The sequence below is a fragment of the Aulostomus chinensis genome, chromosome 5 (genome assembly GCF_037954235.1).
Source record: "Aulostomus chinensis isolate RoL2024-O1b breed Wild chromosome 5, RoL_Achi_v1.0, whole genome shotgun sequence".
NCBI lineage: Eukaryota > Metazoa > Chordata > Actinopteri > Syngnathiformes > Aulostomidae > Aulostomus > Aulostomus chinensis.
In genome coordinates, this window is record NC_141324.1 from 27,622,106 (window position 1) to 27,759,544 (window position 137,439).

The window sequence follows — 137,439 nt, forward strand, 5'->3', positions numbered from 1 at the left end:
ATGTACAAGTAGCAGGTGGAAGTACAAGTAAGAAGTAGCCAGAAAAAGAAATTAGCAATCAATCAAAATTAAAAATACCCCCCCCCACACACACACACACACATACACACGGTTTGTGATCACGTAACGCAGCTTTGCCATCAGAGTGGGCGTGGCTCCAGCAGCTTCCACAGCGCCCTTGAGCAGCTGACACTTTTAATATCCTTAATATCAAATCACAATGTTGCTGTAAAGCTTCCCGTGACATCACACGCTGGTGGCGTCTGTCAGTGAACAGCCGTGAACCCGACCACTAACCAGCTCCACAAACAGCTGGAGTTCATTACAGGTCTCACTTCTGACAGCAGAACCCACCACCAGTCCGCCAAGACGGCGCTGGACAAACAATCAAAGTGCGTTCACCTCTGCATTCGGAAGCCATCATGTTTGCTGTGGGGTTACTGGAGGGCAGACGGCGCCTAATCTGGACAAATACAGAGGAAAATTAGACACAAATCTAAGTGGATTTACTGATTTAACTGTGTTGATGAGAATATTTACACGTGTGACGAAGCAGCGAGCAGCTGGCTGAGCAGAAGAAAAGTGGCTCCATCGGGAAACACCAGGAGAACAACCAAGAGGGGGCCAGCCAATCACCGCTGATGACGCACGACTCTGTTCTCAGGTACCAAGAGAGAGCATGAGGGGGAGCGTACAGAGCCTGCTGCAGAGATGAGTCGAGCCAGGCCAGGCCCGGCCCGTCCGAGGTGGGCCGCACCGCAGCTAAACATCAGGAGCTGACATGATTGTCCATTTTGAGGAGTGAGAAAAGGAGGAAGACACATGAAAGATGGAGGAGGGTAGAACTGTCCCCCTCACAATGGTCCTTGAAGTTTGAAGTCATGCGTCTCTAGTCCACAAGCAGGAAAAAAATCTATGAAAATAAACAGAAATAATAAAGAAAACTGACATCATATAAAGACAGTGGTCAGCACCGTTGCCTCACAGTAAGAAGGTTCCGGGTTCGAGTCCCGGCTGGAGCACGGGATCTTTCTGTGTGGAGTCTGCTTGTTCTTCTGTTCCTGCTGGGTTCTCTCTGGTACTCCAGCTTCCTCCACAGTCCAAAGACATCAAGAGGGGACCAGGTTAATCCAGACTCTAAATTGACTGTAGGTGTGGCTGGGAGAGCCAATGGTTGTCTGTCTGCATGTGTTGGCCCTGCCATGGACTGGTGACCCGTCCAGGGTGAACCCCGCCTCTCGCCCGAAGGCTGCTGGTTTAGGCTCCACCCCCCATGACCCTTAACAGGATAAGAGGAAGAAAATGGATGGATAGACATTATATAAATTGATACTTCACTCCAAGTGTATGTCACATTCCAAGTTCTCATTAACAGGAGTCTTGAGCTCACAAAGATGTTTTCCCCTCCTGCATCACTTCTTAGGGACCCCAGAATGCAGGAAGAGCCAGCCACGTAAACTTAGCTTGAAGCTAATGGGGACCGACGGCTAACATCAGCTTAATTGTCCAGATATGTCTGTTTACAAACTCTACAAATTCCTTCATGTTTCATAAAATCATATCATTCTGTCACTCGGAGCTCAAACACTGACTTGTTGTCATTCATGGAACCCGAGTGTCTCTCCAGGAAGTAGGGCCAACTCCTGCAGGAGGGAGGGGCCAAGAGAGGAGGAGGAGCCAAGGTAGAGGGCGGGGCCAGAAGATGGGCTGGAGATGAAGATCCACACCCACGCACACAAGTTATGGCTTTCACATCTTTCCTTTTGTTGGTGGGTGTGTCATGGTGTTAACCAATCAGCTGCGACTTGTATACAAACCAGCCGACAACACGTAAATACTACAAGATCACATGACGAGCGTGCAGCACAACATACATGAAACACACCTAATACGAACTTCTACAGGAACGCGGCGCCTGAGTTCTCTTTTTTATTCTGGGTGGCAGCACCAGCAACATCAAGGCATTCAATACACCGCCGTTGCCATAGAGATCCGACGGCCTCACATCAGACCGGCTTTGACTCGTCTACGAGATCACGTGAGCGCATCGGAACAGTTTGGGTTATTTTTACAGGTGACGATGTGATGGAGGCTGTGCAGACGGACGGCGTGGTGGGAGGCGTCCAGAGGAACGTGATGTGATGTAGAACATCGTCATGTGAGTCAAAGTGAAGGGTGTATTTTTGCCGTGTGGGCGGACTGCAGGACACGTCAGTGTTGAGCTGAGGGAAGGCCTGATAACCTCAACACCACCTCCGCTACAAACTGCTACTCCATCAGTGAACACACTCACTGCTGCTATTCAAAGATTCACCCCCACAGCTTCACTCACACTCTGCTGGCACGCTGTCATGTGACACGCATCCAAAACTCCTCTAACGAGTCCCTCCATCAATCAGGGGACGTTCTGTCCCTGAATCAACTTGTTTCCTTGAACAAAGTCCCCACATTTGGAAATGAGTCGGCGTCCGTGAACATGTGACTCCAGTTCGTTCAAGTCCAACTTACATTAAAAAGCACCAAGTCACCCACAAAAGTTATCCGAGTAGAATGGGTCTAGAACCATAGCTCAGTTGACCAGGGGACCCAGCATCCCCCCCCCCCGGCAGGGCACCTGGGGGCGCAGGAGAATCTGGGTTTGAACGTAGCAAACCCCAGGCTGTGTGTGGGCGGCCATCTGCCTCAACCAGGTCACGTGACAGGAACATCAAGGAATAATGAACTGAACCCTCGGTGGACCTCCTCTAGAACCCCTGGTATTAAACAAAATGGAAGATACAGGCAATGAGGTGAGGCAAGGAAGTGAGGAGGTGAGGAGACCAGGAGGTGAGGAGGCTAGGAAGTGAAAAGGCTAGCAAGTGAGGAGGAGGGGAGACTAGGAAGTGAAAAGCTAGGGTTGAGGAGGTGAGGAGGCGAAGAGCTGAGGAGGTTAGGAAGTGAAAAGGCTAGGGATGAGGAGGTGAGGAGGCTAGGAGGCTTGGAGATGAGGAGGCTGGGAGGTGAGTAGGTGAGGAGGTGAGGAGACAAGGAAGTAAGAAGGCTAGGAGTGGAGGAAGCTAGGAAGTGAGGGGGCTAGGGTGAGGGAGTGAGGTGGTGAGGAGATGAGGAGGCTAGGAAGTGAAAAGGCTAGGGGTGAGGAGGCTAGGAGTTGAGGAAGTGAGGTGGTGAGAAGAAGAGGAGGTGAGGAGGCTAGGAAATGAAAGGTTAGGGGTGAGGAGGTCAGGAGGCTAGGATGTGAGGAGGTCAGGAGGCTAGGAGGTGAAGAGGATAGGAAATGAGGAGGCTAGAGGTGAGGGAGTGAGGTGGTGAGGAGATGAGGAGGGTAGGTGAGCAGGTGACTTTTTTTAAAAAACTTTCTTTCACATTCTTCAAAATACAAACAATGAAGGCACATTTTGTCAAATGAACTTAGGAGACGTTGAAGCAGCGTCAAGAAATAAAAGAACAAAAAACATAATAGGGTCTTCGCCAGAAGTACCTTCTGGCTCAGGCCCTAAAAATAACACGTAAAAAAGAGACCAGACAGAAAACCACACTGTGAGGGTCTCATTCTGGAAAAGTAAAAAGGTCCATTCAAGAAAACCGTCTCTGGGCACTCCTGTTAGTCATGTGACGCAAGGAGTGTTTGTACAGCGTGAGATCTTCCATCCGTTGATGTGGGGCTTGAGGTGTTTGCACCTGTCAATAAAATGATTTGCAAGGACAAATTAAATCATTCACCAGAGGAGTTCGACTTCTTCTCCTTTAACTAAACTCCCACTTTAATAGACGTCCAGTCCAAAGGGTGCAACATGATTTGTTTGGTTGATAACAGGACTCCGAAACTACGTCCCATCCAGACTGGAAACATTCAAAGCGCAATATCACAGCCAGTGACGTCACGGATAGGAGCCCGCCGTCGTTTCTTCTCTGATCACCTCCTGCTGGCGTGGTGGAGGAGCGCCGGCCCTGCAGCGCCCCCCTCAGGACGAACGCGCTCATCACGAGACAAAAACCTTGGTGTGTCCGTCACAGGACGGACAGGGGACTTACACGCGCGAGCGCGCGAACGCACACACACACACACACACACACACACACACACACATTAAATAAAACTCCGTTCATTAGAAACCACACGCACCAGGATTGATGCTGAAGTTTCAGCTGAAGCTCCAGACTATAACCCTTCACCCAGACTCAGTAGCTGAGCTGAGGTGTGTGCGTGTGCGTGTGTGTGTGTGTGTATGTGTGTGCGCGCGCGCGCGCGTGTCTCGGTTTCGACTGCAAGCTTGCTGTGCATGTCGAGGAGGAGTAAAGTGGATGTCACTGCTCAGGTGAGGTTCGTTCTGGTTCTGTCAACCTCCCGCTTTCATTTGGGAACTAAGTCTTAAACGTTTACTGACGTGGAATCTCACACAGATTGAAATTAAAAAAAACCAAACAGATAATGAATAAATAATAATGAATAAATAATAAGTCAGCGTCTATAGTCAGCTCAAGAAATACGCCATTTCCGCCACAGTCAAACGTGTGACCGCTGAGCGGCGCTGCAGCGGACCCGTCGGACAGGAAACTGAGTTTTGTGCTTCCGGTGTCGGGAGGTTCTGTTGGTGCTTTTCCAGCAGCGGGAGCGTCCGAGTCTTCTTGCTCTGTTTTGTTGCTCTTCGCACGCTCAGATGTACCGAACCCCGGTCAGACCGGAGCAGAGCCCCGTCGCTCCGCGGTTTTCTGGAAGGTTCCCGTCCCCGTCCTCTTGTTGGGCTTTCCCCGGGGCCCGGACCCCCTATGGGGGCTCAGGACACCGCGGAGGTTCACCCCGGGGCTATGCCGCTTACTCACCCGGTTCTCCGGTGTATTCCTCCGGTTTCAACCAAGGATACAGGGATGGTTCTCCAGCTGGCGGAGGCCGGAGTTTCGGTGAGTCTCCGGGTGGTTTCAGAGGCGGTGGCCGGGGCTACGGAGGACCGAGGCGCAGGGGTGATGGGTTCCGTCGGCCACGATCCTACAGTCCGACGTCCGCACACAACCTCCAGGTGAAAAGATCTATTTTGTTCTATTATGTTCTATTGTTTTCTAGTTTATACTCTCAACATGGCCGCCCGTCCCGCGAGTCCGTTGTTTTAAAAACAAATCTGAGGTCAGTGCGTGTCTCAAAGAGATTTGGATGCGAATTGAGTTTGGTTTTTTTTTTTTGTTTATTTTAACGGAAACAGCAAAATGCTTCAAAATTACCCGAAACTACTTGACATGGAAGTGTTTTTACCTGGCCTGAAGCGGGAAGAGAACTTTTGAGGTCATTCAGTTGTTGTGCAGAAGATCTTCAAAGTATTGGCAGTGGTGTTGGGTCGAGGCAGACGGCCGCTTTTATGTCACTGCTGATGTTCCTTCTTCTGAGGGAAGGAAGTGGCACGGTCAATACTAGCTGGTACCAGAACCACCACTGCAGCTGGCAGTACTTCCTGGTTTTCTTCTTCTACACTGCCTCTACCGTCATCTTCTGACGCATATTATGTCCAACGTAACATGGTTTATTTGCGTCAAACTATTTCCCCCAAAATGTTAATTTTCTCTTTTGACCTGGTCTCCAGGTCACAGACCTGAGATCAGGCGTGTGGCCCCCAGCAGCTGCAGATATTAGCAGGTTCAGTTCTAGCAGATCAGATCCGCCAGTGAACACCAGACTGGTGGACGTTGGCGTGGTGGAGAGTCTTAAAAACCTGGGTCGCTAACAAGAGTCTGAAGGAGCCTGCAGAGGTGGTGGAGGTCATCAAAGTTCCGTCTGTCCATTTCCGTCGTCGATGACGTGTTCCGTCATAGGCTAACTTTAGCTTAGCACTGCTAACCATTGCATTCAGGCTTCCAGCGTCATCAGAGGCGTTCATTAGTGAAGATGATCCTGATGAACATCAACTGTTGTTCACCACAGTGCTGATTAGATGAGAGGGATAAACATGGCCGACACGTCATCACCTGAAGCGGCGCCTCATTCGCCCTCACAGTCATACATCATTGGCCCACTCATGTGTTTCTCATCAAGTTATTTCTTTTAATTTTTTCAGCCTCAAACTTCAGAATCCGTAGAGAAATATTTCAGTCCCTCAATGGTGCAGGATCCCTGGGCGGGGCTCCAGCCACCCGCAGCCGCGCCACCGCCGGGGCGACAACAGTAAACAACAGCAGCCAGGCCGGCGGCGGGAAAGAGGAGGCGCCGGCGTTGCGTCTCCGCCCACCAGCAGCTCCTTCCTGTCGGCAGCTCACACAGACGCCAGAGATTTCAGGGATCGATCACTTTGATCAGACGCATTTGTATGTGATGAACTGATGACGCACGCATCGACGCGTCGTGTTTTTAACGTTTGTAGCTTTTAAACCACCTGATTCTTCATGTGTTTACAGATTATTTGATTTATTTCTAACAATTAAAAAAAGGAAACCCGAGAAAGGAGGGGAAAAAAAAAACTTTATTGATGGATTAGAAACTCTTGTCATTTTTTTGTAGGTTTTACCAATTTGGAGCAAATTTGTCTGGTTGGCAAAAAAAAAAAGGATATATAAAAAATGTCTCCACAAATGGAAGTCTGCTGGTGTAGTTTATTATCAGGTCATGTGATCGTCAGACTGGCGGCTGGGACGTTTTCGTCACAGTCTGCGCGGGGTTCCGAGAACGCATTCAATTTTTGTTTTTGGGTGTAACGGAAGGTCAAAGGTCGGCCTAGTCTTCACTTTACGTTCAAATATTTATTTAAAATAAAGGAAACGATAAAACTCCACAATGGAGGCGTGACTGATCGGGGTCACATGAGGCTGTTGGTTCAGCGATTATTTTATATTCAAACATTTATAACTCAAGAACAGCAGGACAAACTAGAGCCAAATGAAACCAGTTTATTGGTTTAATTGAAGCCATATTTTAAGCCATGGCGGGGTTTTTTTTTCTTAACATCGTCAGTGATTTCCTGATGGTGCCGAAGTGACCGGCGTTGATCGATCAGCTTTTCTTGTCTCTGAGACTCAATCAGTCTAATTGCAGTTTTACTCTCTACATGAATGCAGTTGTAGTACATCAGCAGCTTCACATCAAGTCAACAGTCAGCAATGAAATACTACAAACATCCACCGACACGGAACCTGAAGGAGCGTAAGAGTGGTTCAACGTTAGCAAGCAGGGGATGGAGGGAACCTGATGTAACTGCTTGAGACGGTGTGGTGTTCCAACGAAGGAACGCTGAAGAGCGACGGGATGTTTGTTTCCAAAATGATAGCTGGGGAGAATCGGGCTGGGAACCATCTGGCAGAACCGGAACCAGCGGTGCTGACAACTCTACCAACCACAAGAAGCCTTTTGCTTGCTTTCAGATCACGGTTCCGGGTCGGTTCTCAGCTCTCACCTACGCAGCTTGAGGGGCTACACAGCTTCAGGAGCTAACTTGCGGCTATCGGGTTGTGTTTCGATGTTTTAAGTTCTCAAAAATCGCCAGAGGAAACTTGGAAGCGACTCGATCTCCGGGTGCCTGCTGTCACAGGTACCTCGGTGGCTCTACTTCTCTTTGGGTGCCATGTCATCACCGCCCGACACGTTGCCTTCCTCGTCGTCATCATCGCCGATCATTCCCTTCAGGTAGGAGCGCTTGAACTCCTGGAACACCATCTCCTCCTCCATCTCACTGCGCGTGCGCACACACACACACACACACACACACACACACACACCTCTGCAACTGAGGATTTATCACTGCTACATATTAAGGACTAGAAAATGTATTTAACCAACAGAGTGAGGACATTTTTTTGGAAAGTGAGGACATTTTAGCCGGTCCTCACATCTTCAAAGGGCTGTTTGAAAGTCAAGACTTGGTTTTAGGTTCTGGTAGGGTCTAGGGTCAAGGTTAGGGTCAGGCAGTCAGTTGAGATGGTTAGGTTTAGGGTCAGGGGCTAAGGAATGCATTCCATCAATGACAGTCCTCACAAAGACGTAAGTACAAGGGTGTGTGTGTCTCCTGTCTGTCCTGTGAGGGACGTTAATGGACAGGGGAAACCTTCTTACCTCTCCTTCACTGCCAGCAGCAGGAGGACGAGAACAGAGGCGTGACAGGAAGGTTTGGATCGGTTAGTCTGAAAAGCACTCAGAATGTGAACAGACTACTTGTGGTGGAAGAGCAGGATGCGCCGGCTCACCTGCGTCGGGTTTGGGGTGCATCAGCTTGAAGGGAATTTCCACGCCAACCTCACTGCAACACAAACACAGCCAAACAACCCCCATTTGAGGTGAGTCTCCAGCGTGAAGGACGACCGACGGACATCAACACTTTCCTGATATTTTATAACCAGATCCTGCTGCCATTATGGACTCAGCTGCGTGTCATGTGACCAAAAGTGGGGTCAGATTAAGCTCCAGGATGTGAAAACTGCAATCATCTGATGGAGGTTTCGCAATGTCTCCATGGTGACGCCGGACTATAGGCTTTAGATTAGTGTGAGAAACAACACCGAAAACCTCAACGGCGGTTTCAGCAGCAGGCGGTTTATTTCACCTGAAATAACAAAAACACTCAATAAACTCACCTGGATCCCATCAGCCTGCCGGGAGACGGAGGACAGAAGGGGAGACGGACAGAGAAATTTAGATTCTCTTAAATTACAGCGACACAAGAGCAAACAACAGCATCCCCGAACAAAAACGGACATCATCAAAGTTCCAGATGGTAAAAAAAACAAACGATGAAATCTTTGGTCCGACAGCAAAATGTGGACCCCCAAATACAAGAAAGCTACAAAGAGCCGCAATGAAATAAAGATAATTGGCCCCCAAGTTCCAGCTACACTAAATACATTTTTTACCCCCCCACCCCCAAAAGGCCTCCAATCTAAATCGTTCCCGTGTCATGAGTTTTTGCTTCATAAAAACATGTTTGATCAACTCTTGTTACCACTGTTGATCATGAGGACCTGTAGATTATTGGTGCAGCTTACCAATTTTTCCAGCGGCCTCAAATGAGACAGAACTCAGGCGGCTTTGGTGTTCCAAGATGAAGAACACTTCCTGTTTTGACTGTAACCACTTCCTTTTTAAACCCCCCCCCCCCCCATAAAAATCTTATGAGAAAACTTTGTGTTCATGCAGATGGAACTTACAGCCTAAATGTTCTTTTTGCATTTATTAAAAAAAAAAAGTGTCACAAGTTGGCCTCTGAGTCTGATTAATCAATGGGAGTCTCTCAGTGTGCCGGGTGAACAAGCTTAGCAGCTAGCGGGTAGCTAACAGTCAGGTCAGTCCTATTTTTATAGTGCCATATCACCGCAAAAGTGTCTTTATGACGCTTTACAAGCACAGCAGGTCTAGAACCGCCTTTAAACTAAGTCTAAGCCGACCCAACATTCCCAGCTAGCAAACAAAGCTACCAGCTAGCTATCAGTGTTTTAGCTAAAAGCGCGTTGCTAACTGCTGCGCTTCTTCCCGCAATTTAAATCGTCCGAGAAGAAATTTAGTGCCTTGTGTTGAAAACCAAGAGGATGTCATCGTATATTATGTGGTATTCTGGAGAACTCTAGACTGCTGGAACCTTCACATTTTTGTGTCTTTAAAAAAATGAAGATCGTGACAAAAAAAAATGTTGGACTGGCAGGACGTGTGGACAGACGGAACTAACCAGGTCCGAGACCATTAGCAGCGCCTCACACAGACTCACGAGCAAACCTACAAGATAGCCTGGGTGCTAACAGCTAACATGCAGTGACCGACCCGCCGATGATGAGCTTGACCATGACCCTGTAGGACACCATGATGCCCAGAACCTCCTTCAGAACGCCCTCCTTGATTCTGAAAGCAAGAAGAGTTGGGCCTCGTTAGTGGACCCTCACGACGGTGCCGATCTCAAACGTCGGCCCCTGTTAGCTCACATGCTTGACGATGCCAAGTTGGTGTCTTCGTGCTTCAGTTTCCCGTCCAGGGCAATGCCCCGCCGCTCCCTGTTGTTGGCCAGCAGAGGCAGCAGAACGTAGTCTTTCTGCAGCGTCGCCCCGGGAGACACCGAATCCCTGAGACACCAAAGAAGAAGAAGCTGCACCTCAAACAGCATCGATAAACTCTGCCGACTCCCTGCAGGGAGAAAACTCTCCGTTTCACGGCTGGAATTTTTTTTTAAAAGAGAGGTTTAAAGATTTCGGGGAGTTAATCACGAGGTTAGAAATTGTAACCAAGTAACCAGGGGTCAGGTTTCTGATGTTTTAAGTGTTTTCTTTGTAGTTTTCTGAATGACTTCTACTGTTCTGAGGACAGTTTTTAACTGGGTAGGTTGTAGTACCCCGACTCCTCGATGGCCACACACTTGACGTAGCTGTCGTTGGAGTACAGGACCACGGTGGCCACTTGATCCACTGAGGGGAGACACAGAGAGACGTGTCAGTAACGTCGTGCTGCTCAAACCCGACAGGAAGTGATGGAAGCGGCGTTTACCGGAGACCACCACGTTCTTGATGTTCTTGCTGGAACTGTTGGTGATGTTGACGTGTACTTTGATGGACTCGCCGTGGTAGTAGATCTGGAAACACAAGAGAACCGGTCAACATTTCATCCCTTGGTTCTCAAGGCAGCTTTACTGATAAAACTGCTGTAAAACCGGGGAATAACTAAGTTTCCTTAAACTCGTAAAATATTTGGTTGCAGAACCGCCTCAGATGGGGGTCCAGAACGTGAAGGTCTAGACCTACTCAAGGGGATTGTTTGATTTTACATCTGAAACGCGCGATGAAGAGCTGAAGAAAATGACACAAGCGTGAATGAGTGAATGCAGGAATATATGAATAATCACATGAATAAATGAAAAAAAAACACATTTTGGTAACATTTTTACATCAGTTTGCTACTTATTTGTTTGTTTCATCATCATAATTTACTAATGCATTTATTCGTTTATGCTTATACTGAGAGAGGCCGTGCTCTGAGGGTTCTGGATGGAACCGTGCATCAGCTGACCTCTTTGTCCAGACTGGCCTTCACGTACAGCGGCTTGTCTGACATGACGAAGTCCCGCGTGGTCTCAATGGAGGGCGCCACTCCCAGGCTGTCTGGAGCGAACTGGACCTTCCTGAGCATCAGCTTCACTGAGCTCCTGACACACAAAGAAGAGTCACTTGTTCTGGAGAACTGGACCCGGACCCGCCGTAGACGACCCAGACCTCCAGGTCTAACTCACCGTTTGCGTACTTTGGCGTCCTGGCTCTCGGCACTGAACGCTTTGATTTCAAACTCCACGGCACATTGCTGCGACAAGAGAATTCTTTCATGAGGTCACATGATCGCTGGTGGTTAGTTGGATTCTTCAGGCGGCAACATTACCTTGCCAACATCGTGCGGCGCCGGCTGCAGCGCCACGGAGCACGGCAGGTTATCAGGAAACTGTGAAGCACAGAAGCAGACGTGGTGAAACTCACTCGAACGCCCGGATGGGCCAGAAACCTCCGCACCGGGCTGATCTGGTACCAGGTCACGCAGGAAATGAACCCGTTATTGTTGCGACACCGCTGTTCACGCACGTATGCACACACTCACACGTACACACGCCTACATGTGTATACATTTATTCTGGATCCGGACGTGTAAACATTGGGTACCGTTAGCGCAGACAGACTAACGGTCCTGTTGTTAGCCTGCTAGCTAAAGAGTTAGTGATGTCACAGTGAGCGAATGATCGGGTCAGCCGTTGTTCTCTCCTCTGGTTGACTTCATGGAACCGATTCGAGCGAATTCCTCACTCACAGTTGGGTATTTTCGCCTTGCCAGAACAAATTTCACATCTCGGACGCTGCCTTAGAAACCACTTGGAGTTGCAACAGAAGCGCAGTATTTGGGTGGAGTGAACTGATAAAACTACATGTGGGACTCTAACGGGAAGTAGTATTTGGGTGAACGCGGCCTTGTTTGCCGGCCTGGTAGAGCCTGAGTCTGCTCTGTCTGTCTCAGGTGTTCTGTCTCATGATGGATTGTGGGGCGTACATTGATAAGGAGAGGGAGGCTCTTGACCTGCTCTGCGTGTGCAGTGTCACGAGAGAACTTCTGTTTTGACTTGGCACAGTGCGAATAAAACAGACTTGACCTTGCACTTTCGCCGTCCTCCAGCTTGCTAGGTGGCGCTAATTGAAATGAGGTGCGGAGGCAACAGCCTCTGAAGACTGTGCTGATGTAGCTGCTATCAGGCCGCCTGCTGGTCTCTGATCAGCTGATTCTGCCGTCCACTCATGTCTCACCTCAAAGAAGAACGGGTAGGCGTTGTCTCCCAGCTTACGCAGCAGTTTAGCCTGAGTCCTGGTGTGGATTCCCTTCTCGCGGTCCTGTAGAGGTGGGTACACCTGCCGGGTGGACAGGTACAGCTCCCTTCGGAATGCGATGCCCATCACGTCCATGTCGTCTCTGCCGTATCGGAAGGTGCAGGACAGGGTGACGAACACTAGAGGGCAGAAGAAGGATGCGCTCATCTCTCAAGTCACTGGAGTAAAATCTTCTGCAGAGGACACAATGACCTTCCTAGTACTGACCCTTCCTCCCCTGCAGAGCCTCGGGATCGATGAGGAGGACGCCATCTAGTGGTAGAGAGCAACAGTTAATGATAGTGAGACATTTTTACACATTTTCCTCCATTTTAAAATGATCATAATGGAGTCCTGTTCTGACCCAGCAATGAAAAGAGGGGTGATGGAAGACGGGTGACTAACATTTGTCCTAAATTCCACAAACTCACCCACTGGATCCACCGCGTCAACGCGGTCGACAAAGTCTCGTTTCCCCATGTAGACGCCGACCTGAAGCAGCAGCAGAAGAAACGTTACGTCATTGATGTCTCTTTTGATTCGTGTGACCATTCACTTTCGGTTGAATGGCGCTCAAACGGCTTTATTCCCAGACAAAAAGTCCAGAACAAAGAGATGCTCAATGTGGAGTAAGATAGTGACAGTTAATAAGTTATTTCTGCTGAAGTGAAATGTTAGAAAGGGCTTGTTGGGGGTCAGTTTAAGAAGAAAGACTCGTACACAGAATCCTTCGGTGAACGAGACTCCTTCATTGGACCTTTAAGAGGAACACGGCAGACACCAGGGGGAGGAGTTACAGCAAACCAGCAGGCGCTGCCTCCTGCCTGTAAGACGAAATCGAGGGTTAAGTTTGAGGCCAGTCGACGTTCCACCTCTCCCCCATGACCAAATTGGAATGGTTAAATTGACTTGTGTCAGCTGTCAAAGACACCCGGACCCACGTTGTCATGACGACCTCCTGTAGGTCAGTCGGGCGAGCTGCTGAACGGCTTTACAGAATTAAAAGCAGCGAAGTGGAAAATTCCACTGCTGGAAGAACATGAAGCGATCAGCAGATGAACCTGAGCTCACAGCTGCATTAAAGCGCGAGAGACGTTTACATTGGACTCTCTGGCGCTGGACTCAAACCGTCCCCGAAGGCGTAGTAACAGACTTTTTTTATTTTTTGGGGGATCATTGCTGGGTGTCGCCTGAGAAGCTTCACTCACCGACTTGTCCTTGCAAATCTTCTTGAAAACAACATTTTTAGGGCTCATGTTGTCTCAGACGGACGGCAGCGTCTGCAAGACACAAGAGGACAAACCAATGTCTTCACCGATGTTAGAAACCACATTCAACCTGATTTTTTTGGACACGTTTCTCGTTCTTCCTTTGAAGTAATACTTCACCCCGTGAGTGTAGTTTGCCGTCTAAGTGGTCACTAACAGGAGTATTCAGCTCACTGAGGTGTTATTTCCCCTCCTTTATAACTTCTTGGTGACTCCAGAATGCAGGAAGAGACAGCCACCTATAGTTAGCTTGAAGCTAATGGAGACTGACGGCTAACAACAGCTTAACAGTCCAGAGGTGTCCGTTTACTGTGAACGAGTAGTTAGCAGCACAGTAATAGAAGTCAGTAGTTTAGTTTATCTCTGATAGAAGTGTTTGTGGATTACTGGTCCTCCGCCTGGATTAAGGAGGCCCGGATTATAGTGCACGATGACAACCAGAGCCAGAGCTCGTAAACAGACGTCTTCCTCGGTTGTGCCGTTCATCTTCAGTCCCCAGGAACGCATAAGTGGCTGGTGTTTCCTGGATCCAGCAGGGAGTGATGAAGTCCCTCGCGGTTCAGCTCAAGATCCGTTCAGTGCAACTCAGTTTCATGAAACTCAATAATCCTCCTTGAAATCCGTGAACCTTTCAAACGACGTAAACAAAACTACCCTGACTTCGTTCATGAGTCGGTGACCAGCTGTCGAGCGCCAAGGGGACAGGAAGTCATTCGTTCTCTCTGAGTCAATAACTCTCGGGTGATGTTACGGCGCGGGCCAGTCGCTCTCAGGCTGACGATCATCAGGTAGCTGTTACGCTGCTGAGCCACACCAAGGTCGCTGATCTGGACCAACGTCAGTTTTTATGGTGGCCTTGAAGTTCGCATCCCAACAGATACCTGGATAACGTGAGGTGTGCACCTGTAATCCTCCGTCCAATCAGCATCGAGGATCCATGACAGAAGAGCCTGGTACCTGTGACCTCCTTTGGTGTCTCTGGTGGGATTTGTTGTGCTGTGTGACCTGGGGTCCGTTTCAGGAAGTCTCTTGACTCAGAGTTCTTGGTTCTCGGTTTTTGGTTTCAAAAAGCCAGGTCCGCTTCGCTCTGAGTCAGTTACCATGGCAACGTGCTCCCCTGAACCTCAGCTGCTCTCTGGCAGGTTTTCTTCAACTTTTCTTTATTTATTTTTTTTAACACGTTCTCATATTCTGCATTCCTTAATATGTTAAACTCCACTGGGGATGAGTAGGTGGTTGCCATGGTGAATCATGTCATCTGCGCTCCATGGAGGAGGGCTTTCTTCATTCCCTCTTGGAGCTGATTGAACTAATTATCAGCTGTTCTGGACCTGAAAATCCAGTTTGACAGCTCAGAGTCAGTCAACCCAGAACCTGGACACTGAGGGTCTGTCCGTGGACCCAGCAGACCCCGGACCCCACAGTCCAACTCCAGCCTACCGCGTCTCACATGACAGCACATCAACCCTCAGCTCCAACGCCATCATCACATTTGCTGACACAGCAACAACAACAACAACGGCAGAAGAAGCTACAGGGATGAGGTCGAAATCCTGATTTTCCTTCAGGACTCATCAACATCCTGAACCTCAGCTAGCCGATGCTAACAGTTCCCACTCACTAGCAGTCATTGTGCTAAGCTAACGAGCCTGGCTCTCAGCTCCCTAGAGAACGGGAGTCTCTGTCTTCTTGTCTGAGGACAGAAAAACCAAAGAACTATCAACTCTGAAACAACAAAAAAAACACCCAAAATGTTTGGCTCTCTCCCTGCACCAAGGAAGCATAAAGACCCCCACACACACAGATAAACACACACACAAAACCCACCACCAAGTAACAATTCATCCATGTCATAATCACAGATTTACCTCAGCAGCGAGGACTACGAATCCTTCAGCCTTCTCTCTCGTTTTTCTGTGTGTGTCGATGAGATTAAACCACCGGATCGAAGCTGAAACCAGGCGGCTGGTTGGAGTCCGGCTCACCTGTCCCTGAACGTTGGTGGATCAGAGGAGGAGACGGGCGGCGCTCTATATTCCCTCCCCCTCCCCCTTCCTCAAACCGCAAGCAGACAGACTTCCTGTGAACGAGGCAACTGAGAGGATTGGAGCTGGTTCCTCCTCCGTCAGCAGAACCGGGTCAGATTAGAGATTCACACTAATGAAGACTGAGTCACAGAGAGAGGCGACCTGACACAGAAAGCAGTGGCATCACATTCAGTCAGTATTCATGTCATTATTTTGATGTCTAATGTCATATTACATGTCACCTATGTGTGTTTCCCTTACTTGCACACTGATTATACAATAATCAATCATAATCATGATAATGCTGAAAAAAGAGGCAGAGAGAAGGAAGAACCTGTTAAAACTGTAAATGAAAAGAAGGATAGAGGGAAAGGAGGGATAGAACAACACAAATAGTAATAAAGGATGTATTGATGAGGAAAAAGGAAAACTTTACTCTTCGGTATTCAAATCTAAAACTGGATTAAGACTTAAACGCACAAGTTAACAAAGAGATAAATGAAAACATGTATGTAAGGAGATGTTTCAGCGAGAAGTTCTCGGCCGTTCTCCTGTCAGTGGCACCTGGTGAGTGCAGGAACTGGGTCGGCGGCCATCTGCCTCGACCAGATGAGGGCGATCAAAGCACAGTGCGGGTATAGTGAAGTAATCCTTATCACTGCTCCGTGAATGACGGGCAAGCGTGGAGGTCAACTGAGCGTGCTCGGCACAGGCCAGCGGGACGTTATCAATGTATGTAAAGCAGCTACACTGACAACCGCTGCCGGTTTCACCCCTGGAATCTCCGTCCACCCGCTCTCGTGCTCATGTGACCTGGTTGGAGATCAGCTCCACCTGATTTGACACCTGTCAGCAATGAGACTTGGAGAAAATCCAACATGCACAGATCTTCGGTAACGGGAAATTGTCACGTGACCAACAACCAGGGTGAAAGTTCTGGAAAAGGTTGATGCATGTTTTTTTTATTAATTTTTTTTATTTTATAACGTAAATGTATTTGTGGACGTAAAATCTTCAGAGGATCAGCAGCCGTCAGGGGAGCGAGGTCAACAGGAGCGGGAGGAGAAAAAGAGAAGCCACCGCGGACTTTTGACATCCAGAGACGCTGCGGAGACGGCTGAAGGTTGAGAGCCGGTTTGATCCGGTTCACCTGTAATCCACCTGTTCTGCCTGTCAGCAGGAGACAGACAGGTGGATTACTGAGCTGCAGCAATCATCATTATTACACAGGAGATTACACACACACACACACACACACACACACACACACACACACACACACACGTTACATATCAAATTATGATGATGATATTTGATAAAAACTCTAATCGAATCTAAAACTCTAATCTAATCTAATTGTCATTGTTGGGCTGATTACTTTCTATATGTAATCCATTACAAATTACAAGTTGCTGTGGTTCACTCTGACCTGCGTGACCGTCTCCATAGCAACACCAGTTGGACTAAAAACTGAAAGCGGACTCGACGGCTGGAATCCTAAAAGTGTGGCGCGGAAAAAAGGGCAGCAGAATCAAAGCGGTTCTCACACCAACGTTTAATTACGGTTAATTTGTTATTGATTTGATTGAGGGGTCACGTGATCTGCGTTGGTAACGGCTGAGTTCAGCGGTGACGAATATCAGCAGAAACTTCATCCGTCACGTGACCAAAAACACACTTTAACACTCCAACGACTACATTCACACCGGCTCAATTCATGAAAAAAATAAAAACTATCAAAAACACTACAACGTGATACAGGAACAATAATTCACATGTCACTGACACCAGCATCCAGGACCACTCATTTTGCACTGTCCAGGTCAAAGGTCAGACAGAATACAAAACAGATCAGTTGTAAAGGAAAATCCATAAAAGTTTCATAAACAGTTTTCTTCGAACATGAAGCCTTGAATTAAGGCTATGATATCATAGCCAAGCAGATGTTACCAACAAGCTCTTCTTTTATTTTCTAAAAATAAGCAAACAAACACAAGTGTGTGAGGTGAATTAGTTGTGTAGCAACTGAAATCTTTCTTGAGTTAAAAAAAAAAACAACATGTTTTATATGAAGTAACTTTTATAAAATTACCGAGTGATCAAACAGAAAAGGTTTGCAGTCCTAAAAACTGATTTCAGAGAAAAAAAAGACTGAACAAGAAGGTTAGAGGGAAAAAGAAAGCACTGCTATCGGTTAATAACGGCAGGAGTTGTGCTGAGAGATTCAAATGCTTAGGTACTGACAACAAAACAACTTTTGGACTTCACCTTTTCTGTTTGACGCCCAATAAACACGAGAAAAATACGAAAGTGAGTAAGTAAGTGAGGGCAGTGGTTCGGAGGTAAAGTGGTTCCATGTCCAAGTGTCCTTGAGCAAGATACTGAGCCCCTATGGCTCCTGATGACCCTGTGATGGACTGCCGACCCGTCCAGGGTGAACCCTGCCTCTCGCCCAATGTCAGCTGGGATAGGCTCCACCCCCCCCCCCCCCCCACGACCCTTAATGGATAAGCAGCATAGAAAAGTGATGGGTAAGTGAGCGAGTGAACAAGTAAGCATCATCACCCTGCACCTCAGAAGAAACTTGTGTCTGTGCTGCTGGTTTGTTTTCTACCACAAGGGGGCAGTAGTGCTCGTCAACCTGGCTGAGTACTCATTCCTTCATGGGGCTGTTTGTGTGGCTGTGCTTGCTTCTAAACTCTTGTTTGTTCCACCTCACACACCTTTTTCATTCCTACACACCAGAATTTCCCGCAGGGCGCGACCACGGGCCCAAGCGCGTCTGGACACAGTCGATCAGAATATATCCTGACAGGGACACGGATGATGATGCGTATTCAGCATTTCTCTCTTTCTGTATGTTAATGTTTTTTTTTTTTTTCCCTTTTTCTTCCTTTTTCTAAATTTAGAGGTTCATTTTTGTTCTTTTGACTTAATAATTTGCTTTTTTCTTTGTAAGAGGGAAAGAAATTCCCACTTAAAACTTAATTCACAAAAACCTCTAATAAAGGTGTAGTTTTGCTCTTAAGAACTGTGTATGAAGGATCTGCTTGTTCTAATAGAACCTCAAACTTCTGGAGGTCAAACACACCCCACACCCCCACCATCTGCTGGGGACTTCCTTCTTCCACCGAGTGCAGGGACGTTCAGCAGGTTGATGGGTTTTTTTGTCCCAGCGGTTTCAGGTCGTGGTCTCGTCACTGACCACCACGCAGACCGGAGCACAGGCCTCTTCCTCCTGGACGCTCATCGGGCTCTGAATGTCCCAGTCAGTCTGCAGCAGGGACGAGATGAAACCCTTAGATCTGGTCGTCAACGTGCTGCCAACTTCACCCTTCAAACCCTATAGCCAACACAATGAATACCGACACGCCGTTCCACGCCGTCGGTCTACGGAACAAACAGTCTCGTTTACAGGATGATTCCACAGCAAGTCTGAGAAAAAGACTGTCGTGATCTGGTCCGACGCTCGCTCAGTAAACAAGCCATTTAAACACCGTTGGCTTGGTGTCTTCCTGTCAAGGTAACTTTGGAGTTCCGCATCATTTTGAGGAATTAATTGCCGTTAATCAAAGAGGGGATTTAATTTGGAAGCATCCAGACGCATGGGCCTACACTCCACTGATGACTCGCGTCTACCCACACGAGCCAACAGACACAAGCTGAACATTGGAGTTTCTTCTCAAGAGTCCATGCTTGGTTCGGTCACCGCAGCAACTTCGCATTTCCTTCCTTCTAAAAACCAGGCTGGAAAAATTACCTCGAAATTAACACCAGGTTTTACCGTCAGTCTGGTTTTGATTTGTGTGACACTGAAACATCTGATGGATGAGCTGTGGGACTGACCAGCCAGGGCGGCAGCGGCGCATTCTTGACATACATCTTGGAGGTGTTGGCACGGTAGTGAACGATGGCCCAAAACACAGCGAAGAAGAGAACCGCCATGATGACGACTGTGACCACCACCGGGATTGGCTTCTTCGTCGCATCATCTGGACCTGCAGGGAAACCACAAAGAAACAGTCTGAGTGACATCACATCCTCGGCTGACTCGTTTGACTAAACTCTCATTCAGAGAGTCTTGAAGAGACACGGGATTCATTCATGATAGCAGAAGGCTAACAGGAAGTAGCTCTGCTCATAGCGCATGCTCAGTATGCAGCGAAAGAATGTCGCTGCAGTCTCCGATTCCATCAAATGTGAATCAGGGCGTCGAGTTGGGCAGAGAGAGCTCATTTGGACCTTGTACTCTAGGGTACTCTAGGGTCCTGATGAGCAGCTGTGGCCTCCGTGTCCCAGCTCGGCCTCCTTGTTTCTCGGCTCCTGCCTGTTGAATTCTGACTCCCGCAGGTGTCCGTGCACATCCAGGTCCACCAGGAGATTTTCATAAATCCTATTTTTGTATAAAAGCTGGAAAATTGCCTCATTCCGTGGACGTAACTGGGTCCAATCCAATCCGGCAGACATTCCATTGTCATTCTTGGGGAGTGAGGTTGGATACATGGTTGGATTTCTAAGCTAAAGTTTTGAAACGTGTTTGACAAAGGAGGACAGTTTGGGAACATGGGACCTTGGTGCTGTGTGAACATGTTTGTATTTACCTGTAGTGGACACGCACTCAGTGCCAGTGCTGTTGCTGTGGAACTGAGCATCCAGGAACATCTGGGCCTGGATGCAGTACTCAACTGTCTCCTGCAGGGAGGCGACGTGCAGCTCGGTGTGCCCGGCTGGCAGAGTGTAGACCATCGGCTAGAGAGAGAGAGAGAGAGAGAGAGAGAGAGAGAGAGAGAGAGAGAGAGAGAATATCCAGCCTGATTTTCAAGAGGACAAAGAAGGAAAGTACTGACCTGCTGCTCATCGCCTCGCTTCCACAATGTCACCCTGATGGAGGCCGTGAGAGGAACCTTGTCAAATGTCACCACAAGGGCATCACCCACCACTGACACCATCATTGTGGGCACCATCAGAACCGCTGACGGACCAAGATCACACCAATCAAACCTCCTGCTTCTTTCATGATTGAAAACTTGAATCACACATGTCCTCCTGCGGAGACGAACCGCCGTATTTAACTTCTGGTACTGTCAGTGTTGTGGATCTTACTGTCTCTGCGGTTGAAAAGTTGATTAAGTTTGGTCCATGGCGACAGCTTCGACCCACACTGGGCTCGGACCTGGAGGTTGTAGTCCGAGTCAGAGCCCAGGTCTGGCGTCAGGTTGCAGCTAGGTTGGGTAATCTGCTGGCACTCAGTAGTGTTCAGCCACTGGTCTCCGCGGACTATCCGCTCGAAGTCCCTGAGGAGCATCAGAGACACAGATCATCAACCGTCAATGGAATCATTGGTCTTCAGTCAAGGGCCGCAGACCGAGACCGAGAGGGAGGTCTGAGAGAGTCCAAACCAGAACCTGACCTCCTCTTTAAAACCCTCCTCAAACATACTTTCTAAGATGATGTGTCACTTGTCGGGTTACATGAAGCAGCCTCAACGTGTGTCATCATGTCTCCATTTTATATTTTCACAAACCTTGGTGGGATTGTTTTTGTATATGCTTAACCAAAATAAAACTTTATTTATACTCATATTCATTCTTTATGGTTAGTATTGTTTATTACCTTTGTTTCATGAAGATTTTACTTTAAGTCCACAGACTTCTATTGTTTTGTATATCTCTCATATTTGAATGGTGCAGTATAAACATAGACTGATGATTCTTCCTATTTCAGTTTGGTGTTTACTATAAAAAAAAGCAGGAATGACAATAACACTACTTTGACCTTTGCTTCCTCCTCTCACGTTACCTTCCCGTCAGACGTCAGGCGTGTCGCTGACCTGGTTTTAATTCATCTGGCGCGGAGCCTTTTAAACCTCAACTCACGTTCTTGGAATGACATCAGAAGCCACGACAAGAGATACACCCGCTCTCCAAAAATGCCCCCGACAGGTGTGTCTCTTCTCGGTGCGATGAGATCAGCTGCTCGCCTCGTGCACGTCTCACATATTTCACCGGTGAACACGTGCAAACGTGACCAGAGACTCGATCAAGTGACTGCATCCAAATCAACCAGTCAGTCAGAGGAAAACCCAAAACCACGAGTTCAAAGTGCTGACAGATAAAACACTGCTGTATACACAAACACACACACACACACACACACACACACCCATATGTATATCCTGTATGTTGAAAGGCCTTCAACAGTCGTCATGTTTACGAAGAAGTTCAGGTACTTTTTACGGGAATTTAAGAAGTGTTGCCAAAGAGGAAATGAGAATTTCAGCCGCAAAAGTGACAAAACCAGGTTAGCAAGATGGCGTCAGAGGATGGCGGAGTAGGCAACTCTACGATGGCTGTGACAGGCGGCGTAGCAGAGGAAACACAGCAAAACGCAACAGGTTGCCTGATGTTTATAGATCTGGGGGAGTTTTGGGGAATTCTGCTGTTTCCATGAAAAAAAAGATGAATGCGCATCAAAATCCCTTCGTGGGAACGCGGCAAACCACCAGTTTCTTCCGTCTTTGTGTGTTGCTGCTTTAATTTATATAAAGAATCAGCCACTATATCAAAATCTAAACTGTTTTACTGGTCCTCCAGTTGGAATTTTTTTTTTTTTTTTTTTACTGTTGGTCAAACTCGATCTGCACGGAGACGTTCATGTTGCCACGCAGACTGATTTGAGCGGCGCACCTCAGTCATGCTAGCAGGGCACAGGGGATGGAGACGGTGTGACATGAGCATTTCATGCTCATCAAATGAAGCTCCTGGTCGCGTGAAACGCTCAGCTTCAGGCAGCAGGGGTGAAATGGACGAGTAAGAATGGCAGAAACTATCAGAAGCACCAGGAGGCGAGCTGCCCGACAGGTTCCTGTGGCTCAGCATGTGATTGAGTGTCAGCCAGAGGTGCTGACTGGGGCGCCGGAAGGCTTGTCAGGCACTGCTATCAACGCAGATGTTATGAGCACTGAGGGGCCTCGACCTGCTGCTGAGTGCCAGAAAAGGGACTCAGTAAGCAGCTGAGGCAGTTGTGACGGAGCTGCAGAGACACTCAACAACTCAGAAGATAAATGCCCCACATATATGACACCTGCTGACAGCGATGGGACTGAGGGTGGAGATGCCAGCACCCACAGCTGTTCAAGGTGAGCAGGGACCGGTAGGGCGGGTGAATGATTTCAGAGTTCACCTGTCAGAAGAGTGTGAGATCCTGAGCCGGCGCGTATGGGGAGAGTTTGAGAGATCCTGAGTGCAGGGGAAGATGTGGTTTTAACATCCCACGGTCCAGAGGAGGAGCTGCAGAGAGGAGCTCCAGCCAGAGAGAAAAAGAGTGTCTGGCACAAACATCATCAGCTCTCCTACGGCAGACTTGCTCGTGCATGAACAGACCACAAACCTCAAGAAAAACGTGGCGGAGGAAGCTGAACAAATGAACGCCTGATTTTTTTTCTCCCTCGAGGCTTCAGGAAACGTTCGACTCAACGTCCAATTGGACATCAGTGTGAAGAATCCTCAGATGTTCCTGGTTAGTCTGGCCATACGCGTGAAGACTAGACGTAGACAACAAAAACATCTTGTGGCCACAAGTTACATCAAGTTGTTCCCATGATTTAATGTGTAGCCACTAATTAATCGAGGAAGTTACAGCTTTTGAACCAAAAACCAATCAGACTGACAAGTTGTCTTGCCAGGAATGAACCGAAGTGGGACCAAGTTGCATCATGTCTCCAAAGGACTTTATAGTTTCTCTGCTATGCTGGGTTTGTTTGTTTTGTTTGTGTTCTCCAGATTCCTGTTCTTTATTGTGTTCTTGATTTTTGGATCCTTTATTTCATTTGTAAATTATTGTTATAATGTCATTAAAATATCAAATAATCAATCACATTAATTTAAAGGGCAATAAATCTTCAGGAGTGTGTGTGTGTGCGTGCGTGTGTGCGTGCCTGTGTGTGTGTGTGTGTGTGTGTGTGTGTGTGTGCGTGCCTGTGTGTGTGTGTGTGTGCGTGCGTGTGTGCGTGCCTGTGTGTGTGTGTGTGTGTGTGTGTGTGTGTGTGTGTGTGCGTGCATCTGGTTTTTACCCCTGATACTGGACGGAGTAGAGGAGCGTTGTGTTGCAGACAGCCTGCGGGGGCCGCCACCTCAGCACGTGTCTCATGTTGACAGAGTCCATGTCGACTCCTGTGGGGGCCAGCAGCATCGGGTCATCTGCGGACGCAGCAATGTGATGTTCACTCTCATCATTCTGGTGACCTTTAATGACCCTGGATGACCTTTTGGAAGGTCGTTCCGATGGTGATTTGGAAGAGTCCAGCTTTGCTGAAAATCTCACAATATGTAAAAGCTACAGGACCAAGACGTTTGCCACATGGCTGCTGACACAACGACGACATGAACATCTATGAGTTTGGGTTGAGGTAGAAAAACATCATTGTCGTCATGGATACCAAAGTGAGTCTTATTCACCCCAACAAACATGAGCCACCAGCAGGCGACGCTAGCGGCCGCCTGTGGACGCCCTCTTCTTCACGGGTCGCGTCGCGTCAGCTTGCGTTGTTATGTTGTTTCTCAGCTTTTGAAAGAAAAGTTGTTTTGTTCTTTTTTTCCCCCCGTAGAAAATAAAACAAACACCACTGGAAAGAAAAAAGGTTTGTGTGGAAGTAGAAGCTCTGTTCACAGCTGGAACGTTGGACAGTCTGGGAGCCGTGGGTTCTGAAGTCAGTCCCGGGCGCTGTCTGTACATGTAGAGGAGAAATCTGTCGGGTATCCCGGAGCGACAAGTTCCGCATGAGGGTTCGCAACATGACAACTTTTGAAATATTTCTAGAGTTAATGAGGATGATTCATGGGTGAGAAGAATGGCTGCGTGGCTTCATTCACGCTCTCACTGCTCAACAGGGAACAGGTTTTTGAACCGGTTCTCCGGAGCTATCAAAGGGAACCAGCCCAGGATGCAGCCGTCTATCTTCGACTGCACCACCGCAACACAATGAAATCCCTGAAGTCCATCTTTAGACCCTTTTTTCACCAAAGGAACTCTCACTTGGAACTGGGAACGCTTGTTTCCATCATGGGAACCAGAGTTCAAACCTCGTTGTTGCCTCGTTATTTTCGCCCCTACCTCGGGAGAAGGCACCTTCTTCGGCTGCAGGAGTCACGGCAGTGGGTCTTCCCTCTTACAGGTTCAATTCAACCGGCATATTTAAGACATTTGGCGAATGTAAACCGATGATAGACGTTGCCACGGATACATGGTGAGGAAAGCCATCGCCAATGGAGCGATGAGGAGGTCCAGAATTAGAACCAGTGATCCACAACCGCAACGTGTAGGGATTCCCAAGCATCAGCAGACAAATGGGACTAAACCTTGATGGAAGCTGAGAGATTGTTCTGAATGAACCTTCTAACGTACCGGAAAAATAGATCCTTTTGGTGGGAAAAAAATGGGGGGGGGTTGGGGGGTCTTATCTGACTCAAACTGGTTCCCACACCACAACAGAACCAGTTGGTGGGTGAGTTGATAGGAACTGTTGAGATAGGAATCTGTCACATCACCAGCGAACCGAGATGAAACCCACAGTTAATGATTGCAGCGTGAGCACAGGCTGATGACAGCGGGCGGTTCCTGCCAGAACCCTGCGAGAACCGATGGGATCCTGACACACTTTGTGTTTCCCCCTTCCTGTTGGGCTCTTATGGAGCTTGTAAACGACAAAACGGGTACAACCGTTGAACTGTCCTGGTTCTCTTACCATCAGAAGCAGATTCAACTCATCTGAGGGAACTCACCGTTTGCCGAGTTCAGCTGGACCAGAAACAGCAGCAGACTCCAGACTGGACTCATCACAGGCGCGTTCCTCTGCAAGACCGCGGAGCACCAAACCGGCTCATGTCAGGCCCAGCTTGTGTGGATCCCGTCGCTGAAATAAACCATAATAGTTACAGCTTGATGAATCAGTCGAGGGTTGCGTGGTGTCTCTCGTTTCAGTGTCTGCTGCATCTGAAAGCTGGTGTGTCTGGATGCTGAGGAGGGATTCTGGTCTGTGGAGCCGGTCGGACTTGTTGTTGTTCCCTGGAGGCATCGGCTGTCAGCTGTACTTTACCTCCTAAACTCCTGACACACTTACAGAAGCTCCGCAGCTGTCAGTTTGAACTGCTGGGGAGCCTGTTAGATTTCTGAGTCTTTGAGGTTTCATACCGACGTTGGGCAAGAATCCGGCACGACCAGTGAGGTTCCGCGGGACCAGCAGTGTTCCCAGTCCTGCTGCACACAGACGCTGGGCAATTGTGTCCCAGTTCCCAGGACAATGGCTCGTGTGTAAAATGAAACTCTTCAGTGAGACACGTCAGCAACACACATGTTGTCCCCTCACCCTCATTGTGTGCCCATGGCGGCAGAAATCTGCACCTGAAACACCCTGACGCAGCTTCTCTTTCTTGGCAACTTTAGTGCCGCTGCCCCGGCCCTGAAGTGACTAGTTCAGTCCCTCGGTTTGTCTCCTGGCAGATAAACTGGTTGCTGTTCTGTCCTTTACAGTAGTCCTGCTGTTGCTATGGTTACAACACCTTTGTGCCCCTACTTAGAATATTTGTGTCAGTGCGAGAACTACGGAGGAGTTGCTGTATCACTGGTCTGCCTCTGGAGCAGTAGGTGGCACTCACCAATTTTGTGTGTTGAGTGTTTTTATCATTATATACACACACACACACACACACACACACACATATATATATATATATATATATATATATATATATATATGTGTATATTCTTTGTAAAAAATTATGAGGCAGATTTTCACCAAACTTTTAAGCGAACGAAGGAAGCAGGATCCAAATGCCGGGAACAGAGGTGTTATGAGTGTTCATAACATAAACAGAACGGGGGGGGGGGGGGGTTCTGACAGTCAGACACACACATGGAAACACACACAACCAATCACACAACAACACTCAGGTGGAGAACAGGAGGGAGGAACAACAGAGCTGCGACTGACCAGACACTGGGAAAAGGTGGGAAAAAAAAGCACACAAAGCCACAGGAGGGCAGAGCTTTCAAAATAAAACAGGAAGTAACAAGAGGAACTTAAACACAAGGAGGAACACAAACTACAAACAGGGGAAAAGCCAGAAACACAAAACTAAAGTCTCCATGACACAAACTAGAGTCCAGGACTAAATCAGACAAGATCTACATGAGAGCGTGACACAAACTTGGTGGAGGGGCGGAGCCTGGGACATGAAGAACTCTTAAATGTTGGGGCAGATTAGACATAGCGCCACCTGTTGGTAATAAGAAATTACATGTTTGTTTTTTTCATATTTTGATGTCGTCATCGTAGGGGGTCGAGGAGGTTTTCTTGTGGGGATTTTGACACTTTGACACGGAACATTTAACAGTCAAAAACAGACGATTTTTCACTTTGGCTTTGGCTCCACGACGCCTGTCCGTGAGCAGGATCATCATCTCCCCGAGCGCCATGCGTTCACCGGGGGAGTTTACGTCGAAATGTCAACGCTTGATCCGTTACGAGTCAAGACAACTCTGAAACAGGATCAGCGACTAGATTCTCCGAGACGCTTCACTTGTAACATGCTGCAGAAAGTCTCCCCAAACAGAGCAGCAGGGGACCTCCAGCACGGAACCTGTGTCTGTGTGTGTGTGTGTGTGTGTGTGTGCGTGTCAGACTTTGGACTCTCATGATGCTCAAATATTTACTGTCGCTGACCATAAAACCATAAACCCAAACGAGCCACCTGGCTCCTGATCCTGGCCTCCTGGGTTCCGTCTCTCAGTCAACACGCTCGAGTTGCTTCTGCTGTGATATTAATTCAATAGATTCGAGCAGAAGACGGCGTGTTCTCTGAAGGTCACAACCACGCATTCATACCATCTGGTCTTGGCTACACTTGTGCGCGTCATTCAGTCAAAGGGCCTGTGAGGCATGGGCGGGGCCTGGACTTCCTTATTTGGATGAAAAGATGTTCTGCTGTAGAGAACATCCTACTGTGACTTTCCTTGTGCTCAGAGCTCAAGAACTTATCGCTATTCCCGGGTTTTACCTCCTGGAGCTGTCACAGTGACCTTTGACCTTTGACAGCCATCATCTTTTTTCGAGTTCCATGCTTGAGCCCCAGTCAGTGACTAGTTTGGACGTATTGTGTCAACGAGCATCCGGTCAAGAGGGAGGCATCAAATGTGAACAAAGAACGGTGAGACTACGAGACTCCCTGGAAGGATTGGAGTAGCACAGCATACGCACAAGCTTTGATTTCCCAGAATACTTCAGTGTCGGAGGTGAAATGTGCGAAGGGTCAGAAAGTGACTCCGCCTCCATACTCACACCTGCCTGTGCTCCGGTTGAGCCAACAGGTTTTCTGGTGGGGAAATGAGATTTGAAAAGCATTTATTTGAATTACGGATGACTAAAGGAGGAAATCTCTCCCAAGTGACATCACGGTCATGGGTGACACAGGTTGCTGGGCCGACGTCCCCGCTGACCTTTCACCTGATGACTCTTTGCTGCGGTGCCGTTGTAGTTCCATATATATTTACTTCCTGTGTGAATGTAGGTCTCCTGTTATGGATTGGCGGGTTATTTAAGGTGTGGCTGCGGACTCAGTCGCCACGGTGATGATCGATACTGAGAGGGGGGGCAGCTTCAGGGCGTGGCACCCAGGTGTTTATGGCCCCCATCAGGGTGTAAAGTCCTCCTGTTATAATCGCATCACCAGGTGTGAATGAAAGAGTGAGACCAAGCTGCTTTCGACTGTTGTGGAATCTTTGAGTGTTTTCCTCTGAAACGTTGCCACCATGTCGACGGCTGTGGAAGCGACCGGGTTCGTCATGTGCATCATCAGCTGGTTGGTCACCGGCGCGTCGCTGGCTAACGACTACTGGAAAATCTCCACGGTGTCCGGCAGCGTCATCATCTCCCTCAGAGAATTTGAGAACTTGTGGCACTCCTGCGTCGAGAACAGCGCCGGCCTCGCCGAGTGTCGGGACTTTGAGTCGCTGCTCTCTCTGCCTGGTGAGAGGTTTATGTTTGACGAATGGTTTGAGCTCAGCGGGGACAGAGTCAAGACATTTGACTCTCTTTGAAATACTGAAGGTTTTTACATGGAAAAATCCAGTTTCCGTGTTAAAAGTCAAACTCAAACCTCTTCGTGTGATTTCTTTGGGCTTGTTAAGTCTTCTTTGAAGCTGTGAAACTTTCATATTTGAACCACTGCAAAAAGAATAACAAAAAAATTGTGACTTTTAAAAAAAAATGTACTTAGCCATTTTGACCCAGGCTCCGCCCCTCGACCAAATTTGAGGAAAATCAACCTCATAGTTTTACGTCATTTTGGCGACGCTTACCTCAGTAATGAAGGCCGAAAAAGGACAGGAAAAGGTTACAAAGCTTTCGAACCAGAAGAAGCGGGCCGGTGCGTTCGCTGTCAGCAGGAACGTGAGATGAGAGGCATTTGTCAGTTTCCACGTTCTACAGCTGGAATGGAAACGACATTAATCGTTTCTTTTTACCCTGAACGATAAAAAAAAATCTGACACTGAGTCAAGCAGAGAAGTTCGAAAGAGGTCCAGTTCCAGACCAGAGCGAGGAAAAGTCCCCAATCAAATTGAAGACACTTCAACAACCAAATGGTTCAAACTGGAAGCGGACCGTGGGGTTTTTTTTTTTTTTTTTTTTGGATTGCATTTCATTAAAATCGTATCTGAACAGAAACTAGGCCAGTATAACGTAGGTCACAACTTCGGAGGGACTCGTCCAAAGGTTTCGCCCCTGAAGGCCGTTCGCCATCTGCGACCAACGTTGCAATCAGTGGTATTTGCGTTGCTGAGCTTTGTCAAGTCTGATCCACAGCGCTACCATGTTCTAAGGATTTTGCAGTTCTTCTTACGTGTGTGTATGTGTGTGTGTGTGGGTGTGTGTGTGTTTGTGTGTAAAAACTGCAGTTTTGTTGAAAAGTATTCAAAAAAAAATAAGATGACTTGAAGCCAGGAGACTTGGTACACGTTGCCGGGAAGTAGAAACGTGTTTGACTTATTTTACTTTTAACCTTCTGGACCTTCACTGGAGTCTCGGTTCCCTCGCCGCTTGAAGCCCTTTAAAGTCATTTCTGTTCGATTGGCTGTAACTGATACGTTCACTTCAGCTAAGTTGACTTTTTGAATTTGGATTCTGCCTGAAAACACGACATCCTCGAGAACCATGGAACCACTTCCTGTTGTTTTATCAGCTTACAGTCTGCTGAAACTCCCGGAGGCCCATAAAGAGGCACCGCGGGTTTTTATGGCGATGAGAGGTCACGATGAGTCAATCAGTAACTGCAGCACTGAGGCTGGATACTCGGACACGACTTCCACTTTCTTCTGCCTCTGTTGGTTTTAAAAGGGAACAAGTTCTCATCCCTCAAGACCAAATAACCACCAGACATGCTGTTCAGCAGGATTTCGCCAAAACTACCAAGGCCAATTCTCTCCAAGTTTGGTGGAGGGGTGGGGCCGAGGCCCAGGAGGAACCCATTCAATATCAGGGTGGACCAAAATGAGGCACTTTCTAAATTTGGGTTTGGGTTTGGGATTCAGTGTTCAGTGTGAAAACAAAGTTTCCTGCCCTGCAGGTCACGTCCAGGCGTGCCGCGCTCTCATGATCATCGCTCTGCTGCTTGGCCTGGCCTCCATGATCGTGTCTCTGCTCGGGCTCAAGTGCATCAAGATCGGCTCGGCCACCGACCAATCCAAGGCCAAGATCGCCGTCACCGGTGGAATCCTGAGCCTCCTTGCTGGTGAGTGGCTAACAAAAAACTATAACACATCTTTTCCCTTACAGAGGTACTTCACACAAAATGTGTATTCCGGCTTCCAAGTACTCACTAATAGGAGTCTTAAACTCAATAAGATGTTCTCCCTCCTACATGACTTCATAGTAACTCCTGGATGCAGAAAGAGCCAGCAACGTATATTTAGCTGGAAGCTAATGGAGGCCGACGGCTAAAACGTCTGCTCAAAAACTCTCCAGGTCGTGGTCTGGTATAGTCCACGTCTTCCTAATCCAGACGAATGATCAACAGTCCACAAACACTTGTAGTGGACGCTAAAACGAACTAGAACTCTTCTCGTTCTGCGCTTGTTCACAGTAGTACTGTGAAGTACTTCTGTAGTAGTATTGTGTAGTACTACTCTAGTAGTACTGTGTAATAAGTAAGTGGTCATAAAAAAAAAAACACCAAAAAATAAAAACCAACACTTCTTGAGTGAAGTATCAATTAATAATGAATGAGTCCAGATGCTGATTGTGGAATGTACCATCCATCCATCCATTTTCTACTGCTTATCCTGTTAAGGGTGGGGTGGGGGGGTGGAGCCTATCCCAGCAGCCTTCAGGTGAGAGGCGGGGTTCACCCTGGACAGGTCCCAACACATAGAGACAGACAACCACTGGCTCTCCCAGCCACGCCTACGGTCAATTTAGAGTCTGGATTAACCTGGTCCCCTCTTGATGTCTTTGGACTGTGGAGGAAGCTGGAGTACCATAGAGAACCCACGCAGGAACAGGGAGAACATGGAGGCTCACACAGGAAGACCCCGTGCTCCAGCCGGGGCTCGAACCTTGAACTTTCTTGCTGTGAGGCGACAGTGCTGACCACTGCACCACCGTGCCGCCCCCCCCCCCCCCACTTAGATACGTGCTAAATAAATAAATACAAACTTAAGGACTGTAATGAGACGGAATTCATAAATAAGGATATAAAACAATCAAACAGTCCATACTAGACTGCACAGGTGTAGCTGAGAAGGTTGCCCCCAGGTGTGTCTTTGGAACTGAACCATTACAACATGAGCTGTAGTAACACCCACATGGATGCAACTCACTGTGTCGGCAGGTCTGAGCTGCATGATCGCGGTTTCCTGGTATGCCTTCAGAGTCGTGGAGGACTTCAACAACCCATTCAACGGCGGCGTGAGGTCAGTCATTGGGGACGGATGTCCGCCAGCCCTGCAGCATATTGGTCACGTCCAGTGGCAGTGAATGTTACACAGACATTAAGACCTGTAGACCTTAAGGAGTAGATCAGCACGTCCAGTGTGTGGTGCTGCAGCTACTTCCAGCACCCACCAGGTGGAACTAGAGAACACGCACTCTCCGTACTGTACATCAGGCGAAGACAGCAGTGCAGTTTTGACGGCAGTCAGATGATGTTTGTTACATCTGACGTACTTCCTGTAACCACCAGGTGGTGCTATCGCTTAGGGCCCACACTGACTTGTAGGTATCCTCAGGCTGGAACGTTTATCAACCATGTGAGGTTTGAACCAAATCCAGCCATGAGTGTGTGTGTGTGTGTGTGTGTGTGTGTGTGTGTGTGTGTGTGTGTGTGTGTGTGTGTGTGTGTGTGTGAGTGTGCGTGTGGGGGGGTTGTAACGAATTAGGATGTCATTGGCGATCATCAAAACATCATCAAAACTCGCCATCAGGACACACCCGAAGAGTATCGTAGAGCAGAGTATATAAAAGTACACTATCTTAGAGTATCGTATACCATAACTGAGTATAGTGCAGTATAGTATAGTAGTTTTATGTAATATAGTATTTTATTGTATAGTATCATATAGAATAGTTTTGAGTAATATAGCATAAAGTTTCACATAGTAAAGTATAGTTTTATGTAGTATAGCATTATAGGGTATAATACTTTTCCGTTATATAGTATTAAGTGGAATAGAATAGTATAGAACAGATTTCTACATACATACTACAGAAGAGTAGTATGTGGTATAGTATAGTATGGTTTTCTGTAATATAGTATTATGCCGTATAGTAATTTTTTATTGTAGAATGTGTATGTAGTATGTGGTGTAAGAGTATGGTACATTTTTCTGAAGTGTAGTATCATGAGGTATCGCAGTTTGCTGTAGTAGTTTCCTGTAGTATAGTATTATACAGTGTAGTACTGTGTAGTAAAATGAAAAAGCTGATGTTGAGGGTTTAGAGGAAGCCGGTGAATTTCCTTGTTAGTTTTTGATGAACTCCTGCACCATGAGATGCTTCCACTTCCTCCGCGGCGCTGACGGCCATTGCGGCGAAGCCTGACTCTCCTCTTGGGTTTCAGGTTTGAGCTGGGCGTCGGCCTCTACCTGGGATGGGGCGGAGCCTGCCTGGCCATGCTAGGAGGAGGTCTGCTTTGCTCCGCCTGTAAGAGAGCGTCACCTGGTGGCAAAAAAGGGTAGGAACACCTCTTCAAGGTGATTTGGTGTCATAAAGAAATTTTTCTTTTCAACACTCACAGACTTCTTCTCTTGCTTTACAGTGGTTACTATGGAAACAACCCAACGAAGGTCTACACGGCAACAGCCAAGTCAGATCCAGATTCAGGCCGAGCTTATGTCTAAAATACACACACACACAGAGTCAAGTCGTTGCAGTTCATCACTGATTGTTGCTTTAATTGTTTTGTTTCTTTTCTGCTTGTTGAAAGTTTCTCGTGTTTGTTTTGAAGAGGTTCTCGTGTCACAACGTGCTACATAGCAGAGTTGCATTGTTTAAAAGCTTCAAAAACCCACTTGTCAAGATTTGTGAATTTAAAAAAAAAAGTCAAAACAACTAGATCCTGAGTGGAGTTATTCTTATTACTACTGCCTGAATGAAGTTTTACAAAACTTACGAGGTGTGGGATGGCGTCCCTGTTGAGCCCCACCTCTCGGAGGGCTATTGGGAGAGAGTCCAGCCCCCCAGCGACCCTCAACTGGTTGAATGATCGAACATGGATGAGAACTTATGAGGTGGTCGCCTTCAGAGCTTGAAATCTTAGGATGTGTATTTGTCTTTTGTATTATGGTTGTATGATGATACAATTTAGCTACTCTAAAATGAAAGAAGTGACGTCTTACTGTCAATGTTGCATCTCTCTGTCTGCTGGTTCCTGAGCAGGATATCTCCAAAACAACCACTTGATGAAATCTAGGGGAGGATGGAGGTATCCTGGTGGGCGGAGGATTCTGTCGTACGTCCGATTGTATGAGATTTTCCTCTGCGGTTACACATTTTCTGGTAAAGGCCTTGTTCCTGATGTCTAACGTGTGATACAAGAAATTAAACTACAATAAAATTGTGAAACCTTTTTGAGTCACTCTTCCATTTGCTGTCAATTCCACATTTTTAAGACCCAAGGTAATGCTCAGTTATTTTGTCCTTCGTTCATATTTTATTTATATATATATATAAATTAAAAAAAACATAGGTTTTTATTAGTGACCGGGAGTTTTTCTAATAGTTTGGCTGCATCAAAGCGGGATTTGCTTGTAAAGCAGAAAGTAGAACACTGAAAACAGAAACCAGGTACGGAACCATGATGACATCACACCACTTTGTCTACATTACTTTTTTTTTTTTTAAGTCAAATGAGGACGGTTCTTCTTCCCCCTGCAGCGCGTCGCCACTTAGACAGATGCCGGAGGGAGGAAACACGAGGCGCCAGCCGGAGTTTAGAAGGACTTTATTAGTGTTGAGGAATGTCAGCGAGCACAGTGAGTTGACAAGGAAGCTGCCTGAAGGACAAAAAAAAAAACCCAAAACAAAACAAAACACAAACACACTGTAAGTGTGTGTGTATACATAGAATTTTGACAAAGGTTAATGTGGTTAAGATGACAAATACTTCAAAAACTAATAAAAATAAAGATAAGGTGCCTTTTTGAGCTGCTTTCACATGTAACAGTTGAGTGAAATTAAAAGATCTGAGGAAAACATCCAACATGATTTTTCTGAAACAACAAAGCAAAAACAGTAGCAACATTTCTACTGAGGAAGTCACGTCCAATTACAAAGACGTCCATGTACTTTTGAGACGATGCTGAGTGAACAAACGTAATCTCAGAGTGAAGACGTGACAGGGCGTCGCGTCCTCCCTTTCCTTCAGAGAGAATTAATTATTTTTAATTTGAAGTAACACTGTTAAAAACATCCGATGTTGTTGGAACCTCTACGGTAACAAGTGAGACAAAGCTGAGATGGGGAGGGGGGGATGGGGGCGTCGGTGTTCCTTCAGGGTTTGTGGTGTCAGGTAATAAACTGTTTTGTTTTTTGGCTTCAATACACAACAAGAAACGAGGCTCAACTTGCGTCCCCAGCCGTGGCGTGCAGCTCCTCAGCTGCGGCGAGCCTCGGGTCAGGGGGTCTTCACGGGTTCTTTGCTTCAGGTGTGTTTCCTTTGTCTGAATTCACGTTTACTTCCAACACAACAACACACACTCGCACTCAAAAAACAAAACAAAAAACCACACATGGATGGAAGACGATGAGCACGCGACCTACACCGAAACAATCTTGATAGGACAGAAAAGAGCTCCCAATAAAAGACACAAACGTAAAACCCCTCAAGCTGACCGCCGCCCCCCCTCAGGACGAGCACCTACGTTTAACTAGAACACAACATGAGACGCAAACTCTGTTTGCTGACACGACCAGAGCGGCGCCAGCATGAGCTCATTCACTTCATCTGGACGGATTAACCACGCGCCATGTTTACCGTGGAGCAGGTTCCTGATGAACGCCACGCGGAGGTTTGTGTAGGCTGGCGTATGTCTGCCGCCCTCAGTGCTCTCCGTTTATCCACTGACTGACATGATTGTCAAATATGAACGACAACTTCCAGTTTTTTGGGGCTTTGAGTGATGAAGACGAGACAGAAAGATGGAACTCAGACAGGGCTTCGTTCCTCGGGGGGTGGAGTGGGGGGGGGGACGTCAGGCAGCCCATTGTGCTAACTTCCTGTTAGCATTCAGCAAACTTGAACAAGGATCACATGATTTAATCTCACGACTCTTCGACAATAAATATTTAAACGATTATCCAGGCTGAGTTGTTTCTCGAGGCCCGACACCAACAACAAGGATTTTACCATTTTCAAGTCATTCCACAGAAACACAAGCAGCCTCCATCCGTGAACGCCACCATAGCTGCATCTCTCACTATGTGATAACACTGACGGACGCCATACTGGAAACAACACGCTACGGTGACCAGCACCCACTGCTGCTCCTGGGGGCGTGGCTTAATATGTAACAGGAGGCGAGTCCCTGCAGGAAGAAGGCGGGGTTAACTTGAAGGAGACAGATCGATTCAAAGGATTTGTTTGAGGGCCATCTGTTTCCATGTCGCCATCGACTGGCTGATATTCAAAATATTAAACTGTTTGGAGTGAGAAAATGTGGGGGGGGCTGAAAAGTTTGGAACATCACATGTTATGTCACCTTCATCACATACCGTCATCACCGTCATAACTGTCTGTTTAAAGCCCTCCCCCTCAGCTGGACTAGTTCTTCAGTACCTGCCAGTATCGGACACGTTGCCAGGACGACGTCCAGGATCATCCGTAAAGATGATGGTGGCAGAAACAGCTGACCAGCCAGGTAAAGATTCTGAACTAGGGGAGGGATCGTTCCAAACATCATTGTTGTAATTAGTCTCTCCAAACACACGGGGGCACCGTTCAGGCTGGACAGGATGAACCTGCAGCCACTGAACCATCAATTTAGCTGTTACACCATTTTAAAGTGAAGCGTTAAGGTCAAGCTTTCTTGATTCTGTAAACAATGTGATCACTGGTCAGAGGTTGGAGGAGGAGCCGTTACGATGGCGTGCCACCGGGACGACACGGCAGCAGAAACACGCCACACGCGTGTAAAGAAAAATAATCAGCACAACTGTACCATGATCATGGGTTTAACGTAAATTTGAGCTCGTTGAAGGAGTGTCCTGCAGGAAGACAGGCTGAGGACACTGAGGCGTCACCATGGCAACTTCCGACTTAAACGATTTGAACTGGCACTTATTCCAACACAAAGTGAGAACTTAGTAACTAAATAACTAACTAACCTCCGGCGCCAGAAATAAAAAACAAACAAAAACAACTACACATCAGCTGTAGGAATGTGGGCGGAACCTCTCCTTCAGTATCCCAGGTCCAGCTGGATTTTGTGCTCGAAAATGGCGATCAGCAGCATGATGCAGAAGCCCAGCAGGATGCCGGCGTTCTGGAGCAGGAAGAAGCCCCAGTGGCTGAAGCCGTGGTCACCAGCGTCATTATGGAGCATCTCTGGCACCTGAAGAGGAGGAGCGTAGCCGAGTTGAGTGACAGTGACTTGCTAAAGTATTCATACCATTCATCTCGATGTTTTCCACGTTTTGTCACGTTACGACCACAAATATATTTTATTGGAATTTTATGTGAAACACCAACACATGAAGCACAATTTAAAAAAAAAAGAAAAGTATTTGTCCCCCCTGAGTCAATACTTCAAAGAACCGCCTTTTGCTGCAATTACAGCTGCAAGTCTTTGGGGTTTGTCTCTACCAGCTTTGCACATCTGGAGACTGAATTTTTTCCCCCCTGATCTTCTTTGTAAAAGAGCTCAAGTTCAGTCAGGTGAGGGGGAGAGCGTTTGTGAACGGCAGGTTTCAATTGTTGCCATGGATTCTCGATTTGTTTTTGACATGACGACTTCCTGTTGGACTACAAACACAAACACATTCTACCCCTGACATGACCACTTCCTGTTGGACTACAAACACACTCCACCCCTGACATGACCACTTCCTGTTGGACTACAAACACACCTCACGTCTGCAGCACTCTGTACCACATACAGGAAGTCTTGTCATACTTTTACCAAGGTACCAAACACAGCAGTTAAAGTAATGCTAACATGCTAACTGTATGAAGTACAGCAAAAGAACATTAATACTTCAATCACACTTCATACACAATTGATAAAATCTTTTGATTTGAACAAAAATGTATGGGCAGCAGCCGGTGGTGACAGTTGTGTATATGTGTGTGTAAACTCGTCTGGTACTGAAGAGCGCCGGCGGGAGCTAGAACAGATGCTGCTGACAGGTTCTGCGAGTCCCACAGCATCAGTGAGGAGTTAAAAAAAAACAACAAAAAAACAAACATGTTACAACTGTAGTGGCACTACTTAGTACCTGTGTTGATAAGTACCCTAAAGTAAGTACTTATATTTGGTCTTTGGCGTCGGTGCATCACCAAACAAAAGAAAGTGGCAAAGACGTGGGAGTCCACTAACTTAACCTTGACTCGGCTGCTCTCTCTACGGGGACAGTCATCCCAGTGGCGGTAGGCGGCGTGTTGCGGTGCAGACTCACCATATCCACCAGCGCCACGTACATGAAGAGACCCGCTGTGAGGGCGAAGATCCACATGGAGATATTCTCTGCGTAGTGTCCGATCAAGATGCCCGTCACCATCCCCAGGTACGCCATCATGGCCGACAGCGCGTTGTACAGAATGGCCTGGCGCACCGTCATCCCGGCCTTCAAAAGCACCGCAAAGTCACCTGGGAGGTGGAGTAATAGTTACCGACAGACTCGTCGTTACCAGCTGCTTCTTCCGCTGTTACTTCTAAAACATTCTACGCTAACTCCTCGTCCAGCGACGGCGCCAGTTTCCGGCTCTTACCCAACTCATGAGGAAGCTCATGACAGAAAACTGCCACAGACGTGCTGAGGCCGCTGGACAGACCCTCGGTGAACGCCGCCCCTGCATGACATCACACAAACATGAGTCACAAGTTCTTCCCCTCTAACTTTACTTTCATTCATATGACCAACCTACTCCATCAGCCATTCACGACCAGAAGAAAGAGGAGAGAAGGCGGGTTTACCTCCAGGGCGCCATTTTCTTTCCACTGATACTTGGCATCATCTGTGATGACTAAATAACTACATTTCCATCTGGTCGATGACATCATCTCAGCCGTCTCCAGGGTGACGGCTGCATCAAACTCAGACTTTTCTGTGGCAATGTATTGCTTTAGATTTTGAAACAATGCTGAACTAACAACAGCATGATGGCGGTTTGTGTAGATTCATTGCTCGTCAGGTTCATCACCATGACAACAAGCTAACAACTCTTCAAATACTTTCGTTTTTCTCAATGGAGTCGGTTTGGTGTCACTGGTGTACCGGCTTGGTGCAAACAACAAGACATCTCACCGATCGCCAGGCCGTCACTGAAGTTGTGCAGGCCGTCTCCCATGATGACCATCCAGGCGAGTGTTGCCACGCCGGCCTGCTGGAAGTGCTGCTCTGAGTAGGAGTGGGAGTGGCTGTGGGGGTGGTGGTTCTGCGAGTGGTGGTGGTGCAGGATGTGGTGGTAGTCGTGGTGGTGGTGGTGCATGCTGTCCGCCTGGCCCACCGTGTCATGAAAGTGGGAGTGGCATTTGTTTTCACAGTCCTCGGCGGTGTAGGCGGCGGTGCCCGATGCCCGGCCATAAGCCTGTGGCGAGACAACAGACACCTGCGGTGTCAGCATCACCTGCTCCTCCTCTGCCACACTGCTGCCATGAAGGCTGCCGGAGTGGTCGCCGAATGTGCTGGCGCCGTTAGTCTCCACATCTGTGAAAACACAGGGAAGTCACCCGCTGATATAATGACTGTCTGCTCATTGCAGCACCCCGAGTGGTCAAATTACAAATATTCTTTGGAAGGCGTCCAAACATCGCAGCATTGCTGGAATTTCACGGCACTTACTGTCTGGACTTTGACACTTACGGCAAGCATCCGTCAGGCTCTCACCTTCAGTTGGCTTCAAGTCGTTCTCCTCCAGAGCCGCCTGCTTCTCTGGGTCGGTCTTGTCGTTCTGGTCCCACTTCTTCTGGATCTGGAACACAGAGGAAATGAGAAATGTTTTGAACACAAATTGATTTTGACTTTTCCAGCCCGTCACAATGAGGACAGGCTAAAATATCAGGGCCACTTGCAGGAGAAGTCTCTTATTGTCCATCGTCCCCACAGCTGGACAAGAAGGTAGAGACACATCTGCTAGGTTCACGCCAGTAAGCTTAGCATAATGAATGGTTGTGGACTGTTAGCATCAGCTAGCTCAGGTCCAGGATGCTGGTGTGTCCAGCAGCCGTCCTCCTCCTCCTCATGATCAGTACCAGCAGTCGCTCTTCTTGTCCTCAACAAATCACTGCGCCCAGTCAGGAAAGTAGTTCCTGCTGTTATGCATCACCAATGTTACACTCAACCCTGGTTATATTAATGCAGGCTAACATGGAGCTATGCTAACACTTCCCACCCACTACCAGTCATTGTGCTAAGCTAACTAGCCTGGGTAGAGCTGGGTCTATCTTGCTGTCTGGCTGTGAGGATGGTTGACAATAAGAGTCGTTTCAAAGTAGCCTCGAGTGTTCCATACAATCGCTTCCAGAAACGCATCTCTGACCTTTTGCTTCTTGTCCTTGTACATTTTTCCCAACGTCAGAAAGTGTTCGATGAGGAACATGAAGTAAACGCCGCTCAGCGCCGTCAGACCTTTCCACACAGCGTCCAGGTTTTCCTCGTGGTCTTCATGGATGTGATGCCCCTCAAGATCCGTCCCAGAATTCTCATGGAGGTGATGGTGGCTTCCCTGAGACTGAAGCATCAAACAACGATGAGCCCAAAACCTCAGACGTGTGAATGTGAGGTGATGGGGGCGGGGTCTAAAGAGACTCACGTGGGGGATGAGGTGCAGGAAGGCGTCGCCACTCAGCGTGCCGACAGCCAGCGCCACCAAGAAGCTGAGGAGGAACTTGAAGAAAACCCGGTTCATGAGTGGGATGAGGATGACTCCAAGCAACGACAGCAGGCTGATGATGGTGATGGAGACAAAGCCGCCAACCCACGCTGCAACGTAACCACGGAAACACGTCACACCCTCTCAACAGAAGCCTCCTCATCGCACATTTACCCGTTTCTTACCTATCGAGATGTTTTTGCTGCTTTCTCCACCAAAGTGTTCACCGTGGTTGTGACTCGAGTGGTTGTGGTCGCCATGGGGACCGTGAGCATGTTTGTGAGGATCTAAAATCACAAAGAGCTGCCATTCAGATGTTGAAGGGGTGTAGCTGAACTGTTGCGCTCTCCAGGAAGTTGGAGCGAAACACAAAAGCTACAGATGTGACACGAGAAGAGCTGCGGCGGTTGTTCATCAAAGCTAGCTCAACTTGGATTAGCCAGATCTGTTGCGTACACGTCCAGGTGTGGTTGATTCCTACCTCTCTCCCCATGAAGGATGCAAGCACCACCATCAATCTGGTTGAGGAGGGCAGGGCAAAGGTACGTGAAGTCACTGAAGGTCACGCCCCTCTCCTGAGTCATCCCGTGAGAGGAGAGGATGTTGGAGGCGTTCAGGCACTGAGGACAAACCCACACAACAGTCAGCTGATTCATCATTGACCTGCAGCGTCTTAAAGAGAGCTCAACTTCCTGTTCAGTTGAAGAGCAGAGAAGAAGACATTATTTCCTGTTGAACAGTTGTTACAGCTAACGCTGATAGCTGAGCTAACTGGGAAGTAGCAAAACTGATGTGGAGTCAGACTCTGACCCTGCAACTTTAGTCAGTATCCAATCAGAATAACTCCAGTTGCCACGGTGATTAATTGGCTCATTAACAAGTGCAGAGTCTACACATGGTGAGGTGACTGTCATACCTCAAGGCTGTCCTGAACATCCATGTGGACATGGTCGTGGTCATGGTTATGTTCATGGTCATGATAATGTTCATGGTCGTGGTCGTGACCACCACTAGCCTGCGTTTGGCTCTCAGTCACCAGTCTGGCTGCTGTGGCACCAGCTCCCTCCAAGCTGCCGTCGTCTCTTGTATGAGCTTCGTTTGGTTTCACCATCAGCTGGGCTCTGTACGCCACCGTGGTACCGGGCTCCTGAGGTGCCGCCATCGTGGTCAGACCCTCCAGCGGTCCCCCAGTATGGATGTGTTTCTGGTGATGTGAGTTCCTGTCATCATGGAGATGGTGGTGATGAACATGGCCTTTGTGGTGGTGATGGTGGTCGTCGTCGTGATGGTGGTCATCGTCGTGATGGTGGCCTGGCTGCTCGTGATGCTGCACCATGACAGTCCTGATGCGATTCAGACCAACGTTCTGTAGGAGGCGCTTCAAGCTGGCCAGCGAGATGGTGCCATTTTCTCCGTACCTAATGGAACAAATAAACACAAATCGAATAATCACTACAACACATATGACATCATCCAGACCGCCGCCAGTCACATACACCAGGAACATGGGCAGCTGTTGGCAGCGCTCACCTGTTAAACAGAACCTCCAGGTGGCGTCTCTGGCTCTGCTCAGCTCTCTGTACGTCCACCACAGCTGACAGAAGACGCCCCTCGCTGCTTGCTTCGGTGCTGGACGGGCTGCAGTCCAAACCAGCAGACACATCGCCGCCAGACAAGGACATGGCAAGGAGGAACGTCACAGCCAAGGCTGCTCGCTTCGGCCCCATGGACAACATCTCTGCAACACCGGATGTTCAGTTCAGTCTTCAGAACATTTGATTCTAAGAAACATCCAGATTTTCTTGACTCTGTCAAGAGGAACATATTCGCACATCAAGTGCATTTTCTCAGTGACGTCTTCAAAATCAACATTACGGAAGAAAAGCAGCAAAAATTCACAACTGAAACCAGAAACTAAACCTGTGTTTTTGACATTCCGTTTAAGATATGATTATTTAAACAGTTAAATATGAATTCCCCTCAACCTACTAATCCATGAGAAGTATTTCAGTGTTGTAACTGACTGCCGTGAGGTTTTTTTTTTTGTGCGAGTAGGATTGATGCTTCATATTCCACTCAAACACACCATAAACTTACTAGGCTGAAAACAAAGCACATTAATATTCGTTTAATCGCCGTAAGACAAAACAAGATGACGTCACGACTCTTATTTTGGAGGTGCAGCACAAAGTTGGCAACACAAAGTTTATAACACATTTACAGACAACATGTGGGATGCGAACGGATTAGTCATAATTCTGGATGTTAATAACGCCACTTCTTTAACCTAGCCGGATGACGTCACTGTCTGGCAGGAGAAAACATATGTCTGAATTGCCTCGATGAAAACCTTTCAACACACTTCTTCACGTTGGTTGGGAGTCGAGCCGAATTCAAGTGCTTTCTCCAAATGTGTTATTTAATTGGTTAAAATTTGTGATATGCTGGAGTTCGCGCTTCAACTGGAGGATATTTTCAACTCTGTCGTGTTTTCTGAATGGAGTCCGTCTCGGATCAGTGAGGTGGCGGATTAACGACCGGTACTGGCAGTTATTATTCATTCACCTGTATTTCGGGAGTAACTCAAGCTGACTAACTCACTTCTGAAAGCTGACTAGCCCTGTTTTCTCCCGGTATGCCCCGGTTATACTGCTAAATATCACCGAAGATACCCAAACGTCACCTGCCGGGTGGCGGCGGCCCGGACTCGGCCCTCGTGCTGCCGCCGACCCTCGGCCTATATGAGGCGTTGATGCCGAGCCATAGTACCGTAAACACACATCCCGGGTTCCGGCCTGCCACGCGTCCCGTCCTCCACCCGAAGCTCACTCCCACCGCCGGGATATAAACAGAAACACGTTGGTTTGTGCGCGCTGCACCAGTCTGGTGCCGTGTGCAAGACGCCAAACCCGGAAACTGCAGCCGCCGCGCGGGGAAGATGTTCCGCAGGCTCGGCGGTCGTAAATCAGACCAGCAGCCTTGAAAACGTGTGGGGATAATTCACCGGCGGTGTGGCTAATCTCGTAGGTCCTCTCCGGTGGCGTGTGAGCGCTTCACGGTTCTGTTGGGGTCCCCGGTGAGATAACAGAGGCGACGAGCACGTAAATGACACCTTCAAAGGCTGTCGGAATATTTATTAACACTCCGGAGAAAGATGAGGAGAGATGATGCTGGGCAGACTCAAGCCTGTGATTGGCCGGCAAAACTAACACGTGTCAGCAGAACTTTGACCTTTCATAGTTTACATTTGGTGCCATAAACCTACTATAGCAATCAAACCCTGATGGCTCACGTGAATCTTATAACACCATGCTCCTGTCCTGATTGGTGATTTGGCTTTTTTGGCCCAAAGATCATCATAAATGAAGCAGGCTGCTGAGACACTCGTGACAGTCATAGTCTTGAGGCGTGACACAGGAGACGTGTTTATGTGAACAAATCCGTTCTCTTAAAAGTAATATGTCATATCATACAGTAAGTACATCAGTTCCCGTGTTCTGATGAGAACCTCAGGCATGTTCTTCCTTGGCCCAGCCTCCAAGATGGGTGAAAATTGGCCCAATCATTTTCAACACACAAATTCTCTGCTTTGAGACTTACAAGCAGCACTGATCACATGACATTCTCAAGAGAGGTAATAATTAAGACAGTAAACAAATCAAGGAAGTAAAATGTTATGTTGCCTTGTGTTTTCACTGTTTCAGTAAAATATCGGGTTTCGATCAACACAAATACATCCAACGTGCCAATGATGTTACTGCCAGCCCAGCCTTGAATTGTGGAGTTGTTTTTTTTTTTTTAAGCTAAGGCAGATTTATTTTCTTCTTCGGGTTTGTTCCATCATGCAGGAAACAAACCAAACGACCATTCAACTGCCACACTGCAGGAGAGCATTCATAACCGACTGCTAGCGAGCGTGCTAGCTGGGAACCCCGCTGGGTTCAGTCTCAAAACCAAACAATAAGGCGGCCTTCGTTTTGGGCACGTAGAGATTTTGTGACGTAGTATTTTAAAAGGAGCACATGAAGGCAGCAGGAGATGCTGTGAAGAAGGATGGGAAAGCAGAACATGTGACTGAGCTTTGATATCATGTGACTGCGGCACCTTTCAGCTTTATGGTAGAGAGGATTATAGCAGCTGGCCCTCTCCCAAAAACCAGAACCCCTTTGAACCAGTGACAGCGTTCGGTTCCTGAACCCTTTGATCTCTAGAGATCATGTCAAAGTCATACGTGTTCCAGGAATGCCACTATGATTGCTTACTCTTGAAGTCGTTGGTAAAAGAACCATGTCTTTGATGCACATTATTTCTTTTCAGAGTAACTTCAAAGTGATGGGTCCAGACGACTGTAGAAGAGTGAAAGTACAAGGTCCCACAGAGAAAAATACCCAAAGTACTGATATTTCAACATTGTACCTGAGTAAAGTACTTGGCAATAAATTCTCACTCTGAATTAAAAGCTACCTTAAAAAGGTAGCGCTTCGATTCATTTTTAGGAAAGGAGTTCTAATGAGTTTCTCTTCTGAAGTTACTCACTGAGTCCCCATCACAGGCGATCGAGCTCTCAAAGTCAGAAGGAGAATTGTTGCAATTTCGTAAAACAAAAAAACGTGACGGGCGACCACGACAGCGCTGAAGCTGGAGAGAAAAACCTGCTCCAGCACCCACTGCTTCACACCTGTAGAGATAACGGACCTGAGCCGAGTCTGCAATCAAACACCTGCAGAGCAAGGGGGGGGCGGGGCGGCTGTGTTGTTTCACACCTGGAAGGTCAAACACACACACACACACACACACACACACACACACACACACACACACACACAAACACAAACACCAGGACACTTCTTCAAGTGAAAAGGTTAAAGGATCATTCTGACCCGGTTCTGTATCGTTCTCCTGCGTTCACGTGACGGGGTTTCCCTGAAAGGTTCCAACCGAGGCTCTCCATCTTTAAAGACTCTCACAAATGGAACCTTTCTGATGACTTCGTATTGAGTTTTTGCTTTTTCTTCTTGTTTAGTTTATTGGATATTCTGTCACTTTTTTTTATCACCATCAAGTATTCGATCCGTAACAAATCGACATTGCGTCCATAAATGCGTTTATTCTTCGTTGTTTGAACACTTTTTTTAAATTTTAATCATCACGAGTAGTTTTGCTCATTTTTTTTATACATTAACTTGACTTTATAAACGGTGGAAATTCACAAAGGATTGATCATAAATTAGTTCAAGTGGGTTTTTTTATACATGAATGAGCCTTTAAAATCGACGCGTGGCTGTGAACGTGAAATGGTGACGTTTACTCATCCCATCTGAGCCTAGATGAGCCCCGAGGGCTCGGTTTCCCGCTGGAGCTCCACCCACCCAACCCTCAAGACCAATATTAGTTCTGCTGGGCGTGGCCTGCTGGGTGTCTGCCACCCGTGTCTCACTGGTGTTGTTTTAGTTTCTTACTTTGATGTCTTTTAGGAAGCTTTTGTAAGACCTTCGTCAGTGACTACAAATTTAAAAAAAAGTAATATGACCTTTTGTTTAATCCTGTCATTGTTTTAATACTCCTGTGTTTCCACGTGTCTCGCTCCTTTGCGCTGCTGATGGAATCCAACGCCATTCTCAGGCTCTAAATTGCAAGCAGCAAACTAAAGACCAAGTCTTGATGTGGATGTGCTCCGACAACACCGAGGACTCAGAGAGAGAGTTCACTAATGAACCCCTCTGATGACGCTGGAAGCCAGAACGCAATGGTTAGCAGTGCTAAGCTAATGGTAGCCTATGAAGGAGCGACACCACGGTCACATGACTTCCAGGTCACTAAGCGTCAGGCTTCTTGTGTTTCCCCCTGATGACCTTTGATGACCTCCACCACCTCTGTAGGCTCCTTCAGACTCTTGTTAGCAACCCAGGTTTTTAAGAGTCCACCACGTCAACATCCAGACTGAACCCTAAACCCTAACCCTAACCAGTCTGGTGTCCACTGGTGGAACTGATCTGCTGGAACTGAACCTGCTAACATCTGCAGCTGCTGGGAGCCACACACCTGATCTTAGGTCTGTGACCTGGAGACCAGGGAACCAGACGTTCTACCAGGAGCAGGAGAATGGATTTAGGGGTTTTCTTGTTGTCCCCTGAGACCCCCTAAAACTGAAGTGTATATGATAAATGAGACTGAGTTCATGTTGTGAGACAAGACTGAACAATTTCTTACAATCTGCAGCCACAGCCCTTTTCATGGTTGACTGTTAATCTTTCATTTAAAACAAACAAATGGAGGCGCGCTGGGGGGGTGGGGTGTCCTCTTCTGACTGATTAGCAGGTGGCGGGGAGTGAAATGTGTTGGCATTATTTTAGATATCATAATTTAGTTACTTTCACTTGACGATAATAAGTTACTTTATGACATGACTTTTGTGTTGCTTTCCACAAAATACTCACAGGAGTACAGCTTGGCATTAAAAATGACAGTGAGTAACTGACAGCCCATCTGTGACTGTTAAACTGAGAAACATTTTCAGTTTTGTGAATTGATGGAGGGAAATAGGAAATTCCGTGAAAACACAACTGACTCTTCAACAAAATACAACAAGTTTAGAGCCTTTATTATTCTACCCACAGTGAGTCATGACTAAAAATCAGCGCTATCTTATTAATTGATTTCTTTCTTCCTTCGACACAACTGCTTACACTCTGACAGGCGACTTCCTGTAACGCCTCTGATTGGTCGGCAGCGTCACATGATACTGTATGGCGGCAACAATGACCGGAACGTATGGATTTAAATTGATCCAGCGTCAATAAGGACGTTCGATAACATGATATATTTATTGGTCAGAGACTCCTAACAGTACGTTAAGTCTCAGGTTGGATTCTGACGCCTCTGAGGGGAACATATTCACTCACCGGACTGCCGCTGTCAGCAGCGCTCAGCGTCCCGGTGCTCTTTGCTGTAAGTACATCGGTTATTCCTATGGAAAAAACAAAGTTATTTTGGATGACAAGAGGTGTGTTGAGCCCATCTCGGGTAGTAAAACGTAGCCACTGTTGACCCTGCTGGGAAGCTCCTCCTGCCGCTGCTGTCCGACAAACACTCGGAGAAAAAAATAATATTAGCCTGATACGTCAACTGCCGTTAGCCTAGCAGGGCTACCAGCGATTAGCCTAGGAGGTCAACAGTGGTTAGCCTCGCAGGGCTAACGCGGTCAGAATGTAAGAAAACGGGATCTGAAGGACGGGATTTTAATAGAGACAATGGAATAATATTTGACGTTTTTAAATGAATCAATACAAGATCAAATAATGTTAAAATATATATTATTTTGGAATTTGAATTCATCTTTCTCGTCCATCTATTTATTTATTTTTTTTTTTTTAAAGCTTCATGTGATTTCAGGTTGTTCTGAAGGATGGTCCTTCCAAAATGTAGAAACTGGACTGAAACTTTCGAGACAGGAATGTCCTCCCAGGGCTCTTGTGTTCTGCTTGGTGGTTCTTCAAGAAAGGGAGAGGGGGAGACATGGTTTAAGGGTTCAGCAGTTTCTGGAGGTTCTTGAGGATGTTCTGCGCAGGCATTAGGGAGTCAGGTTCAGTGTTTTGCAGGCGTACTTGCTTGTGTCCTCAAATTTGTGTTCTTGTGTGGGTTTACAGGGTTCTGTTGTCTGTTCATGTTTCATTGACTGATCTAAGGTTCTGACTCAAGAAGATGTTTCATGTAATAATGGTTCTTGAGCAGGTTCTGTACGTCCTGCTTCATGGAGGTTCTTGAGCTCTCCCTAATAGTCCCAGAGAGAAAGGTGTTTGTCTGCAAGTGCTTAAGGAAGTTATGTAGATTTACTTTGGTTATTAAGGTGTGTGTGTTTTGTGACATACACACACACACACACTGCTGCAGAATCGTGAGGCGTTCTGTGGGTGAATGTAGAACATTCAGTGTTAACTGGTGTATTCCTTTCAAAGTTCACCAGGGGGCGACTCTTTACCATAAACCCACATGCCTGAGCCCTCTAGATTCACAAATGTTCCCTTTTTAAAAGAAAAAAATAGAAGGAACCAATAGAACATTCATGTTTATACATGTATCTACCCCCCCACCCCTCATTGGGTTGGGGGACCTTTTTCCAGTCTGCTGGGGCTTCAGGTGTTGGGGTAATCTCCCAAACTACTGAAGTGAATCAAAAATTTCAAACCAAAAAAAGTACATAATAAAACCATAAAAAACTAAGCAATCCGTGTCCTGAAGCCTTGACATGCCAAGTTGGTTGAAAAATGCCACTGACGCCATGTTTGTAGTCTCACTGTTGACTGCAGCCTGCAGCTCCCAGCCATGATGCCATGCTTGTAGTGAGGCTGATTGATTTAAATGCAATAACTGATCAAAATGATGTTAAAGTAATGCCACAATGATGCAGATTCATACAGAAGTTGTTATACAAATTTGGAATTTCTGCTTCAGCTCGTCTCTGTAAGATGACATGCAAGTGCTTTCACCACTAGATGGCACTAGATCCTTCACAGGGGTCTATCTATGGTGCTGCTCTTGTGCACATACAGTATATCTAACAGCCTGTTTCTGATCAATCAATTGATCAGAAACAGGCAGACTTGGAAAAACCATCTCAGACCGATGAAATTCTCCATCTCTTAACTTTTGTCCACGTGACAGCTGACCCACTTTTCATTAAAACTCAGACGATTGCGTCGTGGTTTAGTGTCTGGGAGTTTCATCAACTTTCTGTGCTTTAAGCTCTTTAATATGACATGAATGATGAAATTCCTTCGACATGATATGATGAAACGTCTGTTTTAAGCACTTAAACTCATATCCCTAATCTCGTGTTTAAAGTGAGTTTGTGTTAATTTGTTTTCATGGCGTGTTGATAGTGTTGTTGGTGGCGAGCATCAGAAGCTGGTCACGTCTCTTTGGATCAAAGAGGAGAAAGAGGACTTCTACCCACCAACCCAGACATGTGACATTTTGTCCAGAGACTCAGTCAGCTGCTGAGGTTTAAAAATTCCCCTTTAAATGTGTGTTTCCACTTCCTGTCAGCTCTGTTATTCACAGTAAAATAAGTCAGACAGCTTAAAAACGATCGTGCTGATGGCAGTGTGTGAGTGTCTCCGTGCCTGCTCGGGGAATTAAATTGTTTAATTGTAGATTTCCTTCGGCGGATTTACAGGAAATCCACAATCTCTTATTTATGTCAACTATTTGTGTGTTCGCGTCACAGGCTATGATTCATTCATCTGCTGCGCTCGCAAGTTCAGACACCTGTGATTGGATTCAGCAAACTATCCATCCATCTTTTACTGCTTGTCCTGTTAAGGGTCACAGGGGGTGGAGCCTATCCCAGCAGCCTTCAGGTGAGAGGCGGGGTTCACCCTGGACGGGTCACCAGTCCATCACAGGGCCAACACATAGAGACAGACAACCATTGGCTCTCCCAGCCACACCTACGGTCAATTTAGAGTCTGGATTAACCTGGTCCCCTCTTGATGTCTTTGGACTGTGGAGGAAGCTGGAGTACCAGAGAGAACCCACGCAGGAACAGGGAGAACAAGCAGACTCACACAGAAAGACCCTGAGCACTCTTTTAAATTAAACTTGTGATTATAACCATGTAGAAATTTCAGAAAGGCTGCATCATCCTTGTGTTCTATTTGCTTTTCAAGAATGCATTTAAGGAGGAATGAGATTCTCAAAAAATAAGATCCTTTAATCTGATGACAAACACATTGGCTTTGTCAGTCTTTCTTTCTTCAGAGGGACTTTCCGGTTTGATTCAAACAGTGATGCTTCACTTACATGAGATGATGTACATTTAAACGTCAACAACGACAGTGCTGCCCACGGTATGACAGTAAAACTTGGTAAGTAGCAGCAGTCGCTCTTCTAGCCCTCAACAAACTTTTGGTTCTGTTGACCCAAGTTCCATTGGAGCTTAGGAGGTGCTGCGTCAAATCACTGCGCCCAGTCAGGAAAGTAGTCCTGGGCAGTGGCAATGTCTGAGCCGCGATGACTTGTATTTATTTCACTCATCTCCGTGCAGCAACATTAAGAACCTTGCCTCAGGGTCTCACACACACGCCTGTGTGTGTGTGTCGATTATCAGAGTGCCGCAGGCCTCAGATCCCTGATTGCTTTCTTCTTATAGGTCAACAGTGAATTGACTTCATAACATGTCGGCGGCTCGGATCAATAGAAGCTGCGGTGACGAGCTCGCTCTTTTCTCCGTGGCTCAGCTCAATTGATTATCATGGGGTGGTGGGGGTGGGGGCGTCATGTGATCACCCAGAACCCCTGCTGGTGTGAGGAGAACTCGTTCCTGATGGTCCCGTGTTGTATCTAACAGGTCCACTTCGTCCTGATAGAGCTGGGGTCCACAGAACCGTCAATGAAGCAGAGGGGCGAGGGGGAGCAGGGTCTGAGGGGTGAGTAGCTGGGCGTTTTATCACCATGCGATGAAGACAGATAAACACACACCGACAGGAACAAAACCTCATAAATAAATTTACTTGTGTGTGTGTGTGTGAATGGTTGTCTGTCTCTATGTGTTGGTCCTGCGATGGACTGGTGACGCATCCAGGGTGAACCCTCTCGCCTGGAGGCAGCTGGGATAGGCTCCACCCCCCGTGACCCTTAACAGGATAAGCAGTAGAAAATGGATGGATCAACAAACATCATTTCTGTCATCAAGTGGCTTCAGTCATGAAAAAGAGACATTGTGTTGTAGTTTTCCTGCTGCTTCCTGTGATCAAAATGGTCCGCAGACGTTGTGGACTGCGTTCACACGATTGGCTCTTCGACTTTCCTCCATTGTCTGGCTTCGTCACTAATTGGTATCACTAATGTTTCATAGAAGTGTTGTTTGCACTCGTCTCATCCTCTAATTGGACCGTCTGGGGAAATCGAGGGCACAGAGCTCATTCCATTTCATCTCAGTAATGGGATTCATCAGCCATTGTTGCTGCTCAGGTTGAAAATGCGAGTCATTTCCTCTCGGAGCTCTGAGAACAACCTGAAGCTCCAGCAGCAGATCCTTGAACACCAGCGAGGACTTTTCTCCACGGAAGCCGTGTTTTCACTCTTCTATCCGCTGACGTCGGCCTCTGTGTCAGGTCATTGATGCGGTTGTTTGGCGACAGCAGGGTCGACGCTGCTGGAGCTGCTTCGTCCAACCATCTGCTGAGTATCTCTGAGTGCCTGACCTTTCCAAACTTCCTACGAAGGACTTCCAAGATGTTTCTGGCACATCAAGTTAGGGTATTCGGTCAACTCACCAGAAAGCAGGGGGAGGGGGGGGGGGCGAGGTCTTTCTGCCGTGTTGCTGCTGCTGCACTCAGACGGGAACTCAGGAACTGTGCCTGGCTGCTTCCAACGCAGATTTGATGGATTTAACTTTAATAAACCCATCAAAATGATGCGGACATAATGACATCACAATGGTGATCCGGGCACAATGGAGGAATTCAGGATTTCTCAGGTCCGTCACTATGTTGACAAACTAATAACTTGAAATGCTGGCCAATCGGCTCTGGGCGGTGTGACACATTTCAGTCCCTAGTTTGACATTTCCAGTGAATTCCCGTCATGTGTGTATTCATATGTAATCGCCCTGCGTAGTGTGACATCACAGTGTGAGACACCTGAGGTCGTGACTTCCGCCTACAGAGATTAAAAGGCTCATTAAGACTTTTCTCCGGAATTTTAAAGGTTGTACAACAATTAGTGAAGGGTTAAACTGGACCCCCCTCTTGGCCCGCTGGGATAGTTTTTGGATTACCACCCCCCACCCCACCCCACACACACACACACCATCATCCCTTGTTCAAGCAGCTACAGATGGTGAGATGAATTAGGGTCTGCATGCCACGATCAGGATCAGAGCTACCCCCCCCCCCCCCAGAACCAGCTGAACTCACACACACTCACACACACACACACACAAACACAGGTGGAAGTTTCATATATGTTCATCTTAATTCTCTCGCACGTTTAAATTTGCGTGTGTGATTCTGAGTTCATCGTCGATCTGTTAGATCGGAACGTCTTCATCATTCAACAACGAGGACCCTTCAGGGACTCAGATGGCGCTCAACTGATCCACACCACGAACACAAAAAGCCAATTAGAGAAAACGATTGTGCAACTTAATCAAATTAGCATCACTGATTTGATGACGACCCCCCCGCCCCATTTAGCATTAAGACCACCGCTCCCCCCCCCCCCCACTTACATTCCAGTACCTCAGGAAGCCTTTAACAACAATGATCATAGTAATGTGCCAAAAATACTGGAAACTTCATTCATTACATCATATTTTTTGTTCTTTTTCCAAAGACATAACTTTTTTTTTTATCATTCTATGTTTGGTAAAATATATGTAATACGCTTGCATGTCAGGGACGAGATATTTCTGTTGTGATCGTGTCAGGGATGTGGCGTGTTTGTAGTCCAACAGGAAGAAGTCGTGTCAGGGATGAGGCGTGTTTGTAGTCCAACAGGAAGAAGTCGTGTCAGGGATGAGGCGTGTTTGTAGTCCAACAGGAAGAAGTCGTGTCAGGGATGAGGCGTGTTGGTAGTCCAACAGCAATAGATGATCTCCCGGGTCCCCCCGCCAAGAGGAAGTTGTCATCTCCTGGTTTTTCCAGCAGCCAATGGGACTGCTCCATGTGACTGTGGTGATTGCATCAGTAAATCAGCTCTGGTGAACAACAGTTGATGATCTTCCAGGTTCAGTTCCTCAGGATCATCTTCACTAATGAACCCCTCTGATGATGCTGGAAGCCTGAATGCTACAGTTAGCAGTGCTAAGCTAACGTTAGCCTATGAAGGAACTATTCCAGGTCCACATGACTTCCAGGTCACCAGCACTAAGCGTCAGGCTTCTTGTGTTTTCTCTGAGGACCTTTGATGACCTCCACCACCTCTGTAGGCTCCTTCAGACTCTTGTTAGCAACCCAGGTTTTTAAGACTTTCCAACACGTCAACATCCTGGTGTTCAATGAGGATTTTTTTGATTTTCCTGGTATTTACTGATTATTTCATCAAATAGAACATTGAGGTATCCTCAGCTGTTGTAAGCACACACCTGATTTCCAGGTCTGTCTCTCTTTCCTGTGCTGTTTTATGAGTTTATGATTCATTAGCTCCTTTAAACTCTTGTTAATATCAGTCTTGGTGGCAACTTGATGTGTGTTTCCTTTCCATCTGCTGACTCTCTATGTGCCTTTTCTCTTTCCAGCAAACCTCCTGTAGGGAATTCTGGGTAAATTAGAGACTTGACGATGTAATCGGCCTCGTCCGCCCAGCGAGCTGTAATTCTCTGTTGGAGGGTTGAGACATATGGCGGAAGGAATAATCTGACAGCGAGTCGTGGACGACCACCGAGCTTTGCTGTAAAGCCCCAAACAGATGAAGCTTAGTGGGGAATAAACCTGGTGAGCTTGGCGGAGGGAGTGGTCGTCTCTCCACGCCGTCCTCACCAGATGACCCCACTGGTAGGGATCTCAGTGGCTGTCGTAAGGATCGAGTCTGCTTAATGCTGTGATATTGCTTGAACCTTGGAATCCGTTATGAAAATCCTCTCTGGTTAAAGACAGACGTCGTGATCGAGAAGTGAAATCTGAGTTTGTGTGAATGACTGTGGTAGTGACTGCTGATGTGTGCTGTTGAGCCTCCACCGAGTATAAAACTGCAGTTTAATATTGTATGAACGTATGAACACGGCTGAAAAAATTTAAACACTACATGAAATCAGTTTTACTGGATGTTTCTACATTTGTCAGTACGAATTTTGCTAGTTTCTTTCATACGCACAAATAAAAGTATGATTATGATAGTTATAAAATGTGTACGCATAATCCCACAGTCTGATTGGTTGATAACCATAAAGTAATGATCGCTTTATATCACAAGGACTTAGCTACTTAGCTTAGCTAGCTAGCTGCAGAGCCTCTTCATCAACAACGGCGGACCGAATGTAACCTCCGACACGACATGCACGTTTGGCGTCAGGGAACCAAGCACCGAGGGGGTCTTGGGAGGTTCCAGATGGTCAGAGTTCTGCTGGTTGTTGTTGGCTCCTGTAAGACTGTTAGCCTCACAGTTAATGTTAGCTAGCAGAAACGGGGGTGCCAGGAGCGCCACCCAAGTGAGCTGAACCACGCCCCTCAGCTGTGATGTCATCACTATCACAGCCAGCCCTGATAAATTGCTTTTTTTTAAATTGGAAGGTGCAGAGTCTAATTTGAACGCAGTCTGTATTTATGGTGTTAATCACGGTAAGACTTTAGGTTTGAAGCCGTGTGCAGCTGCCATGCTCAGAGGCGCCATGTCGTTATTAACAAGGTTGATCTTCTGATTGGCGTTCCGACCTTCCTGCTCTGGCGTGAACCAGATCAGAGAAGAGTTCTTTATTTCTGCTCTGCACCTTCTGGAAGCTCTCTAACCTCATCCAAGAGGCTAATCAGCAGAGTTGTGAGTGATTTAAAACTGGCTGGTTCCACTCCGCCGTCTGGCAGGCAGCGATAGCGCCCGCAGGAGCTGTTAGAGCCGGCGGCGTGGAACCAGCCATGCCCAACAGCACCACAGAGGCCTCCACCTCCGCCTCCGCCAAGCCGCTGCTGCGAAACTGAGATCATTGTGATGGAGAGACAGTGAAGAAACAGCAGCTGGTCGGAAGGTGGCGTGACAAACGAGTCCGTCCAAAGCGGAGCTGAATAAACACGAGCTCAATGAGTCATGGTGGATCCGTTGAAACCGTTGTCTCAGGTGTCAGCCGCCGTCGTGACGCTGAGCCACAGGAAACGCAACTGCAGCACATTGAAGGAAAACGAAGCAGGGGTCTGAAGATGCTCTGGGGTCCCGCATGGTCTTCGAGGGGTTTAATTAATATGAATAATTGTGACAGATAAACCGTTCTGACCTTTTAAATTTATTGATTAGAATATTGTATTTCAAAAATACCATAATACTTATTTTTCAGTTATGGAAGGTTTGTCAAATATTTGAATGAAATGGAGTTTTTGCTGAACAGAATATGATAAAATCACTAAATAGTCACATGCACGAGGCCTTCTGTTGTTGGCGTCATACTGTATTCGTAAGTCTTCATTACTGAAGTGGATGTGACAGCAAAACAAAAAAAAATAGTGATGCTCAGATTTACTGGTCAACACTGGAGTTTTTGGCGTAGCTTCTCGCCATCCCTGCTCCCTGCTGTAGCTCACAGAGTCACCGTCAATCATACGTCATCGTGAGTTCATAAAATGTTGAGTGGGGTCGCTAATTGTTTTCTGTTTTATTGCCAATCAGCTGTAGAGCCTTGAAGTGTTCATATTGGCCCCGCGGCCCCGCAGGAGGCGCACTCGGCCCTGCTGATGGGCGTGGAGTAGGAGGGGAGCGTGGCATCCTATCACGTGACCAGCCTGTCTGCCCTCCGCGCAGTCCGGATCTCTTTGTTGTGGATGCAGTCTCTCCTCTATTCCCGCACCGCATCACTGCTGCGCGGTCACGCAGCCGGAGCGCCCGCATCCCCCCGGGGAGCTGATAGAAACTGCAGCCTGTCGCCTGAGGAGGTCGGTAGAGGAGGACGGACTGATGAGGATGCTGCTTCCATCCCGGAGCAACCGGAGCGCACCCGAGGCTTCCTGAGCGCGGAGCTCCGCCGTGGTCCTCCATCGTAGCGCAGACTGCTCCCTCCCGCGTCTCCGCAGCTTCTACGCCTGGTTCGACGGGTGGGTCTGCAGCTCGAGGAGGGTCTCCAGCAGCACCATGAGGGTGTCGGGGGCTGGGAGGGGTCCCGGCGGGGTGGTCCGATATCTGCCACTCGCCTGCCTGCTGCTGCTGTGGCCGCCGGAGGCTCGGGCGTCCTACCAGCCTCAGAGCGGAGAGTGCCGAGGGAAGGGGAAGGAATGCGCAGGTAAGCCGCCTCCAGACCCGCAGCATCCCAGCCTGCATCAGCATGCAGCTCATGCAAAGGCTGCATTACGGCTGCAACCGTCTGATTGTGGTGTCAGTGACCTTCGCGGCTAACGATGCAGCCTTAATCTGGAATATCACGCTCATGTCGGAAGGGAGACGTCACTGAGCAGCAGCCCCTCTGCTTGAGTATCATGGCTTTATTCACCGGCCGGAAAATGACGGAGATTAAAACGTCCCAGGTATCCGGAATCTTGATGAATCGCGGTGATATGACAGAGGAGAGCGCGAGGAGCTAAAGATCGGACGACATTAACCGATTATCGGTTAGTAATCGACTAATCAGGGTAACTCCAGAAGCTGATTAGCAGCAGGAGCCCCAGACTCGATTAGTCACTTCATTGATTAGCTTGATCATCTGTTGATACGTCACTGAAGTCTTCTTCAATTCAGCTCCAACTGTGTTGATTTTATTGCTTTGACTGTCTTGAAATATGTGTGTCTGTGTGTGTGTGTGTGTGTGTGGGGGGGGGGGGCTGTAGGGACACATTCCACTGTCTCATTTAGATTTTTCACCATTTTGCGAGCCAAGGGTTCTCAAAGTGGGGTCTGGGGACCCCCAGGGTTCCAAGTGAGAGATGGTTTAATTTCACTTTGTCATTTTCTGAAAACTTATCCTGAATTTCTTGCTAATCTACAGAAGCCCTGTGAGTTTGGTGAGAAAAGGCTTTCAATGAAAAATAGAACGCTCCCAATGCCTAGTTTGAATCAAGTCTGGCGTGAATCTTTAACTCACGTGACTGACCAGCGGTTTCTGCTGCCGTCTTCCCAGTAATTCCCCAACATTGTCTTCGTCGCTTGAGTAGCAGCAACATGTCAAATATTGCTGGTACTACAGATCTACAACAAATGTCTCTCCATCTTTACCTGGCAAACATCTGTAGACCAAAACAAGGGACCCACCTGTTTTATTTCCTGGTTTTCTTCTTCTACGCTCCCTGATCCAGCCAGTGCTGCTGCTGCTTGTACCGGCGTCCCATGACAGCCCTAACAGGCTCATAGTGTTTCTGAGGTGTTACGCACGTCTGAATGCTAAAATCTTGATTAAATTACTCTCTGGTTGAAATATCTCTGGATACAGCAACAGAAAAGTCTCAAATTAAAATCAAAATTGTGGACTTCCCATTGAGTTTAGCTCATATTAATATTTCCCTACCAGCATTCTTCTGATTGGCTGGGACTCGCTGGCTTCCGGGCGACTTGTGATTGAATACTTTTGATTGAATACTCTTTTCATCCGCCATCTTGGACAGCTAGCTTACGGCCACACTATTCGGACAAACCCTGTCCTCTCACTGACTTAATGGTGATTTTGTCTCATGAAAACATGCAAAACAAGAACTTTTGAATGACGATCGATCTGACAGCGATTATAGTCAATAGATGGTCGGCCACCATGTTTACATTAATATCTAATATTTATAAAGGAATTATAGGTGAACTCTGAACTCTCCCTTCTCTTCAGAGCTGCTCTGAAATATTTAGGAGAGAAAAAGAGCGGTGGTGTAAACGAGTGTGAGCTGTCACTCAGGCGGAACTTGTGTTTTATTCATGAGCCCGTGAACGACCTCCTGAACCAGCCGAGTGTCTCCAAACAAACACCTTATTTTCACTTCTACAGAAGTGGAAGTTTCCCCGATTTTATCCCGGAGTTAAATTATTCATCTGGCAAGTTTTGGGTTTAGTTTTCCTATTGTCAGCGGTTCTTTACAAATGTTGTAGTTGTTTGATAATTTTCTATGGTTGCATACATTCAGTGTGTGTCTGTCGTAGTTGCCTTGACCTTTGACCCCCCCCCCCCCCAAAAAAAAAAATCTATTCATTAGGGAGACGTTCTCTGATACCTCTGTCACCCTGCCAGGGTCTCGATGGAGGGCGTGTTTAAATGTGTTGAGCTAAACGTTAGCAGCTAGCCTTCAAACATAGCCTGTTAGTGCAAAGATGGTTGCCTCTGCGGTTCTGAGACACAGGATTCAGAGTGATAATCTGGGAGAAGAAGTCATGCCACCCAGCGGTGAACATCTAGTCAGGTTCACATCAGTGGCTGCTGGTTTGTTTAGGAGGATAGAAGCTCAGTGCAGGCCTTAGCAGGTCAAGACAGACTGACAAACATTTGATCAAGTCCCACCACCCTGAGGCGACATCATGCAGGTGCCGTTTGGTTCCAAGTTCATCGTGACACCTTCAGCATTTCACGTCCTGCCCTGCTGTTGATCATTGACACTTTAAAGATTCCCTCTATGATTTTGCTGATCAGCACGAGCAGATGCTGCTGTGACTCACAGTAATGTGACCTCAGCGCTTGACAGGTGTGTTGCCTGTAGGCGCCCAGGTGAAGCCGACACCCTGGCAGTCACAAAACGCCTCCGACACCCTGGCAGTCACAAAACGCCTCCGTCACCCTGGAGCGTCGGTGCTCAAATGCTGCTGATGTCACTCTGCGAAAGCTTCAGATCAGGTTCATTGTGAACGATGCAGATAAGCTTTGATTGATGTCACTTTTTTCAGATCAGTTTCAGGGGGACTCAGCTGGAGGGGCGGTGGGGTGTTCAGCATCTCAGGAGCATTGTTAGGAAGGAGTCTATAAATAATCAGTAATAATGTAATGCTAGCATTCAGAAATCAGACTTGTGAAGGAGCTGAAGTTGTTTAATGATTCTGATTCATTGTCAACTCGGTTCAACTTTCATTTGGTGGGTTTGTCTGTTGAGCCAGGTGTTAGCATGTTGCAACGCTAACCTGGCTCCCCGCTTTGGAGGGGCTCATTTCCCGGTGTGAACTGCAAAATCAGAGCAGACTAAGCCATCAGGAGGCGGGGCTTAAAGAGCGTTAGAGTGTGAACGGAGGAGCTGCAGGGATGGACAGGAAGAAGAAAACCAGAGTGTGATGTCTTCAATGTTAAAAGATGATTTGGTGTCAAACCAAAGGAGCAATTTAACGACCCTCCACCCCTAGCGGGGGAAATGGAAATGATCAGGTGACATTGGCGTGATGTGAGCTAATACTGCAGCCTTGATGACTGGCGATTGGATGTGAGTGGCAGGTGTACAAGGGCGAGGACAGAGGCCTCATTTACCAGACTTGGAGCAACTCGGCCACCAGGCTCCTGCTGCTGCTGCTGCTGTTCTCGCTGACACAGATTGTTTCTGTACATGATGAAAGTAACAGGAGATGAAAATGAAAACGCTTAGACGGGGGAGGAGTCACAGCAAGGACACAGAAAACCAACCTGAAGCTGACGTGCCTTCGCATCATTTGACCCCGGACGCATGATGAGTATTTCCAGCACATTCATCACGGAGGATTGATTACAAAATTAGCAACACGCTAATAATAATTACTTAGAAAACTGATCAGGAATCAATAGATAAGGAGGGGAGAGGTGCAGGTCCTAGTTCAAGCTGGTAGAGGTACTGGCTGGTACTGGATGTGTAAAATAAGTGAACACTAATCAGTAAAATATTATCAGCTGTTACTGCATTGTCCTGACACTGAACTCTGGTCACCTGACATCTCAACCAGTGATAAGGTCTAACCAGGCTGGTTGGTCTCACCAGATCAGAGGTCATCACTTCCCAGCTGCAGGGCTTCGTTCATCTAGTCCTCACGAGGACACCTCGCCAAAAACAAGGCTGCCGCTCAAGTCACACTGCAGCAGACGTGTTGCAACCTCGTTTGTTAAACTCACACACATCAGAATTATTATTAATTTTATAATTTGTACACTAATTGGTGGAGAATTATGGCCCTCAGCTGTGGGATCACTTGGTTCCGCTTCCTTTAAACTGACGCTGGTAGTGAATCAGTTCCTGCTGAATGAAATATCTCCTTATATTTTCAGTCTCTCTGCAATTCTGACAAAATCGCTAGCCCACATAGAGCCAAAGGAAGCTGATTGCTGCGTAGCTTGTCGTCTCAACATCTTTCCTCCTCTTGTTTGGTAACAAGAATGTCAGTGTGGCACCAGGCCAACGCCAACGTTAGCAAGCTAATATTGCAACGTGCTTCATCAGCTTGGCTAAAGTTATTTCTCAACATAGACACTTTTGTCATCAAGGGTGAAAAAAATCCCCCCTTTTTTATCCGAAGTCAAGCCTCTCATTAAGTTTGCAGTTTCATTTTTACTAGCTTATGTTGACGAGTCAGCATTAGCCGGTTTGCTACGGTAAGCCAATGCTGTCATGATTGCTTGCTGCAGGTTTCTGGCCCACTCTCATTTGCTTTTGCTTCTTCTAAAATCAACATTTTTACTAAAAACCCGAGGATCAAAGGTGGCACTTCAAGCTGCTAACGTCCAGGAAACTGAGAGAATCCGTTCCAGTCTCGGGCAGATTTGTGGAGGATGATGAGACGTTTCAGTGTCCAAGCAGCTGATGTTTACTCTCAGACCTCAAACTATTTACAGCATAACACAGCTGCATCTGTTTGATTCCCATCAAACTTCCTCACATGTGGGATTCCTTCTGTTTGCCTTCACCAGCAGATATTTATTCTGAGTGTCTCCAATGCAATACTTTGGAAGGGATTTATGTTTCATTTGACCCGGCAAATGAGTCAGTTCAGCTCCATGGACTGCGTAGAAGACGTGGATGTAACAATGCCATCTTTTGGCCAGTAGGGGCCGAGTCCACTGTCTGCCGGTTGTTGCTGAGCAGTTGGTGTTACGTCGTCAGCGATGTCATCCATATAAAAAATGTATTAGTGTAGCTTTAGGTCTGTTGACGCCTGTCTCACTGCACTGTGGGAAACACCATAGCAACATCAGCACCATCTCCACAGTCTTTGCATCTTTGTTCTCACTCATCCATCATCCCACATCCACAAAGACAAATTCTGCTTTCATTAGCATGTCTCTTCCTACTCAGGCAGTCAGAGGGTCGTCCAGTGTGTCTCAGTCTGCCATGACAGTGGCTGAGTATTCAGTATTCTGGAAAATTCAAAGATTGTTGTGACTTGCATGTGTGACTTTGTTGTGCTGATTGTGTCACATCTGCCTGTTAAGAGTTTACTGGTAGTTGTTGAAACCACATGCAAGTTACTGCCACCTAGTGGACAGAAGAATCATGTTAAACTGCAGCGCGTTCGCTGTAAGCTAAATATACGTGGCTGGCTCTTCTTGCACAAAGAAGTCACGCTCTGACAATTAATCAATGGGCCTTTGGGACTTGTATTGGAGTAAAGCAGCTCTGTCTAGGGAGCTGATGGATGTTTCGCACACTTTGATTCTGGGTTGCTTGTCTCATTTGATGTTAGCTAACATTGGCTAGCTAGTAAAAGTTAGTTTGTACACTTACAAACATCAAGCTATGTTTCTGGTTACAGAATCAGGGTTAGAAGATGTTATAATAATTAACAAAAAAAAGATTATCCCAAAAAACTTGCACTTTGTTCAAATTCTATTTTCTATGTAATTCATTCAAGGAGGTTTATTGTGTTCAAGTTGAAGGTTTATTGTTATTAAACACAATGGAGGAGGTGTTGAGGAGGCCTTCAGAACCATCCTGGAGGCAGTTTGACTGGAAGCAGAATCTGGTTCAGATTTGGTGGACGTTGTTTCGTCCCTCACACATGGATGATAAACAGCGTCTGAACGGCATCTTTACGCCTCGTCACCCGAGTTACTAGAAGAAAGACGAACTGCAGTCTGACGGGGATGAATTCTCTGTGACAAAACAAGCCACCGAGGACGATACCACTCTTATTTATTCTGCAGGAATTGATTGAGCTCATATTTTCACGCTAGTGTTGATTCATAATTCAGCGCTGCTGTGGCTGCCGCCACCGCCGCCGTCCATCACACTACATGCTGGGAGTTTGTTGGTATGCGTGTCTGCAGCTCTCCTTTATTCTGGGAGCTCAGATTCTCTGCAGGGGTTGTTGTGAAGCCATTAGGCGCCGCGGTGCTCAGGGTTACCTTCCCCTCCCCATCGAGGGTGGATGGACAAAGAGGGTCGACGGTTGCTCATCTCTGAACCTGCAGCCTCTGCTGGCGTCTCTGGTTACCTCGCTGCTCCTCCAGCTCTCAGATGCATCTCAGCGGCTCTTTGTGCTCCAGTTAGGATGCATCAGCAGCCCGTCACCTGCTGGTTTACTGCGAGAGCTCAGGGACGGCGGTCTGGTGTCCTCTGCTGTGCCCAGAATTGGAATGGGACCTAATTAGTCTCGCATCAGCGACTCTTTGGGTGAATACGCTCAATGCAGCAACCAGCTGAGAGGAGGAGGAGGATGGGGGGGGGGGGGGGGGGGCAGCTCATGGATGAATCTGCCTTCTGACATGAACATGAGCATGTGTGTTGATAATTTGCAGATCATCATTAAACAGCTACATATTTTAAGTATTAATTAACAGTCATGAAAAGAACATGGCTGAATGAATGGGACTCAAAACATCCTGTATCGGATCTTGGTTGTTTTATGGCCGGTTACTGAGCTGTGCAGTAAAATCCATGCTGCAATATATCCCAATAATTTTATTTCATGGTACTGTATCGATATTGTGTCAGAATATTTTGAAGTTTTATGTCACTCAAGGTGAAGTCCTCACTTGTACAGACTGGTCCTCAATGTTCACTCGGAACTATTTGAGGGTAATCAGCAGAATCCGTTGAAGAGATTTATTTATCATGACGCAGTTCAAGACAACACAGTTGTCACAGAAACTGTTTGAACATCCAGGCCTCCTTGATCCTGAACAGCGAAGATTTTCTGATGGTTCTCATATCAACGTATTTGAGCCTTGACCAAGGTAGTGTTTGCTGTGCGACCAGGTTTAGGTCAAACGTTGTGAATTGGTTGTCATGGCAACAGTCAGAGCCATGATGAAATCCCATTGTTGTGGCCAAAAGAATGAATGATGATATCCTGATATCAAAGGAATATATGACCAAACAATAATAATTCAAGTCCAGATTTAATGGACCTTGGGTGACATCGTCATAGAAACTGGCCTCAGCATGTGTTTCAACAGCCCTAAAACATTCACCTGTCAAACGCCATGTTTGTTATACGTGACGTGTCTCGTGAGAGTTTAATCGATGTGAGCGGTGATTGTTTCGTCCCATCTTTGAGGTTGGAGGGCATCTTGTCTCCATGCGCACGCTCCTGCATGTCACATGGACCCTTGATGGATGACGCTGAAGATGTCGTTCATGCTCTTCAGACCCTCGTCTTTCTTCATCGGATTCCCGTCGGAGCTTTGCTGCTCGTTTATCTCTGAAAAGCAGCAGTTTCTGCCACAGCGGGAGAGTCGAGAGCCAAATCTGTCTTTTGTCTTCCATAGGAGACGTCTCAAACTCAATGCCATTCAACGGCGCTTTTCAGGATCAATGCAGCAGTGTGAAATGTTTCGTCTCCACAGCTCCGTGAACACTCAAGCCATGAGATTTATGATGCTGCTGGAGAGGAAGGGGTTAATGACCAAAGAAGACAATAAGAGGATGAAAACAACCTGTGAGCTAGAAATTGAAAATGCAAATGCGAGCAGTTCCTCTGTTGGCCTGTCAGGTCTGTGACTTCATGGCGGCTGTGTCGAACAAACGTTGTGGCTGCGGTAATTACGCTCTGTAAATATACGTTCCTGTCGGGAGTCTGAATGACTCTTTCTGTTAGGCCTTTGTGAGTTGAACACCTCGGGGGGGGGGGGACAGATTTGGGGCTCTCAGCATGCTCGTGGCATCCTGACAGCAGCGTCCATGATGCTCATAAACAGTCACAACATGCAGGAAGGCTGTAGCCAGTCTGGAGAATGCCTGGAGGAGGAGAAACACTGTGAATGGTTGCAGTAGACTCGAATCACGTGATCAGAAAGAGAACCAAAGGGGTTTGTTCAGACAAAAACATCACAAATATGTGACGAATCACTAGGAAACCATCCTGCTGACTTTTCAACCTGCGCCACCGTGAGGTTTTAATGTTTGTTGGAGGGTCTTTCATGGTCATCATAATACCAGAAATGTGCTCATTGTCACTACGACTGGAATTTACACAAAAAACAGTGTCACAGCATCTTATCAGAGGACATCGCATCGACATCCTCTCACCTTCCTCAACCCTAAACTAAGAACTCCTCCTAAAATTTAGTGATTGACATCACAAAGTCTCCTGAGTCCCCGTAATGCTGGATAAAAGCAGGTGTCCCCACGTCGTCAGTAATATCTCAAGACAGACACGCTGTCTTCCTAATGAGTCCTAAATGGCTGCTCAAAGGCTGTTTTACGGCGGCGTCTGCTTACGGTTTAGATAATTGGTGTCAAAAGTTGAGCCGTAATTCACCCGAGCACACACACACTCACGTGCACAGACACGCACGCATTTACACATTCATGTGCACACAGTGTTTTTTAGACTGAGGCCTCTAAGTCACTACATTCCCTCTACACTCTCAACATTTTACAACCTCGTACCCATAAAATGTACAATTAATAATGTTACAAATTGGCGTTGTCATCTAAAGATGGATTTTTGTTGAAAATTTATGTGGTTTGAAGATCTGCTTTCCATCATAGTTACAAATGATAAGTCTGTTTTGTTAAAATAAATATTGTCAGTAACTGAGGGTGAGCTTCAACATGAAAGCATTTCATGCCCCTCTTGTCGGCCCCCTGGCCCAGTAGTTGAGAAACACTGCCTTTGCTGATGCATGCTGAACAGGAAGTAGTAAGTACTGTTGAAGTACAACGACGCCATCATGAAGTGACAGCCATGTTACTGACAAATGTCTGACTCATGGAACGACAGTGTTCTGTAGAAATATAACTCCTTAAGGGTTGTCAAACTTGAAGTAAAAAGCTGCTCATCACAAAGGTGACAGGAAATGATGTCACCCTGAGAATATTTGCTCCTCCTTCTCCTGTCAGTGATGTGTATCCCAGTTTAATACTGCAGGAAAAGACTAACAGATGAAGGCTTGACAGGTCGGTTCATCCACAAATCCCCTGTGACATCATTCTCAGCGTCAGCGTCCTCTGGTTTCCGTGGTAACGCCTCTATTGCCAGCAGAGCTTAGAGTTGAAACGCAGCAGCATGTTAGCAGCTGATCAGAGATCAGCACGTCTATAATCTTCATGTATGTATTAAATGTGTGCAGCAGCAGGAGGATCCAGCGGCTCCAGGCAGCCACAACATTCATGATAATGGACACCTCTGACATGCCGCCGCCGCCCAGTAGCCGTCCTCCTAACTGTGATTGGTTCCTGATTGGTGTTGGCCCACCAAAGTCCTTCTACATGTGTCCATGCGAGTAGCAGCAGACGATGTTGGACACGAGCAGCAAAACTAAAACTGCAGTTGTAAACTCTCCAGAGGAAAGTTGCTCAGCGTCTGACGGATCGCGTCAGTCTGACAGGATCGGTGTCACACCTGGGGGGGGGGGGGGGGACTGTCACACCGGGGGGCATCGTCATCTAAACTCTGCAGTGACCTTCGTGAACACAGTCAGAGGGTCTTTGCACCACGAGAAGAGCGTGTTACAATCTGAGCCTGATCACCATTCATTTTCTGCCTGCGGGTCCTGCTGGGAGATGAAAATAAATTGGCTGAAAAATTCTTGCCGTGCCTCACACATAAAACACCGGCAGCTTTATTATTCAAAGTGCTCCACTCTGGCCAATAGCTTCTCCATCAGAATAACAGGAGTCATCTGTTGCTTCCCCTCTTTATTTCTCTGCATCTTGAAGCTCTAAAAGCTTTAAATGGCATCTTTGAGGTAAGCGGTGTGAACAGAGGAGCCATCTGAGTGATTTGTTTCTGCCTCGCTTGTGAATATATTTGTTGAGACTTTAATTAAAACCACTGATACGGCGTTGGCGCCGTTACCTCAGTGATTAAGGACAGATTGTTTTGTTTCTCTCTGGTAATAATGAGGATCATGAATAAAATGCCAGCGAGGAGGGAGTTTCCTAGTGAGAGCTGTCAGGTGGGCGGCAGAAACAATAATCTGCATTTGTTGAGGCAGATTGGTAGAGACTTGAGCTCTGAGTCCTAGAAGTCTTCTGCGTAGCACTGAGGGTCAGAGGTCAACATGGATGTACAGTAGAGAACAGTGTGGCCGTTTCATCATGCTAACATGTTTCTGTTGCTAGCGCCTTACCTCCGCCCAGTAGGGAGTGGCACAAGGAAACACCGTCTTTTATCTTTGTAATTAATCATTTCTAATTTACACTTCTTTAATTTTTGTTGTTAGGCCTGATCCTGGATCAGTAACCTACAGAATCACTTCCTGTTCAGTGATCTTACCTTCAAAATAAAAGCAGCTTCTTTATGTTATTGCAATTGTTGTTTTTGTTGTTTAGCCCAGTGCTGTTTTGAAATGCATTGATGAAGTCAGACAGCTATCACGTCTGCTGACCCTTTGGGTGAGCCGCAGTCTGACACTCGGCCTTTATACTGGGCACGAGTTAGCTTAGCATTAGCACAAAACAGGATCCGGACACACAGCCATGTCGGTAAAGGCAAGTCCATGCTGCTCTGTGTTTATTCACTGGGCTGCAAGTTATTAACCTAATCACGCCTGGCTGCTGTCTGATCGTAGCGAAACCACAAAGAAGTCACATGACCCCAAACGTCACAGCTGAGAGTCTAAAGTAGAACAAGAGCTCAGAAACATGCGCGTTAAGAGCTGGAGAAAGTAGAGCACCGCCCAGTGATGCATGTCTGTGTCTTGAAGGAACATTGCACCATTCTTGAAGTCCCACCATGCATTGGTGATGGTGGTATTACACACAGACACACACACACACACACACACACACATTCACTCACCCTGATGTGGATCAATTCCTGATCAATACAGACCAGCAGACCTGAAATTCCTCCATGAGCCTATGAAATGAAATCCGTGTTTGTGTGTGTGTGTGTGTGTGTGTGTGTGTGTGTGTGTGTGTGTGTGTGTGTGTGTGTGCGCGCTGCGTCCTTTTGCCTAACTTTTAGGGTTCAGAGGAGGAAAGGATGTGCATTTGAATCTCTTTCTGTTGGAAAATGTTTGAATCTGAGGGTGGCGTGCTGACATACACGCACGCACACACCCGTGTGTCAGCTGTCAGAGTGAAGACACGCCCCTGAGCACCAAAAATAACTGCAAACAAACAGATGAGCTGGCTGTGAGAAGCTTTTTTTTTTTTCTTTTCACAGGGAGTATTATGGGATGGTTAACCATTGTCAGTGTGGAGGGGGGCGTCTGGGCGTTAACATTTTTGAACACTGCAAACAGGAAACAGAACTGACGTCTGTCACACCCACAGTTGATCTGCCGCCACCATCGGCCTGCCGGCGCCAAGCTGCTGATGATGCTGGTTGGACTTAATAAGCTGTGAACGGCGTGCAGCAGCCGAGGTCATTGGCAGGTGAAAATGGCTTCTGGTTAGAAACGGGATGAATCAGTGGGAAATGATGTTACCTGTGTTCCTCGTGGCGGTTTAGTCTGGACATGTGATGGGGAGCTGCGGGTGGAAGTTGGCGGCGATGCTTCCCTCAGACCGTTCAGGGTTGATGCTTAGTTGCTAAGGTATCTGGGAGGCAGAAAACCTCAGGATGCCACGATGACGGAACATCTGAAAACATCCTGTCAGTGTTTAACTGTTGGGTCTCCATAGCAACAGGATGGTTTCCAGGATGATTCTGACCTGGTTCTGCATGAGGGCGGGATCGTAAAATGCACTAAGACATGGAATGTTGTTACCAGACCCACCTCTAGCAGGTTTGTCTCAATTTTGAATTGATCCTCTTGCTTTTACCAGGGAACTACTTTAGCTCCGCATTTCTACTTTTGCGTTGGAACCGTGTTCCTCCACCTCAGCTGCTCCAGTAAATCAGTTATATTCTACGTTCTACTGCAGCGTTCCATTCCTCTTTTATTTCATTTTTCCTGGTTCTGCTCAGCTGGAGAGTCTCTGGCTTCTGGTCTCCCTGGCAGCTGTTCTCAGGATGGAGGACGTCCACAAACACTAATTACAGACTATTAGACAACTCAGTCAGCTGTGGACGCACACACAGGGTTCCACGCCGTCTATCTCAAATCATTTCAGTCAGCTGCACATTTTTGGGAGGTGGAGGCCTGTTATCATCCCTGTTTTTATGTGTGTTTCTGTGTGTGTGTGTGTGTGTGTGTGTGTGTGTGTGTTGTCGTTTGATTGAAACGTGTCTTGTCTTCATTGCAGATCTGTTGGAGAAGAAGAGTGACCTGCGAGTGTGTGATGACTCCACCTGTCGCTTCGGCGGCGTCTGCAGAGACGAAGGTGCTCAGCTCAAGTGTGTTTGTCAGTTCCAGGTGAGAAAACGTGTGTGTGTGTGTGTGTGTGTGTGTTTACCGAGGGTGTTGTGTGTGTGAGATACTTGCTTTTAACCACACGTCCATGTAGACAACTGGCTGAGTCGTGAGCGCACATGATCACATTTAGGTTGTGTGTAAATGGAGGTTCGTGTCAGTTTTCACATCAACCTGTAGTATAATACGACCAGCGTGTTGGTGACGGTTCAGCAGCAGTGACACGTCGCAGTGACATGATAACTTTTGAGTTTTTTCTAGTCTAAACTCTCCCCCAGCACTGTCCCGCCCCACTGCCTCCACACTGCCCAGGTGTTCATGCCAGTATTAGATCTTGTATCTACATAGCCTTAATTTCTGAGGACGTGAACTCATAAAAGCGAGTATATCTGCAGCCTGATGACACGTAGAACACAGACTCAACTACTGATGAACAACCAAAGTACCTGAGAAAGTACTTACAATGGTACTGCTGCTCTCCTGTCTCCTCCGTCTGACTCGGAGCCGCTTTAATCCTCAGTGGATTTCCTAAAACGGCTGTTGGAGTGTTGAAGTGTTCGTGTGCTGAGGTTGCGGAGGTCGTAGCCCTGCTGGGCATCACGCAGCATGATTGATGGCTTTGACTTAATAGAATATAGATCCGTGGAGGCTGATACGAGTCGTCCTCAGCTGCACTGACACCCGACGGCAGAGTCCCACGCTGGAGATACGGATGTCCCCTTGTAACGTTCCTGGACCGTGTCACTTCCTGCTGTGTCGGGTCTGTGGGGTCAAACAACTCAAATATTTCTTCCAGTTAAACACGTCAAGCTAGTTGCATATTTCTATAAATTCACAATGTAACTGGAGGGCATTCGTCACAGTGCTGCAGTCAACATCATCATTCTTTATTCTCCGGACAGCTGTTCCTGGAAGAGCCCGAAAGTTCTGAGTCGACCAAGAGGTCACGAGGTCGGCAGAGCACCAATCAAAACAACTCTCATCGACTAACCTACACATTTGTCATTGTTATTATATGGATGTTTATCCTGGTAAAGTCTTGATGTATAACCTGCTTCCTGTTTGATGTCATTCATCTGGTCCTTTTATGTTTTGTGAACATCTGCCACCCCCCACTCCCAGTGCAGCATGTTTATCAAAGAATGGGCGGCGTTGGCGGCGTTGGCGGCGTTGGTAGTGGCGGCGTGCCTGCTGGACCCTGCTGGCGGTCACATTGAAACTTAATGAACATTTGATTATCTTGCATCCGCAGTGCCACAAAAACTACGTCCCCGTGTGCGGTTCCAACGGGGACACGTACCAGAACGAGTGCTACCGCCGCCAGTCGTCCTGCAAGCAGCAGAGGCTCATCTCCAGGGTGTCGGACGGGCCTTGTTCCGCCGGTGAGTCACAGAGGGCATCGCCATGGCAACCTGACACAGTGATGGTGGATGGGGAGGGTCATCAAAAATGGGAATTACAGCATTTTTATTGATGACGATCAGTGGAGGAGTTGTTCTCTTTTAATCTTGATGAAATTATTCACTTGCTAACACAAATAAATACTATAGAAAGGCTATGTCCTCATTTGTAATATTAACAGCTGGTTTATAGGTCATGGAAAGTCCCCTAGATCGTTGATTTGTTTACTTTTCATTTTAAATCTCTGCCACAATCATTATTCTGGGATTTTTTTTGTTTGTTTAAGGTGTAAAATTAAAGTAATTAAAGTTACATAACCCCGGAACCAAAAATGGAGACGTCATGGTCACTGAGAGGTTGTAAATGGGGATCGAACAGTGACCTCCTGGTCAGGTGTTGAAGGGCCCGTCATTCCAGCAGGTTGAACGAGCTTTAACAGTGCAGTTAGTCGATTATCTGAGCAAACTAGCGCTTCTCATATCGCTCTCCAAACCAGCAGGGGGCAGCGTTTGACCAGACGCTGGGGTGGTCTCTCCTCTAGTGTAAAAAAAAAAACAAGACATGCTAACTTCCTTAGCCTGAGTAGCATCACTTTAGCAGTGGATTGGGGGCCCAGCCATCACCTGATCAAGGTTGTTGCTGGCTACTGAGTGTAACTGCAGGTTCTGTGAGTACAGCAACAAGAACAAAGTGGTGTCAGGAGTCAAGAACCGGTGCTAGTTTGTTCAGCCTAATGGTCCCATACAAATGATCCTTTTAATTTCAGATTCTATCTACAGACGAGTGGCTTTCTGAGGGTTTTTGTAAGCAGACTTTCCTCTTTATTTCCTCATTGACGTAATGATGAGTAGTAATTAGATTCCATGAACTGAAGCTGCATTAATTAAGACACTCAACATGAACTGACTCCTGATACTTAAAGGATTTAAATTTCATGTAAATGCAGATTAATTCAACCTTTAGGATTCATTATGCAATGATTGACTAATGACCTGTGATATTTTAAAGGATTTTTAAAATTAATGCATAAACAGATTAAGGCCTTTTCAAGGGATAACCCCCCCCTTAAATGTGTTAATGAGCATAAAACTTGTTAGGAAAACTATGGTGGACATTTAAGGCAGAAATTAAGGGAAAGCTTTCTGCCATTTAAGTTCACATTCACTTAATTAATTCATTGACTGAACACCAAATGCTCAACTTTGATTTTTCCTCTCAGCTCTGGAGTGTCATCAGTCCCATTGATCCACTGAACTAATCCGTTTCAATTAGAAGTCCTGATAGAGGCTGGAGACTAGGACCCGTCCAGGGCCCTCTCAGTGTCACCTGAGACCAGACAGGAATTCAGCTCTTTACTTAAGGACAGAAGTTACCACAACTGAAGGCGGGGCTAATGCAAAGGCAGAGGGGACATAGGCGGAGTCAACATTTGGACAAGCATCTGGAAACATAATATTTTTTCACTTTTTTTTTTTCGAGCTGATGAAGACTTCTTCAAAATTGACTGACAGCTGTTTGTGTCCACTGATAATAAATGAACTGGATCAGCTCGTGCAGAATATACGAACCTAATTAATCAACCAGGCAACGTGCGTGACATTTTGGTTCTTCACGGAGAACAGTTCCTCATCCAAACATCTGTCTCAGTTCTGCAAGCAGCTGCTTGTTCCGTGTTAGCGGTCAGAGAGCTGCCGACCACCATCAGCTGTCTGATGTTTGAGACCTTTCCAGAGGGATCCACCGTCCTGCCGAATCTGAATGAACACAGAACCATTTCAGTCCATATCCGCTCCAGCTGTTGACCCTCGCCACTCACTCTGAAGTCGGGATGCGTTTGGGCCTCATGGAGGTGTGAGAACCGATAAGTGTCAGGAAATGTATTTGGCCGTTGTCAAGAAAACAAGCATGTTGCTGCCCTCTACTGGTGGAAGTCTGTCACTAAACTAAATGCTGTCGTGCGTACCGTTATTGAAACTGGTGAAGCCGGTGTTACAAAGACGGCAGCAGCGGGGGGAGACGATGTCGGCTTGACTGATGACTGCAAACGTCTTCATTTTGACTGAGATCAAAACCATGCCGAAGCAAAATATGATTTCATGTTTTGTCACAAGTTTTAAATTCTTGTTTTCTGAATGGAATTCTGACTCCACTGTGACTGGGAACCTGGAAGACTTGGAGCAGGATGGAATGGGAACATGGAGGCTTCGTTCCAAACATCTCTGCAGGCCAGTCGGCATCATCTTCTCCTGCTGCTCTTCAGAGCTGCGGAGTGGAAACTGGCGGCGGCGGTCAGCTCCATGTTCAGGGCCAGTGGCCTGATTTCCCTGGAGGCAGCACCCGGTGCTCTGCTCTTATTACCTGCCATGCCAGGGACCCAGCACCTCCCTTGCCTCCTGTAATTTCCTCTCCCAGAGATTTATGCTTCCTGTAATTGGAGGGTTGGCCGGCGGTGAGCTGTTGCAGCGGCCGCAGGGGTGGGGGGGTGGGGGGCGGAGTCCTCACTGGCTCCTGATCACAGCCGGAGCTCCCCAACAGCTGCCAACATTTTGGCGGCCTGAACCACAACGCGGACGAGTTGAAGGACAGGAAGTGACACAGAAAGTCCTTGAATGTGAATTTCTGGAGATTGGACGCATGTTTTCTGGTGGCGGTCTCACACCTGGTGTTGATGACTCAATCAAGTGCCGACTTACAGAATTCCTCCATCGCTAATGTGAGAGAAGACCACACCCAACATTTGGGGTTGGGGGGGGGGGTTCTTGATGGCTGCACTAGCGCCTTTTTCCAATGTGAGTCATGAATATGTTAATAATGCTGTGAATCTTTCTCTAACTCTGATGGGTTTGTTTCCTGGGGGTGGGGTTTGCTCGCAGCAATGATCCGCTACATGAACATGGTTTCTCTTGTGTCCACAGATCCCGGATCAGGTTCAGGAGACGGAGACGGTGAGTCTTTCTTCTTCTATTTAAAGGTCGCGCATCCTTCCTCTCGCCTGCTGCCAGACAGTCAGACACAAATCGATGATCAGCAGCACCTGGCCGTCTCTGAGCCGCCTGACTGCCGCCGATCAAACGTGCCGCTGAATCATCCCTCGGGTGTCTTTGTGTCCTTCCTCTGAATAATTATGTCCTCCAGTAAAGGATGCTGAAGGTCTGACTCCTCCCGCTGGGCGGGCTGGTTGTCCCTCTCACATTCACTGCTCTGATTGGTCCACTAGACTTCTTGAGTGTGATCTAAGAGTTGGTTTCAGCTGCTGGCCTTTACAGTCCAGGACGGATGAAGGTCTCTGTTATTGTTGTCACGGTGGAGGGCAGAGACGGCATCTAGCAGGCGGGCGGCGTCTTCTGAGTCGTCTCCACCATTAGTGCAGACAAATATCACCACACCTGCAGGCCCCACCCATAAATACATGGCCATTTTCCAAAATAAAGCTTCTTTATATTAAATTATTTTCTTGAAAATGTAAAGAAAACTTAGTTGCTTTCTTTTACAAATGTGTTAGAAGTTCTGTCGGGTTTGTTGTGTTGAGGTGTTTTAGCTTCTGAATGCGACACACTCCAAGTTCATAAGGACCCCTTAGGGTCCCCAGACCGCATGTTGTTGACGCCTGCTGTCTGCTTCCTCCGACAGATGACGAGGGTTCAGGTTCTGATGTCGGGAAGAAGTTCACCAAGTGCAGCACGTGTAAATACGGCGCCGAGTGTGACGAGGACTCCGAGGACGTCTGGTGAGATTCAGGTTCCTTCTCTCTCGATCCTGGTCAGAGGTGCGTCATTAGACGTTTTCACACTGCCACAAAAGCCATGTTTTTGCCCCCCAAATTGCCAGGGCGCCTGTTGTGTTCACACTGAGTGACATGGGCTGGGACCCTCGTCTTTTTGCCGTCGCAAGTCTGATCTGCCCATTCGCCCACTCCAACGTGGAGTTTCAGGGCGTGGTGATGGCATTTTATAAACACGGTAGCGCACAAGGGACAGGAAAACTTCACCTGCGAGTTGCAAGTTCAAGATACCTGCAAGCTCCTCAGCCTCCGTGCAGAGGAGGTCATTCAACGGAACATTTCAGGAACGGTGAAAGTCTGGCCAGGAGGATGACGGAAGGCGGCTTCCCCCACAACAAGGCGCAGGTTACTTATAAACTGAAGACTTTGGACACGCCTAGCATAACGTGTGACGTGTTATTGGGATGTGCCACTTGACTAAACCTCCTGTTACCGCCCCCGGCCCCCTGGAGAGAAACTACGGCTCACATTCACGTGATCTATCTGGCCAAAAAGCCGGAAACTCCGCGACGGCAATTCGCAGGTCTTTCAGTCTGAAAACGCCTTTTGTTTGATCTGAATCAGTGGAAAAGTCCTCGGCGTGTTTGTCAAATGAGCTCCTGGCCTCTTCCTCCGACTCTGACGATGACCTGCGTCTGTGTTGGTGTTCCTCTCTGCTCAGGTGCATATGCAACATCGACTGCAGCGGCCACAACGAGAACCCCGTGTGTGCCACTGACGGGAACTCCTACAACAACCCCTGTCTGGTGCGGGAGGCGTCATGTATGAAGCAGGAGCAGATCGACGTCAAACACCTGGGCAGGTGTCCAGGTAAGAGCTCAGTGACGGCATGTCAGACCAACAACACTCTGAGTTCCACTCACGCTCCGCCCCCTCTGCGTTTTATATGCTGTTGTGGTTACTTACATCACCATCAGCGTCATATTCAAGTGAGAGGTGATATTTTACGTTGGCAACAAGCACGCACCTTGTCGCCTCTCAGCAGGTGACCCTGAGTCCCTGGCCTCAGTTTATTTTTTCCATTTCTCATGACCGGCTGTGCTTTACTGATGACACTGAACGAAACCTTTTTGCTTTGAAAGACATCGCATTTATAGAAATTGCAAATCAGGAGAAACTGAGAAATGTAGAATTTTGCTCAGATGTAATGTGAGCGGCTTCAAACCATAAACTATCAGGTGGTTGACTGTGAGAACAGGACAATTAATCTGAGGAACATCCAACACCAGCCCGCTGAAGCGAGAACGACATCCAGAGGGTCTCATGTGAGAGCGAGAACCAGCTGCACTTTCTCACGGGGTGAAGAAAAGCAACATTAAACCGGAAACCAGAAACATCTGCATTATACATATTCCAGATGTGCGCGGAGGACCTGAGGGAGGATGGGGTTGTGGGAAACCAGGATGTAAACATGTTATGTAAGCTGTTGAAACTCAACATCCTGGGCCTGTCTGGATATACTGTAACTTAATGTTCAGAGTAGAAAAATCTCCTCAGGTGGTTTTACTGGAATTACTGGTGTTTGATTTGATTGTAAGAATCGAAGTAAAAATATGGGAGTAACATTAAACCCAGATCAAACAAACATAAGTAACAAATCGTTTTGTTTTTTTTGTGAAAATCTAAAATTCAGAGGTATCAATATACAACAGAGGGGTGATAGCTGATGTTAGCTTTTAGTTACGAGCAAGCAAGCAACAGCATCATTTACAAGTGCAGCGCTGAAAAAAACCCATCAGAATAATAAAGCAGTGATGCTTTTATTTTGAAGGCAACTGATCCAGGATCAGGCCTGTGAGGAGAGAGAAAGCTAGCTAGCTAGAAAACGCGCCACTGATAGCAACAAACATGTAAAGCACATTAATACACATTTCTAAAGAGTCAGTAAGGCAGCTTATCATGTTCCTGTAGCCAGGTTCGTCTCTATCAACTACTGGCATGGCTGACAGTGACCAGTTCAGTCAACGTTACCATGGTAATCGTGCCCTCAACCAGTCGGCGATGTCACTCACTGTTGGACTGTGGGGAGTGAAGTACTTCTATGTAATAAGGCAAGGATGATTTTGGAGGAACTTCCTCAGAAACAAACCCCATCCCATCTGCTGATTGGTTGCTGAGCAGATGACATCACGGCTGATTATCAGCTCCTCTGTGGAGTTGGGGGGGGGGGGGGATTTTAGCCTCCTGCTAACCTTGCAGTCTGACGTGGATTTGGAGATTTTTTTTACAGAGATTCAGGCCTGGACTACCTGAATACGATATTTTTCAAAAATCACATGGATCCGTGTGGTTATGTTAAACGCACATGGGCATGGAAGCAAAAACGGCAGTTGTCAACAAAGGCTGACATGTACCGGGTTGTTTATGGGTGCTTTGCACTTCTCTGTCTCATTTCAGCTCCACATGCCAACTTAACGCTGTTGCATCAACTGCACTTCGCCGGCACACAAAGGCGTCAGCTGCATACAATATCACTGGATATACACTGCAGCCATTTGTTTACAACTGACTGCGCATGCTTGTCATGTTCATCTACGATGAATGACATTTTACTTGTCGCCACCAACTGGCCTGGCATGGCATTGCAGGCTATTAAGGTGATCATATTCAGTTTGGGCTTTACGTGTGGACAGAGATGTTACTGTGGCGTGGAAGTTTTTTTTTTTTAAACGAAGAAGCAAATATCTGATTAGAAAAATATCCACATGCGTGTAGTCCAGGCCTTAGCTACGCGCACATTTACACGCGTGCACACATGTACACACGCACAGTAACACTGCTGTGGTTTTATCAAATAAAATGTAACCTGAGGCCTGAGGTGAGTCATCACTTAGCGGCTGCGTTTTCCTGTGTTTGTGAGGTCGTCTCTCAGAGGAGCGCCTCAGTCTGGCATCTTCTAAGAGCTGATTCATGTTGATCCACTCACCGTCAGTCTCAGTGTGTCGTCGACGCCCACTCTGCTCTCTTCTCTTGGCGTTGGCAAGAGGTGCTAACGCAGCAGGAGTTGGGGGTTGGGGGTATAAATTTAGTGACATCTAGTGGTGAAGTTGGAGACTGCAGGCCCTCCCTCAGGAAAACCTGCAGTAGCCTGTAGCGTTGTTATTTTACCATCAACACTTTAGCTGTTCAAACGTATTTTGATAAAGTATCAGGGAGCCCGAACAGATGTAGGAGGGGCTTCGTATTTTATAGATATACTGTAGTACCACCATCTCAGAGGAGCTGCTGACATCAGCAACTAATGCAGAAGCTGCCTCTGGACGATGGCTGACTTTACCGTAATTTGACATTTGACTTCTTGTCCCGTCCCCCCTTCCCCCCATGACATTTAATGACCTCCACAACCTCTGTAGGCTCCGTCTCGTGTTTTTAAGACTCAGTCTTATTTGAGTCGCGCCAAATAACCACACGTTCTCTCCTGGCACTTCACAAGCAGAGCAGGTCTACGACCTCACGAGTGAGGGATTTACTGGTGTTTACTGGTTTTAGGACTGGTTCCTTCAGCACCACAGGTTATCGTTATGGGGGCAGATATTTTCACATTTTCATGTTTTTCAGCAGCTGATGACATGCAGCAGTTCCCTGTTGGCTCTGACAACATGAAGAAGCTTTAAAGTGCTAAATTAGAAATATATATATATAAGAGGGAGGGAGAGAGGGAGGGAGATGAGGGTGAGTCAGAAAGGAAGGGAAAAGGAGAGAGGATGAAGAGGGGAGAGAGAGGAGGGGGGAGGGAGGCAGTGATGGAGGGGGGTGGATGGATGGATGATGAAAGGGATCAGAGGAGGGCGAGGCTCTGTCAATATTTCTTCAGGAATGATGGAGCATTAAAAATGGATGAGAGTGTGTTTGTCTTTTTGTGTATTTGTGGTTTGAGTGTGTGCGTGTATTGTGAGTGTGTGTGTGTGTGTGCGTGCGTGCACGCGTGCTGTTTAACATTCACTGCAGCTCCTCCTGCAGACAGCGTGAACACATGAAACCTGTCGACAGAAAATAACACAACAAAATCACTGCTTTTTTTTGTCTGTCTGTCTCGGGTGTGCACGTACACACACGCACATGCGTGCATGTACACACGCACACATGCGTGCACGTACACACGCACACATACACACAAACACACACACGCCCTTGTACTTATATCTAATGGGGACCTTTTTTAGCATAATTCTTCCCCTAGCCCAGTACTCTAGCCTCAGCCATCCTAGGTAGTGCCTGACCTGGTCCCCAGACCCTAAACCTGAACCTCCTCCTGGCGCCAGCTCTTAAACCCGGGTCTTGACTTGTAAACAGCCCTTTGAAGTTGTGAGAACCGGCCCAAATGTCCTCACTGTGTTGGTTTAAAATGTGATCAGGTCCTCACTAGCATAGGAACACACACACACACACACACAATTCCATCACTTTCAGTCCTGAATTATTTAACATTCGATAAAGAGGGGCGGAGCTTGCCTCCATGTCAGTAAATAATTGTGTCCTCCACATGAACATCTGTGACACATGTGTCTCTGGCTGGATGACATCATCTCAGTCTCAGGAAGTGTCTCTGGATGATGGCTGCTCCGATGTAGATCTGACAGATTTAACTGTAATAAATGGATCCAAATGATGCTAAAATAACAACATCATGCTACATTGGTCAGATCAGTGTCATGCCTTGTGTCTGAGCGTGTCGATGACATCATCGGGGGGGGGTATGGGTGCTCTGGAGGATGCTGCGTTTTTCAGTTGAGTTCCCAAAAACAACCTTCTGGAAACAAACAGACAGCGAGCAAACATCCTCTAATATCTTTAAATATTTGTGTGTGTGTGTGTGTGTGTGTGTGTGTGCGTGTGTGTGCGTGTGTGTGTGTGTGAAAGGAACCAACACGCATGCTTGAGGATGTTGGACAGGAAGTGCCAGCAATGTCCCATCCAGGTGTAACTGACTCATCTGGTTCCTTCACAGCTGACAAGGAGAAACTGGGGAAGAAAGATGACGGCGGTCCTTTCAAAGTAAATGTCTTAGGTAAGTTGACCGCTGCTGAAATATCACCCGGTATTTGCGGAAACACGTTTTTTTGGGCAGTAAGTGAGACAAATACTTTGGAAGTATCTGTGCTGTAGAAAGTTCCTGACTGAGGACCTCCATGTTTGTTGTTACGCTACAAGCTTTTATAACATCACATTTCTAATGTAGTGTAACCAGGACACTGAGCAGGTTTATTGGATGCAGATTTGAAGGGTTCTGGCACCATTTTTGCAGTCTGCAATATATCAAGTTGTTTTATTTTCCTTGGCAAAGACCGTGGATAAAGTCGGACAAAATGAGAATAATAATAAAAAATAAATAAATTTAAAAGTTACCTTAAAAGATAAACTTAAAAGAAACACAAAAGTCTTTGGAAAAGAAGACAGAGACTCTTCCCTAGGGAGCTGAGACCCAGGCAGGCTAGTTAGCTTAGCACACTGACTGGTAATGGGTGGGAGGTGTTAGCATCAGCTAGGTCAGGTCCAGGATGCTGGTTAGCTTAGCACAATGGCTGGTAGTGGGTGGGAGGTGTTCACATCAGCTAGCTCAGGTCCAGGATGCTGGTTAGCTTAGCACAATGGCTGGTAGTGGATGGGAGCTGTTAGCATCAGCTAGCTCAGGTCCAGGATGCTGGTTAGCTTAGCACATTGGCTGGTAGTGGGTGGGAGGTGTTCACATCAGCTAGCTCAGGTCCAGGATGCTGGTTAGCTTAGCACAATGGCTGGTAGTGGATGGGAGGTGTTAGCATCAGCTAGCTCATGTCCAGGATGCTGGTGTGTTTGGTCCTGTTGACCCAAGTTCTAATGGAGCTTTGGAGGTGCTGCATCAAATCATTGTGCCCAGTCAGACAATTGTTATTTTAAATTTTTAAATTGTTATTTCATCACCATTCGGAGGTAGAGCTGCCTTCTAGTAACTGAAGGGTCCTTTCCCACCCACAACCGTTCATTATGCTAAGCTAACTAGCCTGGGTCTAAGCTCTGTAGAGGAGGGGCTCCATCTTCTTGTCGGGTTCTAGGATGATGGACAACAAGAGACTTCGCACACAAGATGAAGTTTTCTCTTAAACCTCTGTGAGGTAATGCTGATGTCTTTAGCCTTTAAAATTTTAGTGAATAATTTCCTTTCACTAAATAAGAAACTATATAAATAAGAACAAGACTGTTCTAGTGTGGCTGCAAGTGGCATCAAACACTTGTCTCCTTCTTCTACAGCCACTAGAGGGCGACTGTCTTCTGTAAATGCCTCCAGTTACGCCTGATAATGGCCATTTAATGTGCAGATAATCTCTCCAGCCGCCTCCCTGTAATCTGAATAGGAACACTCATCCAGGTTGTGCTCATTTTACATCGATACTCGCCGAGGAGCTGCAGGATGAAGATCTTGCACTCGTCGTCTCAGGAGGGAAAGGACTTCCTGAGTGGGCTCAAGGACGCCGGCTCTGGTTTCTCTGGTTTCACTGGTTTCTCAGCTGCATCAGAGAGCAGATGAAAGACAACGAAGGGTTTATTGCCGGCGGCTTTCTCTGCACTGTTGCTGAAACCTCTCAGAGGGAGCGGTTCCTGCGCGATGCCTCTCATCTGTTGCGTTCCCTCTCTGGTTCCTCCATCAAATAGAACTCCAATGCCTAAATAAAGTCCAGCTGGAAATAGAATAAATGAGTAAATTCAGAAAAACACAGATATGTACATTAATGAGAAATAATTAGAAAAATGTGGAAACCACATTAAGAGGGGGGGCAACAGCGTATACGTCATGTATAATTATACTGTTATTTACATTTTTTAATATAGAAAAATAGAGTAAAAATGTAAATATTTCATAGAATTAAAATATAGAACTAGATTAAAGAAAACATGCATTAATTCTTATTTCTGTCTTTATTATATTTGATTTATTTTAGTAAAAGTCTTTTATCTAGATCTTTATATTCGACAGAAATGTAGAACCTGGTGTGCTGCAAGTCGTAGCTTGTTAGCATTGGCGTAGCGCTCTTGTGTCTGGATGACTACCGTGTGCACCCAAGTGTGGTGTTCATGGTCAGAATAAACGGTCACGGTCAGAATAAACGACGCTGCAGGTTCCTCAGCAGTCCGGCTGCCTCAAAGCTCAGACGGAGCAGTTTTACTGTCCCGGTGAATCCAAATGTGTCTGCTCGAAAAACAGCAGCTGCGTCACTGTCAGCGCCAAACCTGCCGGGAATGTTAGAGGCTGCAAACGGAAATGATCCATTATTTTAATGCGCTGAGCAGCTTGTCTCTTCCTTCTCATAGTCGTAGGGGGATCAATGGAACCGTCACTGAGAGTACTCCAGTGGTGTTTGGAACGATGGGACACGGACTGGAAGTTTTCAGCCGTAAACTTTGTTTGTTGTTTCTTGGTTCAGAAACCAAAGGTTTGGACCACGGCGACGGTTTCTATGCCGGGATGGTGATCCCCTGCTCCGACAACTACGCCGGCCTCTGTGTTCACGGGACGTGTGAGATGAAATACAACATGGCCACCTGCAGGTGGGTGCCTGGTTAACTCTTGGTAATGATACCTGTACGCATCAGCGTTTCCTCTGCTGCTAGAAGGACACACTGCAGTACCTGATTTTACTGCGACGAGAGAAGTGAACCACAGGGTTTTACTCGGTTTGACCAACCAGGGAGCTGAGCGGTCCTGCTAACACAGAGGTGATGGTGAGTGATGAGGGATCAGCAACAAGCTAGTACCAAAAAACTTGACTTCTGGTCTCAATTTTTCAAAAAATAAGAGTCTTATTGCAGCTCTGACCAAACCATTGTAATAATAAAACGTGCTTTTATTTTGAAGGCCATATCAATGATCCAGTATCAGACATGACAAGGCAGACAAACATAAACAGATTTCTGATCACAACTGTTGCGGTCAACATGAGCGTGGTGGTGATACTGAGGACCTGGAGAACGTGTTCTGTAGGTCCCAGACGTTCTAGGAGGTGAACAGGTGTGAACTCTCCCTCTCTCACAGGTGCGATTCGGGTTATAAAGGAGTTCAGTGTGACGAGCCGCACGACTTCAACATCCTCTACGTGGTTCCCAGCGGACAGAAGCTGCACTACGTCCTCATCGCCGCCATCATCGGCGCCGTGCAGATCGCCATTATCGTCGCCGTGGTGATGTGCATCACGAGGTAGGCAGGGAGATTGCTGCTCTTCACTGTTGCCGTCTGTTTCTGGAGACGTGGTTTCACCTGCTGAAGATTTGCATCACCGAGTTCAGATCACTCGAGAACAGAAGGGAAGTTGGAAGAGTTCGCGTTTGCGGACACAAAACCTCACGTTTGGAAAAGAGTTGCGATATCTAAACAGTAGAGTCGCATTTTATGAAAAAAAAAGTATTTAAATTTTAAAAAAAAAACGGGTTTTTTTTTTTCCGATTATCGTGGGGAGGTTTTTTTGGGTCACGTGAGAAACAATGAAGCAACAAGTTCAAAATGGAAGTCGAGTGAAACTATTTGGAGAAAACGTAGATTGTTTGTTGAAAATGTCTTATAAAGTAATCCGGTTTTTAATGTATGGGGGGGGGGGGCTGCAATTAAAAAAAGAAGAAATTAAAAGAAAGACGATAAAAGCGACAACTCAGAATCAGGCAAAGGAGCTCGTCTGTGTGTCTGTGGTGGGACGTTAATCAGAGTGTCTCTCCGTCTCTTCAGGAAATGTCCAAAGAACAACAGGGGGCGCCGACAAAAACAGAACCTGGGACACTTCTCCTCCGACACTAACTCCAGGATGGTATAGCCGTCTCTGTTAGTCGGGTTCTTTTTGATACGTTTTTTCTTATGACGTGAGAACACATTTTTTTAAAGGTAAACGTGTGCTACTCCATTTTTGTTTCTCCTGGGGAACCATCGAAGACGAGGACGAAGATTTATTTCCGGGGCCTTATTTTTTCTCTCATCTGTTGTGTTTTTGTTTTTTTTTTGTTTTTGTTTTTGTTTTTTTGGACTAAAGTGATTTCTACGAGGAATCGACCAAAAAAAAAACAACAACACACACACACACACACACACACACAAAAAAAACACTTAACGACGTTACAATGTCTGCTGTCTTAATTACGTTCAACGGCTTTATCAGAGCAGAGGTTCTCAAAGTAAGGTGTGGGGACCCTCGAGGTGGGGGTCCTCATTAAGGTGAGAGACAGTTTAATTTCAGCCAGACAGGATCACTAATCTGACATAATCAAGTAAATATTCGACCCTTTTTAAAAAAAAATAAATAAATAAAAAAAAATCATGTTTCTTTTTTTTGGATGCAATCAAGTGAGTCCAGAGGTTTGCTTGTAGAACCAGAGTTCAACGGATGGAAGGTTTGGCACCGACAACGACAACCTACCAGGCAACCAACTTGTTAGTTAACTACTGATTTAAAAAAAAAAAAAAATTAAAAAAGACTAAAACTTTTCCAGACAAAAAAAACGTAAATAAAAAGATCACTAGTTAACTTCCAGGTGTGAGTTGTGTGTGACGGGGTCGGACCTGTGACGCTGCATCGTCCCCTCAGACGGGGGTCCGGCCCGCAACATGGAACGGTTTTGAGAACTTTTGTGGCGGAGGTTTTGTTGAATGCTTCAGAACGACGGTAGTGCGACCAGCTGGCCGACAGCGTGACGTCTGCCCACCCCCCCCCCCACCCCCCTCCGCCCCGTGAATGTTCTATTTATTGAGAACTCTTCTCTCTGCGCCGCCTGGTTCCTCTCTTTCCTACTATCGAGCAGCTGATCACCAAAAGCAGTTTGTCGTCGCCCTCGAGTGGTCGGAGGTCAGAGAGGCCAGTCAGTCTCATAGATATGTTTACACTTATTACTCCATGTAAAGATGTCACTGTGTTTAAAGAAGCTGATCTTTTATTGTTACAGGTATTGTTTTGTTTGTTTGGCGTTTGGTTTTTTGTTTTGTTTTTTGGTAGGTTTTGATTATGTTAACCTTTTACGTTCGATTCTAGTCCCTGTATATTCGCATGACTTGTGAAAACTGTGTACTGTGGTGTCGTTTTAACTACCGAAAAAGAAAAGCTGATAACTGCTCGTTCATCGGCGAATGAGACGGGGAAACGTTGGAGCGACGGTCCGCTCCGTGCTAGCGAGGGAATGTGTCACGTTACGGGGCGGTTTGCTCTTTTTATCCAGAAAAAAACACACACACACACACACACACACACAAAAAAAAGACGACTTGAAGACATCGTTGACGAGGGGGGCGTCCCAGTACGTTCCTCCATGAACTCTTTTTTCTGATTGTAACTCGGAGGAGGAATGTTTTCCATCTCTGTCCGTATTTTGGAATTCTGAGGATTGTCGAGGTTTTGAGTTTTGTTTTTTTTTTGGGTGATGAAGGCTGTTTGAAACTGTATGCACATCAAGTTTAAAATGTTTCCATGTGTTTGATGCTGTAATGAAGACTGGGAGAATAATTTTGCTCTTTTCTTTTTTTTCCTTTTGTTGTTCCCATGATGGTTTTATTAAGAATCCAAAAGAACTCACAGTCCCATGATGCCTTGCGTGAACTGTTTCTGTTGTCGGAGTTGATGTGCCACACACGTTTCACCTTCTCTCAGACATTTTTTGGGGGGACCATGTAGGAAAGGTTCCTCATCTTCGGGTTTTTGTTTTTTTTTTATATTAGCATTGGCCAAGCTAACATGCTAACTAAGCTATCATCTCATTGAGGGCAGATGAACTCTGTTCAGCCCCTTTAAACAAATCGCATGTAATTACTGCGCAGCGCGTTCCGGGTTCAATGACGTTCACTACTTGAAGCCGGTTTTGTTCCCACATTATTCGTCCCCAAAATCAATAAAAGACAAACACCTGTGAGCACCCAAACTTGCTGTCCTCAGAACAAAAGCAGGACTTCTTGTGTTTCTGCCATTTTTTCCCCTCCATCATCAACCACAACTGGAAATAACCATATTTGCCGTTTGGTACCCAGATTACGTCAGACAGCCAAACGCTGGTCCTGGAGCGCCGGGTGTTTCCAGCGTTAAAGATGTCGTCAAAAGCTTGGCATCACGTTTGGGCTGAATCCGTCTGATGCTCGTTAAGTGAAGTTTGGCTTCTTGCGCGGTATCATGGTGGTATCACCGCGGTATCATAGCACGGTGATAGTCAACATTTTATTGGTACACAATTAGCACAGAAGCATTTTTGTACCGTCGCATCACCTTTTTTTTTTTTCACATTTGGCGTGACAATATGAGTTTGTAGGAATCGAAAGCAGCCAGCGTTGGTCAGCCAGTAATCTTAAAAACAAACAACTCTAAATGCTAAAACTGGCTCATACCTGCCTTGGCACTGGCTGCCCGTTTGTTCCAGGAGTGGGAACGTGGAACATGTCTGTTTTTCTCCTGGCGTGATGAGCAGCATCGCCCGTCCCTGTGGGAACAGAGATCAAGTGGGCTAACCTGGCGTTTGAGCTGGTAGATGTTCAGCCACGCTTCAAACTAAATCTGGTAAACCAATTAAAGTTGATGCAAAACAGTCGGAAGAAGTCAAAGACCTTTCCAAATAAAGCTGTCCAATAAAAAGAGAAACAGAAAACATCATGACCACGAAAGTAAAAGTACACCACTGAAGTCACTGAATGTAGTACATGTTGATGCTGCTGTTCTGAACTCTTGCAGCGTCAATTAATGCAAGTTTTCTCTTCATCTAAATATTTGGTCTTATTTGTCCAGCGTTGACTCCCAGTAACAGCGCTACATGCTGCTAGCTGAAGCTAATTCTCCAACCGGGCGGATCTGGCAGATGCCACCCACCATAACTACGTCACTGCCGTGCCGTAGCTATGGTGGGTGGCAGGGAAGCAGTGCCTGGAGTTTAGCCACTCTTTAGCTAGTTAAAGCACGCAGAGCATCCTAACAGCTAGCATCATTCAACGAACATCAGCTCACAATTAATTGACAATCACGAAAACAACTTGATGGCGCGGCACCTCATCTGTAACCAGCGCCACCGGCCGGTAGAGTCCAGGGCTGCCAACTCGGCTCATAGACGGGTTTTGTGCTGCACGTTCAGTCGCGCTCGAGCTCACGTCACCTTCACGTAGATGTTTATGAAAAGATTCTGCACGCAAGAGGAAATGTGACATAGAATCACTGGTGGTTTTTAGTTCAGTCACTGAAAAAAATAAAATCTGTTTCTAATTTTGTTTTTCATTCATAGTCTTTTGTTTTTTTTTTGTGTGTTTTTTTTACTAATTTTCTGGTCTTTTTTGTTGTTGTTGCTCTTAACAAATTCCTTGTCTGGCGATGTTGGCTGATTTACCTGATTCTCATTTTCTGGTATATTTTTTTTAGGAAGAAACTGAGTGATGTAGATGGAAAGGTGTGTTTAATAAATCAGCGCCAAAAAAGAGAGAGAGAGAGAGAGAGATTCTAAAGATTTGACAACAGCAACTAAAAGACCAGACAATTAGTTTTATATTTGATGTGTGAATGCTTGTACCAAGTATCTTTAGATAGAAGGGTCACAGTTCCTACTGAACCGAGTCACTAAGAACGGCTGAGTCAGCGTGGGGGTCCAGAACAGGGAGAAGTTGGAGGGCGAGTCTGTCGGTGGTGGAACGTGAGTGAATGCCGCTTGTTACCTGTTGCCATCTGCAGGAAGGAAGGAAAACTCTGAGGTCCAACACGTCTCCACTTTCTTAATGTTTATTTTCTCTCAAGGGAGTTTTTCTGTAATGTCTACAGGTCAAAGGTCAGCCCCCCCCCCCCCCCCCCGCTCTGAGTGTTTATTCTCGTTCCATCGCAGCCGTGACTTCTCTAAATGTGACTAGAATGTGTTGACATGTTAATATTATGCATGTAGAACTTTAGAGGCTATTTTTGGTCTCTGCCAAAATAAAAAAAAAGGACATGTTTTTTAATGTACTGTGGCCTGCTGCTGTGTCATTGGAGTGAAGTGTTCTTCCGTCTGTCCCGTCAAGCTCGTCCTTCTCCCATTTAGTCGGACTCAGTCAGCCGAGACGCTCTGGTTCTCTACGGACCGCTGAGCTCTGCAGAGACTCCGTTTCATAAATACCAACAGTCAGATGTCGCGAGCAGGTCGGCGGGTCGACGGACAGTTTTGGGTCAGCCGAGCTGCAGATCAAAGCTTTGCTACTTGTGTCGTAACACGAAACATCCTCCAGTTTCAACTAAATATATTACTCTGCGATCTGGCGCCCCCTACCAGCAGTAATTAACACGTAGGGGGCGTACAGCTCAGTCTAAGCCTGGAGCGAACTGATTAAACCAGGCTTTAAGGACTTCAGGACAGTTGCACCGAAGCGAAAGTGAGATTTCACTCAAAAGAGTATTTTTCCTTCCAAGTACTCACTAATACGAGTCTTGAGCTCACCAAGATGTTTTTTCCCACCTTTATGACTTCTTTTTGAGTCCAGAATCCATTGAGAGCCACCCACGCATAATTAGCTTGAAGCTAATGGAGACCGATGGCTAACAAAAGTTAAACTGACCAGAAATGCCCATTCACCAACTCCCCAACTCCTCTGAGACCCTCCTCAATCCAGCTGGAGGATCGGTGATCCACTTACACTTGGCCTGGTGATCCACTTGACCACGTCTGGTTTGGCACTGAACCAGCAGTTTGTTTTATCTGAAACTAAAATCTTAGCCATCGGTCTCCATTAGCTTCAAGCTAGATATACCAGGCTGGCTCTTTCTGAACATCGTTGCTCGAACCGACTCGAGCTGACGTGACTCAACAGGTTTTCATGTGAGTGTATCATGTGATCTCTTTTCAGTGTCCTAAAACTTCTTCCTCCAGATATAGAAGCTTAGGGTCTTTGTGGTTTTGTAAATCAAGGACAGGTGAGGTTAAATATGGTCCCCAGCTGTGTCATCATTATTACCATTAAACCCCGCCCCTGCTGATGCTGCATGGGAGGAGCTAAATCGCTAATTGCTGCCCTGACTAATTAGAAATTGCTCATCTGCCGGAGCCGCAAAGAGAATAAAGGTCACCACGTCCCCTCAGGAAACTACTCCACTGAACATGACTTCCAGGGGCGGGGACTCAGGCACGCCATCGCACGGTAAATATAGAGTTACAGAGCGGCGGTGGCGGGTGAGTGGTGGTGGTGGGGGGGGGGGGGGTTTTAGGGAGAGGAGCAGCTGCTGACTTCAGTCAAACAGAACCAGCAGGTCCAAAATACCACACTGATCCAACATCCATTCATTAAATGTAACCAGGAAACAGCAGTGAGGTTGTAGTTTTGTCGACTTCACGGCAGCGCAATTACAGAGGAACGAGTCGCCCGTGGCAACGTGAAAGCAGGATTTGGCGCTAAAATTTTTGGCCAAACCTGCCGACGCCCCTTGCTGTAGCAACTACGCCTGTGAAAACGTCACCTAGCTTCGTGTCCCTCACACGGCTGCAACAAATAATGTGTTACATCTTGAGCAAATACGACAAAGTAGATCGTCAGTGTTGGCCGCAAATGTTTGGCATGAGGCTAACTGCAAAACAGACGTTAGCTACGGCTCTAGTTAAAGTTGGCGAGCTGCTTGCTTTGACGAACATAAGCTGGCCTTTACCGTAGCTGCACTACAGCAGTAGCACAAGCGCAAGATATGACAAAAACTGGTCGCAATATTAGCAAAGTCCCGTTGTTGCGTCTAAAATGTATAAAGATTTGCAGCATCTTTGGAAACATGAAAACCTGGAATTAACAAAAAAACAATTCTGAACTTTTGCATTCACGCCTAACATTTTGGATCAACAAACAAAACGTTTTTGCTAGTGATGTAAAAAGCGCTGCTCAGTTTTTTTCAATAGAAACATCTTCTGATTTTGTTGCAGTCTAAAATGATTCAAGTAACTTGAGTGGTCGATTCATCGGGAACGGCGGCCGCAGTTTTACGTGTTCGTGTATGTTTAGACAGACGGCACATTTTTCATCTCATTGTTGTCAGAGATGACGGAGCAAGTTCACGACTGCGAGCTAAATACCCGCCATGAATCACTCCACTAAGTACAGCGTCGCCTTTCAGACGTGCTATAAATAAATCAAGGCCTGAGCGGCTGTTGAGATGGTCGTCGGTTCTCAGCTGCAGCCGGCGTTGGAACGCTGCTGCCCTGGGGAAAGTGAAAAGGGCAGAACTGCAACATTTAATCCCCTAAAACATCCCAGTGCTGTGCAATCAGACCAGACAACTGTGGCTGCAGAGTGACGCTGCTGTTGATGTACGCGCTTCGCAGCTGCTAGCGTCAGCATGCGTGCAAATAACGGAAAATTATGAATCAGTCAGACAAAGCAGAGCAGGACTGGAGGGGGTATTTCCACCTCCCTGCTTTGCATCTTCCTAAAATGTCCCAGTGTCGCCTTACAAAGAGTTTTTAATTTTAGCTGGAGGGGTTTGAGTGAGAATTAGCGACCGCCCACATGGCGATGAGGGCAGGATTCAGGTTCCATTTGGATCCTCCAGCCTTTTTTTAATAAGCGGTAGGTGGAGTTCGCCTCCTCTCCTGTCCCCAGACCTGAGTTTGGGTAGCAGTGGTTGGGTGTTGCCTCTCTCCACTCTCCAGCCGGTGACCCCCACAGTCTCGTCCCCTACCGAACCACTGCAACTCTGCGATGGATCAGCAGAAGCATCGCACCGCTGGCGTCCAGGAGAAGCTGGAGATCGTCGGGGTGGAGGATGAGGCCGGGAACCCCATCAGCGCCCTGACCATCCTGTCGCTGCTGGAGCGTGTGGCCGGCATCATCGACAATGTCCAGTCCTGCCAACAGCGCATGGAGGAGCGTCAGCTGGAGCTGGAGAACAACATCAAGACCATCCAGGGGGATGTCCTGAAGCTGGCCAAGGACCACACCGACACCAGCGGCACGGTAGAGAAGCTCCTGCAGAAGACCCGCAAGGTCAGCGCCAACGTCAAGGAGGTGCGGACACGCGTGGAGAAGCAAAACGTCCGCGTCAAGAAAGTGGAATCTACGCAGGACGAGTTGCTGACCCGCAACAAGTTCAGAGTCGTCATCTATCAGGTCAGCAGATAAAACTGCAGGTTACCACTGAGTGTCAAGAACCCTCGCATGTTCTGAGGGAACCTTTTGTACCAAAGAAGTGAAAACATGTTGAGATTGCTTCACCGGATAGAAGTCTGGGGCTCACAAGAATGTTTCTTTCCTCCTGCGAGACAATCGTCAGCTCAGCATTCCAGTGAGCTGACGATTGTCTCAAACCAATGTGCTTGCGGCGCGATTAGCTGTTGTTAGCTGCTAGTCTCTGTTAGCTTCGGGCTAAGCGTACGTGGCTGGCTCTTTCTGGAGGGGCAGAAGTCCATTTCAAATTATCATGTCTGAATTTTAACGTAACAGAAGATAATTCACCCGATGTTTATGTTGATTCAGACACGTCTTCGTGTCTTGTGAAATAATTTGATCAGTTACGGAGTTATGGTGCCTCTGCTTTTTCGTCGTGGACATGAAGGTCAGTAGTTTACGAAGCTGAAAGAAAAACGTTCAGCCTTGTCCAGCCAACCAAGTCTTGGTCATGTTTCTGTTGATGAGGAACTGGAACATAATTAAGAATCAAAAATGGAGTAGATTGATTTCCTGGGGTGATCTGATTCGGAGCCCAGCGGCGAGGTCGTAAGTCAGACAAGCTCACTTCATTAAGTGGTGGGAAATGGAGGGTGGTTTCAGTTCCAACACTTACCGGCTCACTGGCAATTCATAGAGAGAACACTTAAGCCACGCCATGCCAATCAGGTCAGCAGGACACAAGATGATTCTCTTTTACTGGGAATCTGCAGCTCTCGGCCAGCAGACGAGACGCTTTCAACAACCTGAGCGCTTTTAGACACCACAGGAGTGCTAATCAGCCCACTCGGCTCAAGCCAGCGAGGAGGCCCTTCTGCAAATAGACGCATCCTATCCAAGCGCAGAGAGGTAGAATACTCTGAAGCACTCGTGCTGATTGAGGAGGTTGATGCCAAGAGACGAACACATACTGGGATTCTGTCTAGAAAACGCTGGATAGAAGTTTAATGGTCATCAGAGATCATCCTGATACGACGGCTGCTCAGACAAACGGTGTCAAACGCTCTGAGCAAAACATCTCCTGCATTTAAGCATCCGTCTGCAACATGGAGGCATCTGTCAGGCTCCCGTCAGCGAAGCTGCTATTAGGTCCCTTGACTTGTTGGGAGCATGTCTCACACAGCTAGCATACCTGGCTTACGTTAGCAAGTCGTAGGTTTTATCAAGATAAAGTCACAGTTTTTAAAGTTAAGCCCTCTCACTTTTAAAGATGCTTAAAGTGAAGATAAACAGAAGCATTGGGCCATCCAGCGTTCCTGTGCTCGTCGTCAACATAGCACTGACATTTTTGCATTAAAAAAAAAAAAGTCATTTAAAAAACTGATTTGGGAGCAAAACTCCGACCATAACATTTCTTTTGGGAATCTATTCTGGATTCACAAATAAAACTTTTTAATTTGCTGCAAAATGTGTTTCATGGAAACTCTGTTTCGCTTTGTGCCAAATTGTTTATATTTGCAGCAACTTTAGTTGCTCTCACAGCCAGTATTTTGATTTCCTAGTGAAGGTACGAGTTACTTTATAGAACGAGTCCTCCGCTGGCACTCAACAGCATTCCCAGGCTAGCCATTAGCAAACTGGATCGGTCCTTTTACGACCACTCTCAGCGAATTTACCACAATCAGGCTTGTTAATCGCATCCCCATGCAGGCGTATTGGTGGCCAGCAGGTATTGCTGTGCAGGAGCTAGCTTCACTCCCCAACACCTTCAGGATGCACCCGCAACTGATGCTAACCCCGAGTTTTAGCTTTGTTGCTAAAGTGTCCATCTCCCATGCCACTGGTACGGAGTTCAAGTCCAGTCAGGGAGGGCGTTTCCACAATGCAGGTTCAACTATTAAGCATTCCCAGGTTAGTTAAGGCATTCCCAAGCTAGTTGATGCATTCCCAGGATAATAGCTATTCCCAGGCTAATCTGTAGCATTCCCAGGCTAACAGACACCACCAGCTGTGAGCCAGAATATCTAATAAAAGGAGAGTAAAGCTGACGAGACAAAATTTCCCACAAAGTGTTCAGAGTATCTGATGAACAAAAAAAAAAGTCCAGTCTGCTCCGTTTTTCTTGTCAGAACACCAGCGAGTTCTGCCGCTGAGACCAGGCCATGAAGAACTACTTGTCTCAGAGTTCATTCCATCATATTCCAGCTTTTATAGTAGAATATATGATACTATGATAAACTGACATGACACCAGGCGAATGAGTCGCATCACCAGGCCAGTCTCTAGCAGTCCCTCTGGTCTCATATTGTTCAGAACCAGGAGCAACTCATGTATCTGCATTTTCTTTGGTCCAAATGATCAAGAAGTTTTCATTCCGGTCGATCATATTATGATCAAATTCACGGAGCCTGCGAAACTGTTCAAGCAAAATGAAACTGTGTTTGGTAAAACCCTTGCACCTTATACTTTTTTAATGATCTCATACAGGAAATCACACTCTCGCATTTATTGATACACTTTGCTTCCCCCATCAGGCCGAACCTGGGCATATAAATAGTTGTAAATGGCTCAGCAGAACAGAAACCTGATTTATTTTTCTTAATAATAAAACTTCTAAGGAAACTTTGGCGCCACTGGCCTTGTTAACATCCAGACTTCAGAATAGTAACTGGAGCGCTGTGAGCAGCTGCTGTGGATCTGTGACAGAGCGACCTATTCTGGGATCGGGACATTCCCTGTCCCTGACAGTGGAGACATCACCTGCTGTCAGCCAGTCTGGGGTCTGGTACGGCAGAGAGTCCTCAATCATCCAGAACCAAAACAGAACCAGTAACGGGTTTTAACGGGACTCAGATTTATCAGCCAAGCCAAGGTAGGGAGCCTGAGTCAATTCAGACTGCCGTGCAGCAGCACTGAGCCATGATAATAGAGTAAATTAGTCTTGTTGCTGGTTCACGGGATGGGCTCATGTGATATGTGACATCACAAAACCTCCCTGACAACCTCAGACTGTGATCTCTGTCATCTCCTCTTTGATCTCAGTCAGTGTAGTGCCTGACATCAGTCTGGATGGGTTCCGTCTCTGTCCCACAGCCGTCCAATCAAAATGCCACCTACGGACACGTCAGAGCTATTCAGAACCCCAACAGGCACCTCATCCCTTAGAGCCTGTAGACCCTGTAGACTCTGTAGACCCCTTGCACGCTTCACTAGTCTCCCCATGCTTATCATGAGCATCTCAGGACTATAGCAGCCCTGGGCTGTATAGATGAAGGCCACTAACCTGTCTGGGCTAACAGCTAGCCCTCCCAGAACTAAAAACAGTTCTCTGAGGCTAATCACAGGCACTTACAGGCTAGGCATATGCACCCCAAGGCAAGAATTCCTAGCCAGTAGCACCCCCCCCCCCCCAAAAAAAAGTGGCTTATGGGGGATGCTACCCAGGCTAGGGTCTAGTATTCTTAATAGTACTTGTAATTAACACCCCAAGGCTAGCCATTAAAATATCTACCTTCCCCAGTCTGATAACTAGCATTACCTGGCTAATAACTAGAATTTTGCAGGGTGATAATTGGCGACACCATAGAGTTACAAAAAAAAATGATATAAGGCAAAAATGAAAGTTTCACTAAAGTATAACTTCGCGTGGTAAATCAGCCTTATCACGTGGATAAAACTCGGGGAAATTCAACGTCCGTTTTCACCCTTGACTTTCACGGTCACATGACTCTTAATCCAATGTCACAGCAGCGTACTCTGTCCACGCAGGCTGTCCTAAATACGTGTTTACAAGTATTATTACACGTAAAGTTAATAAAAAAAAAAAAACATCGATGATTGTTTTCAATATCAGTTATTATTGTTGCATAATTTTGCCTCAAACTGCATGTTTGGATGTTAGAATGAAATCTTAATTGCTGTGCTGTTGCCTCGCCGATTTCTCCACCGTGATTTGTAACAGTGGAGTTCAGGAATCAATTGCTCATGTCTGCCTGGCGGTCTTTCTGCCTGACTGATGTCCTGCCCGCTGTTATGCCGTCATCTTCTAATATAGAGCCTCAGTGCTGCTCATCTAGCCAGCTAGCGTCAGCGGTTTGTTAGACATTGGTCGCCAGCGGCTGAATAATGAAGGCCAGGATGGGGGGCAGTAATAAGAAAAAGACAAATGGCTGCCGGTTTACACTCAGAGCCGCGCTGGTCGCAACATTAGAGGGTGATGGATAATTCTGGAGACACTAACGGGCTCAGTGATAATTCTATGAGAGAGGAGCTGAATCAGAAACACACAATTAAAACATGAGGTCAGCGGGGGTCAGCAGAGAACGTTCCCCGGAGGTTCCATCAGGTTTGACTCCCGGTCAATCAACAGAAATTCGATCGACACTTAAGTCTGTTCCAGCTTGTCTTCTGTGTCACCGGTCCTCATGTCCTCTATTTGTATACAGCAAATCAAATCTGACATGAAGCAATAAAAGGCACCAGAATTTATCCACTTGTTTTCTGCCGCGTTGACAGATTATTAATACACAACTTGTCCTCCAACCTGACCGACCGTTCAATGTGTTCTAATTTAGCCGTACCTCCTCAATGAGACAGGAAGTCCAACCAATAAGCATTAAGACACCATGTTCCATGAAAATCAGTGTGGAACAATTAGCTAGTAATTAGCATCAGCAAGCTAATCACTGGCTGCATGGTGGTACGGTGGTCAGCACTGTGGCCTCACGGCAAGAAGGTTTCGGGTTCGAGTCCCAGCTCAGGCAAGGACTCTTTCTGTGTGAGTCTGCTTGTTCTCCCCGTGTCTGCGTGGGTTCTCTCTGGTACTCCAGCTTCCTCCCACAGTCCAAAAACATGCAATTGGGGACGAGGCTGATTGAATTCTCTAAACTGACCGTAGGTATGAATGTGAGTGTGAATGGTTGTTCCTCTGTGTGTTGGCCCTGCGATGGACTGACGACCTGTCCCGGGTGAACCCCGCCTCTCGCCCGTAGCCACTGGGATAGGCTCCACCTCCCCCCCCCCCGCGACACTTAATAGGAATAATTGGAAGAAAATGGATGGATGGATGGAAGCTCGTCACTGGCATTCCAGGGTAGTCTAATTTCCCTAAGCTAGTCGCTAGCATTCCCAGGCTAGTTCCTGGCATTCCAGGGCTAATGATGGCGTCCCCTGATAAGCCCCATGGTTGTGATTTGGCTCTGAATGAACACTTTTGAATAAATAGCCAGGGTGCGTTTTTGCAGGTGGACTGAATGAACTAGCGCGTCACATTGGACAGTGACAGAGTTGGCGTGCCCACCTCAATCGTAAGAGCGGTACCTTCCTCAGCATGAGGGGAAGGTGAATCTCTCAATTCAGGGGATTTCTATTCCAACACGCTCGAAGCCTCGAGCCTTCAGTGGAGACTGAGAGGAAGAAACAAATGTGAATGAGTTTCTTAGCTAGACGGAAATTCATTATATAAATATGTTATGTTTATCCTATGAATTATTATGGAAATCTTAATTGGGCACTTTTGCTGAAGCTCGCTGACAAGCAAACAGTATCCGGTGGAAGAGATGCACATTCCGGCACCGTAATCATTGGAATAAATAAACACTGTCAACGTTTATGATTTCATTTAATTCCTCTATACAGTTAATTAGCCCGATGGAGACACCAGAAGATTCGTTAACATATTGACTGAATCCAGCTGGATTCACCCTCACCTGAGGCTGTGGAAGCACATGCCTCTATAGTTACCCTGTCATTCACAGTGAGTGGACGCGCTCGGACGCCGGCGCTCCGATTCGTGAGTTTGATCGCTGCAGGAGGACGCAGCCTAATTAGGATTAAGTGGTTTTCAGTTCAAAGTCACCTGTAGTTCCTCCTGGAGGATGTCGGGCGCCGTACAGCGATCCTTCCTGATAAGACAATAGATTCAGAATTTAGCTTTCACTTCCCCCTGCCCAACCGCCATGTACTCTGGTTCAGACCAGTTGCCCTGAACGATGTTGCAGGTATCAGCAACTATATTCAAAGTCCACCCTCGCCACGTGAAAGAACAACAACCCCGAGCCAGTGAGCTAGCTAGTGGCAAACCGTCCAATGAGGATCTGGTCTGTTTGGTGCGCTTAGAGTTCCCGACCACTAGGGGTGGCCGACGGGAAAACATGAGCCAGTGCAAAAACGCTGGGCTTTGCTAAGAGTCTTTTTTCTTTGGTTGTTATCTACCTGGTGACAGCAGGCACCAGTTAGTCTGGAAACGTGGCTGTCAGCTCTGATTAAAAATATAAAACCAACCTGCAATGCGCTTTCTTCTTGTTGCTTTGTGTGGGATTTCGATTTGTAGGTATGCAAGTGAATTTTAATATTTAGCTTCTTAAATGTGTAGAAGCTAATGCCACTAGCATACCATGTGCATGAATCTTAGCAAACTGGCTGGAAGTCACATCAGACATGTGTCATTACATGGTACATGTCCACCCCCAGCTTCTGATCTCTCCGCATCAGGCACAGAACAACAGACACTAAAAACTGTCCGCTTGTCTTTTCCATAGGGTGAGACAGAGGTCCCATCACTGGCTGTCACAAAGAGTCCCAAAGGTCCTGGCCTGGAAGGGCTGGAGCTTGAGCCAGATTCCTATGATGTGCCCGCTGACCTCTCCTCTGATGAGGAGTACCTTAGCGTGGAGGAGGCCGACCCTTCACGAACCGCCCGCTTCAAGAAGTCAGTGGCGAAAAGCTCGGAGACCCTGAAGGCCGCCTTCTCCAAGGAAAACATGAGCAAAACCAAAGACAGCCTGGGAACCAAGTTCCACAACTTGGGCGAGAAGGTCATGCCCCCTGAGAGGAGGGAGAAGATGCATCAAGCCGGCGAGAGGCTGAAGCAGTCCGGCGAGCGGCTGAAGGAGAACATCGCCAAGAAAGCCCCCAGTAAAGAGACCTTCCGCATCAAGCTGAAGAAGGAGAGAGCCGTGGCAGAAGGCCAGGAGGGCGCTGAGGCCGAGGCCGAGGCCGAGCTCCACATCAAGGCCCAGGTAGGGGACCCTTCAGCGGTCGCTTACACTGAGGTCGTCTCGGAATCCAAGAGGGAGGGGCCTGTGGAAGAAGCCGGTGCTACCCGGATAGCCGGAGAGGATGAGGATTACAGGAAGTAGATCAGCTGGGACACTTGAAGAGGAGCCAGAGATTAGAGAAAGTAACATAAGAGAGAAAGTCTGTGATGGTCAACGCTGATGATTTTTATTTGTCTGAATGCATTAAAGTGAATCCTTGGTTTTGTGTTGGTGCTGCCACCAAAAACATCTGAATATCAACCTTTTTTTTTTTATTATTCAATTTTTTTTCATGGTGCTGATTCAAATTTACCAGGACGGGTAAAGGATACTGACACGTGCCAGCGATGGACACTCCATCACCAGCAATAGGTACCATAGCTTTATTTGAACTCTGAGCGCTTCCCCTCCCCGGCTACAAGGGACAAGCACGCGGCCAATCATCAGTCGTGTTACCTTTACTTTGACAAGCGCATTACGTGCGTTTCCATCAACTTGTCCGGTGAGGAAACTCTGCAATACGATATGTCTTTTCATCAGAAGACGGCGGTTTAGGCAACATCGCAGATGGCTACAATAACAGGGTAGAAGAAGAAGAAGAATCGGTCGGACTGGTCGTCGAGGAACAACCTTCAGTTGAGAGAGTTTCATTGGGGGTTCTGTTTTGTTCGGGATTGTTGTGGTTCCAAGCCGAGTGTCCAGAAAAAAAAAAAAGTCCTGGTTTTCACGTCTTGCCTGCAAAGACTTTCATGTTCTATGTTCAACAGAGACTGATTTGACCCTATGGAACGTTTCCCACCAGCTAAAGTACCTGCTAACATCTGCAGCATGCTATTCTGGTTCCAATGACCCTCCAGTGGTCACAGGTCTGTGGGTTCTGATGGACGTGGACACAAAACCTGGAAGAACGTGATCGTTTGCTGCCGATCTCAGACCCACGTAGCAGCCGGAGCAATGGAATCTTGTCGCCTCTGCCAGAAGCTTCTGCACTTCTGCAGATTATGTAAAGTAATAGCCACGGAAACACCGTCTCCTCCCTCCATGCTGCTTTCTACTGGTCTGTTTTTTGTGACATTGAACAAGGAAGAAACTTCACAGTCACAGAGGAAACGGGGTCAGTGTGCGGTGGGGAAAAGGGTTTCTGTATAAATAAATCAGTGCGTGGTTGTGAAGACGGTGGCTCTCCTGTGGTCACCAGGAGGAACACAGGGGTCACAATCGGGGACACGACAAACTCACTTCGTCACATGAGCTTAGCATCGACCCTCTGCAGCGCGTAGCATCATCAGACACGTGCTCCGCCTAGAGGAACGATGGAGCAGTTCTCATCGGCCGTACCGCAATCATCCTCTCAGCATCCAAGATTATTACCATTGTACCTTGATAAATAAAGAGCTTAATTCAAACTTCTTTCTCCTGGTCTTCATTTAACAAAATAACATTTTCGTTTGTTGTTCCATTTGCAGTCGTAGTGCCCACCTCTTGTTCAGGGAGACACTTGGAATAATTATGGATCGACTGGTGAACAAACTCAAATAGAAATGTGAGAATCTTGATTTAAATGCACAAAGAAAGAGGTTGTGACGCAGGAAGGAAATGCAGGACGACCGAACGGAGCGATGAATACTGACGTGAAGTTTGCGTGGCTCGGTGTACGTACAGCGTGATGCTGCGCTGAGAGCAGGATGGTGAAGTCTTGGCGGCTGCAGGCCTCAGCTGGTCTCAGATGCCTGGCATGATGGTGATCAGCCTCATCTGACCCGATGTAATTCAAAATAAAAGCCCCTCTCATACACAGTGAGACTGCAGTACATGAGTTGTTCTTACAAGGTCAAAGGTCAGCTTGAATATTGACGCCTTCTTGTCTTGCTGTCTATCTGCTGATGAACTCAGGGAGATGACGCCGCCGCCATCGCCGGCACCTCCAGCACTATTATTGCTGGCAGGTTGCCACGGTAACTGCAGCCATCAAAGTGAACGAAAGGACTTTAAGTAATTTCCCCTCCTTCAGAGCAGATGAGAGGTTGAGAGCCGTTTTCGCCTGACGCCAAAAAACATTAGAGATCCGTCAGACCTGACGGATCAGAGCTGACGGATCAGAGCTGACGGATCAGCGCCACCTTCATGATGCGACAGCGTCATGTTGCTCTACACAGCGTGAAGACAACACAATGAAAGCCCAACACTGAGGAGACGAACTCTACTTCCTAATTCCTCCTATTATGGACCACATCCACCTGCTTCTTTAGAGAGGCTGTGAACAACAACAACATCAGTAAAAACAAGTATGGCAGCAAATGTAAATAGATCCGCTTGTTGATGTCGTCCTCGTCCTGGGATGAACTTAACCACGGAGTTAGACGGGGATGGCCAGAAGCCCACAGTGGACAAAGAGAGAGAAATTATTTTAAGGCCACAATATGTAAATTGTTACTGTGGAGTCAAACCAATATTTTTTTTTTCCTCTGGATGCACCTGAGACCACTTCAGGGCTCCGGAGAAATGTGGAGACTTGTGATTTGGAGAAACGGTAGAAGCTGAAACAAATAATGTGAGGAAATGTGTTGGTTGAATCTCCCTGTGCCTCAGGGGTCACCGAAGCTGGAGGAAAAAATGAGTGCGTCGTGTTTTATCTGTGAGTAGGGTTGATTGGATCCGTTCGTGAGTAAATCTCATGATATCTTGTTACTGAAACGCCTCAGTGGCTCCTGAAGCTGCCGACACAAACCCAGAGTGTCACTGAAGGACGCGGAGGACCTGCCAGGAGAAGCTCCTCTGCTGGGACATTACTGACCTCTGTTGGCCACTGGCTGCAACTACAGCAGCATCCACCGCCTCTATGCATGTGAGGAAGAAGGAGGGGTAGTCGCTCTAGATCCGTGTGTCTCTGGCGTGCCGTGTGGTTTCCTGTTAGGCAGGAAGTGGGCACAGAGGTAGAAACAGATAAGTTTCTCAGAAGAGCCAAAACTTCTGTGAGCTTTTCAGCCATTTTTGAGTTTCTCTCTTTCAGCCTTTATTTAAATATCAAGGAATCATTGAGGGTGTGCCCTCATGTTCAAGGATGTTATTTAAAACAGTAAATGTTCACAAAATAATTAAATAATACTTCCAAGAAAAGTTGTATTTTGCCTCTCGGGTGCCCTCGAACAGACTAAGTAGATCTGGACTACACAAGACGATGAAATTTAAATGTTGTAAACAGAAGTTTCTGGACAGTTAAGCTGTCCTCCGCCGTCAGTCTCCATTAGCTCCAGGCTAAATATACATGACTAACTCTTTCTGCATTCTTGAGTTGCAAAGAAGTAATGAAGGAGGCGAAAACATCATTGGCCTCTTGTACACTTGCTGTTTAATGTATTTCTGGTAATTGGATTACAATTGGACTGTACTCCATTTACTCCTGGTATAATTCTGTCTTCTTCTGCTGCCGCTTAATGGCTGCAAAGTGTTTCCGGCGGCAGGCTACTCTGCTGCCTCGTCTACATGTCGGTAAAACAACCACACAAGCATCACGCAAGTTACACTCCTGTCTTGACTTTGGCTGGAGGAGGAAATGCCATCGTCATCAACCAGATTACTGCCAAAACCCTCCTAATCCTCCATCCCAATTCCTCCTTCTCCTCCTCCAGCAGTTCCACCTACACTGATGGCATACTTCAGCCAAAGTACGCATATCATATCACATGTGTACTGCATTGTATCGTATTGTACTGTACCATACCGTATTGTATCATGTCGTATCGTATCATATCGTATTGTGTCGTATGTATCGTGTCGTATCGTATCATATCGTATTGTGTCGTATGTATCGTGTCGTATCGTATCGAGTCGTATCGTATTGTGTTGTATCGTATCGAGTTGTATCGTATCGTATCGTATCGAGTCGTATCGTATCGTATCATACCGTATGCTGATTGGATACGTGTTTGCAGTGACGTCTCACTAAACATGGTCACTATGTGTCACTGGGACCACAATCAGCTTCGATGTGTCTCAGTGTTGACACCTGTTCTGTCACGCGTTCAAATGCTGTCCAACTGCCATCTGATCGAGGAAAACACAACGTACTACATATCTCTTGAGTGTATGATGAAGAGTGACAAAGACGTTCGAACAGGACGGTGAGTTAATTTAATAACAGCTGCAAAATGAACAAAACCCACAGCAGCAAAACCCTTTTGAGATCTTTTTGTTTGTTTTACAACTGTGAAACTCAGGAACATCCTTGTTTGTACTCTGTCATCAGCATCCATTTCCTGTCATGGCATAAAAAAAAAATAATCAACCAGAAACACTTCACAATGGGTGATAATTAGAATAAGTATTGTTGTATTAGGCCAGCTGGGAGAGGCTCCAGCCCCTCCGCCAAGTCTCATACAACAAGTTACACATAATCATCTCACACTTAAAGTCACTTTACCAAAGAGTTCAAACATCGTGCAAACATAAGAAAAACACGATGTGATACTAAAGTTTTCCATTACGCTGTAAACTTCATCGCTTGATCTGAGTCTGAGGTTTTCTTGCAACATGCACAGCCAGCCAAAGGCCATCATCCCATGGGGGCTGTCCAACACCTCCCGTAGTTAAGAAGAGACTTCCCAGTCGTGGATCAATCATCTACGGGTTGCGACTTCTTCTTTGTGACTGTCTTCGCTACTCATGGAGGAGGCTCGAGCCACAGAGGGCATCGACAGCTGAGCTTTCTGGAATTCACTGTCTGTGGAAGTGAATTTTAAAATCCAACGTGTTATAAAGGTTTAATGAATGTACACAACAGGTATGATATGTTAGTTGTATTTGTTTCCTCTTGCCTGCAGTATCAGGTCTTTCGTCCTTTGATTCAAGATCCAGTTATCTACCAAGAGAAAGGTCAAACCTTTTGGAAAAAAAAAAAAAAAAAAAAAAGCACACTTAAGTATTTTATTATCAATCATCCAAATAAAACATCCTCCAACTCGAATAATCATACATGGGTACCTCCAGGCTTTGGCCTCCATCTTCAGCTTTGCTTCTGTCATCAACTGCATCCTCCTTCCCAAGTCTGAGACCCTTAGAAAAGGACCTCTTTCCCTTCAGCCTCGGCAAGTGTTTGGCATTTCTGTCTTGGATTCTCATACAAGATGAAACTGACTGCTCCTTGTTGTTGCGGACACTTTTCCCATCTCTGCCACCACGTAAAGAACCGACTCTGCGTCCGACAGGGCCAAGATTCACCCATAGAACCACTGGGGCCTTTGGGGTTTCAGCAGAGTTTTCTTGAGATGCTGAGCCAAACAGTGCCAGTTCAGCAGTTCTCATTCTTGATGCTAACAAAGCTGGAATGTCTTTATTAAGAGGTTGTGAGATCTGACCTCCGACAGGTTTTGATTTTTTCAACCTCTTCAAGAAAGGTAACATTCTCTCAAGACTGCCGGGTTGCTTTCGTTTTCTAATTGTTTCACATTTTCGACGGACTCGGAGCGATTTTGGGAAGACCTTAGCCCGTTTTTGTCCTTCACCCTGTAATGGCGGCTTGGCCACGTCTGTCGTTGTCAGCCGAGCTTGTTCACAATCCTCCTTCGTGTCCGATATCTGGTTGGGAAATTCATTGTCATTGCTTGAGAGACTTTCATCTTCACTTACGCACTGAAGCCTTTGTGGGCGACAACTTGTGCTTGAGAGACTTTCATCTTCACTTACGCACTGAAGCCTTTGTGGGCGACAACTTGTGCTTGGTGAGGCGTCGGTTTCTTCATTGGTTAAGTCGAATACTTGGAAAGCTTTTTCGCAGGGTTGCATCAGAATTTCAATGACTTCATTGTCTCCTTCCACGGCAGAATGGAATTGGTGGTGCCTTTCGTCTGCCTTTTCTTCGTCAGTCATGGGACTTTGCTGTTTCTTACACTGGCATCTGCTCAAATAATGCATCTTGGAGCCCAAAAAAATTTCTGTCAGCTTTGTAATGCAACAAATCTGCTCTATTGGAGTCGTTGCCTTTTTTTCCCCACTTGAGCCACCTTCCACATCCACAGCTTTCCCTTTTTGATTGCCTGCTTCTGCATTTTGCAGTTGCTCAAAGATAACTTTGGCCTCTTCTGGGGATAAGACTTCGATTTTTAATGAGCCATATGGGTCGCTGGGTTCTGACTCTTTTTTTGGTGTTGAGACGTCTTCAACAGCGGGGGCTTGTTCTTCCTCTGGCATTGGCTCTGGCGTCAAGGCCAAGTTGTGCCCCTCCCACTTACGTTGCCCAGAAATATCGCTGGCTGTCATGACCTTGTCTGTCTGTCTGTCACTCTCAAGATGGTCAATATGACACATGAGAGACCGCGGGAAGCCAAACTCTTTATCAATATCATCCAGCTGCTCATTGATATTCAACCATGATGACGTGTAGGGCGGTTCGGAGTAAAGCTCGCCATCTCTGAGGATGTGATGTTTGTTGAGTTGTCTCATATAGGCCGGCTTTATGTTAGACAGTACAACAGTGTCTTTTGTCAAATATTTGGTGCAGAATTCATTAATATCGAGAATTAGATTCCTATCCAAGTTTGCCTTGGTTTCACTGATATTACAGCTGGAATCCCAAAACATCTTCATTAGCCTTGAAGGATCCGACTCTGTCGAAATGGCCGTCTTCATCTGGTGTTTTTCCAGGATTTCTCTCAACATGTGTAATTTCTGAAAATTCCAATGTATTGTTGGGAGTCTGGGAAGACCAATATAACTGATGTTTGGATCTGGATCTGGTGGCATTTCACTTCGGTCATGAGGCCTATTTTGGCCCTCTGGTGCCTCTGAGGTGATGGACTGTCGTTGGTCTATTTGCACGTTTTTTGCCAGTGTGGCCTCTGGCGACTTGGCCGAAGCCATCAAGGGCACAGATTTATCCAATCTCACTGGATTTGAGGTTTTAAGGGAAATTCTGCAATAACCCCTTAAAGTCATTTCAGGGATGCTTACAGATCCACCTTCCGTTGAGCATTCACCTTCTTGATTCACCTCACCAGAGGACTCGCTGGCCTCCTTTTGGTTTTCCTGCGTCAACGGAAGCACAACAGCAATCGCTCTCGTGGCCGTGTGAGCAGTGGGACTGAAGCTGTCCTTTGACTCTCTTGACAGGAGCAACTCCAGTAAGTTAGGATACTTTTCTAGAGCTTCTTGATAAGCAAGTCTCTGCCTTGAAATGCTCTCAAGAGGTTGAACTAAATGACTAGTAGCTCCAACCGGGTTCCCCTGTGAGACTTGGCTACTTGAACTCTCTGCAGGGACTGGACGGCCACCTCCATGCTCTGCTGCTGCCCCATCCAAGGCCTGTGGGATTTGTTGACGTTTCTTATCTAAAGTGTGTGAAGTTGCAGATATAAGATTGTGGGGGGGTTTATGTGGATATTGTCCAGAATGGTGGAATAATAATTGGGAGGCACCGGAGTCACAGCTCTCATCCACAGGCCTCATATGCTGAGTTGTCCTGACCTCACTTTCAAGCTGCTCCCCAACTCTTGTAAAGAGAGCACCAACATCTAGACTTGAAGGTGCCTTTGAGGTGACACTGTGAGATACCGTATTATAATTTGGTACCCAGTTGGAAGGAGGGAATCCTTGCCGAGCAGTGTTATGTCTGTGGTTAGAAGCTGGTGTCCAGGCATGAACCACCTGCTTGGACAGAAGCGAGGTTGCTGCCTCAGGGTTCGCCAAAGTTGGTTGAGGGGACTCTCCTTTCAGGTTTGGGTGTAATCTTCCCTGAATCCAGTGTTGGAGATCGGACACATTTGAATCCAGTGACTGGTTTTGGAGTGCTGACAGACAGTCTCTCCAACTGCATGCTGTGTTCGCCGTCATCGGGACGGGTTGAACGTGAGCTGATGAATTACGAACAGAGTTCTGATTCAGTGTTGCCCCATGAAACCCGCAGCTCATCTGCAAACAGGACTTTTCTCTTTGTGGATAAGCAGAACCTGTTCATTTCTGGAAAATGCCACTTCAGCGCGCTCAGGCGGTGATGGCGCTTATTCCCTTCAGCTTCTGTTAGTTTCAGGAAGTTGATCCCACTTTGCAGCAGCGGTCCAGGACTGTGAGCGGAGTCCAAACTCCTGGGTCTGTCCTTTCAGCTTTGGACAAGAATTCATTTTTGTATTCCGTCCAGCTTTGATGTCACTCGAGGTAGAAAGCTTCCTGTTGAAGGAAAGAAATAATCATTGAGGACAATTCAAAGTTATTAGTTCGCTGTAATTTCTTTATACTGGGAGTTTCTTTCAGCTTAATTTCTGACAGTAACTTGTAGTCCTTTCATTCAGCTTTTGTGAAGCTCCTAGTCCTTCCTTTAACGTGGCACTCACACAGAAAGATTCACCAGTCACCAAAGTAGCCGCCAGTTATTTACTTTCCATGGAAGCTGGCGACAAGGAGCTTCTGCTGCCTTGTAGCGTGCAGACATTGGGTCGATATCAGCAGCAAGTAAGCAGTGGCTGAATCTTTTGGTGGGAGTCCCACGTTGACTTGTATTTTAGAATCCAGTTTTGACTTTGACTTCACATTTATGCGTCTAGTTGAGTGCTGTTGAAGAAGGAGGGATCAGTTGATTGAGACACAGGTGTCAGATGGGGAATGCCTTTACTCACAGCGGCCCTTCTAACAACGTGGTCAGAGATATCATCACGGAACCTGACATACCTTTTTATGCTGTAGACAGGCTCTGTGTGTGTGTGTGTGTGTGTGTGTGTGTGTGTGTGTGTGTGTTCGTGTTGCATGATAGGTGGCACCCTGTTTACCAGACTTTTGGGCTATCTCACATTCCAGAGAGGAATGGGACATTTCCAAATTTTACTTATCTTGGACTTTAACCAAATGTAAGTGGGTGTCTCTGCACTGTGTGTGTGTGTGTGTGTGTGTGTGTGTGTGTGTGTGGTGTACTTGGCCCCCTTCCCATTATTCCAGATGTCTCCAGTTTGCTTGGTGGGCTGACACGTTCGGCACCAGTACACAGCGCAGGTCATGATGACCAGGCACTCACCCCAGGTTACAGTGCCCTAACTCTCATTCTCCTACAGTATTTTGGTTTACATTACATTTTCTTCTAACTTCCAGATTAGAATCTGGTTGTGTTGCTCTTCTTATGTTAAAGCATTTTTTTTAGGTTAAATCTGAGCTCCTGGTTATCTTTTTGTGATAAGAGTTCTTGTGCTACTCCGCCGTGGGACTTAGGTACCTGTCCCACGCTCAGCTTTAACCTTGTGTCTGTGGAACCCTGCTAAATGTCAGCTTTGCAAGTCGGCGTGACGGTGTGGTGTCTAATTTCTGGACGAAAAGGGTGATTTTTTTTTTTTTAAATTATCGTGACTTGGTACCTGTTTTTATCAGGGCTACTTTTACTGTTGCACTTTGATTTAAAGTGAGTCTGCTGGAGGAACGCAGGCCTCCTTTGAGGTAACAGATGAGTTACAAGGAGACGCACTGCCTGGTCTGGAATCTGTTTCTTTTTTTCTTTTTTTAAACTGGACACAAGAACTTTTGACCCCACAGATTTATAGCCTGACTGGGCCAACCTGTGGGGTCACTCCCACTGGCAGAGTAACTCATGTTTGGTGACTCCAGCAGGGAGCGGTCTCTCACCCGATGGCCGCTGATTCAGACTCCATGAGAAATGAAATAATGATGTCAACTATTGGTCAAAAGGGGACGTGGTGAGAACCGCATCCCTATTTAAGAGGACGATAAGCCACCCCCACAATATTTTATTGTTCAGTTCTGTTCATTTGTAATACATTTTACGTTCTCAAAAACTGCATTCCCATCCCCCTAAGACACAGCACTGACAAGCAGGTGTTATTTCAATGGTTTACCAGCAGAGGGATTTTCCCCTGAAGTGAGCAGGCTGCAACTTGCGAAGCTGCCTGGGCCCGCTTCCGTACGGAATGCACCCAGACAGACATTTTCACTGTGTGCCACATCTGCTTTCAGGTGAGCTGCGTTCTGGAGGCAACACTTAAGCGTAATATGTTAGTCACAAGATCCGAGAGACTATGGGAGTTGGCCGCTTACCCTTACCGAGTAGGTGTCTGTTGTTTTCTGATTTTATTCCTGTAAATTAGCCGCGACGCTAACAGTTAGCCGCTGGAGCCAACGTGCGGGGCGAGTGGATCTTGTGGCGCGACAGTGAGCGAGTTGTGCTTGAGCTTATCTGTGGTCATGGGAAATGGGATGGAAGTTGCAGTCACGTGGTTTTCTGTGGATGAATCTTCATGTTAACATTGCGGAGCACCCAGACAGACACCTCCACTGTGCGCTATGTCAGGTTTCACTGGAAGCTCGTGAAAATCCACCACATCTTTCCTGGATGTGCGGCACCTTCGCCCACTTTGATTGTAAAAAAAAACGAGAGGTTCGGTCGGGAGACATTCAGTAGAAGCTGCTGGGGCTCTGATCTCCGTGGGGACAACAAAGCTCTCTGGACCTGCTTTGCTGGACTCCAGTGCTGATTTGGACCCCACATCCTCCCTCCAACAGAACCTCGTTGGGTCTCGAGCTTTGAAACTCCGACTATGAGAGAAGGTGTGGAGGCTCAGGCGGGAAGAGGCTCGGTCTCCAGCCGGCCCCTGACTGGGCTTTGCAGCCCCGCCTGAAAATCCACATCAACATGACCGCTGTGAACGAGGGTAAAAAACAAAACAAACAAAAAAACCTGGACTCTTCTCAACCCTTCCTCTCTCACCGGAGAAACAGAGACGATGATGACTGGCGTCCAGCAACGTTCCCCGATACTCTACCCTCTTAAACTCTGTTGTGGGTGGGGTTTATGTCGACGCCTCTGTTGGGGATTCCCTTTGTCCCGAGGGTGAGGCTCAGTTCCTGATCACCCAGTTACGGTGGACCGAGAACAGACACTCAGTGACAGCTCCTCTTTCAAACCACAGCACTCGCAAGGGGCGTTTTCTCCTTCTTTGGGAACGGCCACGCCAACACCCTGATATCAAACTGGCGTCAACGAACAGGATCGGTGTATTCTGGAAGGGCTGCCTTTGTGGATGCATTGCAAAGCACTTTATAAAAATATTGATGTTTGTGGAACCGTTCACCAAATAAGATATCAATGGTTACTTTTAATTTGACTGATCCGATTCTAAAAAAAAAAAAAAATAATCAAACTGTGTTAGAGTTTGATTTAAGCTGCTGTGCTTCGGCACCTTGAGACATTAATTAGCGGGCCTACTTGATTAATTTGTTGCTTTATGTGTGTGTGGTTGTGTGTTTGTATGAGTCGGAGAGCAGCGCTGCCAAAGAGGAAGACAAAGAGGGATTGTGGAAGTGGCAGATCGCCTTGAGGGCGATGGAGCTTGAGAGCAAAAAGGAAGTAGACATGCTGGAAAGAAACGTCTGTCCGCTTTAAGAAAGGGACAGGGCCAAAAAGAACAGAATAAAACGTCGGTTCCCAGACTGGTGAAGCAGGACGATGTTGTTGTCGTTTATTGTGAACGTGTGGACATCATTGTTTTGAACGGACTGGCCGCTTGACGGCCCCGACTCAAGATGATTAAGTGTCTTGTTAGAAGTTGTTGTTTGCACTGTTGTTGTGTCTACGTCTTTTAAGAAACAATGACATCGTGGTCGAGCGGTGTTGAGACAAAGCAGCGAGTCCAACCTAAGCTATAAGGGCGCTTTCTCACCTTCCTCGTTTGGTCCGGACTTTCGGACTTTCCAGATCGTCCGGAGCAAATTGACAGATGTGAAAGCTCCACCGGACCACGGTCCGGACCAAGGACCGAGTCTTTGGTCCTGCCTCAGGAGGTGGTCTCGGTCCGGATTAGCCTGGTCCAAAGTCCGCTGCCGTGTAATGTGAAAGCATTTTTCGGACTATCGGACCAAACGTCTCGTTCCCGCCGAAAAAACATAAACAAAGCAAAGATGAGCCGTGGTAATACTTGGGGGGGGGTAATTCATTCAGATACGAAACAAAAAAATGAGCTGGAGAAGAACCACCACCCACGGGTCCGTGGTTGATGGTAACTTTTTTGCTGCGATCAAAACAAATACACCGCCAGAGCGCTTCAGACGCGGTGACGTCAGACGCACGCTCATCCACAAGCCAATCAATGACAGGCGCAGACCAGTGCAGTGAATGGCGTCATGACGTAGGTGGCTCCTTTGGTCCGCTTTCATAATAGCAGTGAGAAAGCGAGCTTACTGGACGAAATGAAAACAATGTAACAGCCACAAAAAAGTCCGGACCTTGGACCAGACCGTTAGGTGAGAAAAGACAATACGAAGTGATTGATTAATCGTTCAGAGGAGACACTCAGGATGGACCTGTTCAGTGTACTTTTTGCATTATATTCGTTATTTTTACTAACCCTGTATACACTGAATATTAATCATGGGGTCACAAGCCAGTAAGTCATCACAGAACAAGAAAGTTGATATTAAAAATAAGACAGAAAACGACTTGCAGAAAAAAGAGAGGAAAGCTATGAAAAAAACTGCTGAAGACAAACCCTCATTTCAAAGAATGAGAAAATGACGTAGAGCCATTTCTGACTGATATCTCGGAATGGACAGAGAACCGTTGTCCTTCAGAGGGAAGCTTTGATAAGAGCTAATTAAGTCTCATCCGTGAATACTTAACTGACAACTCCACAGTGCCGAATCCAAAATGGGATAAAGATTACATGATGGATGTGCTAAATGCTGGGGAATTAATGAGCAGAAAAGAAAAAATGGAAGGAGATTAATATAGCAGTGCCTCAAGAAACGGTCGGCACAGCATCTCAACTGGGTGACAATAAATCGACAAGTGACAAGAAGCCTTCGATCTCACTGTATCCAGCGCTTGACACTTGTCAGTCACCACCCGAATATGAGTCAGAAGACTGGATGTTTTTATGTACAGGAGGGAAACAAAACTCTTAATCGCCGCACAAAGTCATTCCCACAATTGTCTTCGCAGAAAATCGAAGCATCGATAAGCAAATTCAGACATGGAAAGAACAATGTGCTCCGTCTCGGATTGAAAACTGCAAAGCAACCTTTGAAGTTATAAATAGTAAATACGACGGCGATGCAAACCAAACCCACGCGGAAAATCTTAAATACATCAAGGAATGCATGGCATGTGAATTCAAGAGAACTGTAGCACTGACACGCCGAGGACAGGAAGTAGAAATGAACGCTCTGACAAAAGTTGTGATTAAACACTTGTAGGAATTGACTTGATAGAGAGGTCAGAGGTCATAGAGGTAGTAGTCTCAGGAAGTATTTGATGAGTTCCTGTGGCCACCCTGACCTCAAGGCACAAAAGGGCAATAGAAGAGGATGAAGGGGGGAGTTGAGAAGCAAATATTTAACAGGCGTTATTTCCAACACCCTACAGTCATTGTTTTGATGTGGAAATCATCTGCCCCTTTGTTGTTGAATGGTATAAAGGTTGGGTCATTGTACAGATCAGGAGAGAACCCTCAGCAGCCTCCTCTCCATGCTGCATGCATGAAGGAGACTTGAGTCGTCACACGGAGTTGGTGATTCTTCAGAGAATTAGCGACTCTCAACCATCTACAAGGAGAATTTCCCTTGCACACCTCAGGACAGCGCTGAAACGCTATGAGAGACCCGCGAATGTGACATTAGATTTCAACGCACAAATGGATTCAAAACACACGAAGGGCATTATTGGCAGCATAACTGAAACAGAAGCGGAGGAAATGTTGCAGATTGTAAAGCTCTGCCTGAAGATGGAAGAAAGGAAACGAGAAAAGGGGCGAACAAGATCTGTTGACAACTCCTCCGCTCGTTTTAGATGATAAAGTAATGGACAAACCGCCGTCGCGCTCTGAAGTATCCAGGATCGTACACGACGCTCCATCGCCTTTGATTAACCCAACGGCATTTTTGAACTGCTGGAAAACTGCTTTGTTACATAGTTCGTTGTCAGGAACAGATGTAAGATACATCCTGGCCACGTTGATCCCACAAATTAAAATAGATACACTAAGTGAAGAACGTGACACTGAGCTATGATAATGACGGTCCTATTGCTGGAGAGACCATCCCTGAGAGGAAATATCCCTGGATGGATGGAAAATACAAAGAGATACACATTCAACAACTTGCTGAATATTTGAAGAAAAAAAAATGCAGCCCAAGACAGAGATGTTTCACAGATTTTTAGTTGTAAACGCAAACCAAATGAACGCATGTCTGAATACGCCGCCGGATTTCAGAAATGTTGGAAAGAACAAGCTAAGGTGGAAATTACAGAGAACGAGGATCCTTTCTTTGCTTCCGTGTTCTTGAATGGCTTGGATCAAAATTCAGCATTCACTCTCAAAGTCTCTGCCCCGGACATTTATTCATTCAGTCCAAACGCTTGGGTTGTTTACAACAACACCTAAAAATGAATTGCAGGCAGCACAGGCTGTCTTTGAAAGTGATGAGTGTTTTACAGCTTTACAAAACGTGCCACAGAGAGGCAGAGGCGTAGCCAGAGGGCACAGGTCACAGGGCCAGAATGGCCCCCCCCATGTACAGACCAGGCGTTGACCAATTCAGAGAGGAAGAGGCTTCAGCAGAGGCAGAAGAGCTCGTAGATCAACTGGAACAAAGGACACGTGTCATTGTTTGAGAGTGGGACACTGGGCCAGAGATTGCTTTTAAAACAACAACATGAGTCTCAGAACAGCAGCGAGTTTCCCCGACAATTCCATAACCCTCAAATAAGGAACTTCTCAGCTTCTCCTCCACAGGCCAACAACCCCCCCCCCCCCTTACTCACAACAGCCAACATCTGGACCACATCAACAAAGGGACCCTTGATATCAGACCCAGCCAAGAACTGTGGCGACCTCAACCACAGGACAGCCGGCAGAAGAAGGACACGGACGGTGAAAAGTATCCTAAAATATTAATAACTGTCCCGCAATGTCACATTTCTAATGAACCATCTGAGATCCCTCAATTCAGTTTTATGTGTTTCAGGAAAAAGAATTCCATTCCTGGTTGAGACAGGAGCAACTATTTCATGCCTAAGGAGGAAGGACATCAGCTGTCCTCTTAGTGATCAGTCCGTCCAGTCTGTCGGCATCAGTGGTGTCCCACAAAGAGAACCCTCATCCGTACCGTTACTAATCGATTTGGATGAAATTAAGCTCCAACATCCATTTGTAGTGAGCGCCACAACACCGATGTCCTTATTAGGAAGAGACTTGCAGCGCAAATTAAATGCAGCTATTTCTTGCTCACCTGAAGGCATTGAGATTCGCATTCCTGCCAGCAAGACAGTTCAATTATTTTCTTGCAGCCGAGGAACTCCTCATGGAGCCGCATCTGTTTTGACAAATTTTGATTTCATTTCCAAATGGTTTGATGTGGACCAAATCAAGAAAAGGGCGTAATGCCAAGCTGCCGTTGCTGCGCGGATCTTGAAATTGAAACCAGTGGACCCACCGTTCACAGACAAGCCAATTAATCAACTTGACATGGAAGAAACTCCGACTTCTTCATGTCACCACAGGGAGTCGTGCTCCTGTGGAAAGACAAGTCTAATGACATCCGACCCCTCGTATGTGCTGTCGGCACAGACTTCAATGATGTTGATCCTTTGTTGAAATCATGTAGTGTTTGTCTTGAAAAAAACACCAGAAAACAAAGATCAAAGCAAGGATTTTGCCATCTGGTCTTATGGATCGGAACCGACACATTTTTTTTTTTCTTCAAGATTTTGCAAAACGAGACTGAACCACAGATTCTTGATGGAGGAGCAAAAGGAGTGACCGTGAAACCTCCTTCAATCTTAGCTTCAGTTCCTGTAGACTTACGGGCACTGCATGCCCGTCATGGAGGGTTACTCAGTGTACCTCCTTATCAAGCTGAAATGAACCCCAACAAATACCCAGTCTGCGTCAAGCAGTACCCACTTAAAAGAAAAGGAAGAAGGAATTCGACCTGTCGTTGAGAGTTTACTGAAACAAGGAGTGATCGTCAAGAGGCGACCACAAAATAACACACCCATAAACCCAATCTTAAAACCAGGAACAAACAAGCATCGATTTACACGAGATTTGAGGAAAATCAACGAAGCCGTCTACCCTATGGCTCCAATTGTACCAGACACTAACTCCACCCTAGCAGCACCGCCTCCAGACTCAAAATACTACACAGTGGTGGATCTGTGTTCAGCATACTTCTCAATCCCAGTGCATGAGGACACACAAGAACTGTTCGCTTTCACATTCAGAAATGAACAGTTCGTATGGTGGCGATTCCCTCAGGGACATGAGGATTCAGCTGCTGTCTATTCGGCCGCCGTGAATATGCGCCTGTCTCAGTTGACCTAACCCGGTCCGTCGACGCTATTGCCGTATGTAGACGACATTTTAATCGCCTCTCCGACCGAGTCTGATCGCATGAAAGACGCCCTTGCTCTCCTCATACACCTGGCTGAAGGTGGACACCGAGCTTCTCTGGCTAAGCTACAGTTTTGCCAGCCAGCTGTCAACTACCTGGGATATGTGTTGAAAGACGGACGTCGATTCTTATCCCCTGAGCGTGTGAAGGCGATCAAAGACATTGAAAGACCAAAAACAAAGACAGAACTCTTATCCTTTTTGGGTCTTGTGAACTACTGCAGAGCGTGGCTCGCTGATTATGCCACCTGTGACTCAATGCTGCGCAAAGCAACACTCAAAGACACCCCCGACACCGTGCGATGGACTGAAGAGATGAAGCAAGCTTTTCGCCACATCGAGGACCTCCTCTGCACTGCTCCAGCACCGGGCTTGCCAGACTACAAGCTGACCTTTCACCTCTGCGTTGCTGACAACGGCTCGGCCGCTTCTGCTGTCTTAGCACAGCCGCATGGTGACAGGTTGAGACCAGTTGCATAAACTCCAAAACTCTACCATTGATTGTTCAAGGCATGGGTCCTTGTTTTGGGAGCTGGAGCAGCTGCTGCTATCATGGTGGAAAAAGCACGAACCCTAGTGTTGGGGCATCCACTCACACTACACACTACACATGCAGCTAACATCATTTTACTCAACAGAACTCCACAGCACATGACAAGTCACAGACGAAGCAATTACGAACACATTTTGACAGTGTAGTTAAATTTGTACACATATATTTGCTTAAAATAGAGTGCAGGAAACACAAGGCAGTGAAGCACAGACCAGACTGTATAAGAGTGGACACAGGTGAAAAGGTCACAACAGGGAATAGCAGGAGTGTAGCTCACAGCTAGCATCACTCCCTCAAGCTAATCGAGTCAGAACAGAGTCCACAGAATTTCTACGGTAGCATGAAGTGGTGGGAGTCAGAAGTAGATAAGAGCAAGGTCATGAATCAGGACAAGAGAGGTTTTGATCTTCACAGCTGCAACAAGAAGTCTACGATGGGAACAGATGGTGCTGGCACGCCGTCAGACAGAAGATTCTGCAAAATAACACGAAGATCAAAAATACACACTTGCACGCAGAAGCGATCACATAAGCACCTCCTTGTAACACATAAAACTGGAGAAGATAGTGAGATCGTTGGACTTCCTGCCCCAACGCCAGGGACGACGCATCTGCGTATGCCGACTCCAGCATAGGGAGACGATCTCCAGAGCTCTGGATTCTTTCCTGTTGATCTGAATAAATTCTTTTGAACCAACTAGAAGGAGTCCTCTCCGGATTTAGAACAGCGCAATATGGACTCTGTGGGTCCTTCTGATTGATTAATGACGACTTGTTGAAAAATTCCTACAACAGGAACCCAAAATCTTACCATTTCTACAACAGCTCACACCAATCCAGCCTTGCACTTAAACTCATTATCACGTGGTAATGATACAGAAGAAGAAGATCCTCCACATGATGGCATGGAGTTGATTAATTCCACAACAAGTGTAAGGGCAGATTTGCAACAAACACCTTTGGAAAAGGAACGATCTCATTGTGAACTGTGAAGGATCAGCATGAGACCTGACGGTAAAACCATATGAGCAGGGTATGCAATGGTTGCCTGTCAAGGTCAATGCACAGGAGCTTACAAGCTACCAGTATCGTCTGCTCAAGCTGCAGGATTGGTAGCTCTAACAAGAGCATGCAAAGCTGCAGAAACCAAACCGCATTCACAGACTCACGTTATGCGTTCTCAGTGACACGTGATGATAGGAAAATATGGGAAAACAGATGTTTCATAACGACTGCGGGTAAACCAATCCAACATGCTGAGTCAGTGAAAGACTTATGAGCTGCGATGATGCTTCCTGCACAGATCGCTATTGTGAAATGCAGTGGACACTCAGAAGTGGATTCAGATGTGGCAAGAGGAAATAACTTGGCTGATAAATATGCTAAAGAAGCAGCGATGAATGCACCACTTCCACCATGGCTGAACGCTGCTCTAACTGCTCCACAGCCCTCTGATCCACCTCACACAGTCAGGGACCTCATGGCTTTCCAGAATCAGGCTACTGAATCCGAGATAAATTGCTACAAAGTTGTGGATAACTTGTGGAAATTCACTGATGAACGTGCAGCATGACCTAAAATAGCCTATGACTCCCTCATCGCTTCTGTGCATGGTGCAGCACACGTTAGTTACAAAGCTGAAACTGACGACAAACTGCTCTTCGCCGTAGGGTTGGAGAAACAAGTGAGAGGATTCATCCAAAGATGCCTAATCTGCGCCAGATGGAACCCTCACGTGAGTCCATCGAAGCCGCAGCGTCCGCCGAGACCTGAGGGTCCATTTCAGTCACTACAGGTTGATGTTGCACACATGCCAAAGTGCAGAGGTCTTTATTCCTTGGTGATTGTGGACAGATTTTCAAAATGGCCTGAAGCGTTTCCAACCAGAAAAGAAAACGTTCAAACTGTGGTTAAATGTTTACTGGAACATATAATACCCAGATTTGGAATTCCCTCAGGGATGGATTCAGACAATGGAACTCCTTTCACCTAAATTGTTAGCACTCGCACGAGGTATTCAGCGGACTTTTCACATCCCATGTCATCCACAAAGCTCAGGACAGGTAGAACGCATGAACAGGACAATAAAAGACCCATTGGTGAAAGTTCATCAGTCGAGGCAAATGATTGGATCGAGGCACGACCTCTTCCACTCCTATCAATAAGAGCGATGCCCAATGAGACGACTGGCTTGTCACCACATGAGGTTCTAATGGCGAGACCTTTTCCTTTAGGATCCAGATGAAGGAAGCAGCTTCTCTGGATTTAACTCAATTACAAGAAACGCAACAAAATGATGTTAAACAGTCGTTTTCTTTTGTCTCCAATATTCTCAGCAGGTGATTGACTTTCTCCCTCTCCCAGCTGAGAAACCGATGCACAGTTTTCTACCGGGAGATTATGTCCTGCTACGCAGCCTGAAACCGATTGTTGGGGAACCACGATACGGCCCGCCGGTCCAAGTGCTCCTGGTAACACGGGCCGCAGTCAAGGTTAAAGGCCTGCCTCAATGGATGCACGCGAGCAGAATCGAGGCCGCACCCCCGTCACCAGCACCGACAGCAGTTCCTGCTGCAGTGACAACATGAACTTAGACCACAAAACAGCTCAAAGGAGACAGGGTTCTGATGATGCAAATGATGAGGGATGGGATGAGGAGGAAGTGTAACTGGACGAGCTTGGGAAAATAAAGGCGTATGAATTTCCCCCAACCGGTCAAAGCAGAAGGCCGTCCCCACTGAGCCTGGGTCCGCTCCACGTTCCTGCCTGTCCAAAGGAAGCCGCTGTTGCAGGGTGTGCTTGCTGATGGAGAACTGTTGGGTGTAGTTTAATGAAATGAGTGTGGTACTGGATCCGATCTGAGATAGCCTCTGTTGTGATTTAGCGCTATATAGAAATAAAATTGACTTGATTTTGAATATTGCATTCACCCCACATTGGTTCTTGTATTCGTTTAAATTGGGTTTTTTTTAATCATTTTTATCACATGCGTGTTGTTTTATCATTGTTATATTTTCAGTTACATTTATTGTTTATCATTTTATGATGATTTGAATTTGGCTCGTTTAGAGGAATGAATAGTTAATAGTCACTGATTTGCCTGGGATGAACATTAGAGAAGTGCACTGAATCACTAAATGCGGTGTTGGATCGTTTTCTCCTTCTTTGGGAGCGGCCACCCAAACACCTTGATATCATTTGACATCATTATTTCATTTCTCATGGAGTCTGAATCAGCGGCCATCGGGTGAGAGGCAGCTCCCTGCTGGAGTCACCAAACATGAGTTACTCTGCCAGTGGGAGTGACTCCACAGGTTGGCCCAGTCTGTGGGGCCAAAAGTTCTTGTGTCCAGTTTAAAAAAGAAAAAAGAAACAGATTCCAGACCAGGCAGTGCGTCTCCTTGTAACTCATCTGTTACCTCAAAGGAGGCCTGCATTCCTCCAGCAGACTCCAGAGGTCTGTGCCGTGTTTTTTTCTCTCTACACTTCCAGCTTTGTCTTTTTTGACCAGCAGCGCGGCTAAAATGGAGGCTAGAGAACACACACTTACTGTTTCCGTCCATCACCTGAAGACACCACAGTCTGATGTCTGTTCTATCAGGCATTCTTCCTGTAACCTCAAAGAGACGCAGAGACGAGTCAGCTCCGAAATGTGGCGGGTTCCTCCTCAGGCCAGGTTCCACTCCTCCACCAAATGTGGTGAGAATCAGCCTCGTAGTTTTGTGTTCTCCTGCTGCTTGGCGGAGGTAAATATCATGAGTTTACGATAAGAAGAAGAAGAAGAAGAAGAGTATCTTTTTCCTCGCACTCTTTTCCTCTTTAAATCAAGAGTACATCGTTCAACTCTCCTCAGGCTTCTTTGGTTCTGTCCTCATTCAGAGGAGTCGCAGCGAGCACCTTTTCCTTCTTCCACATTTAACACCCCATCCTCAGCCCTTCAGAGTCGGTCAAGTTATACTTCAGTCAGAAGGAACAGAGTGAAGGAGAAGAAAGCTCATGTTGAGCATCCGGACCCCTCCCCCTGGGCGTCACCTTACCGCCTCCCCTCGCCTCCCACAACCGGAAATCTGAGGAATGAGACAATGATTTCCCTTCCTTAGCGCTCTTGTTCCCCCCCACTTGTGTCAGACGGACGTCAGTCCTGTATGGAGGCCTGGTGGGGCCAGACTGGGAGAGGACGAACTCCATACTTCCTCTTGTTGTCTTTATGGTCCCCGTCTTCATTAACAGATCTCAGACGTGCTAAAGTTTGAAAGTCGATTTGGAACTTGGGATGACCCGAATGAGGGAGAGGATCAGACTGGAGGTATCGTTGTAGTTTGGCGTGACCCGGGTCAGCCAGGCCAGCTGGGACTTACTGGCGTGTTTGACGGTGGACAGAGACGCCAGTGTCTTCATCACAACCTTGGTTCCCACAGACGTGCCGTGTTTACATCCGTCTTATCAAAGACAGCTGCACAGAAGAGGATGACAACACACACACACACACACACACACACATATCTGAAGTTTAGATGGACGCAGAACAGTTCACCGGAGACGAGCTGAATCTGCGGCGTCTAATTAATTTCTGAAACAGAACAGTGATTTTTTTTTCTCATCCTGTTTTTTTTAAACTTCTTTTTATCATTAATATTTTTTTTTTTTTTTTTTTTACTTTGCACCTCCACTTCAAAGTAAATCTGCTTGAGAAATGCTGGACCTCTGACATCCTGCCATTGTGTGTGTGTGTGTGTGTGTGTATTGAGGCCTCTGTTGTGTACTTTTTAAAAACAGGATACAAGAACTTTTGAACCCAGAAGGAAACAACTGGACCAGACCAGCCTATGAGCTGCAAAGCCTCTGGACTGCTGGAACATTCTGGACTGCAGTCACTCCTGGAATGTCCATCTGGTCCCGCCATGTAGTAAAACGACTGTCAAAGAGAAGAACGTCGGTTAGTTTGGGTCCATGGACCGTCTGGGCCTCCAGAGACACACAACATCATCTAAACGAAACAGGTGACCATGATCTTTTACGATAACGACTAAGATTTCTAGTAGTTAATTTGTTCTATTACTGTTGTGGCGGCACGGTGGTGCAGTGGTCAGCGCTGTCGCCTCCCAGCAAGAAGGTTGTGGGTGGAGCCCCGGCTGGAGCACAGGGTCTTTCTGTGTGGAGTCTGCTTGTTCTCCCTGTTCCTGTGTGGGTTCTCTCTGGTACTCCAGCTTCCTCCACAGTCCAAAGACATCAAGAGGGGACCAGGTTAATCCAGACTCTAAATTGACCGTAGGCGTGGCTGGGAGAGCCAATGGTTGTCTGTCTCTATGTGTTGGCCCTGTGATGGACTGGTGACCTGTCCAGGGGGAAGGCTGCTGGGATAGGCTCCACCCTATCCTGTAGTCAGGCTGTGTGTGTGTATGTGTTCGTGTGGCGTGATGACTTCTTGGCGAAGCTTGAATACCAGAGAGAATAATACTTTCTGTCATGGCTGGTGTGGTAGTGTAATGTTTGGTTATATACCAAAATCTATGGTTCTCTGTGTGGGGTTCAAGAAGGCGAAGGGAAAGGCTAGACTTTGCAAACACCAAGTGATGTTACAACAGCGTCATCCCCCTGTTTGGAGTTGTTATTGAAGGAATATCCATGTCCCGGGAATTACTCCCATGTTTGGAAATGTTATCGAGGGGATGTTAATATCACCAAGAGCAGCGAAATGTTCTGAGAAGTTCGTTGCACCAAACAATGTCAGTAGCCAAGACATGCGCGCGCGCACACACACACACGCACACGCACGCACACGCACACACACATCAGTCCCGGACATTCCAGCTCTCTAGAGTTGGAAGAGCATCTTGTAATGTTTCGGTCGGAATGACCCAGACACACACTCACACATGTACACGCGTATCCAAATACACACACGCACGCACCAGGTGTCAGAATACACGCCTCTTTGACTGTAAAGATGGGTTGATGAGAGGTGAGAGGGGGGCTTTTTCTCGACATAGACAACTTCTGTTACTCTGTGTTGTAGAACTGTGAGACTTTGTAGGAATTGACTTGATAGAGAGGTCAGAGGTCATAGAGGTAGTAGTCTCAGGAAGTATTTGATGAGTTCCTGTGGCCACCCTGACCTCAAGGCACAAAAGGGCAATAGAAGAGGATGAAGGGGGGAGTTGAGAAGCAAATATTTAACAGGCGTTATTTCCAACACCCTACAGTCATTGTTTTGATGTGGAAATCATCTGCCCCTTTGTTGTTGAATGGTATAAAGGTTGGGTCATTGTACAGATCAGGAGAGAACCCTCAGCAGCCTCCTCTCCATGCTGCATGCATGAAGGAGACTTGAGTCGTCACACCGAGTTGGTGATTCTTCAGAGAATTAGCGACTCTCAACCATCTACAAGGAGAATTTCCCTCCCAACTTTGAGAACCAACACCTGTTGGCTCTACTCTGTCTCTTCCTCTGGTCTATTCTTACATTTTTGTCACTTGGTGACCGGTTGAGGTTCCGATCGACTCCTCTACACTGGATGACGACCAGATGGGAGTGGTGTTCCCACTGGTGTCCTCTGCTCCATTCCCAATGTTCCAGATGTCTCCTTTTTGGTGCGATGGGTTGACATGTTTAGTGTCAGTTTACTATCAGTACAGGTCAAAATGACCTGCCACCCACTTCTGGTCATCGTGGCCCAACTCCCATTCTCCTACATGTCCCCCCCTGAAATCACTACAGGGATTGTCGGAGAATGAGAGTTCAGTCTCATCGCTATGACCTGTGCCGACGCGAAACATGTCAGCCCACCTCACAAAGACAGGAGTCACCTGGGAAACCAGGCAAGGTGCACCACGTATACACATGGCACAGACGCCCACGTACACACAGCCACGGTCCAAGCTAAGGGTAATCGAGGAATGTACCATTCCTTTCTGGTCCTTGAAGATTGTGTAAAGGCCATCACGTCACACGAACACACCCACACACCCACACACACACACCCACACACACACACACACACACAGCCTGAATACAGTATTAAAAGGTATGTCATACTCTGTAACAGGGGGAAGACCTCTCTGACTGCGTTGCTAGTTGGGTCCCTCGCTAAGAATAAAGAGATTCCCCATCTGGCACCTGAGACTCGGTCCTCTGATTCCTCTCATCCACCCTTTTCCCTCCACAGCATGACCAGCCGCCAGTGTTGGGACTAACGTGTGACTGCGTTATCAGTCACTGCCAGAAAAGTAACTTTGGCAGCGACTGATAAGCAAATGCATTACTTTTAAAATTCAATAACTCAGTTATAGTCACTAAACGTTCCGTTTATTAGTTTATTGTACGTTATTTTACCATCTCGGCTGAGCCACAGTGTTTAATTCCTGTGTCGGGGGGGGGGACTTGGGGGACGTGCAAGAGACAGGAGGAGAGCGAGCCCCGCTGTGGGGGCGTGTTTGTTCATAACAGCAAGAACGTGCAAGACATCGTGGCGGAACCTCGGGCGAGTTTCTTCACGTGGAAGTACGCTCACGACTTTGTAAACGTTTATGTTAAATGCAACTTATGTCTCGGAACTAAGAGCCTCTCTGCGGCCGCAAACAGCAGCTCCACTCTATTGAAGCATCCAGGCACGCAGCATGCGGCGGCGACGAAACTTGTCGCTAAAGCCAGCGGGTCAGGGACCGGCACAGACACCGACACAGGTGTCACCTCACCCCGTGCACCGAAGCAACAGCGCAGTGCTGCTGCTAGCCAGGCTAAAGTTAATCAATCAATCAATCAATCACTTTGAAACATCTTCGTGTTTGTATAAATAGAGACCACATCGCTCAGCGGAGTTCAGTTCAGCGATGAAAGTGCATGTCAGGTAGTACAGAGCTTCCAATGTTGATAGATAGATAGTTACTTTTCATAGGAATGCTTTACTTTTTGGTTGTAATAACTGAGTTCGTAACTGAGTTGCTTTTGAATTGCAGTAACTAGTAACTATAACTAATTACTGTTTTTCAGTAACTAGCACAGCACTGATTAATACAATATGGGGTCATCCACAGGACTCACCTCACAGGACATAAACTGTCTTGCGTGGGTTTCTCCTCAGACGTCTGTCCCCACTGCACTCCTGACTGCCCGGACACCAATATTGAGAATGATTTCTTTGAACTTTGTTGCTCCAGTTTCATCTCCCATGATTTCTAAATTAGAATCTGTGAACCTGCATGCAGAGTCAACACAATATTATTTATACACGGAGATTATTACATTTATAAAAAACTTGTGCCCAGTTTTGCTTCAACATGAGGGTGGGTGAGGCGGTGGGGTGAGTGAGGTGTGGGGTGAGTAATCTTGACTCTGGCTGTTCAAGCTTTATTCTTTAATCAGGTCCAAATTTTCAAACAAATCAAGAAATAAAGCAAGCAAGCAATCAAAATGCACCAAGCAAGAAATCAAGTGCAGGCGTCCAGCTGCAGGTCCTGGTGGTCTTCCTCGTCCTAGTGGATCCACGTGAAGAAGACTTCCACGGATTCCAAGGCTGAGGCTTTGCCCTCCTGCTGCTCCGGGTCCTCGCTGGCCTCCCACAGTTGGAAGACCTCCTGGCTGATGACGTCCGCATCAAACAGAGCGTCGAACATGAGCATCAGCAGATCTGCAGGGACAGAGCAGCACGTCAACGCTGGCAGGACCGTGAGAGCACAGGATGCCCCCATCATCAACGCATGGCTGACAATTTTCAAGGCACTAATACTGCGTTATGTGAAGTATGATTTTGTAGCACTCACTGTTTGGATGGTTCATTTCCACCATCAGCGCCTGGAGGACGTAAAGTGCCTGCAGTGGTTTCCTCTGGTCATCCAGGAACTGGTGCAGGAGACCGGCTCTGTCCCTCAGAAGCCTGAGAGCGACCTCATCTGAAACTAACAAACCAAGACTCATCAGAACTCCAGGGCCAGCAGGCCAGACGTAGTGTGACCACCAGTGTGTCAGGTGAAGTCCAGGCGCTCTCAGAAAACCTGCAGCCACGACTCAGAGCTGAACATGAGGACAGGTGTCAATAATGGGACTCACCTTTCATGGCCACCTGGCAAAAACACGTCATTAAAATGGCCACAAAGTGGTTGGAGGCAGCCAGTTCTTCCTCGACGTGAGCCTGAGAGAAGCCAGGGAGAATTTATGGTGATCACGACGCTCAAGAGCAACTTGGTCCAGAACGGCAGAGAGGAAAACTGATGATGATGTCAAGAATGTGGGCGGAGCTCTGTTCCCACCTCCAGCCAGTCTTGTATCTGATGCTGTTCCATGTTGCCCTGAAGGAGCTCGCTCAGCTGCTGGCTCAGCTCCTCCGCCCTCAGACCTCCGGCCCTGCTCTCTTGGCATTGCGGCCCTCCTGCGGTCAATTCCACCTCCTGAAGTACGATACAGAAACAGCTCGACTTAAAAAAAAAAGCTCAACTTGTCATCTGCTGGCTTTAGAATGTGAAAGAACAGAACCAACACCCCAGAGGAACCATCCTTAGACTGAAGAGCACACGGCCTGCTGACCTGTTCACTGATGAACGTGTCCACGTCCTCGCCCTCGCCCTCAGACAGGAAATCCCTCCCTGTCCACAGGGCGCCGACCTCTTGCGGAGTCTAAAACAAATATTCAATGAAGTTAGAATATGTCCATATTGGTATTTCATACTAATACGGATTTGTCCTCTTGATGATGTACAGAGAGGGCATCGGATGGGTCTCAGGGGTTGGGACGCACCGCCCGCCCCCATCAAGCTCCTGCACACTGTGCCATATTAGTACCTTCACGTCATCGGTGTAGAAGATCTCTTCAATGATGACGCAGGGCGACCTCTCCTCCTGCTCCTCACTCAAGCCACCGTTTGATAGAAAGGGAGGTGGCGTGGGGGGGGCTCTCATCCTCCACTGGACAAAAGATATATGGCGTTAAGTTCATTCCCTCATCATTTCAATGAAAAAAAGACGAATTCTGATGAACCAACTGTCTTTCAGTGGAATAAAATGTTTTGGGGTTGATACCTGGGTGGTGCTGGGCCACAGGGACGTAGGTGGGGATTCCAGTCGGATTCTCCGGGTCATTGTGACCTCGTTCCTCTCGGTCCACACGCTCAGACCGGCTGCCCTGCGTGCTCTGAGGCTCTGGCGTGGCACAGGCGCGGGGAGAAGGCTGCAGGGAGTCTGAATTCTTGCTTGTGTTGTATTTCGCTTTGGACAAAAGCGTCTGCTAAATGGAACTGTAGAATTGTAGGTTGGGGTTTTTGATGGTTTTCTTCTGGATTCTGTCTCAATCATTCAGTGACTTCTGTTAAGAGTTGCATGTATTGACCTGAGAAAAACAACCAAAACTCTATGACGTTCTTCATGATATCTACTCAGACTTGTACTTTGCTAAATAGTAGTTGACCTACACCCTTGATTAAACAACACTTATCTTATAGGTATCCTTTAGTAAATCATTCTTGACTTGGAGGAAGAGTTAATTGTACATAACTTGGGGGTGTAATTAATTTCATTCTACTTAATCAAACTATAATCCAGTCATAGTTAGACTTAATTGGATTTAACTCAAATAGATTTAACAAAATGTCACTAACATGGAGGTGTACTTTAATTATGAATGGCTTGCAGGTATATTTACCTGAATTATACTTAACGTATACCGGTAGTTACACTTTACTGTCCTGAAGTGAGAGCTTACTTAACGTAAAAAAAAAATCGTGAATACGCCCGAGCTGAGCTTTTAATTTGACAGTGTTCACCGGAAGTCGCAGAGGTTGTGTTAGACGACGATTATAATAGTTACCGTTGCCCTGTACAGCAGCGGCTCCCACCATGAGGAGGTTTAACCCAGTTTTATAATTTTCACTTTCGGGATATTCTGCATGTTCCACGAGGTTCAAATTTTCTGACTGAGAAAACATAACCTTGACTTCGCTAGCAGCTAACGTTAGCCACCGAGCTTGGGAGCTAGCCGTTGCCTGACAACGCAGAGTAAACAGACCGTGCGTGCAGCTAGCGAGCTAACTGGTATTGACTGGGAACCCGACTGGGAAACGTTCGTCAGAAGGAACAGACATGGTGAACGACGGCAGACGAGGTGAGGAGGACGACTGCGGCCCCGGAGCTGCTCACCAGGGGTTCATCATCATGGAGGCCCTGCTGGAGAAGCTGAGGGTGCTGGACTACGAGGAGGTTCTGGCCCAACACAACGCCAAGTACCTGACCAGGTGAGCCGTACCACCTCAGGAGCGAATGTTAAAATTCTGTTTGTCAGGCTGTGATTGATTGGGTCGATGTCACTGTTACTACAACAAAATATTCAAGAGGAAGTCAGAAGATACACTGCTATAAATGCGCTGTGCCCCCTCAGTTACAGTTAATGTGTCCGAAAGCTAACGGGTTGGTTTACATCCGCAGTCGTTGCACAAGTCAACAACACAACAATGATCATAAATGATCAAACGTACAAAGATGACGTGAAGTCACCAGGAGCTGCGGAGGCGACTGAAGGTTTGGTTCTCCTTGTCAGGCATTACTTCGTGTCCAGCCCGTACCTGGTGTCCAACCCTGGCGAGCAGTTCTACATGTTCGCCATCATCGCAGCGTGGCTCATCAACAAGGCGGGGAGGCCGTTCACCGAGCCCCAGGAGTACGACGACCCCACCGCCACCGTGTCCAACATCCTGGCTGAGCTTAGAGCTTTTGTAAGTGTGTGTGGGTGTGTGTGTGAGAGAGAGAGAGAGAAAGAGAGTGAGGAACACACTATTTACTCACACACACTCTCTCTCTCTCTCTCTCTCTCTCTCTCTCAGGGCATCAAGGTGGACTTCCCGCCCTCAAAATTAAAGTCCGGTTCAGGTGAGCACGTCTGCTTCGTATTGGACAGACTGGCGGAGGAGGCTCTGAAGAGGCGGGGCTTCTGCTTTAAAAGGTTATCCAACATTTTTCCACTTACTCAAAGATCAACAGTCACCTGTAGGTGTAGACACAGAAAAACTCGACAGCAGAAGCCGTGTTTGTCTCTGGGCGCTGATGGTCCTTTTCCTTGCTCACTCCAGGCCAGTCTACCCCACAGAGGCCACAGAAGAAGAGTGTGTGGTCGAAGACGAGGCCGAGCTCACGTTGGACAAAGTAGAGGAGGAGATGCCTGTAGGTGTCCACCTGAACTTCATGTTTGATTTTCTAATCTTTGGATTATGATCATAATTTTGGTCACAAGTTTGCGGTGCTATTTTTGACCACCAAATCCATCAGATATGTGATGACGGCTCAGGGGGAGACGGCGCAGCTGATCATGTGAGACCAGAGTGTGAGTGTCTGGTCTGGATCAACATAGAATTTGTCTGAAACTCGGATTTCCACTGAATTGATCCAGAAGTCTTTTTTTTTTAAAATCTCCAAACTGGAGAAAGGATGGTGATATTTTATATGGTTGAGGTTGAAGTGATGACGAGAGGACATGTCGCTGTTTACGAATGGCTGAGAACCTTCTTGTGTGTGTGTGGGCTCAGGAGGAACCTGATGACGAGGAGGACGAGAACGTGGTGGATCTGGAGGCCCTGAAGCTACAGACCACTCGCATTGTGAGTTCAGCTGGAAAAACCCTGTGTGTACCGGCCTGCTGGGTTGTAGTGAGGAGAGGTCACCATCTCCCGGAGGTTCTAGTGTATTAATTAGCATGTTCAGCTAGCATGGCAGCCTGCTAACTGTGTTCATTTGTAGTTCTGAGTTGGTCTTCTGGTTAGTGTAGGCATCAAACTATGAGGAAGGTGTGGTAAACACTCGGGTTTCCTGACAGGAAGCGGAGGCGTCCTCCAAACCAGACGAGATCCTGCACTCCACTGTTGATGCAGCAGAGTGGTACCTAGAGGTGGAGAGGGTTCTGCCGCAGCTCAAGGTCACTGTCAGGACAGACAACAAGGTACACGTCACCTCGAGACCGGGTCGAGTGCTTAACCACGTCCATACGTACGTTTGGTTTTCAGCTGTTTTCATGTGTCTTTTCGTCTGCAGGACTGGAGGACCCACTTGGACCAGATGCATCGCCATAGAGACGGCATCACTTCCTCGCTTTCAGAGGCCCAGGTGTGTCCAGTTGGGGCGAACCCACCTCTGAGTTGTCTTTGGTAGTTAAAGATCAGATGATGCCAGAGATGTGAGCTCCTAGAGGGGGAGGCTTGGATCAGTAGTCGCTGGCTTTACCTGGATTCTACACCTGCAGTAGAAGTAAACAATAGCAGCAGGATTCCCTCCTCTCCTCCAGAACAGAACATAAGAGGGGGGCGGTTTTAGAATTAGCCTGTCCCATGACATCCTCTCTGGTCTCGGCAGGTCTACCTGAACAAACTCCAGGAGGACATCAGTAAGACTCTGGAGAAGGTGAGCAGCCGGGAGAAGTACCTGAACAACCAGCTGGAGCACCCAATCCAGGAGTACCGCAGCTCCCAGGCCAAACTCAGCGAGGTGACCCCACTCTAACCAGAACCTCCTGCCCAGAGATCCTCAACTGCTAATAACAAATTTGTGTTTTATCACCAGGTGAAGGAACGTTACAAGCAGGCCAGTGGAGGCGTGACTGAGAGGACCAGAATCCTGGCGGGGGTATGTGAACGCCACTTTAATGATTCTTGAAGACTGAATGCAACGGTTAGCACCACTAAGCTAACATTAGCCTATGAAGGAACTACATGAGGGTCACATGACTTCCAGGTCACCACCACTAAGCTTCAGGCTTCTTGTGTTTCCCCCTGATGACCTTCAGTGACCTCCACCACCTCTGTAGGCTCCTTCAGACTCTTGTTAGCAACCCAGGTTTTTAAGACTCTCCACCACGCCAACATCCACCAGTCTGGTGTTCACTGGTGGATCTGATCTGCTAGAACTGAACCTGCTAATATCTGCAGCTGCTGGGGGCCACACGCCTGACCTCAGACATTCAACTGCTTATTCCTGCATCCCTCAAAGGTTCTTTTTTTTTTTTAGAAAGAGTAGCTGGGAAACATCATCTTTCTGTGCTTCAGATCACCGAGGAGCTGGAGAAGGTGAAGCAGGAGACGGAGGAGAAAGGCAGCAGCATGTCGGATGGAGGTAAAGAAACATCCGTGTTGTCGTTGGTTGATGAGAAATGAATGTTAAATAGTGTGTGTGTGTGTCACAGCTCTGGTGGTGAAATTGAAGCAGAGTCTGAACAAGCTGAAGCAGGAGATCGTCCAGATGGACATCAGGGTGGGCGTGGTCCAGCACGCGCTGCTGCAGGCCAAACTGAAGGAGAAGTCCAACATGACGCGGGACATGCACGCCACCAGCATCGCAGAGGCCGGCGCGGGGCCTTTCACCTAGGGCCCCCACCCGACTCCCTGATAGGGGAGGAGTCTTCAGCCCCTCAGATCGTCTCACCAACGGTTCGTTCATCCTAAACGTGACCATGCCCCCCCCCCCCCCCGCCTGTCCCTCCTTCAGTGGTGTGGTCTGCAGTTTTCTTTTGAACCCCCCCCCAAGAGTGCCCTGGTTGTGGCTCCGCCCCTTCTTCCACTCACAAGCATCATGTGTGGATTCGTCGGTTGGGCGGTTCACCAGGAGGACGCGGGAGGAAGCTTGTCTCGAACACTTGACGCAGGATTTCCTTCTCTGCCTGTTTTGTTTTCATACTTCATCATACAGAATAAATCTTGATACAAGTTTTGTGTGAAGGCGTCTTCTTGTGTCCTGGATACGAACCATCGTGTCCTCATCATCTAGTAAATGCATTTATTGTTTCCTGGTTGTTGGGGTGGGGTTATCAATCCCGTTTAGGGCCCCCTATGCTCGGGCGGCTCTGACCCTGAAGTCAACGTGACGCTTTTGAGTCAGCTTTTGTGGTGCTTTTATACTGAAGGTACCGACCGGAACTCGCCTCGGTGCTTGTTTTATTTGACAGGAGGCGCAGCTTCCGGGGCGAGTCAAACAGCAGGCGAGCGTTTTTTGGTGTATTTTTCGCTCGAATAAAGAAATAAAGATTCGAAACAAAGTCCAGAATCAAAAGAAGACGAAGTTGGTTCGCTCGACAGGAAAGTGACTGTTTCTTCACTTCCGGCAGAGGAACCCGAGAAATTCATCACCGGTGAGTTCAGTTTCTTTGTCTGAATTCACCTAAAAATTGACACAAACATGGAAAACCAGATTATCAAACACGTACAAACAGGAACGTTTGATTTTTGAGGGGTTTTTAAGTGAATGAAGTCAAGTTTTTACGCCATTTCTATTTTATTCCGTCTTTTTTTTCTTTCCCCCCGATATTTCGTTTAAAAACAAACAAACCAATTAAAAAAAAACAAAAAAACGGAAACCCGTTTCCTCTTTGGTTTGGATGAAGGCGAGTCCCCGCGTCTGTAGCGGCCTGTCCCCGGGGACACGGAGGAGACATGCGGGACTTTTTATCGTGGGAATATTTCAGGAATGTGGCCAAAAATAACCTGGAGCGCCCGGAGATGCAGAGCAACTTCAGAGTCAAACCATATCAGTGGGCACCAGGACCGTGAACCCATCACGGGGCGGTGTACTGGAGGAGTGAAATGTAAAGCACCTCAGACCACAAGAAATAATAGACTTTGAAGTAACATTACTCAGTAGTGAGTATTTATACTCACAGAGCTGATGATGCTTCAGCAGCAGTATCAGCTCAAACACCTGGAAAACTCCGTGCTGAGGCTCAGAAACACTACAAGTAGTGATTTCATGAGTGAATTCTGTTCCTAATGCAGTATTAATATTCGCAGCATCAGAACCTGTCGGTCAGACGAGATCATCGCTCTCGTTTCTCGCGTGAAGGAGAACGAAAGCGTGGAGGCGCTGATGGAGTCGGGGGGCTTCATCCTCCTTCGTTTCCTGCTACGCATTTTCCTCCAGCATCAGCACCTCCAGCAGACGCCGCGGTGCATGCCGGGAAGGAAAGAGTCCAGCCTGACTCCAGTGTGTTCGTTCGTTCGTGCGTGTGTGTGTGTGTGTGTGAGAAAGTCAGATGCATCTCGTTCATCACACAGTTGAAGGAAAAATCTGATTTGAAAGCAACTCTTATTTTGATTCCATCTGTTTGCTTTTGTCAGGTTGTCATTCTTTCATTAAATCATTTTTCATTGTTTTCCATTCATCCAGCGTTGCCCTGGAAATGGATTTTTTTTTTCGCTTTAATGAGTCAGTTTGTGCTGTTGTGTAGAAATTCCTAATACAGAGGAAATCCAGGAGAAGTCAGGAACGTCAGGGACAGGGAAAACCTGCTCTGGCTGAAGTCCCTCGAGTGAGGAACCCAGTAGCATGAAGGAGGAGGGTTCACCTTCCCAATCGCACACCTTTCAACTGACGTGAAGATGAGCTGACCAGGTAGAGAGTGAGACGCGAAGAGTGAGATGCAACGAGAGCTGAGGAGAGCGAGCGAATGGACAGGCAGCATCAACAGTTCCAGTCTGTTGTGGTTTGAAATTGCAGGACCCGCCCCCTCCCCTCGAAGAACAGAGCCTGTCTGTCCGCCGCCCACTAACAGTTTCTGACCCGGTGTATTCGTTCAGTTGTTCAACAAAAGAGACAGAGAGAGAGAGAAAGAGACGGCTCCTCTGAGCATATGTGATATTCAGAATATGATTTGATGTGTGCTAGCAAATACTGAATGATTGACAGCCCGTTCAGAGTGATTGACAGCCAGTCCAAGTGCAGCAGTTCTTTTCAAGTGTTATTTCAGGCTGAGTTTGTGTTTGAAGAGGACTTCTGTCTCATCGCTCAACACGTGTTTGTCTTTCTCTGCTTGACTTGCTTGATGGCGTTGGCCAGCGACGAGTTTACTGTGACTAAACCTTAGCGACAGATGCTAGCACCAGATGCTAAAATGAGTTGCTAGCATCTGTTGCTAGCACATCCACCTTTCACAATGGTACTGGGGTCATGTCCACTGTAGCGCTGTGCTGGACTGCACAGAGCAGGTTACTGTACCACTTAACACCTGCCCGCTGTCAATCAAACACTGCCCTGCCCCTTCCAGCTGCTCCGATGTCAGACAAGAGAGTGAACGAGTGTTTGTGGAGGCTCACCGTGGCGCAGCGAGAAGGTCGAACCTGAGGAGGAGGATGTCCCGACCTCGCGGTGACCTTCCCAGCAGGCGCCAAATGAGCTTAGACCTTAACTGTGTTACCAAACCTGATTTAACTCCCTAAAAATGGAGGGATTAAACAAAGCAGACCGTTGCGTCGCCGTCTTCCTGCTCCACCACTCAGCGACCTCTGTGTGTTGAGTGGGAGCGTGACGGTCGCAGCTCCCTCCGGCACTGACGGAGTTAACAGGAAGCATGACCTCACTATGTTTTTCTCTGTTTTCCTTCTCCCCCTCCTTCTTCTTCTAGGCCGCTGCAGCAGGATGTGAGAGCCGCAACAACTCGACAAGTTTCACGGTAAAAACTCTTCTACAAATGTGCGTCCGTCCTGCAGACTCCCGTTAGCTCTGCTGATGTCTTAGCTCAGGTAATCCAGTGAAAGTCGTCCGTGGAAAAACTTTAAGATCTGGACGGCGTGGAGGTGAAGGGAGTCGATCTGGTTTTCTCATCTTGAACACACGTATCTGTCTTTTTGATTTTACTGTAAATTCACTCCAAAAAAAAGAGTCCCTGAGCAGCCACGGAGAGAAAAACACTATTTTTTAGGTCACATGACAAAAATGTTTTCCTCAACTGAGTTTTTACATTTACACAAACATATTTAATGTTTAAGTGGCTTTAATATTTTTGTCCTGCGGACCAAATGAAATGGAAATGAGATGAAAAAACATTGAATATCCGCCATGAGTGAGTCGGCTAAAAGCTGTTTGTTTGGTTTCCTCTGGAGTCTAAAACGTTGATCAGAACTGAATTATTAAATCTCCTTTTTTCCCCCCCCCCACAGTTGTGTTCCAGTGTTCCCTGGCAGAACGCGTTCCACGCTGCAGGTCTCTGGCTGTCAGATCCACGGGCGGCGCTCAGCGGAGGACAAACATGGCTCTGTTCTTCTCCGGAGCGGTTACAAGTACGTCGGCTGGTCTTTGTTAAAAAACAAAACAAAACCCCCAAAAAAACCAACCTCAGATGCAACTTCATCGAAAGGGACACGCCCACTTTAAGGGGACGTCATTTCCAGAGTCAGACGAGAAGACCCTTCTCTCGGGAGCTCACGCTAGTTAGCTCAGCACAATGAATGGTAGTGGGTGGGAAGTGTTAGCTTAGCTCTACCTGTGAAGTTACTGGGAAGATCTTGAGCACATCGCAATGTTCTACCTCTGAGGTTCTTCAGACGGATCCACGTGTCTTTACTTGTTAGAACAGCAGCGGACGTTTAATGTTTGGATCTCGTCTTCTTGTTCAGGTTCACCGGTGAAACGAAGGCTGCGCTCCAGTCACACCTGTCCCAGGTGACGCGACTCAAATGTTGCCCGCTACAGTTTCAGCAGTTTGCATGTTTCCTTAGTTTGCTATTAACACTCTAATGTTGCTGTCCGTCTCCCTCAGCCTCGATATTTCCCTCCTCTCCCCTGACTCCTCCTACATCTGCTACTCGTCTGTGGATGGCGGCGGCGACCCTTGCTGCTACCGCCGCTCACCGAGACTCCTCACCAACGGGTACTACGCTGTCACCGAGGACAGCTTCTCCTGGGATGACGAGGGTAACGTGTCGCTGTCGCCCTGCAAGAGCAGCGTGTCCTACAAGGAGAACCTGGTCAGGTGAGCGCCAGCACATACAACACCATTAGCATGCTAATGTTAGCGTGGTATGTGTCACATGGCTGCTGACTAAAGGCAGCCATGTGACACATGCAGGCAGTTTATGATGATGTATCATGAATTTAGAAATACTGCGATTCACATCATGAGGACTTTTTGTTCTTGAATACAATGAGGAACACACACACACACACACACACACACACCCTTCCTCACACACACACACACACACACACACACACACACACACACACACACACACACACACACTCACGCACACACTCATGCGTCTTGTGGTGCTGAGGTCATCCTCTGCAGCCAATCAGATGGAGATGTTCGACAGGTTCAAGAGCTGCTAATTCTTCACATTAGACATCTGCTGTGCCACGGAGCCAGAGAGTGATGTCACCAGCCACGGTTGCTAGGAGACCGTTGTGTTATTGGGACACAACAGTTCAGTGACAAAGTTCTGAGAGCTTGTGAGAAACCCCTGACGGAGGAAAGAAATAACTTAATAACGAGCAACATGGCAGAGAGAAAAACATCATCATGAATATTGATAATAATGTTAATCAGAATATTATGGGTGTTGTTGCTGAAGCAGCAGCAGGTTGAACCTCGTCTTCTTTTAGGGTTTTCAGACGCCGCCGCCGGCCCCGCGGCTCTCTGGCTCGCCTGCTGAGTGATATGACGGAGAGCTGCCAGTCCTGGTTGGACCAGAAGGTCTTTAGAGGCGTGTTTGGGACGAACCCGGATCAGGACCAGGACCGGGACCGAGATTGGGACCAGGAGCAAGACAAGGAGCAGGACAGGGGGTGTGACTGGACCAGAAGCAGCCAGGTGTTGGATTCCTTGACTCAGTCTGGATTCGACAGCAGTGAGCTGGACAGCAGCTGCAGTTTCACCTACGGTGCCCAAACTACTCTCCCCCTCCTCCTCCTCCTCCCCCTCCTCCCCCTCCTCCTCCTACTCCTCCAAATTAGATATTTTAATTTATTAATATAACAAATGTGTTATATATATGATCAGTATTTGACATTAATTCCATTCTTTTCTCCTTCAGACCACACAGAGATCCCAACCCCTCCTGATAAGGTAGCTCCGCCCCCAAAGCTGCTCATCCAGGAGGAGATTTGCTCTGAGATCTGTCAGTCAAAGGAGAGGTTCACGCAGTCACTGGGCGGCTTCTCAGAGGTCCCGCCCACTTTGTACACCACCAGCTGCTGTCAGACCTCACCTAAGCACACAGGTCAGTGGCGATGACGACGACGACGATGATGTCATCTTTATGACTCATTTTTAATGTAAAGTCAAACTCAAATTCTGCCTCTGTTCTCTTGCCGTTTCAGGGCTGACGATGAAGACGCTTCTCCTCCTCATCCTCGCCATCTTCACCTTCACTTCTCTCTCCTCCGGGTAAAAGTTGCTCTGAGCTTCTTCTTTTTTTCACCTTTCCTCAAACGGAAACATCGAGCTTGTCAGGTGTCATTTCCTGTGACATCATCAGAGTCAGGATGGAACAGTAAGCAGGCCTTCTTCCCCGCAGGTGTCTGATGTGGAGTCTGACCGTCGCCTTGACGACCTTCATGATGCTCACGACCTGCATGAGTACGTAGTTGATGCCACATCTGTGGAAGCAAACCAAAGTACTGAAGAGCAAACTTTGCTGCGCAGAAACTTGGACGGCAGCTCCAGGCCCTGGAGGCTTGTTCTGCCAGCCAAAGGTTTTTAGGAGAATACAAAAGAACACAAAAGCTTCTCCGGAGAACGCACAGTGTTTGGCAACATGTTCTTGTGAAAACATGCAATTTTTTCTGCATGATAATATTTCGATCCGGCAGGTCAAAGGGTTAAATGTACTGATATTTATAACTTTTTAATCAAAGGGTCAAAGGTTAACGGCAGTGGAGCGTCACATTTGACTCACGTTAGCGTTTTAAACCCGCAAGTCAGTTTTGAGGCTAAGAAGCTGATTTGTTTTCGTTTCAGTTGCGACTAAGTCGGGTCCGATGGGCGAGTGGAGGAAGGCGAAGACGGAGGTGAGTGCGGCATCACACGGCTGGTGTGGTTGCTGGAGGCTGCTGAGACCCAAACAACAATTTATGTTGCCTCTGCTTCTCAGGACATCACGTCACAGAACGAGTGAAAGACGGCCTGGCGAAGAGAAGGAGAGAGAGTCCCCGGCTGAGCGAGTCCCGCGGCGCTTTGACCGCCAGCCGACCGTCATTTCTGGATCCTATCGCAGGTTTAGCACATTCAAAATCACCTTTTGTGATTTCTGAGGACGGGCAAAGTGGATGGTTGCAGATCTCAAACTGTGAAGAAGTTTCCTTCTTGGGAGGAACACTGGGAATATTAGATGTTGCATCCTTGACGCCATTGAGAAACGCAGTTTAGTTTCCATGGCAACAAATCCTCAGATAGACGTTGACATCAACATAAAAGTTTAATCCTACTGGCGTGGCGTTACTTTAAGTTACCAGGGAAACCCAACGTCTGAAAGCGTAATTGTGTTACTGTAGTTTTGAACAATTTGATATAGCAGATGTATTTTTGAGAGTGTGTGTGTGTGTGTGTGTGTGTGTGTGTGTGTGCGTGTGTGCGTGTGTGTGTGTGTGTGTGTGTGTGTGTGTGTGTGTGTGTGTGTGTGTGTGTGTGTGTGTGTGTGTGTGTGTGCCTGAAGTATCAGAGCAAAATTCAGGTCAGGAATCTAAAAGAAAAACCCAGCAAACGACCTCAAATAAAAAGCTGCACCTTTGTGTACAAGCCAGTACCGGGTGAGCGGGCCAGTACCAGGTGAGCGGGCCAGTACCAGGTGAGCGGGCCAGTACCCGGTCAGAGTTCAGCTGTCAGAATGTTACAAACAGCCTCAATGCAGCTCTTGGTTCTAGACCAGCAGAATTGGTTCCTCTCAGATCCTGATAAGAGCCTTTTAAATTTTGCAGATGGACGTTATGCAGCGTCAGGTCAGGTACTGTGGCGTGACAGCGGTCGTTACAGTCGACTATCTGGTCAATCCTGTGAGGATGCTGTTTTTCACAGCGGTCCCTGAACGCAGCCTTAGATGTTGGTCAGCAGCTCTATTTTATTTTTTTTATTTTTTTGACAAACAGTGAAACGATCCTCTGGTCTGGTCACAATTTAAACTGAGCAATAACTCAAATGTGATAAGCGGGCGGGATTTGTTGACGCCGTCTCGGAATCAGGACGTTAATTTACAAAAGCAAAGATGAGATCTGGAGTGAGAGAGAGAGAGAGAGAGAGAGAGAGAGAACCGTCCTCCCATCGCACCGTCGGCACGCCGATAAAAACAGGAAGCTGCCACTACACACGTACTGTAGAGCTTTGTAAGGTTTCTGCCTTATGAAGTTTTAAAAATCAAGTTTTGACCTCAAACTGCGCGGCGACTGCTAGCAGAGCTGCGGCAGGTGAATCACCTCCATCTGTGTAAATGTTCGTTAGTCGCTATGAATCAGGGAGCGAAGAAATGTAGTTTAGTTCTTTGGATTTCATCCCGACGGAATTTTTCGGTCTCAGATTGGGTGCCGTACTTTTAAAACCGCTGAGTTAGTTCGGCATTATTGAGTGCTGATTCAATTTAAATCAATTGGTTCCAAATGTTGGTACCTGAGAGCACACCTGTCTGATGTCATCCACAAACACGTCCTGGTTCAACATGTTCAGGAGAACAGAAAACGGATTTCAAGTCTGGTTTCAGGCCTAAAACTTGAAGAAGCACCTGATCAAGCACAATTAGCCGTATTTGACTAGCTAACGTTAGCAGGACACCTGGATGCTGGGAAGTTTGGACTGTTTATTTAGAATTTAGATGGAAATTTTGAAAGAAGCAGTTCTGTGTGAACAGAACCAACCCCAACGATCTCGGCGCTTTCACCGTCCGGAGGGAAGAGTCTGAGGCCTGGTTTCCACGCTCGCAAAGCTCCTCCTGTTTATCTCGAGTAAGCTGAGCTTTTGCTACCGATTTCAGATGGACCATGTGCTGGCTACGTTAACAGGCTATGAGTCAGCTAACAGGCTATTGCTATCCATACATCCCTGTGTCAGAACAGACTAAATGAGCGTCTCACCAGGCTAATCAGCGGACGTTTCTATCACCTTGCAGGGACGTACGCCTCATATGAATTCACAGACTCTCGACGTACGAACGTGGGAACTAGGCTAAAGATTCTTCTCTTTGAAACTTCAAATTTGTGCCAAAAAATACAAAAATAATAATAATAATAATGATGTGAACACTCCAGAACTGTTTCCATGGCAGCAATCATGTGATACAAGGAGAGAGTTTAAACTGATATCAGACAGTTGTGGTTAAAGTAATTATATGTAACACCAGAAACAAGCTAGCACCTGCCCGTCCCCCTCTCGCAATACCACTTTGGTCCTGACGAGGCGATAGAGAGCAGCGGTCCACACAGAGGGAAACTTTTCAGTTTAAGTGTTAAGTTTAAAGCTCATCAGGGTCGATCAGCTCATGCTAAGGAAGTTAGCATTTCCCGGAGGAGAGGCGAACAGCCTGGTCAGATGCTGCCCCTGCTAAATGAGGGGGTGTTTTAGAAATGTTTCCACTGCTACGTACTGCACCTTTAAGAGATAATTCCATCGATAGTTATTTCCTTTTTTAGTATTTGTAATTGTTTTTGGTATAATCAAAAGAATTGTAACATCTTACAGAGTGAAATAAACGACCACGTTATGGACCGGCCCATCAAAGATGGCCAACGTCAACACCATCATCAGTGTAGCTCATAGTAATAATGATAATAAAAAAGAAATAAAACAGCTATATATTAATAATAGTAATAATTTCAGCAGGCTGGTTTATAGCTAACGTGAAGGGTTTTTTTATTCACTCAAAGTGCCGTATTTATATCAATATATGTATTAATATTGTAATATTACTCTGCATGATAGTGTATTATTTTCCATTTAAAGCTGCACTAATGAACACAATGCAAATGTTTTCCATTTATGTATCAACAGCAGCTCTAATGAGCCTTTAAGCCTCTTTTGGCTTCAAGCTTCATTGTTTTGGCTCAAATATGAAGCTGAAGACATGAAATCAGTTCATTTCATCGGATTCAGTCAGAGGTGAGAAATGTGCACTCTGCTGCCCCTCAGTGGCCAAATCATATATTACTGCAGCTTTGAATTATCCTA

At 47.0% G+C, this 137,439-nt stretch overlaps 11 protein-coding genes across 25 annotated transcripts in view; 6 read left to right on the forward strand and 5 right to left on the reverse strand.

Moving 5' to 3' along the window:
• The first annotated feature begins 4,524 nt into the window (after window positions 1-4,524).
• Window positions 4,525-6,557, forward strand: mplkip (M-phase specific PLK1 interacting protein). Its single transcript, XM_086204376.1, has 2 exons — window positions 4,525-5,015; window positions 6,042-6,557. Exons 1-2 carry the CDS (start codon window positions 4,659-4,661, stop codon window positions 6,150-6,152), a joined length of 468 nt encoding a protein of 155 aa, XP_086060502.1. The 5' UTR covers window positions 4,525-4,658; the 3' UTR covers window positions 6,153-6,557.
• LOC147262014 (S-arrestin-like) lies at window positions 6,426-15,627 on the reverse strand. 4 transcript variants are annotated; one of them, XM_086204369.1, is made up of 16 exons: window positions 15,422-15,627; window positions 13,494-13,565; window positions 12,717-12,777; window positions 12,514-12,558; window positions 12,226-12,425; window positions 11,318-11,377; window positions 11,175-11,242; window positions 10,955-11,090; window positions 10,436-10,520; window positions 10,284-10,356; window positions 9,880-10,017; window positions 9,722-9,799; window positions 8,545-8,559; window positions 8,158-8,210; window positions 8,027-8,036; window positions 6,426-7,646 (listed from the first exon to the last, which is right to left on the reverse strand). In XM_086204369.1, exons 2-16 carry the CDS (start codon window positions 13,539-13,541, stop codon window positions 7,520-7,522), a joined length of 1,197 nt encoding a protein of 398 aa, XP_086060495.1. In that variant the 5' UTR covers window positions 13,542-13,565; window positions 15,422-15,627; the 3' UTR covers window positions 6,426-7,519. The 4 variants fall into 4 exon arrangements, with proteins under 4 accessions (XP_086060495.1, XP_086060496.1, XP_086060497.1 ...); XM_086204370.1 differs by lacking the exon at window positions 8,545-8,559; XM_086204371.1 differs by lacking the exon at window positions 8,027-8,036.
• An 888-nt stretch (window positions 15,628-16,515) lies between these two features.
• il20rb (interleukin 20 receptor subunit beta) lies at window positions 16,516-25,778 on the reverse strand. 4 transcript variants are annotated; one of them, XR_015115922.1, is made up of 7 exons: window positions 25,360-25,778; window positions 23,652-23,778; window positions 20,684-20,874; window positions 20,182-20,552; window positions 19,427-19,578; window positions 18,672-18,854; window positions 16,516-16,750 (listed from the first exon to the last, which is right to left on the reverse strand). XR_015115922.1 is itself a non-coding variant. In XM_086204374.1 (7 exons), exons 1-7 carry the CDS (start codon window positions 25,412-25,414, stop codon window positions 18,762-18,764), a joined length of 891 nt encoding a protein of 296 aa, XP_086060500.1. In that variant the 5' UTR covers window positions 25,415-25,778; the 3' UTR covers window positions 18,081-18,761. The 4 variants fall into 4 exon arrangements, 3 of the variants coding, with proteins under 3 accessions (XP_086060500.1, XP_086060499.1, XP_086060501.1); XM_086204374.1 differs by lacking the exon at window positions 16,516-16,750 and having other exon boundaries at window positions 18,081-18,854; window positions 20,182-20,329; window positions 20,428-20,552; XM_086204373.1 differs by lacking the exon at window positions 16,516-16,750 and having other exon boundaries at window positions 18,081-18,854.
• Window positions 25,779-28,351: 2,573 nt separating this feature from the next.
• Window positions 28,352-33,583, forward strand: cldn15la (claudin 15-like a). Its single transcript, XM_086205064.1, has 5 exons — window positions 28,352-28,601; window positions 30,199-30,363; window positions 31,462-31,543; window positions 32,689-32,802; window positions 32,887-33,583. The coding sequence occupies exons 1-5, from the start codon at window positions 28,385-28,387 to the stop codon at window positions 32,966-32,968; spliced, it is 660 nt and encodes a 219-aa protein (XP_086061190.1). The 5' UTR covers window positions 28,352-28,384; the 3' UTR covers window positions 32,969-33,583.
• Window positions 33,584-34,038: 455 nt separating this feature from the next.
• Window positions 34,039-44,833, reverse strand: slc39a6 (solute carrier family 39 member 6). Of its 6 annotated transcripts, XM_086204381.1 has the most exons (13): window positions 44,695-44,833; window positions 44,421-44,504; window positions 41,689-41,896; window positions 41,075-41,576; window positions 40,640-40,778; window positions 40,344-40,445; window positions 40,099-40,268; window positions 39,826-40,017; window positions 39,174-39,258; window positions 38,592-38,993; window positions 38,056-38,136; window positions 37,743-37,933; window positions 34,039-36,679 (listed from the first exon to the last, which is right to left on the reverse strand). In XM_086204381.1, exons 3-13 carry the CDS (start codon window positions 41,892-41,894, stop codon window positions 36,527-36,529), a joined length of 2,223 nt encoding a protein of 740 aa, XP_086060507.1. In that variant the 5' UTR covers window positions 41,895-41,896; window positions 44,421-44,504; window positions 44,695-44,833; the 3' UTR covers window positions 34,039-36,526. The 6 variants fall into 6 exon arrangements, with proteins under 6 accessions (XP_086060507.1, XP_086060506.1, XP_086060504.1 ...); XM_086204380.1 differs by lacking the exon at window positions 44,421-44,504 and having other exon boundaries at window positions 44,695-44,832; XM_086204378.1 differs by lacking the exons at window positions 44,421-44,504; window positions 44,695-44,833 and adding an exon at window positions 43,163-43,278.
• A 2,088-nt stretch (window positions 44,834-46,921) lies between these two features.
• LOC147262018 (tomoregulin-1-like) lies at window positions 46,922-86,465 on the forward strand. The gene is made up of 11 exons (XM_086204383.1): window positions 46,922-47,106; window positions 55,471-56,077; window positions 68,289-68,398; window positions 69,648-69,777; window positions 72,712-72,741; window positions 73,427-73,523; window positions 74,239-74,387; window positions 78,526-78,585; window positions 80,975-81,098; window positions 81,583-81,744; window positions 82,267-86,465. Exons 2-11 carry the CDS (start codon window positions 55,930-55,932, stop codon window positions 82,349-82,351), a joined length of 1,095 nt encoding a protein of 364 aa, XP_086060509.1. The 5' UTR covers window positions 46,922-47,106; window positions 55,471-55,929; the 3' UTR covers window positions 82,352-86,465.
• Window positions 86,466-87,587: 1,122 nt separating this feature from the next.
• On the forward strand, window positions 87,588-98,022 carry cavin4a (caveolae associated protein 4a). Its single transcript, XM_086205065.1, has 3 exons — window positions 87,588-87,648; window positions 89,142-89,598; window positions 96,135-98,022. The coding sequence occupies exons 2-3, from the start codon at window positions 89,191-89,193 to the stop codon at window positions 96,732-96,734; spliced, it is 1,008 nt and encodes a 335-aa protein (XP_086061191.1). The 5' UTR covers window positions 87,588-87,648; window positions 89,142-89,190; the 3' UTR covers window positions 96,735-98,022.
• A 2,783-nt stretch (window positions 98,023-100,805) lies between these two features.
• On the reverse strand, window positions 100,806-117,548 carry LOC147262020 (uncharacterized). 3 transcript variants are annotated; one of them, XR_015115925.1, is made up of 4 exons: window positions 117,108-117,548; window positions 101,613-104,789; window positions 101,447-101,511; window positions 100,806-101,352 (listed from the first exon to the last, which is right to left on the reverse strand). XR_015115925.1 is itself a non-coding variant. In XM_086204384.1 (3 exons), exons 2-3 carry the CDS (start codon window positions 104,532-104,534, stop codon window positions 101,506-101,508), a joined length of 2,928 nt encoding a protein of 975 aa, XP_086060510.1. In that variant the 5' UTR covers window positions 104,535-104,789; window positions 117,108-117,548; the 3' UTR covers window positions 100,806-101,505. The 3 variants fall into 3 exon arrangements, 1 of the variants encoding a protein (XP_086060510.1); XR_015115927.1 differs by lacking the exon at window positions 117,108-117,548 and adding an exon at window positions 108,278-108,518; XM_086204384.1 differs by having other exon boundaries at window positions 100,806-101,511.
• Window positions 117,549-121,924: 4,376 nt separating this feature from the next.
• Window positions 121,925-125,246, reverse strand: LOC147262021 (eukaryotic translation initiation factor 4 gamma 1-like). Its single transcript, XM_086204387.1, has 8 exons — window positions 125,018-125,246; window positions 123,570-123,876; window positions 123,333-123,455; window positions 123,078-123,167; window positions 122,804-122,941; window positions 122,604-122,685; window positions 122,318-122,452; window positions 121,925-122,184 (listed from the first exon to the last, which is right to left on the reverse strand). The coding sequence occupies exons 2-8, from the start codon at window positions 123,840-123,842 to the stop codon at window positions 122,030-122,032; spliced, it is 996 nt and encodes a 331-aa protein (XP_086060513.1). The 5' UTR covers window positions 123,843-123,876; window positions 125,018-125,246; the 3' UTR covers window positions 121,925-122,029.
• On the forward strand, window positions 124,303-128,222 carry ift57 (intraflagellar transport 57 homolog (Chlamydomonas)). Of its 2 annotated transcripts, XM_086204385.1 has the most exons (11): window positions 124,303-124,777; window positions 125,080-125,254; window positions 125,363-125,481; window positions 125,609-125,699; window positions 126,062-126,133; window positions 126,349-126,471; window positions 126,564-126,635; window positions 126,882-127,013; window positions 127,089-127,151; window positions 127,571-127,637; window positions 127,708-128,222. In XM_086204385.1, the coding sequence occupies exons 1-11, from the start codon at window positions 124,626-124,628 to the stop codon at window positions 127,887-127,889; spliced, it is 1,248 nt and encodes a 415-aa protein (XP_086060511.1). In that variant the 5' UTR covers window positions 124,303-124,625; the 3' UTR covers window positions 127,890-128,222. The 2 variants fall into 2 exon arrangements, with proteins under 2 accessions (XP_086060511.1, XP_086060512.1); XM_086204386.1 differs by lacking the exon at window positions 127,708-128,222 and having other exon boundaries at window positions 127,533-127,633.
• Window positions 128,223-128,477: 255 nt separating this feature from the next.
• tmem71 (transmembrane protein 71) overlaps window positions 128,478-137,439 on the forward strand; it is a 9,308-nt gene continuing 346 nt past the window's right edge. Inside the window, exons 1-11 of the mRNA XM_086204388.1 lie at window positions 128,478-128,649; window positions 130,915-130,962; window positions 131,450-131,569; window positions 131,906-131,951; window positions 132,049-132,261; window positions 132,894-133,171; window positions 133,325-133,510; window positions 133,611-133,677; window positions 133,808-133,869; window positions 134,251-134,300; window positions 134,384-137,439. The exon at window positions 134,384-137,439 is cut by the window's right edge and continues 346 nt beyond it. Of these exons, the coding sequence (XP_086060514.1) occupies window positions 131,539-131,569; window positions 131,906-131,951; window positions 132,049-132,261; window positions 132,894-133,171; window positions 133,325-133,510; window positions 133,611-133,677; window positions 133,808-133,869; window positions 134,251-134,300; window positions 134,384-134,407 (957 nt within the window). The 5' untranslated portion in view covers window positions 128,478-128,649; window positions 130,915-130,962; window positions 131,450-131,538 and the 3' untranslated portion in view covers window positions 134,408-137,439. The remainder of the gene's footprint in view (window positions 128,650-130,914; window positions 130,963-131,449; window positions 131,570-131,905; window positions 131,952-132,048; window positions 132,262-132,893; window positions 133,172-133,324; window positions 133,511-133,610; window positions 133,678-133,807; window positions 133,870-134,250; window positions 134,301-134,383) is intronic.

Bases quoted from the DNA above. Each gene is read 5' to 3' on its own strand.
- mplkip (XM_086204376.1), top strand. From the start codon at position 4,659: ATGTACCGAACCCCGGTCAGACCGGAGCAGAGCCCCGTCGCTCCGCGG. The intron at 5,016-6,041 runs GTGAAAAGATCT...TAATTTTTTCAG, and splicing joins CGTCCGCACACAACCTCCAG to CCTCAAACTTCAGAATCCGT.
- LOC147262014 (XM_086204369.1), bottom strand. From the start codon at position 13,541: ATGAGCCCTAAAAATGTTGTTTTCAAGAAGATTTGCAAGGACAAGTCG. The intron at 10,357-10,435 runs GTAAACGCCGCT...GTCTCCCCTCAG, and splicing joins CAAGAACGTGGTGGTCTCCG to TGGATCAAGTGGCCACCGTG. The intron at 9,800-9,879 runs GTGAGCTAACAG...TCTTGCTTTCAG, and splicing joins AACTTGGCATCGTCAAGCAT to AATCAAGGAGGGCGTTCTGA.
- il20rb (XM_086204373.1), bottom strand. From the start codon at position 25,414: ATGAGTCCAGTCTGGAGTCTGCTGCTGTTTCTGGTCCAGCTGAACTCG. The intron at 20,553-20,683 runs GTAAGATCCACA...TTGGTCCGTCAG, and splicing joins ACTTTTCAACCGCAGAGACA to CGGTTCTGATGGTGCCCACA. The intron at 19,579-20,181 runs GTAAATACAAAC...GTTTCCCTGCAG, and splicing joins TGAGTGCGTGTCCACTACAG to GTCCAGATGATGCGACGAAG.
- cldn15la (XM_086205064.1), top strand. From the start codon at position 28,385: ATGTCGACGGCTGTGGAAGCGACCGGGTTCGTCATGTGCATCATCAGC. The intron at 28,602-30,198 runs GTGAGAGGTTTA...CCTGCCCTGCAG, and splicing joins GTCGCTGCTCTCTCTGCCTG to GTCACGTCCAGGCGTGCCGC. The intron at 30,364-31,461 runs GTGAGTGGCTAA...CTGTGTCGGCAG, and splicing joins AATCCTGAGCCTCCTTGCTG to GTCTGAGCTGCATGATCGCG.
- slc39a6 (XM_086204377.1), bottom strand. The intron at 41,577-41,688 runs GTGAGCGCTGCC...TTGTTCCATTAG, and splicing joins CTGGAGGTTCTGTTTAACAG to GTACGGAGAAAATGGCACCA. The intron at 40,446-40,639 runs GTAGGAATCAAC...TTGTGATTTTAG, and splicing joins CATCCTTCATGGGGAGAGAG to ATCCTCACAAACATGCTCAC.
- LOC147262018 (XM_086204383.1), top strand. From the start codon at position 55,930: ATGAGGGTGTCGGGGGCTGGGAGGGGTCCCGGCGGGGTGGTCCGATAT. The intron at 56,078-68,288 runs GTAAGCCGCCTC...TCTTCATTGCAG, and splicing joins GAAGGGGAAGGAATGCGCAG to ATCTGTTGGAGAAGAAGAGT. The intron at 74,388-78,525 runs GTAAGAGCTCAG...GTTCCTTCACAG, and splicing joins ACACCTGGGCAGGTGTCCAG to CTGACAAGGAGAAACTGGGG.
- cavin4a (XM_086205065.1), top strand. From the start codon at position 89,191: ATGGATCAGCAGAAGCATCGCACCGCTGGCGTCCAGGAGAAGCTGGAG. The intron at 89,599-96,134 runs GTCAGCAGATAA...TCTTTTCCATAG, and splicing joins TCAGAGTCGTCATCTATCAG to GGTGAGACAGAGGTCCCATC.
- LOC147262020 (XM_086204384.1), bottom strand. From the start codon at position 104,534: ATGAGCTGCGGGTTTCATGGGGCAACACTGAATCAGAACTCTGTTCGT.
- LOC147262021 (XM_086204387.1), bottom strand. From the start codon at position 123,842: ATGATTGAGACAGAATCCAGAAGAAAACCATCAAAAACCCCAACCTAC. The intron at 122,942-123,077 runs GTCAGCAGGCCG...ATCGTACTTCAG, and splicing joins ACACGTTCATCAGTGAACAG to GAGGTGGAATTGACCGCAGG. The intron at 122,686-122,803 runs GTGGGAACAGAG...GGCTTCTCTCAG, and splicing joins AGATACAAGACTGGCTGGAG to GCTCACGTCGAGGAAGAACT.
- ift57 (XM_086204385.1), top strand. From the start codon at position 124,626: ATGGTGAACGACGGCAGACGAGGTGAGGAGGACGACTGCGGCCCCGGA. The intron at 125,482-125,608 runs GTTATCCAACAT...TGCTCACTCCAG, and splicing joins CGGGGCTTCTGCTTTAAAAG to GCCAGTCTACCCCACAGAGG. The intron at 127,638-127,707 runs GTAAAGAAACAT...TGTGTGTCACAG, and splicing joins CAGCAGCATGTCGGATGGAG to CTCTGGTGGTGAAATTGAAG.